Source organism: Sylvia atricapilla, chromosome 6 (genome assembly GCF_009819655.1).
Source record: "Sylvia atricapilla isolate bSylAtr1 chromosome 6, bSylAtr1.pri, whole genome shotgun sequence".
In the NCBI taxonomy this organism is placed as follows: domain Eukaryota; kingdom Metazoa; phylum Chordata; class Aves; order Passeriformes; family Sylviidae; genus Sylvia; species Sylvia atricapilla.
In genome coordinates, this window is record NC_089145.1 from 21,562,208 (window position 1) to 21,706,386 (window position 144,179).

A 144,179-nucleotide genomic window follows, 5' to 3' on the forward strand; every position below is an offset into this window, starting at 1 on the left:
GCATGTGTGATGGAATGACTTTCTCTACACAACCCAGGCAGTGTGTTGATGAAATGATTTCTGTTGCACATCCTGGCCAGAATAAAGTAATGTCTTAATTCTCTAACGCTAAAAAATGTTGTTGGAGAGTTTTGGTATTTCTGCAGTTTTGGTGAAAATCTTGTCAATAGACAAAAGTGACAGCTGGCAAGAACGTGGAGGCAGAAGAAACACTGTCCTTTACTTTGTGTGGCAAGTGGCTGAGCTGCAGGAGGCAGTGAGAGAGCTGCATAGCATCAGGAAGGTTGAGAAGGAAGTGGATAGCTGGTTCCAAGCACAGTCTGCAGTGGACCCACAGCCAAAAACTCCTTCACAGGCATACACAGAAGGGAGTGCCCAAGAAGCTTGCAACAGCAAGGACCTGCAGGAGGAAAAGACTTCTGAAGCCCAAGGAAGCCTTGCAGAATTGTTTGATGACAAAAATAGACCCATTACATCAGAAGAGACTGGAGCTGAGTAAGGCAGCGCAATCTTCTCCTCATGTAACAACCAGCACAACTAAGAAAAGGCAATGGATGAAAGAAGTAGGCAAGTGTCCTCTGAAAACTATGTAGGCACCCATTTGATGATCTGACACATTCTCTAGAGAGGTGTGATGCAGAGGCTCCTGTCGGGGTTATCACTGAGAAACTACTGAGCTTTGTACGGTCCAGACTATTAGCCACTGGTCTTGCTCCTTGTAGGTGCAGGTGATACAGCCAGGAGCTGTCTGAGGTGTGTCAAAGATTACAGAGCTCTGAGAGTGGTGGTAAAGGACTCTGGAGCCCAGGTAGTTTTTTCATCAATCCTACCAATCAAAGGAAAGGAGTTTGAAAGGGCCAGTCCGGTCTGAAAATTCAACAGTGGGTTACTGATTTGGGTTACGGATTAGGATTGATTCAACAGCCCACCAAGATGTTTGCTTACTGAGACTATGGGAATTGCTCTGGGAAACCTGGTTCACTGAGGGGACAGATGAGGTCCACTTGTCACAGAAAGGGAAGAGCATCTTCAGTCATAGGCTTGCCAAGATGGTGAAGAGGGCTTTTAAAGAGTTGATGTGAGACAGGAATTTCCATTAATACCTCTCCTACCAGCCTGGAGAGGGAAGACAAGCCAGTGGTAGAGCACCTGAAGAGCAGCACTTGGCCATTTCACTATCTGTGCCTACTGCAGTTTATCAAGTTTGAATATCATGGTGTTTTTTCCTTTTTATTCTGCCTCAGACTAAGCCAATACAGGAACAGGATGTTCCTGGAGAACAGCAGGGGCCACAGAAGCAGATGGGTACAGGCCTGTTCCCCACTAACCCTGGTACAGTCTTCACAAGATCATTTCCTCTGCTTCGCCTTGTGCTGGGTAAGTTCCTCTAGGCAAGGGAGAGAGGATTGCTTGTAACATAAGCATAGCTTGTGAGTTGTGACTTCTGTCGTTATTTCTAGTCCAGGTCTTTGAGTCGTAGAATATATGTTGATTCCCAAGGTGAGATGATATTCCTCAACTGTTTCAACAGTCACACTTTTAAAAAATACATCTTCTCTTTCCCCATCCGCTCACAAAACCATTCTCTCTTTAAATTATTGTATATTATTCTTATTATTGTTCAAATCAAGACAGCAGATTTACTGGCACCATAAACTGGAGGACTGACACAGAAACTCACACAGAGTATTCATTTCGTATGTGACGAAATGCCACGCCTGGGCTAGACTGACTGCATCCTCCCAGAAATAAGAGCTGTTTTCCTTGATTTTGTCAGACCTTTTTCAATACAAAATTATGCACACCACCCCAGTGGAGCAGCTCTCATGAGGGAAGCCCATACTGAGTACCATGGTGTGCTTTCTGCAGGATTATCCAGCCGGTGCTGTTTCCACAATTCTGGAGGTTTTTGGTGACCATAACAGAATGGTAAATCTAACGGAACTACTTTCATTTCTTATGCATTAGGAACATGGTCATTGTGCAGCCTAAGCTCCCTCTTTGTTTTGTACACTTGAGGACAGCCCCTTCAACTTTATTCTGAGAAATGCAACAGAAGGGAGAACACCAGATGAATTGCCAAATGGGGAGGAATTAAACTATGCCAAGTGCTAACTGGAGTTTACTCACAGACACATACGCCCATATCACAAACTGTCTTGCTGCAATATTTTACTGCTAGAACTCAAAGTGGTGCAAGGTGCATTATTGTGCATCTCTCTTCATGGATCACAAGTTTCTTATGCACTGCAATGTGCCTAGCAGTTTCTGAAACACCTTGGTACATCCCAGCTTCTCTGCTCTCTGTCAGCAGTGCAAGTGTTAATGCATCAGATACAATAAAGCTTCATAAAAAATAGTATCCCACCAACTAAGATTTATTCCTTGGGAGGCAGATAACACTTTTCCTATTGTTTCTAGTAAACTACTCTGAGTTCCCTTGACGTGCTGCTGATTTTTTACACCATACCCCAACACCAGTCATTCACATGTAGTAGGCATCCCTGTGTTCTGCAAACAAAGAGCATTTGCAGGTCTGTAAATGTAGTAGATATAGCTGGGCTTTCAAAGCTGGCCCTGTTCAAATACCTAGTCCATCTTGTAATTGACTGTCAGCTTGATTTACAATGGCAGTTGTGATGGGCTTGGAGATTTCCATCCAAAAGGCTCTCTGAAATAAGTGAGGACAAAAGTCAATCCAGCGAGGCAGCTCGATTTGTTAATATCATCAAAGAACAAGGAATGGTTTAGACAACACAGCAAGACAAAACAAAATGCACTCAAGACAGAAGCAGCCCAGACAAAGGTGGACATAAAACACATCACAACTCCTGTAGAAATTATAGAAGCAGAAAGAGGAATGAAGATCAGCAAGGGGAAATTTTAAAATCATTCTATTCAAAATAAAAGCAAAGGAACAAGCAAGAATATTTAAGTTCTGAAGATTTTGACCCATCAGATGCTTTATATAGTTTCTTGAAACAGCTTCATAAGAATCTAAATTATATTTTTGGGGCCTGAATTGGTGGCATTATGAATCTTCCAGTCAGTTTGCTTCAGAAATATCATACTTGATCATTACATTTTTTTAAAATCCTGAAACTCTGGTTAAACGTTAGGAAGAAGGGTAAAGGGTAAGAGAAGAAGATGCAGATAGAGACCTCCATGTTCCTTGATTTCTCTCTGGAACAACAGACCTTAGCTTTAATCCCCAGGCTCGGACACCTTGGACTTGGCAGATATTGTCTCTCTGTTTTTAAAGTGAATAGAGACACTCCAGACAAACTAAGGTTAATCAGAACTGAGAGGACTGAAGGGAACATATATTTTTCACCTATGGGAAGAGCTTGTCAGCAGGTGGACAGTGTTAACGCCTTGTTTTCCAGCCACAATTTTGTTAAGTTTTACTCCTGTGTTTAGGCTAAGTTTCTTTTTTTAGACTGACACACCTGAGATTTTCACTGAACTAGAATCAGAAATATATTGTTCAGATATAATAAACAGCAACGAAAAGCAAGGTAAAGCTGGCTTCAAAATGTATCATATATTTGATACAGAAACATATATTAAAATAGAGCAGTTTTTGAAGGAGACACAACAAATTAAAATATGAGTTATGATCTTGTTTCTTCACATAGACCCAACTGACTGATCTGGATAAATTATTACTTTGCCACTGGGATCCTTCCATCTCTTACTTCTGATTTCTGTGCTTTGCTGTGAGCAAACAATTTGTTAGTCAGACAATTAGCCACATCAGCAAGCAGCTGCCTGGTAATAATACTTTATGCATGCCAGTATTGAACTTGACATTGCAAAACACGAGTGCTGTCTGTCCTTAGGTGTATCAATCCTGCTGGTCAGGCAGATTAACCCCTGTGTAATTGAAGAATGCTCAGGCAGGCATTTGGTTCAAAACCAAAAGCTTCTCCCAAGTGAACTACAGATAACTCTCCAGTTACTAGCAATGTAACAAAGTCACCTCTGTCCTCTTGCTGCAGAAGAACAAGGACTTTTGAATGCTTGGCTGCAGTCAGCAAGAGGACCAAATACCTATGGCAAACATCCAGACCAAAGTCCTACTCCTAATTTTCCAATTTCCTTCTACCCTTGTATAGCTGGGGGACCCTTCTTCACTTCTTGAGAAGGTTTAATTATTTCTGGATTTCAAACCATTTTTTTTCCGTTGGGAAGATATATCCGTACTGTTTTCAGTGACAATATTTACAGGAAGTTTCTCCTTTTTTCGGCTAAGAAGGAATATATATTTTAAAGAATATAATTCTGTTCCAATTTCTGTTGAAAAATATTTTACCTTAGAAAATCTGAAGAAAACATAAACCTCTAAGTGAAAATATGTGTTTCAAATAAACCAACATACAAAAAGACAGATGGTGCTTTTCATCAACCTTAATTCTCCTTCCCCTCAAATTCACTCCTGTTTTCCTCATCTTCAGAACTTAGTGAAAGCTTTTTCAAACAGATGACCATTCTCCTTCCAATACTTCACATCTTCTTGATCTCATCATTGGAAACTTTCCATTCACATGCATCTCCTAAAACCAGCTTGATACCTCTTTGCTATTTCCCTACTACTGTCAGAGTGTTTTTCAACCAGCACTGTTCTATCTTAAAGTCTCTTTTACAGTTTTTTTTTCACATATAACAGCTGTGCTTCCCTATTACACAAAATCCAGTCCATTAACCAGACATTTTTTTATGATTCCCTTGACTTAATTTGGTGAATTTTGTCTCTGGGCATTATCACTTACCTGGAAAAAAACCTATGGGAGCTCATTAAAATTGTGCTTTTTTGCCCTTCTCCCAGAAGAGAATGTAGGACAACAATATTAATTAAAATACTGATATATCCCAAAATCTCAAAAACATTCCTTACAAGTATTGCGCTCACAAAATTTCATCCATTCACATTCCCCAGAATGTGGATTTATCTTTTGGCTGTCAGAGGGCTGTAGCCCTCTTGGGATTGTTGGTTTAGGACTCCGTCTGGAGAAAAAGAGGAAGTGCTGCAGCTGCATAATGCTCCTGAGATAAATCATTTAGCACATTTTCATATGTGGATGGCTTTATTAAAGTCATTTAATTAGGGCCAGAATGTTGAAGTTCAAAATCTCCAGAGAGTTTAAAAATAAACTGAAAATTAATATGGGATATGACAACAGCAGTTGTCAGGGCACTATTAGAGAAAGGGACAATGCAAAAGAGATTTAAAGATGGCATTTTAGTATGATAGAGAACCAATGGAAATAAGGTATGTAGAAAAAGAATTGGAAAGAAGATATTCTTGAAACAGAAGATTCACAAAATATTGGAAATCTGAAAACAACCTGCAATGAGCACACACTAAATATGATATCATTGGTATATGTTCTGATCAGGGAATTGGCTTAAACTAGATTAAAACATAAAGAAGTAAGTGCTTCCTTCAAAGTAGCTGTTCATTTAAGTGACAAAAAAATCAATTGAGAAAGGATAAAACATTGAATATATGGAGTTCCCTGAAAGATGAGATTCAGCAAGAGAAAGTCTCTCTGGGAAAGCTTTCTTTCCAGATTTCTAAAGAGTCACTGCTTTTCAATACAGAACTCTGCTCCACAGGAAACGTAACTCCTCAGGACTGTCAAACCCACAGTCTGGCTAGTAGTTGCTTGGAAAGTAAGTTTCACTCTGGTACCAAAAGAAGAAGCAGCAATTGTTTCTGCTTTGTCCATGCTCTGTTCAAAGATGCAAAGACAATGTCTTAGACTGAGAAAAGCTCCTGTGAAACAGTGAAGTATTGCAGAGGATGAGAAGGGAATACAATGTAAGAAGGCAGGAATGACCAAAGCCAGCTTTCCTCAGAGTACTGGAAGCCTTTGAAATAAACTTGGAAAAGATATTCACCAAGTTCACTAACATTTGTATGCTCAGATCTGTATAGACAAAAATCATCCTTTGAGTTCTACATCTTCTTTGGATCCATCTGTTTCTTGACTAGTACTTCCAAATTCTACTTTGAGTCTGGGATTTTACATGCTGAAAGGAAGATGAAAAGAGAGATACAAACTAATGCATACTCTCAGTAGAAAGTTCCTGTGAACATAAAACAGGGAAGACTGAGGGCTGGAGATTTCCTCAATGTTCAGGAACAAGTCCAAAATTATGTCACTGGCATCAGAACTCCTATTCAGTTTTTGCTGCTGTAACTGAGAGCAGAATCCAATTTATTTAGCTCTGGCCAAAATTCCTTCATTATAAATGTGTGTGCCTATCTTGTGTGGTCTAGCAACTTCACTGAGAGAGTCTACCTGCACTATGGGATTCCTGTCCTTGAGATAGAAAACTAAAAATAACCTAAGGCTTCTGAAGCATCAACATTCATATGCTATCCCACTACAGGGGTCACTGTTCTCCAGCTGAAGTCAGACTTCTTCTCACCAATAAATGTGAGCCAGCATCCTGTTTTCTCACCTTCTGCTCAATCTTCCCTCTGTTAATCTGTGTAAAGTACAGTAGAAATTCCAAAATGAGAGGGCAATGCTAGAAACATACTAACAAAGCAAAGTTCTCCCGTGGAGGCTTTGAAAGTGAGCACCAGGAAACTGAGCAAGTAATAATTGCTACAATCGGAAGAAACACGGCCACAATGCACTGGATTCCTCGCTCCAGAGCTTAATTGTCTCTTAAATGCCTGTGAGAATTTGCAGTTGCACAGCAGCCAAGTGTCCCCTAGCACAGCCCTTACCTGTCCGGTGTGTGCTGTTTTGCCACCCCATTGCCCACCCGGGGAGCGTTCCTGTAACATTTGGGTGCCGCACACGTCGAGCGTCCTTGGGGGAACGCTGTTGGAGAGAGCAGGGGAAAGACATTTGTATCTGCCACTCGGAAACAATACATTACGTGTGAGTTTGATTTCAGACCTATCATGTGGGGTTTTTTCCCTAACTGCGGAAAACATTCTCGTTCTTCTTACAGAAGAGGGTGGAGTTTATTCAGCTCTTGTGAAAATCCATTGACTCATGTTAGAGATAAATTTGCCACTCAGGACTCTAAAGAAAGCAGTCAGAGCAGTCTGGCATGCAAAGAATCACTCCTGCTCCTAAAATCCATCCTGAGGCAGAATGTATTCTCACCCACGCAATTAGCAAACCCTACGGGCTGGTACCGAGTAGGAAGCAGAACAATATCCCTGCAGCTTCTCCCTTCACTTCGCTTTTTTCCAATCGCCATCCCATCTGACTGTATGGGACCTGCCTGTCAAGTGCTGCTCAGCCCTTACCAGACATGGAATGGAGGAAGACAATCTCCTGGTTTTTCCCTCCCTTGCTTCAGCCAGCCTTGGTCTCTTACCTGAACACCAGACTCAAGCTTACCACCAGACTGTAAAACTGCAAAGATTTTCTCAGCTGACAGAGTCTGTGGAAACATAACATCAATCTTAATGGCCTCCTATTGGCAGTGTCTGGGATCATCCCTGCTTGCCTGCAAGCATTTATTGAGGTCAGTAAAACCACTCTGACATTTATGTGTTGTTTGCAAAAGGAAAGGAGTGGCTAAAGACTTACACTGGAGGTTGAGTCTTCATTTTATCAGGAGATATTTGAAGAATGCTATTTGAAGAGTCAAACTAGATTTAGTGAGACAGTTCAGGAGGGATCAGTGGAGCTTTATTTCATATAGTCCTAATTTGAGAGCCAGGATTCCTTTGCCCGAAATTGCTGTCAAGCTGTTTCTCAGCAGAAATGTGGGGTTTATGCAGCTTGCCACCCTCTTCTCTCCTTAAAATCCTTTATCTGACATCTCAAAATTTCAGCCTTTGAGAGTGCATTATTTGACTTTTACATAATGACCTCTTTGATTCGTCAGGATCGGGGAAGCCTGATAGTTACACAAAAGCCCAAAGCAACAGTACAAAGAAAGCTCAAAAGCCAGGGTTTTCTTTGACATATCAATAAAAAGTACAAAATTTCCAGGGAGAAGTTCCCATCTTTATTTACCTCCCAAGCAGTCCAGGCAATGGCAGCCTTTTTCAAGTTGTCAATACCAGGAAATAGCACTCTGTCATTTTGGACCATCACTGCAGAGTAATGCAATCAGGTCAGCAGACATAAGCATCTGGTTCTATCACAGCAGCAGCAGCTCAGCCAGGCTGCTCTACAACTCACTGTGGCCAAAGCACCTTGCAGAGTAAGCCCCCTCCAGACTCTTTTGTTTGTCCTTTTGAACACCTTCGAGTGGCTATGCCAGGCCAGCCCAGCCTCCTCACCACATTGGTGAGATTTAGTAGCTTTTCTTTGCCCAAAACAAGGAAAAGGAGACAAACTGGCTCATGGCAGATAAATAATATTTTCTTCATCCTTCCCAAAGTATCAGAGTGCAGAAACTGGGATCTAAGAGCTCTCATTTGGCTCAAGTTCTCTGAAAACAACAGCTGGGGTTTTATCAAGGAGCTGTAAATGTCCTTTAACTAACATGAGGCTTAAAATATTAACTCATTGCTGAGACCAGACTGTGATTCTCCTGATTCAGCAGTACTCACTCAATGTGTCTGAAAATGCTTATAGATTTAATCACTGAGAGCCTGTGTGGATGACAGATGCAGATAGACAAAGTGGTGATGGCAGGGGTGGAGGGTTGAGTATTTCCTTTCCCTGTTGTTTCTTAGTCAAATAAATGGCAGCCAAATAACACTCTCCAAACTCCTCCATTTCTGCAAGTTAAGAGCAGCTACAGGATGTAACAATGGTATGCAATATAACTCAAGGCTCAGCTGGTTTTTTTCAAGTGGAATGAGGAAAGAAAATATAATTGGAAAGCTTGATGGCTGCATGATGCCCATTTCCTATTTCTCTAACTGCGCCTGAGAATTAATTGTGAAATTTTGCGCTTTAAAAAATGTATATATCTTGTAGAAAAAAAAAAAAAAGAATTTACCTGACTATAGAGTTTTTGAAGAAATGGAAAGCAATGAACCCTTAGTACTCACCTGTAGGAGTATTTCAAGTAGTCCTTTTATCTAGCTATTATTCTTGGCCACTTTTTCCAATAATTTTATTTTTGTACCAGAACAAGAACCCTGGAATCCAAAGTCCTGTAAACAAAGAATAACGGTAGCACATGAAGCAGCAACACAATCTCTCTATGTTTCATTAATATTGCCAGCTCTTTCTTTTGTAGCCAAAGAAGAAGCAAAGCAACCTACATATTTTTTGGGGGGCCATATATATCTTCATCCAGGTCTTTTGGTGTGGAACTAGAAATGCCAAGTTTGTTCCTCGGTTGCCACTCTTTAAAGCACTGGTTTTAATCCATGGCCCAGCTTTGCTGGTCTGTTGTCCATATCCTCTTTATTCTCTGTGTCAAAAACACTTGCTGTAGGGGCCCAAAATAGCTCCATATGCAATTTTTCTATTCTTTGTTGTTACATTCTTCCAGCTTCTCCCTCTGTATCTACACATTTATTATCATTGACCCTGTCATCCTCTACATTTCATTCACTGTGAACACATCCATCATACAGTTAGGGCAATTGTGTCTCTTCATATCCAACAGCTGCATCTCACCCCAGCAATGTCTGCATTTTGCAATCTGTGTCTATGAAAATTCAGTAGTAATGGACTATAGTAAAAATTCTGTGGCTGCCCATAGTGGGTCTCAGTTTCTGTCCTTCAACTGGTTTTCCGCTCCTGAAGAAATTATTTTCTTTGCCAACTTGGAAGCTAAAACTTTGCTGGTTTTACCAGTGTTTTTTGCTTAGCTTAGAAATGGTGTGTTGTTATTGTCCAGACGGGAGCCCCAGGTGGGATCTAGGCCTGAGACATCAGCTGTTTAAACAAGTGGAACAGCTGTCATTAATCTCTGCTTCTGGAGCTCATAACAGGAAAATGGAGCAAGCAGGGAATTGGTTCTCAATAAAAGAAACGTCCTTCAGCCTTGCACATTTTCATGTCCAGCCACCAGTCGATATATATTGTTCCCATAGATCACAGTAGCAGCAGGTGAGAAATTGCTTGGACTAGAGGCTTGTGTAGAGTGGACATGTGAGGATTTCCCATGCACACTACAGACAAATCAATCTTCTGGAATAAGACTTGAAGGAAGGATCAAGAAAAGGCAAGAAATGATACCGAGGATGTTTGGGAACAGATCCTTTGTGAAGAATATTTAAGATGGGGAAAAGCCTGGTTCTTGTCAAAAGGGTTTTTTCCTACTTCAAAGATCAATACAAACATGTTAGAGGTATGTCTTTGCAAAAATACTGAGAGCTGAGAGCTAACTGCAATGTCACCTGCCTGCACACCAGGCTTTAACTTGCTTTGCAATACCAAAAGGAAGCCTAAAAAAAAGCCAAAGAGGCGCTTTTTGAGTGCCACTACAAGGTCATGTAGTGATAGGGCAAGGCAGGATGGCTTTAAACTATAAGAGACCAGGTTTAGATTGGTTCTAAGGATGAAATTCTTTACTGTGAGGTGGATGAGATACTGGAACAGGTTGCCCAGAGCAGATGCAAATGCCCCATCGCTCAAAGTGTTCAAGGCCCTGAGCAACCTGGTCTACTGGAAGGTGTCCCTCAATGTCCAGGAGGTTGGAACTAGGTGATCTTTAAGATCCCTTCCAATTCAAACCTTTCTGTGGTTCTATGTTTCTAATGCTTCATTCTCAGTATCTACATCAAAAATCTGCAGCTTCAGAATTATGTTTCTTATTAAAGGCTTTAGTTACAAGAAAATCAGTTTTTCTTCAGAAACAGATTAAAACATCAGCAATATTTAAGTGCTGTGGTGTTCAAACACTGTGTAAAGGTTGCTATTTCATGGTCTATTACAATCTTCTCTTTTCACTGCTGGACAGTAGGGCAGGCTAGTTCTGGCATGCACTTGATTGGGCATCTCTGAAGGAATGCTTTATTGCATTCCCAACAGCTGTCTTTGCTGTTCAAAAGAGAGGGTGTCTGAAAGTGGGCCACAGTGGAGAGTAGAAAGGTTTTAATGGCTTGGACTTTGCTCAGTAGGTAATAGAGCCCAAATGTGTTCAGATGCCAGGCAGGTTAGAGCAAAAGGCATTTCAATTCCCAGAAGGAAGAAAACACTTCTGGTTATATTACCAAGACAAATAGTGCAGTGAAATCAGTTTTGAGAGACAAGAATTGGTCCCAAAAGATTGACTGAGTAAATTTTCAGTACAATTCAATTCATATGCTCCTTCGGTACTTTCTCTTTTTCTCATAAGCAGGTGGTAGGCAGTGCAGAATGTGGCAATCATGTGATTGATGGTTTAAACTTTTCAATTAAAAGCATGTTTGCAGGTTTGAGGAAATCTTCAGGATGAAGGAGAAGGGAGAGCTCTGTGTGAAGAAGAAAGCCTTATTTTCTCTTCCTATTGGCATCTCCATTCCTGTTTTAATTCACTCATTATTTGACCCAGAGGACAAGGCACCACAGCACATTGTTGTTGGGTGAAGGTGTGACACCTAGCTCCTCTCCAGAACAGTGTCCACAGCATCCTGCCAAGGACATAGGGAAATGGAGAGTGAACTGGAAGTTTTGCCATTGTTGATTGAATCTGGGTGCCACTGTCACACAAGGACTGAACACACTGTTGTTCTTGATCCTTTCTGCCACCCATCTCATCATTCTCTAAGGGCCGGCCTAGGGAGGAATAAACTCAGGGAAGCTGTGTGTCACTACAGGTCTGAGCATTTTTAAAAGGTGTAAAAAGATCTGTCTGCTCTGGACTATTATCATCCAGTTCCTTTTTCCTATTTGAGAGCACTGGAAATGCACCACTGGTGTACCTCCTCTTTCAGGCTGAGGAATGCCTTGCTTTGGTTTGGCAGATTGGGGGTCACAATCCCCTCACTCTGTGCCAGGGCTGTGCATGGACTGGGTGAATGCTGATGGGCTGCTTCTGTGCGCTACCACACACTGGCTTATTTTACAGACTTTCTAATAAATACTGAGACCATACCCCTTGGATTGCTCTACTGCCCGGCTCCTGACAGATGTTTTGAAAAAGACATTTCACCTCTTTTTGCTGAATTAAAATGATTCACATGCAATGAATATTCAGATTCCCCATGATTCTTGACATAACTAAACTTTCTTATCCTTTTAAGTGGTAGTCTGTAACATGTCCTTAGCACTTGTTGGGTTGTTTTGTTGTTGTTGTTGTTGCTTTGTGGGTTTTAGTATCCTTGATACTCAGACATTTATTTTCCCATCTAACAAATAACATTTTAATTGACTCATCTTATAAAAGATAGTTTATTATGGTCACAATTGCTGAGAGTCATAACAAGCAAGTTTTTTCTTTTGTTTTCACTAATTTATTGCAAATTACATGAAGGAGCACCCCATCAAGTGGCTGGTACCTTCACTGCCTAAACAGTCATGAGATGAAAAATGCCTGTTGTCTGCTAGTAAAGAGAAAGGCAGACTTTTGTATTCTTGTTGCCATTAGCTGTATTTTGAGCTGGGAGTTCACTGACAGTTATTTGTAAGGTACTGAAACAACATTGTAAATTGGCTTAGCTCCAGCTGTACTTTGGAAGGAGTGCATTAACAGTGTATATCATTCAAACCCACCACATTTCAGAGATGTGCTTTTTTGTAAATTTGGGATACAGAACCATGTTAATGTAACTATAAGGCTTCCAGACTACAGGTGTTACTTCAGTTAGTTGTCATTGATATGAATAAAATGTAAGAGATTCCCATTTTCTTACACAGTCTGTCATTTGTTAAAAAGTTGTACTGTTTCAAATATTATGCCAGTTGTAAACCGGTCTGTTAAGCTGTTTGTACCAAAGTTTGTACCCTCAAACATCTTATTCCAAGTTGTATACCCCCTCTAAAACCCCGGGGTCCCCCCCCCTTCCGTCGGGCTAGGCTGTCGCCGTTCCCTGCCGGCTCCTCGAACTGCTGGCCCCGCCTAATAGGAAAATCCAAGGACTTCCATGGTGCACCGCTCCAAAACCGAAGTACAGTTGCCGGCAAACGGACCCAAAAGCCGCGACCCAGCACCAAATCCAGGAAAAAAGGGAGGCACTACAACACCGAGAAGACCCTCAGCTACCTAAAGACTGAATTCTGCTTCTGCCGCCTCGCCACGACCACAAAGGGACTGGGAAGAAGTGACACCCCTAGACCACACGAGCCCAGTTGGGTTGCCGGGAATTCCCGCGAGACCGGAACCCCCGACTCTGCTGCGGCGAGAGCAGAAGGTCCGACTGACACCTGATCCTCAGCGGCGACAGGAGCGAGGGCGGCGACAGGAGCAGCGACGGCGCAGGCGACCCCTCGAGTTCCCCCTTTAAAGAGCTGACTAATAAAGGCTTTTCAAAGGAGCAGGTCTCCTGGCCCGTTTTTAACAGTCATGTTCTGTTAATCTAAGGGATGTTGCTACAAAACAACCTCTCAAAACAACCTAGCTAAACATGAGTGATCCTCTGGAGATGCATCTCCTTCTTTCCCTTGATTACAGACATCTTTATACCTTGATCCCCAGGGAAGTGCTTGACTTAAACATCCCAAGCTAGAAAGAATGGAGACAGTCTTTGCATCCCCACTGAAAGCCATAGAAATTGATGTAACTCTGATGTCAGAAATATAAAGACTGTGAGATTTTTAGCCAGATTGCTAAAGCAGGCAGAGTACATCAGGCTGGATCCACAATTTGTGATGCTGAAAATATTCCCATCGGAGTAAGTACTGTAGCCAGGTGGAGGTGGCATGGCCTGCCTGTGTTAACTGTAAATATCTATAAAGAACAAATTGGGTGAGAAGTCCTTTGCATGGGCTTCTGTGGTACTTGGAGCAGGAAGGTGTTTTAATCAACAGAAGCTATCAGGGAGTATAAGACATCATTCTACCAATCAACTCCTAGCCCCTTGCAGCTTGGCATACTCTTCTCAGAAAGCTTTCTTTTGACCACAGACTGTATTGTGGGACAACAAGCCTGGCCTTTCCCCCTTCTGCTGTCTGCACTGACTTAGGTCTGAAACGTATATGCCCAAGCCTTACCTGAGTTTCCCTCTATGGCAGCAAAGATAAACCCTAAGACATGCAGCAAGGATGTAGCATTAAATTATTTTGACAGAGCTAGGACTGCTTCCCCAGAGAGTCAATCAGAAGCCAGCAAGAAGCCAGCACGAGAAGGACACTGATAAGGCAGCTGAGAGTGGAGTCCAGAGAAGAGTCTTTTGAGGTGAAAAGTCAGTAGACTGGGCTTAGAGCATTTTAGAAGAGGCAGACCTGGTAGCAGCTGTGCCTTGAATCCTGCAAGACTCGGAAAGCCCCTGTCATTTGAATGTCTATGGTTGCTGAAGATAAGCCGGACATGAACGATGGTAATTAGCACCTGCCTATCTTTTGTGTGCAGTAACTCGATTCCCAATGCCATGGTACAAACACCTGAAAACATTGCTCTTTAAGAATGACTAAATCAACTTCTATCTGAATTTCCATATGTTCCTTATAAATATTCATGTATTTATTTTTACAACACCATTATTGCTCCTCCAAAGCAGGGATTTAAGCACCTGAACAACATAAACTGCCAGCAAAAAGAGGGCAGGCTCTTACCCACTGAAGATATAGGCTAATGCCCCAAAAACTCACTGTACATGAAGGTCTATATCAACTCAGAAATGTGCAGTTTGGAGAAAGGGGCTTTCATGACCTTCACTTTTTGCAACAGTTTTTTATCCAGAAAACCATCCTATTGTCCTAGTGTAAACTAAGAGACTGTATCTTACTTTGTTTAAATGAAAATAAATCCTACAAGAGTGTCTTAAAGCAGCAAGTGAAAATTTCTACCTATTTGTGGCTTGAGCTCTACCTGTGTAAATTCATTAAATCTTTTCCAAAAAAGGAAATGTGGGGCAAATATTTGGGGTTTTATTCAAATAACCTCACTAAGGAAACAATCTTCACTGCAGCCTGTGAAATTATTAGCTGCTTATAAAACTCATCATAGCTATAAGCACAGCATCTTAGCCATGACTTTGACTATTCACTTGTAAAATATATGTTAAGCCTTCAGTGCCTTGATAATCCAGTTTGTTTGTCCTTCTCTGGATGGATGAGGGTGTGAAACTAAGGGACTATGAGTATTTTTCACCTATTCCTAAAGTTAGAATTCCAGTTCATAGCATTGTTACTAGAATAATTACTTATTAGATTTGTCATTAATTCTTGTTATTTTTAATGCATTAGCATAGAGGCTGTAAGAACCAAGGGAACAGAAACATTGGAAGCTACTTCTCACACATCAGTGAAATAATAAAATGCTATGAACTCAAAGTGAAACATGATCTTAAAAGAACAAAATTGCATTTGGAAAATTTATTTATGTATCAAAACTAATTATTGCAAGTTCCACCTCAGTAGTACTTGAGGATTTCATTACAAGATCTAATTGGACTTATATGTGCTGTAAATTTTTTTTATCTTTTAATTGGTTGCAGAGATCAAAGTAAAGAGAATGAAAGACAAACTTGGTATTTGTTTCATAAACTCATCTTCTGACTTCATTTGTATTTACATGGTTCCTTGGAGCTGTTCATAGCAGAGGCTTGTATTAGCATGCCAAAAGAGAATCTGCTCCTGTTTTTTCAGTTCAGTGCCTCAAAAATTCGTCAAAGTCATTCAGCCAGTCAGATCTTAATTACCAAAGGATGCTACTTCAAGTCAATCCTGTGTATCCAGCCTCTTCTTATGCCTTTCTAGAACTGGTTTGGAGAAAAAGACAAGTAGGAACTGTTGTGCCATCTTAGTCAATATTCCAAGCTGACTTTTCCAAGGGTGAGTGACCCCTTGTAATAGCTCATCTGAATTAAATTTGTGGGGCTGGACAATAGCCCTTTTTAAACTTTACCCAGCCTGGTACCATGAACATTTTTGGCTGATTCTGTCTTAAATGCAGCCAAGCTGAAGCAGCTCCTTCAGAGCCCATGGATGTAAGAATGAGAATGACTGAATTCTGTCTGCGCTGCCCAATGCTGTTTTGTGCATTGACTTCCACTGATGCCAACCTGGCTGACACCAAATCCAGAAGCAGTATAGCTGTTCTGTCATAAAAGCATGAGTTAAAAATAAAACACATGAAAATTAAAAGCCTTTTTTCACAGTACCGTCCAACACTCCACTGAGCGTTGCAATGGTAAGCAAAATATTTCTTGAACCATAGGAGAGACACTTCAGGAGTCAGTAACGAAGAAGGGACTTAACACTTGAGAGGTGGGCTGAGGCAAATGTCATGAAGTTCAACAAAGCAAAGGGCAAGGAACTGCACCTGGATAGCAGCAACCCCAGAAACACCTATTGGCTGGATGGAGAAGTGTTTGAGAGCAGCCCTGCAGAGCACTGGGGGGCAATGGTTGATGAAAAACCCACCATGAGCCAGCACTCACAGCCAAAAAACCGAACCAATCCCGGGCTGCATCCAAAGGAGTGTAAGCTGCAGGGCAAAGGAGGGGATTCTTCCCCTGCTGTGCTCTTGTGAGACTCCACCTGGAATGCTGCATCCAGCTCTGGTGTCCCCAGCATAAGGACATGGAAATGTTGGAGCAATTCCAGAGGATACCATGAAGTTGGTTAAGAGGACTGGAGCACCTTCCCCTTTGAAGACAGGCTGGGAAAGTTGGGGCTGTTCAGCCTAGAAAAGAAAAGGTTATGTGGAGACCTCATAACAAGTATCTGAAGGGGGCCTGTAGGGAAGCTGAGAAGGGACTATTCATCAAGAATTGTAATGCTAGGACAATGAATAATGGGTACAAATTGAAAATTAGGGTAGATGTTGGGAAGAAATCCTTACTGTGAGACTGGTGAGACACTGGAACTGGTTACCCAGGAAGGCTGTGGATGCCCAAGCCGTGGCAGGGTTCAAAGCCAGGTTGGAAAAGGCCTTGAGCAATCTGGTCTAGTGAGAGATGTCCCTGCCCATGGTGGCAGGAGTCAAAATAGATGATCTTTAAGGTTCCTTCCGGCCCTTAACATTCTATGATACTAAGTGGATTCTTCCAGTCCAGTGTAAAAATGGGTCTCTTAAATGTTAAATATTTAAGCTGGCAAGTTAGGAGGCAGAATGAGCAACAGCTGCCAAAGAGACTGTAGAGTTCATTTTGTACTTACCACTTACATGTTCTTGTCATTCTTTCAAGAATACAACATGATTTGTTGTATTTTGCCAAAGACTAGCTTTGTTCTTTCTTTTGTTTCACTTTTATTTTACATGCAAATTCAATATTTATGAGAGATGTATTGCCTGTCAGAGTTTCCATTGGGAGGTATTTAATCTTCCCAATTTTTTGTGTGTTTGAGCTGTGTGTGTTACATCTGTAAGAGGCCTATTCCAGTCCTGGCCATCCAGCCAGGGAGAACAGTTTTATGTGTCAGAAGTGTAACCCTCTCCCAGCATCTTTGCTTGAAACTGAAAGTTGCCAGTCCTACCTTCTTGTCCAGCAACAAAAAGGCAGGTTTTTTCCTAAATTTGAAAATACGAATAACTGGCAAAACTGCACACACACCACAGACAGAAGGGGAGAGGGTAGAGGAAGGCTGCTTTCAAAGGCTCTTGACCTCCTTGCTGTGTACCTTACTCTGTCATTTTCCAGTGCTGCACTTTGCCAGGTAAAAAAAAAAAAAAAAAAAAAGGAAACCACAACCTTTACACATAGATTTCCAGAGGGCAGAAGGCCAAACTGTCTTTGCTCAGTTGCTTTGGGAACCTTCAGAGAAAGTGATTCAGGAAAGATAAATGTGATGCTGACCCAAATGACACCATGATTTGCTCTCTGTGATGGTCTTGGAATGTCTCCTCCACTAAAAAAAATCCTGTTTCCCATGATATTTGGACATAAAATGAGTATCAAGGAGGGTTCTTTTCAGAAAGCTGCTTAAGTTCTTTTTCTCCAGCAAATTCTAACTCTCACCCTCTCCTTGAGATGGCCCAAGGGCTTCAGTAGTAGATCCTTCCCTTTCTTTTCCAGATATTAATTAAAGAGCTCAATCCTCAATGCATTTATTATAATAAAAGAGCTATGCAGTACAAAGCAATCTAATTTTCCCTACCTCACAGAGGCCAACAAAATGCCCACTTTGGGGCCTTAATAAAATAAAAGAGCTGCAGAGTTATTTAGAGCCAACCTGAAGATTCATGTGTTTGAGTGGGTCATGGGTGCCTTATTATATGCTTGTCATTACAAAAAAAAAAAGCTTATTCTGTAATGAGTTCCATGGTGACAGAAAGCAGGCAGAGGCTTCTGTAGGAGCAGCCAACATTTCACAGAAAGTATGTGCAGCCCTGCCTCTGAATTATTAGCTTCTAACAGCTAAACAGCTGCAGAACTGGATGTGGCCCATGATGCAGATGGGCTGCAGAGCAGCACATTTCTTGCTGAATCTACCAGTAGAGCACTGTACCAGGTCATATAAATGGGCAGATGAGAGGAAAGGCTCCAGTTTCTTTCTGATGCTTAGTGTGCCCTAGCAACAATGCTGGGAAGTAAGTCTTGCTCTTACCTGATATTTTTTTCTCCCTGAGAAAATGAAGATTTTTGAGATATGATCATCTTCACTCAGCATTAGAGTTCTGATGAAGAAGCTTGTCTGAAATGCCTCACCTGCAGTGTCTATATTACAGGGTACTGGGAAATCCAGCCACAATATACAAAACCATAGGAAATCAGACTTCATTAGTTTGTTTGGTTTCAGAACTACATGTTTATATATAGTGGTAATTCTCTTATAAAGAAGTCTTTGATTGCATGAAAGTTCTCCTACATTCATAATCCTCTGCCTGGAACGTCCTAATCCTCTGTTTGCACAGGCATGTCTGTACTTTGAAGTGTTGAATCACTGAAAAAAGACAGTTCACAGATCAACAGTACAAAAATGGCTTTGGAGTTTTGGTATATCAAAATGTACGGGGGGGCGGAAGATCATCTCCCCCTGCCTGGGTAATCATTTTACATCTGTGTAAAATGAACTTCAGGCCTTTCCAGTCTGATTCAGATGAGTTCTGACATCCTTTATGGGTTAGTTCAAATGACAGCATAAGCGGCCAGACAACAGAAAATCAAGCACTGTGATTTGGATATGCTAGCTCAAAATGGATAAAGCAATAATAAAAAAGATTAGCATTGTGGCTTTCATGCCAGCAGTCCTAATATCATTTACGTCGTCTACAGGAAAATAGGGACATAGGATTGGCAGAGACTGCCTGGGTCATTGACTCTGGTCCTCTGCTATCACAGGCAACAATATCATCTAATCCCTTTCATAAATCCTGTGACTTGCCAATAAAATACAGGAAACACACGGGAGAACACTGCAGCTGTTCAGAAGAGCACAGAAAAACCCACAGCCTGCTTACAATTAAAAATGCAATTGCAATTATACAGGCTTTCAGTAGGGATGAATCAAAAAGTTTGGGTTTGTTCAGCTCTACTCCAGTGTTTTCTGGTGTGCAGGTGGGAAAGGGTTACATATGAATACCTCATGTAAGAGATTCACATACCTCTTTCACATGTAAAGAGGTACTTTGAGATCTGAGTTTTGATTTGAGCACCAGCATCATCAAAAAGTGCCCATGGATCTTGAATAATCAAGACTGGTTCAAAATTCCCCTTTACCTATCACTTGACGTGTATTTGAGATGACATCTGAATAGGTTGCCTGTTGACTCCAGGAACAGCTAAATAAATCCAGAAGAGGGAATAGCCCAAAAGAAAAGTCCAGACAATCTCTCAAGTGAAAAAGAAACAGGCTGTTCCCTGCTTATCCCCTATAGGAAATAGTTCTCAGTGCTGCATCAAAACAGGAAGGAATACATGGCTGCAGAGGATCTTTTTACCAAGTTTGTTCAGTTTGGACTGAAAAATAAATGGTTTGGGCAATATTAAGTCAAAGCTGAGAAGGTGTTTCAGTGGTCTCCTGTTGTCACAAATTTAGAATGGAAAGAGGAGTGAGTTGGTAACAGAGAAAGTTTAGCCAGATAGCAAACTGCCACAAACTCTGCTGACCCTTACATATCTTCCCTAGTCACTGTTCCGCACCATTTAAAAAAATACAAATTGAGGCCAAACCTATGCCTCTTCCAGACTGTCATGAGATTACAACATTATTCTAGAGAGTATTATTATTAAGGCATTATTATTCATGAGATTGCAACATTATTCTAGAGTGAATTTGGTTTTCACTTTTTCTATATATTATACTCAGCTTTCCATAGTATGTGTAAGATTGTATTGTAACTGCAGATTTCCATCATGAAAGGATATAATTATATTAGATAACCCTGTGCTTGAGATTCTCTAAACGATGCAGAGATGAAAGAGCCACTGAATCAAGGCATTGGTCCTCATTTGGAATATATAGCAGATGAGATGTCGGGAGAGAGGGAAATGGCCAGTTTATACAGCTCAGGGACAATTTGTCAGAGAATAACAAGAGGATGTACATAATAAGCACCTCTGGCTTCAGAGCTTGGGAAAAGAGATGAGAGAAACAAAGAAGGAATGTGAGAATTCTGTGGTTTAATCACAGACAGCAACCAAGCCCCACACACCTTCACACTCACTGCCCACCATGAGATGGGGGAGAGAATCAGAAGGGTAAAAGTGAGAAAACTCATGGGTTGAGACAACGACAGTTTAAAAGGTAAAGCAAGAGCCATGAACATAAACAGAAAAACAAGATATCCATTCACTGCTTCCGATGGACAGGCAGGCATTCAGCCATCTCCAGGAGAGCAGAGAGCCATCACACCTTGGTTGCTTGGGTGAAAAACCACCATCACTTTCAATATCCCTGTTCTTCTTTCATCTTCTTCCCCCAGGTTTATGAGCTGAGCATGTTGCCATAAGGTATGGAATGTCCCTTTGGTCACTTGGAGTCAGGTGTGCTGAGTGTGTCCCTGCCCAACTCCTTGTGCATGCCCAGCTTCCCCACTGGTGGGTGGGGTTTGGAGCAAAAAAGGCCTTGAGCACTGCTCAGCAGAGCACTGTTGATAACTCCCCATTATCAACACTCCTTCCAACACAAACCCAAAACACAACCACATGCTAGCTTTAGTTCTAGAATGGTAAAAGTACTTTCTTAGAGGTTTTCTATTATAAGGTTCTTTTGTTCTCACTTCTGCTATTAAATATTAAGACATCTCCTTGTCTTCGCTGAAGTGTATTCATCACAAAGCCCCAAAAAAGTACTTTCATTGCCTGACAAACATGATGTGCATATTCTCTGTCACTTGCTTAGGTGCATATTTTATTTAGTTCTTTCTCTTTGAAAAAGCAGGGAAAGTCAGCTACGTAGAGTATTCATAACAGTGTGATAAAATCTTCACACTTTCACCACAGCAGGTGCAACTAGTGAAATGAGTGTCCTAGAACTTCCATGTCTGGTCAGAAAACCCCTGAAAATACCAGATGCCACTGGCCTTCACTTTGATAGAAGAATTTTTAGACTCCTCTTTCCAGTAGGTGCTGTGCTGATTTTCTGACCATTACAAATACCATCAGTCCCTGCTGCCAAAATGGAAAATGAAGGTGAGGAAATAAGTGCTGTTGGACCTGAGGCAGCACTGTTCATCCCAGGTTCTGTTCCGAGCTGAGCAGGACTGAGCAACTGGTCAGATGAGCTGAGAGGCACTGGTCCAAGGAGTTCCTGTGGTGCCAGGAATACATAGACAGATGTGAAATAGCATCTCTAGCATAAGGCCTTGAAATGCAGGAGAGAGGGCAGATAATCTACACAGTGCCTACAAATGATCACAGGGATGGGCCACTCCATACATTGAGAAAAATAACATGGCATAGCCAAGATGTGGCAGGGCTGATACTTCCTGAGATCAGGGGCAAGAAAATGATATATCCTAACAAGAGCAAAAGGAAGAAACAAAAGAAAGTGAGAATGGAAAGAGAAAAGGAGATAAGGTGAAGAGCTCATCTAAAGAAGGTCCAAGCCAAAGTAATATACAAAAGCCAAAGCAGGAAGATAAGGACCAGGTACACTCACCCTTACACATATCCCAAAAAACAACGAAAAGCAGTCGATGCTGCCATATGTTGGAGGGTAGGGAGAATAAATTAATAAATTAATAAATTAATAAAGGGCAAAAGAAACAATAGCTAATTATGGTGTATTTCAAGCCTCTCTTCTAGTAGTTAGCAATGGCAGCAGCAAATAACTTTCTGCTCTTCCTCTGTTAGGACAGAGAAATACTGACAAAATGCACTCAGGTAGTGAAGGGTCCCAGTGCCTTTCCTGCAGACTAGCACTCTCTATCCATGTAAAAACACCTCCCACATAAGTGCTACCAAAGACACGTTGAGTTGCTCCTGAGGGAAGGAGATGTTACTTTGGTCTCTGGCCATTCAGTCCTCCACTTCCCTGTTCCGTGCTCTCCTATGTGAACTGCTGGATAGTAATAGGTAGGAACTGAGGAGAAAAAATTCTTGTTCTTTCCCCAGTTTTGAGCCTATACAGCAATACTCAGGTCTCCATATGACGCATAAACACAGTAGGCTGGTGGTTGTCTCAAGTCTACCTCCTGCTGGGCAGAGTTCATTTTCTCTCTGAAGTACAGGAGCAGAGAGACTATGGAAATGTCACCAAATTACAGCAAGCTATTCACAAGGGAAAAAAGACATGCTAGACAGCAAGTGTTTTCAAGGCATGTTAACAAATCCCGTTTATCTCACATGCCAGCTCTCCCCCACCTCATTCCTATTCCCACTGAATAGATACTAATTGAAAATTATGTTTTCAATGTGAAGGCTTTTTCTAATTTGGTCTTGTTTAAACGCATTTAGGGATCTTATTGTTTGTTGTATTTCAAAGTAATTTGCATGAACTCCCCAGGGAAGCCAACAAAGGGCACTACCAATATTTTGCTGGCAGACAGCAAGGGCTTCTACCCAGCACAGAATATTCATGTGCTCCAAGAAACACAGATTCTTGAGGTAGAGGAGACAGATGAAGCACTCCAGTGCAAAACATTTAAGAAACTCTTGTAATATCTATTCCTGTTCAGCATTTTTAGCGATCACGGTAGACACAGAGCTCAATTGAAAATATAAATAATTTTAAAATATTTTTCATGTGAAAGGTAGAATTGCCTATGCAATACAGACATGCTCAAAAAGATGCTTTCCAGGCTTTAAGTCTCATGTATGTGTCTCACTGCACACTCTAAAATCTCTTCATAGATTTCTATACATTCCCACACATTTATGACAAATAAGTATACAAAGTATAAAACATTTTGTATTTACCCAACAAAATATGTAATCATGCACTACACACATGCCTATATATTTGACACATGCATGATGCCAGACATTGTGCATATGCACACATTTGTGCATTATGTTATAGGAGTACCTTTGCAGATCATACAAAGCACAGGAACAGCCTGCACCTTACAACACACACCTGCAGGACCAGCACACAACCAGACATGCCAATAAAGTTCAGATTACTTATATCTGTGTGCATTAACAAAACCTCTGTTTATGGTATTTTCCAATTTGTATGTATGCAACACATGCCCATACATTCATTTACTTAATAAAGCATGATATCGAGAAAAAAATGCACTAAGGCATATAGTAAAGTTTTCAGAAGAAAATTTGTTAAACAGAAAGCCTAGTTCCTATTATTATGAGTTTTCAATTTGGTGTAAGACCTGGCCTGCATGCAAAAGCTTAGTTGGCACAGCTAGGTTAAGAACATAAAAAACAACCCCATTAATTGACATCCCCATGACAACAGAAGTCTTTGAGCTATGCCAGAGAAAAAACCTCTTTGGCAGTCTAATTTCTCTAGTTCAAGAAATGGAAGAAGGAAAAAGAATATTTTGCTTCTTTTTCAGAGTAATTGGAGATTCAACTTGCCATCAAATTTTTTCCATTATGACGAAGGCTTGCATCTACTTAGGATGATTTTTCACATTAGAGTGGCTCAAAGTGCTGGAGGAATACTATTTCCTTCTAATCTAGTCCAGTTCCAAGCCAAAAAGAATCATCTGCTTAGAGATCCTATTTCAACTATGAGTTGGAGCACAGCAAGTGCTGCAGACTGTGGCTTCCACAGCCATGTTTACACAGCTTGCTACAGCCCACAGTGTGTCATCCAGGTGGCACAGGCCATTATTGAGTGCTACTTGAGCATATATTCCAAATATTCCAGGTATTTCATCCACACTGCTGGGATTTTTCTGAAGTGTGTCTGAATAACCTTGCCAGAACCAACTAAAAACAAACCTCAGTCCTCAAAATTCTCCTGTCTCTTTTGTCACAGTCTAGCTCCTTCTGCATAGCCACTGTCATTTTCCTACTCTTATCAGCCAGCGCAGATGAAAACAGTGCTCCATGCCATTGCAAATGCCTCTGCAAATACATAGAAGCTGTGGAAAAGTTTTCACAGCTTGCTGCTGTGTGTCTTTAGCACTTCCAATCTGTCACTGTGCTGCAGAGCAGCTCTCACGTGTTTTCAGAAGCAGTGGCAACAGCTGTGTCACCAGCAGCAGCCTCAGGAGCAGTGGAAGGTACAGGATGTCAAGCTGCTCAGTGTGGGAGCTAGGTCAGCATCCATGGCTGAATTCATCAAGCGAGAGGCAAGTGATGGGGAATTTCATAGAATGGGTTGGAAGGGGACCTTGAAGATCATCCAGTTCCAACCCTCCTGCCATGGGCAGGGACGCCTTTAAGCAGACCAGGTTGCTCAGGGCCCCATCCAACCTGACCTTGAACACCTCCAGAAATGGGGAATCAACATCACTGAGCAAGCTGTTCCAGTATCTCCCCACCCTCACGGTTAGGAATTTTTTCCTAATATCTAATATAAACCTATACTCTTTTAAATTTCAATTCCATTCACCCTTGTCTTGTCACTACATACTCTTGTAAACTCTTGCCCCATCTTTCCTGTAAATTCCCTACAAGTACTCTAAGGCTGCAATTATCTCACCCCAAAACCTTCTCTTTTCCATGCTGAACAATCAGAGCTCTCAGTCTTTCCTCAAAAGAGACATGCTTCAAACTTCTGACCAACTTGATAACCCACCTCTGGACTCACTCCAGTAGCCAATGTCCTTCCTGTGCTTAGGACCCCAGAGCTCCAGATGAGGTGTCACCAGAGCAGAAGAGCAGAATCCCCTCCCAGGCCCTGCTGCCCACGCTGCTTTGGATGCAGCTCAGGACACGTTTGGCTTTCTGGGCTGCAGGTGAACATGGGCGGGTCAAGTCCATGTCCTTGTCCCCCAGCACCCCCAAGTCCTTCTCAGCAGGGCTGTTCTCAATCCATTCATCCCTCAGCCCATACTGATACTGTGGATTGCCCCAGTCTAGGTGCAGCACCTTGCACTTGGTCTTATTAAACCTCATGATATTCCCATGAGCCCACATCTCAAGTTTGTCCAGCTCCCTTTGGATGGCATCCTGCCCTTTACGTGTGTCAACTGCACCACTCAGCTTGATGATATCTGCTGAGGGTGCTCTTGATCCCATCTTCTATGTCACTAATGAAGATAATAAATAACACTCATCCTAATACAGACCCCTGAATACCACTCATCACTGATGCCCATTGGAACTCTGAGCCATTGACCATTACCCTCTGGAGGCAATCATCCAAGCAATTCCTAACAGTCCACCCATCATATCCATCACTCTCCAGTTTGAAAAGAAGGATGTTGTGGGGGAACATGAACTGTCAGCATGAAAATGCAAAATCTTGGAGGCAAAATTCAGAGGTGAAACCTGTCCTGAGTGAGCCTAGAGAAGCAGCAGACTCACACTGAAATGTCCCAGGAGGTAGGAATCATGGCATGGGAAGTCAGTGATGACCATCATAGCAGAGAGAGGCAAAATTCATCCAAACTTCAGCCTGTAGAAAAGTATCATCCCAATCATTTTATGTCTGTTCAACAAAGGATGCAGCATCCATTATCTGTTCTATTAATTTGTCCTAGCCAGCATTGTATACATGCGGAACTTTTCAACAAAAGTAGAATAAACTCGGTATAAACCAGTTATCTATCCCTCTTCCATAGATGCTCTTTGAGCTAAACAATTTGTCTGCTTTTAAGTCTTCTTGCCAAATATTGTATTTCACAGTCCTGTTTTCTTACTCTTCAAGATGTTTTGTCTCTAATATTGCTGTATGAATGTTCCACACAAACAAGACAATCGAGCACTCTGAAGAGGGCTGAGTTTTCCGTCCTTAGCCAGCCTTGCCCACGTGGAAAGACATGCAGAATTTTGGTCTCCAAACGAGAGCACTGATTGACCACAATTAATGCACTCGGCACACGCTTTGTCGGGGCTGTGGGAGCTTCTGAACTGTCGAAGAAAGGAGCATTACTAACACATTCACCAACCATTTAAAAGGATGGACATTTCCTACACACTGTGACAGGGTAAGCAGTAAGCGGGGTGCCAGCAGACTGTGTACAAAGGCAGCAACCTGAGAAAAAAAATAATTCAGGAGAAAAGAAAAGCCCGGCTCTATTTCTCTAATCCCTTTTCGCGGCTGCATTTGCAGATGTGGCTAGGGTGAGGCGTTTTCCCGAGGCCATGCGGCGCGGCAGGGAAGCAGCGGCACAAGCGCCGGGCGCCGCCGTGCTGCCGGCCGCCCCTCCGCGGGCACCGAGCGCCGCCTGCCGGCACGGCCTGGGAACGGGAAATACAACTCCTGCCACAGAGAAAGTTTGCAAGAAAACCCCATCGCACTAGGAGGACTCAGTGGAAAATCCGCGCTTGTCTGAAGACAGCAGCTAGATGCTTTTGCAGGGTGCTTTTAGTATGTGCCAACAAAAGGCTTTACATCTGTGAACGCAGTTATGCCCTCGTATTCCCCCACGATATCTGGGCACAATTTTCTGAAAAACTCCACAGATTTTGAAGAAGGATGGGGGTAATCGCTGTACCCCTTCACACGTAAAACTCTGTTAGTGACTCAAGTGCCATTCTAAAAAGTGAGATTAGAAGAATTCCGGATCAATTGTTGATCCAGCATAAGCCAACAAATGGACTCTATTTCAGTCACTTTATTATTCATAGAAACCTTCCAGGTTTGGTTCAAGGGATTAGACTGCTGTTTCAGTATGAAGATTTCATTAAGCAGATCTTCCCCTTCTATCATAATAGAAGTCTTTTCTTGCCCCATCTATGGATTTGTTTGAAGCCAGTCCTTCATCAAAGACCAGGACACTTGTGGGATAGGAATAGTAATTTTTTTCCTCTAAGGAAAACAGAAAACTTCATTAATTTCAAAAGTAAATTATTTTTCCTCTGGAGAACCTGCAGTGATTCCAGAGTACTTGATTTATGTGCAGTGCAGAGGAATGGGAGTCAAATGTATAATGACACCACTTCATTATCAAATTTACCAGAGGGTTATCTCCACATGCTTGGGTTTGCAGAGACTGAAAAGAAAAAAGATAAAAATTCTGACTGATAGCCAGACTAACCCTGTTTTGTGAAACTATGTGACTTGCACTGCAATGTCTGAAAAAGTTGTGTCATTCTCAAATGTGCATTTCAAGCTTCTCAGTTCCTAAAGATGTATTTTCAAAAATATCACAACTTTTACAAAGAGATCCATTACTAACTCTGAAAAATAATTTCAAACAATTTCTTCAAAACATGTAACAATATCAGCTCTTCATTTATTTTTCTTCTGTATAAAAGCTAAAGACTAATGGTGATTAATTTTAAACAGGTTCATTATAAAAATAGTATAGATACTTCATAAATAGGTGAAAACTAAAACTAAAAAATGGAATTGTAAGGGGAGAAAAAATGAATGATGTAAAGAAAAAAGGAAGTAGTTGAGGAAATAAAATTTGAGAATCAAGAGATGGAAACAAAACTAACTTCAGAGAAAACATTTTTTAATGTGGCTCTGAATACCCCTTTTCATTTTGTGTGTTCTCTGTTAGAATGACAATGAGAACTGGTGAATGTATTACTGCCACAGAAGGTAGAAAAGTTTAATTCCAAAGCCTATAATAGACATTATAAAAATATGATTAAAATAGTTAGTTGCAGCAAAACATATAATGCTATCATAGTATTTTGAAGTTGCTTTCCATCCCACCCTACCAGCTGATCTCCCTGCCATGCAGCCGAAGTCCAACACTGGAGTTCATCTCCCATCACTCTCCCGTGTCTGAAGCACCCATTCTGCTCTGCTTTGCTACGGACTGCAGAGTCAGTCTTTCCCAGAAGGTGCACAGCCCCTCTCACAAGCATTTTCATTCATGCTTACTTCTTTTTTCTCTCCACAACTGTCATATAACACACAACAGTGTATAAATGCTACATGTTTATCCATGCTTGCTATGGAATGTAATCACCGTTTGATAGAGTGTTCTTGAGGGGAAAAAGGCAAGAAAAGGAGATAACAAGGCAGCTCCATCTGTATAAACACTTTAGCAGAGGAGAGTAAAAGGCCTGTAAATGAGATGTTCATCTTTCCTCCTTTCTGGCCAAGTTGTAAAACCTTGCCATGGTAGTGCTGACAAAGATTATAGTGAATTTTAAAATCTGCAATCAGATGCAATGCTGCCTGGAAACTGCTGGAGGACAGTTTGAGAGAGACTGACATCTCTTAATATCAACCAGGCCGCCTAAGGAAGCTCTCCCTTCCTAGAAAATGAGAGGTTCTCATAAGCATGCATGTGTTTTGTTACACTAAAAATATTTCTTCTCTCATGTTACATTTTGTTCCCACCACTGAGATTACCCAGCATATTCTTTCGAGATTTCTTTGGGTAAATGTGATGGCCACAAGCACACCGAGGGGCAGGATGTTGTTAGATCTGACAGCAGCCACAAGCTTCCACACCCTCAGACCCAGAGTGCAGGAATGACATGAATCCACAGTGGACAGGTAAAGGCACTGAGCCTCAGTTTAAGGAAGGGGAGAAAGGTGGCTGATGCTGTCACTACTGCCACTGGCTGAAACACTGGACAGAGGAAAAATGGAAGAAGATAAACTATTGATGCTGCTGTATATCCCCACTGCACGCAGTCTACCGGCATGGGCCCTTGTTATAAATTATTAGAAGCCAATTCAAAATAACAGAATTTATTTAGCAATTTTCCAAAATCAAATTTAAAAACCACAATAAAATTGGACAACATCGATCAGACGCTGGGTGGGCAGAGTGACAGTAACAACGATACACACACTGGGTCTCGGCATACGGGGTTTTATACAGTTTATTTATCCTGAGGCGAAGTCTATTGAAAGTCCAAATATTCATGTATCTCTTTATTTCCAAGTGAGGTTTTGAAAGGGGTTCCCCCCTCCTCCCGTAAGTATGAAAAGATGATTTGATAGTCTTCCCAGCTTTCTCCTTTGGGGTGCTGATTTGATCATCCTCCGGATCCCCCATCAAGATTGATATCATGGATATCAGATGTCGAGCAGCTGTGGAGGCCCATCCCTGATGAATGGGCCATCTCCAGTCTGGACATGTCATTTCTGTTGCAAATGTTGTGGTTTCACAGCTTGCACCACAGGTCTTGGAATCTTGGAGTAGCTTTTTAATCGACCAAACTTTTGATACAATACTATATACACGAATTTATCCATTACATTTATCACAGCTCTGGAGCCAGGCTGGAGCCTCAAATGCCTCCAGCAGCATCCTTCATGCTGCTGGGTAGGGTATTTAAGAAAGGTCCACCGCTTTGCTTATCTCAGCCTCATATTCACATCAGGGGAATCCTCTTTCAAGTACCTGTGAAATTTGCAGGATGCTAAAGTGTATCGAGATATGAGGAGAGACGCCGCTACAACCTTAAAACTTTTGCCACACTTTATATTTGGTGATTAGAGCCTAATGAACACACGCTGCCTTCATTGGCATGCGTTGCAGATACTTCGGTTTCCGGAATTAGGGAGCATCTTCCTCTGCAGGAAAAATGCACGTCACAGGAAAGCAGTCTGTGTCTCGTACTAGGAGCTCAGCGTGCAACAGACACTTCCCAAGCATCTTCCACTGCAGTTGTATAGGATAGACAAAAAGGGATACAGAAACGAGGCTCGGGAGGAAAGCATCAGTCAAGGGGAGGAGAATGAAGAGTGTGATAAAAGGCCAAGAGGAAAAAAAACAACAACAAAAAAAAAGAAAAAGAAAGTAAAAAAGCGAAAACCAAAAAGAGCCCCCCCAACCCGGCAGGAGGTGAAGGCCACGGCGCATGTGCGAGCACAAGAGCGCCGGCCGTGGCGCAGGCGCGGCCGAGGCGGCGGGCCGGTGACGCGGGCCCGCTGGGCGGCGCTCCCGCCTTCGGCCGGGCCCTGCAGTGCCACCGCCCACCGCCAGGGGGCGGAGCGCAGGCGGCGGCGCGCGGCCGCTCTGGCACCGAGGTCTCGCTGGTGCTGACGACGCGGCCCGAGCGGGAGCGGCGGCCGGAGCGGCGGCGGCGTTAGTGGCGGGTTCGGTGTTTCGGCGGCTCTGCCCCTTCCCCGCCGCGCCATGCCCACCGTGGAGGAGCTCTACCGCAACTACGGCATCCTGGCGGACGCCACGGAGACGGCGGGCCAGGTGCGGTGTGCCTGCGGCCTGCAAGGCCTCGCTAGGCCTCGGGCTTGCGTAGCACTGCCGCGCGGAGTTCCGGGCCGAGGCGGGGCGGGCGGGCCGGGGTGCCGTCAGAGGGGCTGCCTGTCGCTGTGCGGCGAGCCGCCGGGGGCTGTGCTCGGGGTGGGCTTCCTCAGGCCGGCGGCGGCGCGGGGCGGGTGGGAACGAGCAGCGCGCCCGCGGGTCTGCAAGGACCGCAGCGGCTGCCGTCGCTTTCGCAGCATCCGCGTCCTGTCGGCAGCACTCTTTTAAATGTGGCGTCGGGGATAGTAACCGGTTCTTAGCTAGAGTCGGCCTGTTTTTCGCAAGGGGGCGGAGAGTTTCGCCTGGCGAATTCAGGCTTGAGATCTTTGGACATCGCACTTGCGGATCTGGAGAGCCTCTGGCAGGCTGTGTTGCTGAAAGGCTTGCCGAGGGAAAGTGAAGTCTGTTGTAGTTTGAAAGCTGCCCTTAGCTCTTTGGTTTTTTCTTCCTTGAGGCAAGAACGTAAGGTCGACCCTTCCAACTGAAGAAGATTTTTTTTTTTTTTTTTTTTTTTTTTTTTTTGTAAAATCTTGGCGAGATCTGCCATTTGTTTATATCAATACTGAGTTATTCAAGAAAAGAGGATGCCTTAGAATGTTACCAATAGAAAATATTCTGGTTAGTTACAACTAGTTTTCAGAATTGCGTTAGTCCCTCATTTTCCCAAATGGCCCCCTGAAAAAGCAGAAGTTACTTTTTTTTTTTTTCCTTTTGGTCCTAATGTCAATAAGTAGAAAAGTAGTTCTGCCATATTTGTATCTAAGCATGAATTCTAAACTAAACGAGAATGCTGCTATATGAGGTCACTTAGAAAGTTCTTTAGGAGAACAAATAATTTGGGGTCCGGGGATTGTTGAAGTTTTTTTTTTTTTCATTTTAATTCAGGTCTGTTCACTTTGCTTGTGTGGTTATGCCCTAGTGAAACAAAGCGTCCTTGCAGACAGTCCAACAAAAACATCACCTCAGAACAAAAAACGAAGTGCAAATAGAATGTAAGGAACTATGCGGAAAGGTGCAGGGTAAATCGTGCTGTTACCTTGCCACTTCAGAAAGGCACAGCTCATCTCAGTTTGATTCTTTTGAGTAGCTTTTGTGAGCAAGGAATGGCCATCTTAGGTAGAGCAAACTCCAGCAAGGCTAAAAAATGCAGCCTGTGACAGGGCAGGTGTGTGAGAACCTCTGAGGGTAGGTGTAGAATGGGGATTCCTAAAACTCTCCCAGCTTTGCCCCTCGGCAACTTTTGGCTTCCCAGAGCTGGGGGAAGTGTCTCTGTGATGAGCATAGCTTGCAAGGTTATTCTTCAGTGAACTTTTCTGATGCTTTGCTGAACTGAATGTGCTTCTGGCATATAAAGATTCTGTGCAAAAAATTGCATTATTTCATTAACCTCTGTGATGGAGTTACCTCTTCAAATTTGTCATTTCATAATCTTGGCTTGATGTCTCCAGCTTTTGTATTCTAAGAAGCCATGAGTAATTGCTCCTTGTTCATCAGTTTTATCCCACTTAGTGCTTTATTAGCTCTTAACAACCTTTATGAACATGATCTCTTACTGCAAAAAGTCATGGTCACCCTGTCTTCAAGTGAAGGAGCATTGAGCATGGGGATGGGGATTGTCAGGGGCTATGACATCAAGAGTAGTTTAAAAGCCTGGAAGTATTGAGCTTGTCAAAGAGTGTTTCACTTGAGAAAGGGGCTCAGGTATGAGGTGTCCACAAGTGGAATGAAGGTGAGAAGTTGAAAAAAACTATTAGGAAGCTGGCTGAAAATAAAGAGGAAGACAAACATTTTTTCATAATGCATTGTGAAACTTGTCACAGGGCACTGTAGGGTATGAATTGTAGGGTATCAGGAACTCACCTAGAGAAGTTAATGGATGATTGGTCCATTAACAGTTATTAAAAACAAAGAGCTGGACATTGTCTCCAGCTTAGGATATTCCTTTGTTAGAGATGGGAGGGGAAAGCACAAAACAGAAGGATCAGACTGCTTCTGTAGTTGCCTGTGGTTTTTCTAGAGCATTCCATGCCGCCAGGTAAAATGAACCCCTGCCTGGACTGTATTTTGCCTACATGGTAGGAGTAATTAGCATGCAGGAACACATTGCAGGGAACACAGGCTGCTCTGTTCCATTGTTGTGTGCTTCTTTTTTTTTTTTTTTTTTTTTTTTTTAATGTATTAAGTTCTGTGTTACATATTCTTCTTAAGAACAACAGAACTTGTTGGGAACCCATGTCTGCATGTGTTTTCATTGCTAGTTTGTGCTGGCTTATTCCTGCCTTTGCTGCTGAGTGTACTGCATTGGCCCAACTACAGAGTGAGCTGGGTGGTGATGTGGTTCAGCTGAAAGGCAACTGCTTCTTTCACTGCTCTTGTTTCATCCAGATGAGTATCCCACTCCAGTTCAGATTCTGGCAGCACAGAGCTATCAACAAGCTCCAGGGAGCATGGGCACTAAATTTTAAAATGCAGCTTGCTATAGAGGGCATTAATGCAGTGTACTGCTTTGTAAATTAGTGTCTGTATTTGCAACAGGACAACTTTCATGTGGAATAGTAGTGATATATGGGTCTGGGAAATGTAATGTAAATAAAGCAAAGGAAGTGTTCTGTGCTGTCAGCATTGCTGTTCAAAGTAGGATAAGCTGTTTTGAGCTTTTTTTTTTTCCACAACCATAAGGAAAATTGATCTTAGAAGGTCCTGATTTCTGCTAGTAATGCTGACTTCTATTTCACAAACACACAGCTAACCACAACAAAGGCTTCAAATAATTAGAAGTTTCAGTCCTGCAGGCTCAGAATCAGAAGCACCTGTGTGATTCTAGTTGCTGCAGCTAGAGATTATTTTACTGTTGCTGAAGTGTTTATTCCTCTGTTTGGAATATATATTTCTATATTTGAAACTGGAGCTTTCTGGGATTCTTTTTTAATCTAGTTTCCTTTAACAGATCTTCCAAGCACTGTATTTCATCCCAGATTAGGGTTGAAATAGATGCCAGAATAGATGCCAGATACTTTATCACCCTATATGTTAACAGGAATTCATGATCCACTGCACTGGCACAGTTACTGGGAAAGGTAACCTCTACTTCAGAGACAATTCATGAGCATACAAAAGGCAGAAACTCCTTGAGAAACTGGCCAAGTTCAGTGGCAGTGATCACAGGATTCCTTGCACTAACCTACTCACAGTGTGCAAGAGGCGCTACCCTTGGGGCCGGCAGCTGGAGTGCCACACTCTTGAACAGACAGGAGCCAGAATAACCGTAAAAGCCAGGCAACAGAGGCAAATATTACAAAATAGACATGGTTGTATCAGTCTAAGAGAAAAATATATTCCTTTTTAAGAAGCTTGTATAATACTGTTCACCTAAATGGTTTAAGAAAATGGGAGAACAACGTCCTTCCTTGTCTTGAGAATAACCCAGGATTTTTCCATTTATGTATTCTGGTTTTGTACTTTCAGCATAAGGATGCCTACCAGGTGATCTTGGATGGTGTGAAAGGAGGTGCCAAGGAGAAGAGACTTGCAGCACAGTTCATTCCTAAGTTCTTCAAGCATTTTCCTGAGCTAGCTGACTCAGCTATCAATGCCCAGTTGGACCTCTGTGAGGATGAAGATGTTTCTGTAAGAATAAGAACCTTGTAGCAAGTTGATACTTCGAATTTATATTTGACTATTGTTTTCTCTTTTTGTTTAATGCGCTGTGTGTTTTGGGAGGGGAGGGTTGGTCTTTGGAAAACATAAATTTAATTGTATTCTGCATTTAATTCATTGTGTGATGGTGTTGCGATGGTTTGGGAAGATGCATCAGTTTTCATTTATCTTTTTTAGCTCCCACCACTGATCAAAGGAATAGCTCTGTAGAAAGAAAACGTTTATTTGAATAGCATTTACATGTTTTCCTATCAAAAGGCACTTTGTGGTAATTGATTCTGATAAATACTGCTGGGAGACAGAATCTTGTTTGCACCTGAGAACCACGGGGGATGTGATTCTGACTGTTAACACTTCTTGAGATGCTTCATGCTGCTTCTGTGGTGCTGGTAGAAGCTGTACCTTTGAAGCATCTTTGTTTACCAGGTCTTAAGGGATTTGGACAGATCATTCAAGAATTTTTTTCAATGCTGGGAATAAACTCTAGAGTTTATCCCTGCTATATGCACAACTGTAGAACTGTCTTTCCTGTTAGCAAATAAAACTCCTTAATAACACATTCCAGTCTTTATTTTGTTGATAATATGAATGATTTTTTGATCAGAAATGCTGTTTGAATTTGATTTTGCTCCAGTGCTGCCTAGATCCAAGAAAAACATATTATCCTCTTCATAAATACGTCAAAATAGGGGGATTTGGGGTGTTAAGTAATTCCTGAAATTTTTAGAATTTTTTAATTTCTACATTATTGGCAATTTTGTCAGATCCGGCGACAAGCAATCAAAGAATTGCCCCAGTTTGCCACTGGAGATAATCTTCCTCGGGTAGCAGACATACTGACCCAGCTCCTGCAGTCAGGTAGGAGACACATCCTGGCTGATCTCCTCATGGAACACCTAAATGTGTATACAGTTTTAGTTCTGTGAAAAGTTTTACATTGATTCATAATTTATCCCAGTGCTGTTCTTCTTGTGTTCTTTTTCTCCTGCTTTATATTTGCTGTACAGCTAGGCTGCTGCTTCTCCTGAAAGGTCACTAATTATTCTAATCTAAACTGAAAATCTTTCTTTTAAATAAAACAATTATTTTTCATTCAAGTTTTCTGAAAGCATCTCTAGCAAAAGGCAAGGGGGGAAACCTTCCAGTTATGGACTGCAGCAAATTGCTTTCTGAAAAAGAGTTACTAAATTTCTGATCCAGTTTCAAGAACCTGAAAAAGCCTAAGGGCATTTTGCTCCATGCTTTTTTGGTGCAAGATAAATATTTTGGGGATAAATTCAGAATTTAATACACATTTAATCTCAGTAAGATATAAAGTGCTAAATATTAGTTGTTCAAACTTTTGTTAAACTGTATGGTTAAGACTCTGGGCTTCTCAGAAGTTAGGTCTTGGTTTGGTGTTTTTGAACTTTCTCAGTCCAATAGTTTTTAAAAATACAGGTTATGTTGTTTATAGCTGAATGCTGAGGACAGAATACTTCTTGTGCAGTATTAGCAATCCTTGTTTTTCTACTCTTACCTTACCGTTTTGAGTGTATATTAATTCTTTTCTCTCTCCAGATGATTCTGCGGAATTCAATTTGGTGAACAATGCCTTGCTCAGTATATTTAAGATGGATGCTAAAGGTAAAGGACACATTTTTCTATACATGGCTTTTATTTATACTCCTCAGTCTGTAGTAGGATGAGAGCAGGACTCAATTTTGTGTCTTCTTAGTACAGTGCAAAAGTGAGACACGCACTAATTGTTTGGTTTTGTAAACCGTACTGAACTTCATAATTGTGGATCTGAATTATACAGACTAATAAAAGAGTGTGGATTTTTACGTCAAGATACTTGAGAATTGTATTTTTTTAGAAAAGTTAATAATAGTTATTTTAAAATGTGTCATGGAATCTTAAAAGAGGAAACTTCTTCCTTCCTCATAAAAAGTCCAGGTCATAACTTCTAAAATAATTTGCATTATCTGATTTATTCTCCATTCAGGGACTTTGGGAGGTTTATTTAGTCAAATTCTTCAGGGAGAGGATATTGTGAGAGAGAGAGCCATTAAGTTCCTTTCTACAAAACTGAAAACCTTACCAGAGGAAGTGATGACAAAGGAAGTGGAAGAGTTCATATTGACTGAATCAAAGAAGGTGAGTGTCTGATTTCAGTTAAACTGAAGTATTGTTCAACTATCCCTTATCACTGGTGTTGCTTTGAAGCTCTGTTTGAGCATTGTACAAATGTGGTCTTGGACTTACCTATTCTGATGCACTCCAAGGTTTGAGCATTTTTTTGTAGTTATGTTAAAACCATGGCTCTTCTAATTTTGTAAGAGTGACTTTGATTAGAATTGGACTCAACCATTCACATTGGAAAGGGCCTTTGAGAGATTGACCAGCTCAGTGAATCATGCTCAGCTGAGTTCTGATCAGACTTCTTGGTGCTTTTTTCAGTTGGGTTTTGAAAACCTCTAAGGAAGGAGAGTTCTTACATTTTCTGGGCAGCCGGCTTGGCTTCAATGTTCAGTTGTCCTCAACTGAATTCCTTTTCCCCCTCTACCTAGTTGAAACCTCTCATTTAAGTTTTGTGTCATTGTTTCGTTCTGACATTTTCCACCTCTGGCTGCTATGGGCAGTGTCTTGCTCTGAAGAGTTGGAAGACTTGTTACTTTGCCACACCCACACAGAGCTCTCTTCCTTTAGGCTGGAAAAGCCTGGTTTCTTTAGGTTCTCCTCACAGCTCATGTGCTCTGGACACAGATCACCTTGTTCATTTGCCTTCTTAAAGCTTATCAAGCACTTCCTCATACAGGGCAGCCCAACAGTAGGTGCAGTATTCCAGATTTGGCCAGATAAGGACCTATCAATCCTCCTTTGTTTCCATTAGTCTGTGCCCTTGTCAGAGCACTGCTTGTCACCCAAGGAATGGTGCTGTCACTTGGGTTTGGCCTGCTGTACCCCAGAGCTCTCAGCAGAGCGGTTCCCCAGCCAGTCAGTCCCCTGCACGTGCTGATGTAGGGAAGTTGGTTCATCCCAGCTGCAGGACTTGGCATTTTTCTTTGTGGAATCTTAGGAGATTCCTGTGCATTCCCTAAGCTGAGAAAGATGCAAAAACGTTTTAAAACAACTAGTAATGAGTAAATACTTGTTTAACATCTATTCTGCCTGAAGCATTTGATTTTTTTAGATAGGAGTTTGTTCTTAAGTTTAAGAGTTAAAAAAAACTGTTTACTATGCACAACTTGATGACAGTTGCTTTGATTTATAGCTGCATTCAATTATACTGAATGTTTTTACATGTACCTTCAGACTTGTGTTTTTAAATAACGAAATACGAAATATTTGCATTCTTTACCTTTTCAAATCCAGTAGGTTTGACTTGGAGGTTTGTAAATTACCAGCACTGAAATACGTTTTCTGTTTTTTCTGTTAAGGTTCTGGAAGATGTGACAGGCGAGGAATTTGTTCTGTTCATGAAAATATTGTCTGGATTGAAAAGCTTACAGACAGTCAGTGGGAGGCAACAGCTGGTGGAGCTGGTGGCTGAACAGGCTGACCTGGAACAGACGTTCAATCCATCAGACACAGACTGTGTGGACAGGCTGCTGCAGTGTACCCGGCAGGCAGTGCCATTGTTCTCAGTATGTATTTCTTTGTTTTGCATCAGGAGTGTTGAGGAAAGTTAATAGCTGGAGCTTGGCTTGGGTGTTCCCAGTGATTATGTTTGAAAGACCACAAATCAGTACTCCTCCACTTTTAACCTCTGATGTGTCCAAATGTTGGAATACATCCTTAAGGCCTCCAAATGCAAAGGTGCCATGTGTTTTTCTCTTCTCTTTTCAAAGTTTAGATGTTACAGTGAATTATGACAAGATTCTCACATTATTTTGTATGAATTTGATTATTTCAAGCCTAGTGCCAGTCAATTGCAGCACTTAAGGACCTGTTACTGGGTTGCAAGCCATCTTTCAGCTGTTGTGGACATCCTCTGAATTTAGGGTACCTCCAAAAGGAGTTCTGTGTCTTAGGAATAAGAGGGAAGTTTAATAAAGCTTTTAAAGTACAGCTGTGAAGCAGGCATTTATAAGGGTGGAGGGGTGATGGGAGAAAAACATTTAGCTCCTTCAGACTCAAGAGTAACATGAATAATGTGTGATGGTTTGTTTGTGGTTTCTTTTCAGAAAAATGTTCATTCCACAAAATTCGTTACTTATTTCTGTGAGCATGTTCTGCCAAACCTCAGCGCTTTGACTACTCTAGTGGAGGGTCTCGATATCCAGTTAGAGGTAAGCCAAAGCTAAAACATCTTCCACATAGGAAAAATAACCATCCTAGATAAAGATAGCTATTTTAAAAATCACAAGCTCTTTCCTCAAGTAGTTTTCATTTCTTGACTTGTAGGAAAAGTAGCTGGACTAGAAAAAACATTTGCTCTATTGAGGCATGACTGAGCATTGCATTTTAAAGCATGTGTCATCTGTCACAAGCTGTTGAAGCAAGGTAGACTAAGTAGATCAGTGTAATCATTGTTACATTATTCTCAAAAATTTTTAAGCACATAGCATTTACTGAAATGATGGTTGCATAGTTTGTGCTAATTTAGCCTCCTAAGGGAGTGGCTTAATGTCTGTAATTTTGTTTACATTAATCAGTGCTACAGCTTCAGTTAGATCTCTGTGGCTCTCACTTGAAGGTGAGCTGTGCTGCAGATGTGGGAGATGAAGTTTTGTTTACTTGTTGCCTAATGTTTGTTGGGATTAGCACACGAGCCTGTGTTTCTCTTTAGGGACAGGAAAAACAAATTAGGCATCTTCTTCCTTGTATTCCTTCCTGCTGTTTGGGAGGGGTTTAGTTGTAGTAGCTGGCTTCTATTTGCCAGCCATAGTGATGTGATAATTGATTTTAGGTTGAATGTTAAGCTTGTGGACTTTCAGTTAACACACAAAAACCCGGCTATCCTTGTGTGTAGGTTTTGAAGCTTCTTGCTGAAATGAGTTCATTTTGTGGTGATATGGAAAAGCTTGAATCGAATTTGAAGAAGCTGTTTGATAAATTACTGGTAAGACTAATTCAATTTTTATTCATGTAAAACACTAAGAAGTTATGTTTTCATCAAAACAAGTTATGTTTATGTATTTGTCTCTTTATCCTTTTTCTGAAGTGGCTGATTTAGAGATAGTCTTGTCCACTGATAGAAGGTTGAACACGATTCTACAGTTAAAAGCCTTTGTAGATAGAGAGCTGTTAGCTGAAGAATATTTTATTCCAGTAAACTCACGTGTGTTTCTTCTTTTTAAATTTCATAGTCATGAGAGACTCATGTTGACCTCATTAAACAGGGTATCTACACTGACAATTCTAAGTGAATACAGCACTATTCCAGAAGCATTGGTGCAGTACTTTGCTTCCTGTGGTAGTAGTGCCACCATAGTATTTCCTCTGAGTGGAGACACAGAAGTGTAGGCAAACCACCTGCACCAGGACTTTATTGAGGGTTCATCCATGAGGATAGAAATGGTGGATACTTCTCAGATTGTCCACACAGATAAACCATCCAATTCAAACACTCTGAAAGAGCAGCATAAATGTCTCGTGCATTTGTTTTTCTTTCTGTTCTTCAGGAGTATATGCCCCTTCCTCCAGAGGAAGCAGAAAATGGGGAAAATGCTGGCAGTGAAGAGCCCAAGTTGCAATTCAGTTATGTGGAGTGTTTATTGTACAGCTTCCATCAGCTGGGTCGAAAACTTCCAGACTTCCTCACAGCCAAGCTGAATGCAGAGAAATTGAAAGACTTTAAAATCAGGTAATGATTTAGAGGCAAGTGTTAATGTTCTGTTACAAGGTGTTTGTTAACTCTTAGTGGAGAGTTCCCCAGGGTGCATTACTGTGGGTCATCCTGTTCAACGTCTTTATCCATGATTTTCATGAGGAGATTGGCTGCCTCCTCATTAAGTTTGCAGGCAACACCAAGTTGTGTGGGAGTGTTGATCAGCTGAAAGGTAGGAAGGCTCTGCAGAGGGTTTTGGGCAGGCTGAATCGATGGGCTGAGGACAGCGGCATGAGATTTAATAAGGTGGAGTGCTGGGTCCTGCTGTTGGGTCACAACAACCCCATGTAGAGCTGCAGCCTTGGGGCAGAGCGGCTTGAGAACTGATCAGCAGAAAGGGGCTTGGGGGTGCTGGTTGACTGCCAGTTGGGTATGAGCCAGCAGTGTGCCCAGGTGGCCAAGAAGGTCAATGGCATCCAGACCTGTATCAAGAATAATGTGACCAGCAGGATGAGGACAGTGATTGTCGCCCTGTACTCGTCACTGCTGCAGCCTCATGTCAGGTGCTATTTCAGTCCAGTTTCAGGACCATCACTTCAGAAATGACACTGAGGGGCTGGAGTGTGTCCAGAGAACAGCAGTGGAGCTGGGGAACGGTCTGGAGCACAAGTCTGATGAGGAGTGGCTGAGGGAGTAGGGGCTGTTTAGTCTGGAGAAAAGGAGGCTCGGGGGGGCCGCATTGCCCTCTACAACTGCCTGGCTGGAGGTTCTAGTGAGGTGGGGAGGGTCAGTCTCTTCAACCACGTCTCAACCGAAAGGATGAGGAAATGGCCTTATGTTACACCAGGATAGGGTCAGATTAGATACTAGAGAAAAACATTTTACTGAAAGAGTGGTTGGGCACTGGAATAAGTTGCCCCGGGAGGCAGTGAAATCACTCTCAGGAAGCGTTCAAGAGGCATCTGGATGTGTCACTTAGGGGTATGATTTAGATGTGACAATTGGGCTAGTTGATCTTGTAGGTCTCTTCTAACCTTTATAATGCTCCAACTCTGTGAAAGTGTGAATTATTGTCTAGGTGCTAAAGAAACACAGATCAGATTGATGGAAGACTTACTTTGAGCATTTTTCATAAAGGGGAAGAAACAAGAATACAGGTTCCCTTTGCTTATGCTTTTGTTTCTACAGAACTATGTAAATTTTACTAAGGGATTGCTTTTAAATGTTTCAGGCTACAGTATTTTGCTCGAGGGTTGCAGGTATATATTCGACAGCTTCGTTTGGCACTGCAAGGAAAAACAGGAGAAGCTTTGAAAACAGAGGAGGTAAGAATTGTTCAGGAATTCTGATTTTTTTTAGTTGAGCCTACTGAAAGAACCATTGGCACATATTAATAGGCTGAAGTCAGTTTTAAGCCTGCAAATAGATTAAGGGAATAATAGTGCTAACATTATTGCAAGTGCATGTTACCGTATGCTACATTTTTCAAGTGAAGATGATCTAGTTTCGACTGTTAGCTGCTCTTTGCAGCCACATGTATTTGGTTTATTTGTGCTCTGTGCTTTGTTTTGAAGGGGAAATTTTCATATGTTGAGCAAAAGAAACCCAGTAGGAGCTACACTGAAACATTAAAAGCAACTAGGTAGTGTGAAACTACAAGAAACTTAAAAGCAGCTGTGATAAAAACTTGGAAGTGTACACACCTTTCACTGTCACTGTTACTATAGCAATTCACTAGGAAGAGCAGTCAGTTTGATGTTATTGACTTCATGAAATGAGGTTGACATAAAGCTACTAGATGCTCAGTGGTGTCTATTTTTCTTTTTACAGAACAAGATTAAAGTGGTTGCCTTGAAAATAACCAATAACATTAATGTTTTAATCAAGGTAAGTCATCACATTATGAAGGACTAAATTCCCACAGCAGAGTAAGCTATGCAGAAGAAAGGAATAGATTTGAACCAAGTTGCGTTACTGTGTATTGTGTTAGTTGGTGCTAACCAGCTCAGAGTTGGTGCTGCTTTCCTTTTTCTGAAGACAGCTGATCCTGCAAGCAGCTTAGGTTTTGCTGTTACTGCTCTTGGGATAGGGTGTGGGCACACTTTCTTGCAGCACTGGTAGTCTCTAGGAAAAGACCCACCTTGCTTCTTTAGGGGTCTCTGGATTTTCCTGTCATTTCCCTTTCCTGCAGTGTCAGTGAGGAGTACAGAATAGTTCAGGGAGGTGTAAGGAGATGTAGAGGAGAGAGGAGGCAAAGCAAGCTTCTGTACAGAACCTGTTTGTCCAAAAAGCCTGGAAGAGATGGGCTGCAAGAAAGAGACTTTGATCTGGAGCCTGTGAAACCATTCTGATATCTTCTAACCCCCCTTTCCTTCCTTTCTTCACTCTCAGTTTCACTCATCACAATAAACCAAGAACATGGCCCACCATACTGAGGAGTGTATCTTGTACCATCGTAGGGATATTAGACGTCTTCCAGCAGGAGCTGCTGATGTGCACAGGGAAGGAGAGAAAGCCTATGCTTTCTCTGAAGATGCCCAGTTCCTTGAAACATTCAAGGCTGGATTAGATGGGGGTCTGAGCAACCTGATCTAGTGGAAGATGTCCCTGCTCATTGCAGAGTCATTGAAGTAGATGGTTTTTAAATATCCTTTCCAACCCAAACTGGTCTATGATTCTGTATTTGGTCAGTGTGAGACACTATTCAGCTGAAATAAATCCTACTTGAATTTCCCAGTAAAGGCAGCCAGATAAGGCAGTAGGCTACTGCCTCCTCTCTCTGCCATGGGACTCAAGGATTTAAAATTATTGGAAAGTAGGGGTTATTCTGGAGTCACAGTAAGTAGCTAAAATTTTGAAATGCAATCAACATGAATTTAACTGTATAATAAACTCTCCAATTCTGCCTCCATAGGATCTCTTCCACATTCCTCCTTCTTACAAAAGTACAGTTACATTGTCCTGGAAACCAGTACAGAAGGCAGATGTAAGGTAAGAGTTCTTCATATAATAAAAGAAAACAGTGGGGTTTATTTTTTCAAGACAAGCTGTGTCTGTATAATACAGACAGCACGTAAGCTAAAAGTGTCACATCAAAAATAACACTCATCCTGTGGCTGTGGAGCGATGCTCTTATTCTTGCTTTAGGGATTCTAGAAACTGAATCGACTGGAGGCTCTTTTGAGCTAGTATTATTCAGGGCATTGTCATTGGCTGCTGCTGCTGCTGGCTTCCAGTGGCTAATCTTTGTGGCTGAACTACTATTACTGTGCTTGTCACCACAGAGGTATAATGATATGTTTTTGTTTTCTTCTGTCAGTCAAAAAAGAGCAAGTGAAGATACAACCTCAAGTTCACCCCCAAAGAAGGCTTCAGCAGGACCAAAAAGGGATGCCAGGCAAATCTATAATCCTCCCAGTGGAAAATACAGCAGTAACCTGGGTAGTTTTTCTTACGGTAAGATAGGCAGCTTGGAAAAACTGTCCAGTGACAGTTGTCTTGGGGTGGGGCAAATAAATACCACATTTTTGGAAGATCAGATTGTACTGTCAGGAATGTGACAGTAGCCATTAATGTATTGCAGTGTTTGAAAGTTACCAGCCCATGACTTAAATTACTTGCAAGTTTTAGTAGTATTTTAATACTTAGGGTTAGTAACTGCATTGTTGTGTTCTCTGTTACAACACACAGTGCACCAATTCCCCATTGAACAGGCCAGCTGCAGCAAGTGGCAGAGCTGGGTCACCTCCTGTCATACGACTGGACTTGTGCTGCATTTCTATTGCAGCCACTGCTGATGTTGCAGACCTGATCCAGAAGTTGTGGGAATTGCCAGGTTCACTGTGCCTGCACACACAGTTATGTCCTCCTTCTCCCAGTCACACTGAATCTGCCTTCCTGCGAGTCCTGTTTTTGGGTGAAGCACAAGAGCAGTTGCAGACTGGATGAGTAGGCCCAGCAATGACAGCAGCACATTCCTGTCTTTCCTGCAGGCCCATTGGTCCTGCCTCTGGCAGGTAGTCTGCTATGACAAATTGTGACCCACACCCGTGGGTTGAAAAACTACTATGAAGCATTGGCAGGTGTATAAACTGAAGAGAAGAGCTAACACCATCTGCAAATTTCTTATTCTAGACTTCAGGTGATGCACCTGTGTCTTTTAAGATAAGCTTGTAATCATACAGGTCTAAAGATTGGAAGGCTTTCAACCAGAAACGTTTTATTGCTTGCTACTGTTCCTTGTTAGTGAGATGCTTTGGCTTGGTCAGTCGGCTTGTCATTTCCATAGCCTTTAAAATCAGCATGCAGTTCTCTCTGTAGATTAATATAAACTGTATGCTAATGCTGCACATGAAGAGAAATCATGAAAGGAGAATGAGGATTTGGTACATTTTCGAACAAATCCAAAGAAACTATAAACTATTAAGGCTAGTGTTGTTTGGGAGTTATTGCTGTTGATCACATTTGTTCTCAACAAAGAGAAAGGAAAACTTTTTAGAGTGTACAAATAGTTTGTGTGGTATCCATCTCTAGCTGGGATTTGTAATTGAATGATGATATCAGCCCTAGAAAAAATAATATGATGGTGATAACTTAAGAATAGGAAAGGACAGATAGACAAAGCTCTGGTTTTCCATAATTTTATAAAATCACTAGTAGCAAGTCAGACTGACACCTCGAGATTGTGTTATTGAACAGGAGAAAGAGCTAAGCAGCCAGTTTTCAATTCTATGGTAATGGATTGGCCCAAATATAGTCCTAAAGTACAGGACAGTTTTGTATCACAGTATTAGTATGCAGAAAGACTGCACTTAATTTAGATGGGCTCGTTCTCTTGACCTCCTTTTAAAATTAGTGGGGTCCATTTTCCATCAGAAAATAACTCAGCAATCTCATGGCCCATAAGCAGGCATAGCCTTAGAGACTTCAGTACCTCCAGATCCTGCTATTCAGTTTGGATCTGTATACAGCATAAAATCTGCCTGAGAAGTTCTGGCTCATATTTCAGACTCTTATTTGCTCTTATTTCAGAGCAAAGAGGTGGTTTCCGGGGTGGACGAGGAAGAGGCTGGGGAGGACGTGGCAATCGCAGCCGAGGAAGGATCTACTGAGAAGACTGCTAAATCTTCCAGGCCCCTGAAGGGCTAAAATGAAAGTGCTACTCAGCAAGTTTGCTTGGAGTATTGTTTTCTTCAAGGACTGCCTTCCATTGAGACTGACTTAAATGTTCTTTATACCTTTGTATGTATGATCTACTTTTCTAACGGACTACAACTTGTCCATAGTGAAACTACAACTGTATTTTTGGATGCTTACAGTCAGCAGTTTTGGGTTCTTACTTTTGAAGTGTCTTCAAGATTCAAAATTGGAAAAGAGCATAGATGTTTCATCAAAAACTGCATCTTGACAGTTTGTATATTAAACTAAAAGTCAGCTACTGCATAACTGAAACTATATGATTGAGTTTATGTATTAAGTAATGGACAGGAAAGGCATGACAACCAAGATATGTGTTAGATAAGCTTAGCAGCTGAAGTAATCCTTTCCTCATCTGTAACCGTATTTTGCAATATGTGGAGAAGAGTACCATTGTTAAATTTGCTTTGATTTACTTTCTTGAATTGAATTGAATGAAATACATGCTGGTTCTTTAAAGTTTGCAACATGGCTGGAAATCTATTCTGCTTGTAGCATGAAACAATCTTCTTCCTTAGAGATGTGGAGAACGTGGCATTTTTTGGTTTGCACATCCTACTCTTCTCCGTGCATTGTAATACAAAAGTGATGCTTTGAAAATTAATTTTTAATGTTTAATATGAATATGTGCATATAGTTATGCCTTGAAATCTCAGTAAATGAATAGCATAAAACACAAAACAATAAATGACAAATTATTTCAGGAATGGGTAAAGACTGATGCAGTGATTAAGCTTCATAGGCTGGAGCTGGACCATAGGAGTTTCTGGCTCTTTTCTGTTTTATGCAGATTTCTGGATTAGTTGGCACTCGAGGGTGGGTTGGTTGGTTTTTCTTGTTTTGTGATTTTTGTGTGTGTGTGTTTTGGTTCTTTTTTTTAACCAATAGTTGCATTTAAAATATATAAATAAAATTGTATTTTGGGTAACATTGAAAAATTCCAGCTACATAGTTCGATTCAGGTGGAAAAGTTAACAATTCCATGCTGTTTTCTCCATAGCAATTTGAGATTTTTATTTACTGGTGTGCACCCAGAAAATACAATGTAAGAGCACAATGCTTTTTTTTTTTTATTCTCACCACTTAAAATTTTAACTTCTCAGGTCATTCAACATTGTAAAGGAATTAGTATATAGTAAAAAGAAGTCAAAACAGGAAAAGAATTTTAATTAAGTGTTCCAGAGCATGTTGATGTAAAATACCTTAGGCTTTAGAAGAGTGAATAATACTTCTTATCCTCCATTTTTTTTTTCCCCAGCGATATCCACAGAAAGTGATGTCTCCCCACCCTAATTCCATTTGTATTTGCTTGTAAATCTGATTCAGGTGTTTTCATTAATACTCTTTTAATATTTATCACTACAATCAGAAGGCCAGAATACCAAAATTATGTCAAAGTTAGAAACATCGTTGATGATGCTAAATTCAAAGCATGTTTTTGCTTAACTCTGGAACGGTAGGTAGGAAACTTTGGACATTCCAGGACATACAAGCTGACTTTACTTCTGATCACATGCCAGCTGCTAAACTCTGATTTGGCATTAAAACCATGACACAACTAACAGCTTTGAAGGAGAAATTCATGAGGTCAAAATTTCACTCTGAAAATAGGCACTAGATAGGTAATAAACTTCTCTTGGAGGGAAAAAAAAAAGAAAAAGAGATTTTGCACTTGTGGCCATAATTGGTATTTTGAGGGGATTTAATAAGGTAATCCCAAAGCCTAAACATAGCTTGTATTTAGACTAGTAACTAGGTAATAGCAGCTTCTTTTCTCACTGAATTTTGAGTGAGTTTCTTCATGTATTTCACAGGTGATGTGCAAAAGTTGTTGTGGCCTCAGAAGTAGTTAGATTATTTTTCCCCAGTTTCCTATCTAAATTTAACACAGTGAGTTCTTGAGGAAACACCTGTTTACCATCTTGTTGAATTGTAAATGTTCCCTTCTGGCTTTGGAATAAATTCATTTTGTAATTTTGTTTGGCTCATTGTTTCACAGTTACTCTGCAGCATTGTGTGCCCTTAGTAAAAGAGGTTCTGTGGTACCTTTTTATTGTACTCGAGTTACTCCTTAGATTGCTGTAGATGCAGAAAGTTGTTTGTCACTAAGGAATGGATCATAAGACCACATTAACTGTTTCAAGTTTTAAGTAATTCAACTTTCAAATGCAGAATTTTGAAGGAGAATTTAAATATTCAGCAAAAGCTGCATGTTATACATCTTGTCTGGAAATTGGGAGAAAAGGAGTCAGTCACTGTCTTACTCAAACTCCTCGATGTTGACAGTGTGATACAGTTTGTTAGTAGCTTATGAGAGAAAAGCTAATGCCTACAAACAATTTGATGGGTGTTGGAACATCTTTGAAATGGGTCCTAATGTCTCTCCTAACTTTGGGTACCAGGTTTCTTGCAGAGCCCAGACAGCTCGGCTCCTGAAGCAGACCAGGGTCTGCACAGCCTGAGTTTCTGAGCTTTGGGGTGGAATTGGGCAGGTTCAAGGGGGAATCCGTGGAAGGCAGTCCGGGAAGGCTGTGCCTCCTGAGTACCTCAGCCAGAGGGGAAAGGAAGAGGGCGCCGTGCGGCCGGGAGCTCAGGATCAAAGGAGACGGCGCCCTCCGAAACCCCGAGAGAGAAACTCCGAGAGAGAAAACGCCGCGGGCGAGTGCCCGGGGCACTCTCCCTCTATTCGAATGGACTTCTAGCACTCTTCTGTCTCCTTTTTGGACATAAACCTCTAGTGTTTCTGGATTTTCCTGACATTTACGATACAACAAGAGCCACTTGGAAGGGCAGCCTAGAGTTTTTTTGCGCAATCTGTAATACGCCTGATTTGACAACTGGCAGCAGTAAAGAACTATCACACTTGTGCGATATTTTCTCTAGGCTCATAGAAACTAAATCCCTTGAACCAGTGACACACCATTTGTAAATGTGCTTTTGTTTCTAATTAAGGAGTTTGAGTTGCGAGCGAATGTTGCTGTTTAATAGGCGCTGGGAAGTTTCATCTTCTCAGGAAGTAGGACTGCAGAAAGATCGAACAGAACAAAATTTGAACGTGGCAGCTTTCAGATTTCCCTCGGTACTGGGGAAACAGGCTCTTGCTGCTGGGTTGGTATTTACTAGATTGGTTGGTCAACTAGAACAGGAAAGGAAAAGTTCAGGTTTTGCTGTGTAACTGAGAAGCATTAGAAAAGAAAGGCGCGATGCGTCCTTCAGAAGCTCTCTTCACCCGGCTCTTGGGAGGGCAGACACTGTGTGTGCACGGCTGCGGGTACGGCTTGGTTTGCGCTGGGCACAAAGTCGTTCCCTCAAGCCCTCGCGGCAAACCTTCCAGTGTACTCCGGACAAAAGTTACCTTTTTTAAATTGAAGCATTCAGCGCGTCGCCACACGGCACTTGTTGGGATTTAACGCCGGCCTTGTGCTCGGGACTGCGGCTCCGCCGTTACCGCTGGCTCCCCGCGCGGGGCGGTCGGTGCGCGGCGCTGTTAACGGCGCTCCAGGGCCTCGCCCCGGGGCCGCGCCGGCACCGAGCGCGCTCCGGCCGGGGCTGCGGACACCGACCCGGGCCCCGACCCGGGCCCGCCCCCGGCCCGAGCGCGGCCCCGCCCGCTCCCAAAATGGCGGCGGCGCCCGTTCCGCTTCCGGGGGCTGCGAGCAGGCCGGGATTGGGGAAGATGGCGGCGGCTGGAGCGTCCGGGCGGGGCGGGCTGGGGCGGGTATGGGTATTCTCCGGCTGGGCCCTGGGCCTGTGCTCGCTGCTGGCCTCCGGGACGCGGCCCGCCGCTGCCACCACCCACTGGGTGGTCACCGAGGACGGGAAGATCCAGCAGCAGGTGAGCGGCCCGAGGGACGCGGGGCGCTGCCCACCCGGCTGTGGAGGCACGGAGAGCCGCTGTCCGCGCCGCTGCTCACCTATAGCCCCGGTCTGCCCCGAGCTGTGCGGCGCGGGGCTCCTCGGCCCGCTGTGAACCCTGCCTGCTCCCTCAGCCGCCGCAGCAGCCGCCGCCGGTGCCGGGCGCTCCCCCCGGCGCGGGGGTCTCCGCGGCGAGCTGGCGTCGCTGGTGAAACGTGGCTTGAATCCGCCGGAGCCCCGGGGCGAGGCAACGGGGAGGGGCAGTCTGTCGGTGGGTCGGGGCGAGCCGAGAACAGATTCCGGCTGTAACTGTGCTTGGAGAAGCGGCGGTTCCTGCCCGGGGCCGCTCCCGGGGAGCCTCCGGCACGAGGCCGGGTCCCGCTCTGGTGGCGAAAGCGGCGGTACCGGGACCCGGGACCCGAGCGGGGCCGGCCCCGGGCTGCTCGCCGCGGGGAGCAGATGTCAGTGAGTTCGCGATTTTTCACATCCAGCCGCACCCGACACGGCCGCTTTTCCTTCCTGCTGGAAGGAGGAAAGAAACAGTGGCGTGTGTGCTCGGTGCTGGGGCACACGGACGCCCTGTGGGTTCAGTCTAAGTGTCTTATTTTCATAGTGGGCTCTCCCTCATGTTCACTGGGCGGCCTGAAAGAGTCGATCTGTATCTCATGTTTAGGCTTTTTCTTAGTTGCCTGCCTTTCTCTTTGTTGTAAAGGGAGCAGCAGTAGAAACGGACTTCTGTGTCAGATCTGTCCGTTTCCCTCCGGAGCGGAAGAGTTGATCGCTGTAGCAAGCGATGTGTCCTTCCCCCTGTACAAAAGAGTGGAGACATGAATGTCCTTTATCGCTTTTCGTTTGTGAGGATTTTTAGTCGGGTTTTCCTGTCAGAATGCACTGAGGTCCTCTGACAGATGGAGCACACTTTTCCCTGCAGGAAACTCCTGCTGTCTTTATGGTTCTCGAGCACTTCGGCTGTCTGGGTGGATCCAGGCACCCTGACACCGTCATTAATAATAAATTAGTTAATGACAGCACTTCCAGTGCTGTCTCATCTCCTTCTCCCACTTAACATAGTGGGGAAGTGGTGTAAGTATATGGTAATGGTCTGGAAGCATCTGTGTGTGTATACTGAGTGTATAGTATAAAATTTGGGTCAGGTGTTGATTTTGATTATTGCGTGAAAAGCAGCTGTGACTTGGAAAAATCCAATTAGATAAAATGGCTTAAAAAATCTTTTTAGCTAAATTGATTACTGGTTTTAAGGAATGGCATTTCATGATGTCAGCTAACTGATAGTACAAGTAGAAGCTTCCACGGTGTGCATTGCTGTGCATTAGTCTTCTCTATTATTTGTGTTCCACATGCTTTGTAAGCAGAGGCATTCCCACGTTCCCTCTGTCAAGTTCTCAAAGCCTGTAGGTGAGGTGAGAAAACAGTTATCTGTGGAATAACTTCTCTTACTTACATGGTCAGAATTAATTCACCTATTTCCAGCAAGGAAATTCCAATTATAATTATGCTGTCCCTTGGAATATGAGGACCCAGATTCATCGGTACCTGGAATGTAGTGCTGCGAATTGTCCAGTGAATTTTTTGTAATTAGATGTATTTTGGCATCCGTTACTGTCGTGTCCATGGCTCACATGAAAATGATACTTAAATTTGTGGGGTTTGCTATTGCCAACTCTGCATGGCACCTCTGAATTTCATATTTTCCACTTGTGTTTTGGGGAATCACTGAACAAGTTTTTTAGTGAACTTCAACATTGTTTTAAGTGCCAAAATGTAGTAGTGGTTCGATAGTTAACAGCAAAAGTAACAGTCTCTCCCTGTCCAGCAACAGGTGGGAATTGTTGTCCCACTCTGCATTGCACTGGTGCAGTCACACCTTGCGTGCTTTGTGCAGTTTTGGGTGCCTCAGGATAAGGACATTAAACTCTTAGGCTGTGTGCACTCCCAAAGGAGAGCAACCAGGAGGGCAGAAGCTCTTAAGAGTAAGACTTACAAAAAGCAGTCAAGGTCACTCAGCTCTTCAGCTTAGTTCTGAGGAGACCTCATCCAATCTTACAACTTCCTCAAGCAAGGCACTGGAGGGGTAGGTCCTGATCTTCTCTCTCTGGTGACTGGTGAGAGGACATGAGGAAATGGAATGAAGCTGTGCCAGGGAAAGTTCAGACTGGACATTAGGAAAAGGTGCTTCACAGGCAGGGTGGTCAGTCACTGGAACAGGCTCCCCTGTGAAGTGGTCACAGCACCAAATGTGTCAGAGGTCAGGCAGCATCTCGGCAGCACTTGGAGGATTCCTAAGTGATTTATCAGTTTATTGGTAGAACCACAATATTCTTAAATATTTAAGCTTTCCTCCTAATACCAAGAACTTACTAACAGGGCAAAACCCTTAAACTTCACTGCAGAGCATTCCTTTGCTTTAGTTTTTCAGGATATTCTTCATTAAGTTGTTACATGTTATGAGAACCCATGGATCCTCCATTCCAACTTGAGATCCTCTGTGATTCATTGGCAGTGGAAACTTCTGCATGTTACGTGCTCCGGGGCCCTCACCACCTCAGATGGGCTTTGCTGGCCCTCCTAGTGAGGACAGAAGGCTGAAGCAGGTGCCTTCACATGGGTGCCTGGTGGAGGGGCCCAGTCACACCCGTTGCCCAGCTGGCTCCAGCCTTGCTGCTGCAGCCCAGGTGCAGTTGGCTGCCTCAGCTGCAAGGGCTCACTGCTGCCTCCCCACCAGCTTTCCGCACACCAGAGCCCAAATGCCATTTCTGGAAAGTTGTTTTTCGTTCATCCGCAGCCTTTCCTACTGCATGGTGCTATTTCATCCGTGGGCTTGTGGTTGCCTTCATGAGATAGGTCCCTGTCAGCCCATTCTCCACCACCTTGTCGTGCTGCAGCCCTGCAATGACCACACTACCTCGTGTTTGCAGAGGACACCAAACTTGTGGTTCTTTTTTATCGCTGTCAGTAGTAAAGAGCTGTGTTAGTAACGATTGGTATTGATCCCTGAGGGATGTTGCTGGTGGTCAGCCATTGTTGGACCTTGCACTGCTCATTGCAATGCTTCCAGCACAGCAGTCTCTGACTGGAAGTGGCTGCTGGTGGCAAAGAGTGGTGATATTAATTAGCATTTATATGATTTAATTTTGGAAATATTAGCATTATTAAAGTCTGAAACACATCTTCAAAGATACCAGCTTTTTAGAGAGGTATAGGCTTGGTCCCCACTTGGACTACTTCAGTTTATCTGAGTGAAGCCTATATAATTAAGATGTAGGCAAAACTTAATTGATAGTAAGACCCAGACAGTCCCACTGCTAAATGAGCCTCTATCTGTGGAAATGCAGATGAGCACCAGTGATTACTGACTTCCTTGTAGCTTTGAGTTTGCTACCGTGGGCTTTGTTTCCCTTGTTATACCGAAGTGCACTATGGATGAGGAGCTGACAGCAGGAGTCACAGATCCTGGCCTAAATACAAAATATAGTTGCTGGAATGTGTTGAGGGAAGAAAGGTGAGATTATTATACATTATTGACCTAAAATCTCTCTTAGGTGTTTCTCCTTACAGTGTAGCAATGCTGCAAGCATTTAATATGAGACTACATTCAAGCATTCAAGTGAGATTGACTTTTCTGTGACACAAGACCACAGGTATACCCTAGCTCAGACTGATTTCCTAGTGATACAACAACCTGGCAGCAGTGGCAAAATTAACACAGAACAATTTTCCATATATCAGCAAGATCTCATCTAGTACTCTCAGGAGTACTTACTAAGTGGGCTGTGTTGTTAAAGTTTCTAGTGAGCATTTCTAAATGAAAAAACAAATTGCTAGCAGTGCATGTAATATTTTGAAGTCCCAGCCATCAAGAAAAGAAGCCATCAAGTTGTATCTGTTGCTCTAGTAGCTGGTTTTCAGATCAAAGACATCATTCTCTGGATCAGTTCATGTTCTTCTTTTAGTCTGAGTCTACCTTCAAATGTGTGCTCTTGCAAAGCTGGGGACTGAGTAATCGTCTCTCTTTAATGAGATTATATCTGCTCAGTGCACATGTTTATAAACCATTTCACAACTCACAGTATAAAGTTCAGGCTAATATATAACTGATTTTTGACAGCACTTGTCTGCCAGTAGGGAAGCTAGTCACTGTACAGAAATACTAGTGTACTTCAAGAGAAGAGAGAAACCCAGCATAAAGAGAGGACAGGCAATTGTCAGGTTAAATGCAGTGCAGAATACAGTCATTCATGGCTTTAATGGTGGGGACCAACTGCTACCATGGCTCAGAGACCTGACATACCAGAGCTGAGGCAGGGTCTTTCTAGAGATGCCTTGATGGAGCTGATTAAAACTGAGCAAGCTAGTGGGGACTCAAAGGACTGCTTTTTTGTGGACTGCTGTAAACTGAAGAAGTTAGGTCAGAATAATTAAATTAAAAGAAGCACAGAAACCTTCCAGGCAGATGATCCAAAGCAGGACTGGGAAAGTGATGTCAGTAGCAAAGACCCCCTGGCACGGAATCTGACTTGGCAAAAAGTTGGTTTCGTTTTAATGTGTTGTCGTGTGTTTTGAAGTTCATGGGAGATGATCTGGAGAGGAGAGTCAAAGAGCAGTACTGGCTAGTTTATTTGGGACTAAGACAACCAGCTGCTCAATGAATGTGACATCTGACTTTCCTGCAGTGCTGTGTTGTGCCTCACTCTGGCTTAGTGCAGTAGAGATGGGAGGCAATACCTACCAGTTGTTCATTTGTTCGCAGATTTGAGTGCGAGTGCACCTCGAGCAGCAGCAAGGCAAGCTGATTCATGGATGGCTTTGGGGCTAGTTCATGCATTGCTCTGTCTGACACCTGAGGACACATGTAAGCTAACAGGTTGAGATGAGAGCAATGCTCCATGTGCTCAAGAATACAGGAAAAGCAGCCATCTAAACCGAAGGACGAAGGAAAGCTGAGATTCTAGTGCAACCAAATAAAAAGCTATTTCTTCTTACAAAAGCAAGTTCTGTGATACATTAAGTAGCTACTCTAGTTCTGTCTTGAAAATGGCAGGTGAATGTTTGCTTTGCTCTTACTCTAAAGGTTAGTTTGCTTGGTTGTATGAGCTCTTACTTGACTGAATTTCTTATCCTTCCAAGTCTCTTGTGTGCTAAAGAACAACAAAAAAGGAAACAAAAAAACCCACACACATACATTTAAAAAATGGTTAATTTTTACTGAAGTGTGTAAGGTAGAGCCATGCTTTCCCCAAAAGAGTTGTCAGTGCCTCCTTATGAGGATATACAGAAACACCTGGGCTGGTTGGTTTGGATGTTCTGGTTAGGTATTATCCAACCCTAGGGTGTTGAGCTGAAGCAGGATGGTTCTGAGGCATAGGTAAGGTTTTCCTCAAGAAAAGGAAAACTTGTTCTGGTTTAGAACTTCTCTCTTGTTCACCGGATGACCATAGGCCATCATGCAGTATGAAAAGTAGTAGTTAAAAAACACCCAACCCTTTAAATTTTCTGCCTCTGCATAAGTGTAGAAGAAATTTTTGAACCTGGACGTTTTGTGTAGTGCATTGCTGAGCTGCTTAATGTCCTTGTCCCAGGTGAGGATTTAGAACTGCACTTCACCAGCACTACCTGCTCCCAGCGGAGCACAGCCTTTGCATTTCTGTGTCACTGTGAACATCATTACTAGATCCGAATTTATAAAAATAGGTCTGGTGGTAGCCTGTATGTGGCATCAGAAATGCAAATATTTCATTCAGTGGAGAAGTAGCTTCCACTGCTCTCAACTCAGCAGTCAGAGATTTGCATCTGAGGTGGAGGAGCTAAGAGGCAGATCCCAAGGGCTGCTGAGCTGCAGCTGTTGGTGGCCGTGCCCCTCACACCTGCCACAATCCAGCAGGGAATCTTATGCCACGTTTTGACTGCTGACAGAAAAGCTTTAGTGCAAAGATGTCTGGATTTAGCTGGGCGTTGCAGTACCTGGCAAGGTGGTTCAGGCTGTGAATCCAGAATGCTGTGGCAGTGGCTCTGGCCATGTCTATGCATGTCCTGCTCATTCCTCAGCTCCTGGTGGTTTTGTACAGCCTTTGTCCTCTGGACACAGCGTGTTCCCAGGTCTTGTTTCCCTTAGGATCCCCACACTTCAATTTCCTGGCCTCTGATCCTGTGTTCTGTCACCTTTTAAATAAGGGTTGGACAATCTGCAAAGATGACACGAATCAACTGTTTAAAACTGGTTATTCTGTGGTGAGAGTTACGCTTGGTGCCTGGTATGCCTTCTCTGTATTGTGAGCTTCACAGCTGAAGGGTAGCCTTGGAATTGGCCCAAGCACATGCCTCCATCAAGACCCCACCAAAGCCCAAAAGAGCAAAGTCAGCAAGACTGAAATCTACTGTTATTTCATGTGCCTGCCTGCTTCAAAAATACGCTGCTGGATAAAGTAATTTTCCTTGAGGTTTAACAGAAAAAAATAATAGGTTTTCTGTTGTTCATTTGCTGAAGAAGGTACTGCTCAGGGTTAATATTTTTTAGATATCTTATAAGTCTAATAATTAGTCTTCCTGTCTGTATTTTCAATATTGAAACACTTGAAATTTTTAGAATTTGGCAGTGAGTACACATCAAGAATGAGTCTGCTTCTATGAAAAAAAGTACTTGCATTATTACTGATGTATACCTGAATGATCTCTCCATCTCTTGTTTTGATTCGTCTGAGCATCTGGCTACTGAAGGCTATAAACCTTACCTAGAATATACAAGTTGGAAATTTATACCCTTATGTATGACCTGCAGCACACTGGACACATGGTGTTCCAAGTAAAGTCTTGTTTCCCTTTGATGTATTTAGGTGTGTTACCTAGGGTATTCACGGCTTGTGTGATCTGGGTTGAGCAGAGCTACTCAGTAATATTGCAACTTTGTTAGGTTTTATTTCTGAAGTGCTACAAGTGTTTAAAATTTGTGTTTTCTCTCTAGCACAGCTAGTATTAATAATATCAAAATACCTGGTGCTGTTTGCTAGCAGGTTCTGCAGCAGTAAGCTTTTAAATGGCTCAGTACTTATAAAAACTCATTTCAACGTAATTTTTTTGTGTGAATTTTTCAGCGACAGTCTTTGGAACAATTAAGTATCTTCTGACACTGCCTACTCATCATTTGGATGAGTCAAAGAATTTATTTTCCAGTTTTGTAGTTCAGCTTGATGCCTAGAGAGTCTTGCACTATGGATTTTTTGCAGCTTTCTCAGAAATGCCATGTCGCATCATGTTGTAGTGTAAGGTATCTCAAGACAGCGAGAATATACCCAAAGACAAGCATCGGTTTTCAGATTCTTGAGGCCCCATCAAGACTGCAGGAAGTTCCAGCCTGTTGGAAAGGGAATTGCCTTTATTTTGTACAGTGACAAAACATCCACTGCCTATAAAACAAATATGGGGAGCCCATTTTTCTGTATTCCATGATTTGATACAGTGTGTTTTAAAGCTTCCTTCTCTAATAATCTGCCTTCTGCATGTAGTATAATGCTTTTAGTTATTATGCTTTAACTTATAATGTTAGTGCAGAGGCACTAACAGCTGTTCTCTTCTGATGTGCCTGTGCCTCAGTTAACAGTGGGGTTTCCACAGTACTTTAAAAAAAGCTTACTTAAAAATAGTTGACTGAGGCATTCATCGACCCTCATTTCAAAAATTTACTTCCTGGTGCAATGTAACTGGATTGTTGGGAAAAATATGCTGGAAGGTTTGGCAAGACTTACAAGTCTAATTGCTGAGAGACTTTGATATATGGAGGTAACATAGGAGACTCTAAAACTTCAGGGTTTGATTCAATTTGATGTCTTTTTTCATTACACAAATTCTGTGTGTTTCTTGCTGAATCAGGTTCTTGGTGTACTTTGTGACAGTGAATAAATTTGAACTGTGCTTTATAAAGAAACTTTCACCTTTGGGCAAAGTTGAACAGAGAACACTTATTCTAGAAGTGTTTTACTGGCAGGCTTTCTGCAATGTAACTACAGTAGCTGTCAAAGTTCAAAGAAAGCTTTTCAGCACAACTCTTTTTTCCCTGTTTACTGTATTGGAATTGAAGTCAAATTCTTGCATTTCAAACGCTTCATCTTGCATGTTACAGTTTCAGCACTTTGGAGGAAGAGTAAATGAGTGTGTTGCTTTGCCATCAGCCAAACACTAGAGTTAAAAATGAGTTAGTTGGACAAAGCATCTGCAGGAGGCTCCACTCTCCACACTGTGAGGCTGTGTTTGCTGTGTGGGTTGACGTCTGTTCTGTTTCATCCCAGAGGAGCCTTGTTGCTTACATTTCGAAAAAGATTATCTAAGTCACTATATCTGTGTATTTTTCACTTGTTTGCTCTAATCGAATGAGGCACAACAGACTTGAGATCAATGTGGGAAGTGTTTGTAAGAGCACAAGCATGACTTGAGACTGAGTGAAACCAGTATCTGAAATCTACCCAGAGTCTTGTGGGAAGGAAGGGGCATAATCCAGAACAGTCTCTAGGTATCCATCAAATATCTTTTATTTGGACTGTTGTATTTCTGACTAAAGAATTATTTGACAGGTGAGTGAAGCCCAGAGGGCTTTTCCAAATCTTTGGGGTATGTTTCCATCTCTTTGAATTTTAATAAGCAGCAGCTCATAAGAAAGTTCTGAGGCATTTTATGTTTTTATTCAGGGTATAATTTTCCTGTTTTGGGGATGTGGCTGCACAGGAAAGCAGGAAGATGGCAGGTGGAACTTGAGCACAAGCAGCATGAGGGAAGTGTGAGCATCCATGTAACAAGCCCTGCAGGGCTTCAAGTGTGTCTTCCTGATTTCAGCACATCCTGCTTCCCACTTACCTTTACCACTGCTGCTCCTCATATCTGTGCTGTGCAAGTTATGCAGATGCAAACCTTTGTTTACAACTTACTCACTGTATTCTTCATGAGGTGTCATTACAAACACAGTATTGGTGCTCTTCATGGCTGGGTACGTCAGCTTTGTCTTTTTCCTGCTGTAGAAATGGCTGGCACTGTGAAGAAAATGTGTTTGATAGAGGGGGGGATGTTGTAAAAAGCTAGATAATAAACTGTAAGTCTTGACAGTGTTGCTTACTGGATCTGAGATGAATAAGTTTCAGTTCAAAAGCCATCTGTCTGTCACTACAGAGAAAGGGAGTAATGAAGAGCTTACCAGGTGCCTAGCAATGCTGCTTTATCACTCCTCAGGTGCACGAGGGAGAGAAAGTACAAGAGAAAGCTCAAGAGCTTGGATAAGGAGAGATCACTCACCAGTTACCACCACAGGCAGAAAAGACTCAACTTGAGGAAATTATTTAACGTATTGCAAATCAGATCAGAGTAGGGTAGTGAGAAATACAAGCAAATCTTAAAATTACCTTCCCCTAGCCCATCCTTTTATTCCTGGACTTAACTTTCTTCCTGATTCCCTACCTCCTCCCCCCAGGTGGTACAGGAGGATGAGGGGAATGGGTGTTGTGGTCAGTTCATCACACAGTGGATTTACTTCAACTTCCTCCAAGGGAGAGCTCCTTCCCGTGCTCCAGTGTCTTTTCCACAGGAGAAAGTCCCCCATGGACTCCTGCAGTATGGTTCGTTCTCATGGGCTGTCACAGGGTCCCTCTAAGATGCCATCTTTCAGGAACAGGCTGCTCCGGTGTGGGTCCCCTGGAGGGCCACAGGTCCTGCCAAAAATCCTGCTCCAGTGTGTGCTTCCCACAAGTTCACAATCTCCTTTGGGTATCCACCTGCTCTAGTGTCCTCCCTAGGCTACACGTGGATCTCTGCTCCCTGATGGCTGTGGGCTGCAACCTGCTTCATCGTGGTCTTTAGGGAAATCTCTGCTCTGGCATCTGGAGCAGCTGCTCTACTCCTTGTCCACTGACCTTGGTATCTGCAGAGCTATTTCTCTTGCATATACTCACTTCTCTTTTCTCCCCCCAGTAACTTCTTTTCCCTTCCTAAATGCGTGTTATCACACAGTCAGTGATGGGCTTGGCCTTGGCCAGCAGTGAGTCCATCTTGGAGGCAGCTGGAGTCTTCTCTGTTGGACTTAGGGGAAGCTCCCGGCAGCTTCTCACAGAAGGCACCCCTTGCCGTGCAAACCCAATACAACTACTAAAATTCTGTGTTAGGAGCTTTGTGTTTACACACTGATAAGCTTAACTTTCTGCTAGGCTGGAGGATTCTGCTGTTATTAAAAAGTACTTACTTGCTGGTGACAAACTGAGTCAAATGTAAAGAGAAAATCTGAAGACTAAAGAAAAATATCCTTATCTGGGATGATTTCCTGGTGGATCGACATAACTTCATTAATTCAGTGATGTTGCTGTTTGATTGTTGAAACTTTGGTTTTTGCTGCCAGATAGTAGTTGATGGGAGTGTGGTACTTAGTGCATTGCTTTCCTGTCAACCCACTCACACTGGGTTGGTAACATACCACTCCAAATTCTCCAATACTAAATTCAGACCTCTCATGAGACTGTCTTACCAAAAGTAAAAACAGAAGCCAACCCTGAATATCATTCTGTTTCTGAAGGAATGATAAGCCAAGATCATTCATCTTTCAGAATAAGGTTTTCTGGCTGGTGACACCTACATAGCTTTCTCCAGAAATGTCTGCCCAGATGCTGTTTGTCACTGAAAGTGAAGCTGATAGTTGACTGTGCCCTCAGTGACTGTGTAGTATCATGCAAGCAGCCTTTAGATTTCAGATGAGCAGTGCTATTTTGGAATGGGTGATAAAGTGCTTTAAACACAGTGAAACTTATTTTCTTTGCAAATTTATCTCTCATTCATTTGCACATACCACGGTAGTTTCTTCAGCAAATGAGGCATAAACCATGCTACATTCAATGCGTAACTCGGGCTTTGTGTGCAACCAGTTCAAAGTGAGGTGGGGCCCCTAGGAGGAAATATGACCATGAATGATATACCATAGACTTTAATACTTTGACTAACAAAATAGTTAGATTTTTTTTGAAATTATGTTTTCTGTGCTTCTCTGCATCATGGTGGATACTTGGTCATCCTTTATTTGCAACACTTGAATCCACAATCTCCATAATGTAAAAATGGTCTGATGTCAGTAGCACCCATTATTTTCTATTCATCTGCTGATATAAGAGGATTAATTTGCTAAGGGAGAAAATGAATTATGTATAACTGTTTGGACTGTATAGGTAGCTGCCCATCAAAATGGCTCCATACTAAAAGAAGCACTGCAGCTTTTGCTTTGGAAAGGAATGCTTAGCCAAATTAGCCAAAACCACATTTAGGGTTTAGTAAAAGGAACAAGTGTTTCTATCTCAGAGGACAGGGTCCTTACTCAGTCAAGAATCTTACAACAAATGTAGACTTCATAATCAGTAGTCCAAGGAAACTAGATTTGAGTTTCTTATGTGAGTCACAACCAAGAGAATACAGCCTAAGGCATAATCTGTTGACAGGACACATTAGGATGACCAGAAACTATTCTGGAGATGCAGTTCACCATGGTAAGAGTGTGTAACAGAAATTTGTCCAGGCTACTCAGAAAAGTGACAAAAAAGGAAGAACTGGAGCTCAGGAAGTTCTCCTGCACCTGTACATATGGCAGACTTTTCCATTAAATTGTTATCAAGTTTGCACAGATGTCATGGGGGTGGACAGCCCATTTAGATGTGTCAGTGCTAACAAACAGAGAAGTGCTCACATCTTCGTGCATCAGCTGGTTCTGTATTCTGAAAGCTTGAATGGAAACTGAGTAAATCCAGGAAAAACATCCTAATGTAGACCATCTAAAAGTAATGTTAAAAGTGTGAGATGTTGCTGTCCTTGTCACCTGGTCTTTCAATCCTGTCATCACATATCCTATTTCCTTGCTTCTGTTCTCCTGCTCACTGAAACCTTCATGAACTAATTTAGTTTACTAGTTCAGAAAAAAGCAACCAGGAGGGAGCTATATTCTCTTCAGCTCCTGAGTTTTGGTTAGCTTCCAGGAGATCCTGGTGGTCACCACAGCTGGTGTGCAGCCAGTGTGCTGCTCTCACACTGGCACAGGGGAGGACACAGGGCTGCAAGCCTGGAAGTGAGCCTTTGCATCAGCTCAGTTGCTGATACACCCCCTTCTCCACTGGAGAACTTTTCCCCCACACAGTGAGGCAGCAGAGTTTGACGTGAGGACAAGGCTGGAGTGTTTTGGCTGTGGGGTGAAGTGCCATCATTTACTGAGCCCAGCTAGGGGCTGATGTGTAACTGCTCTTTCTGTGACCTGCCTCTAATGTCCCTCTTCATGGAGCTGTTGTGCATAGCTATGGAAGCTGTAGCATGGTCTTCTGTAACAGAGTTTTCAGTCTTCACCTGCTTCCCTCTTGATTCTATTCCTTTGCTTATTAATCCTGAAGGCAATAGATCCTAATGGTAGGCCAGTGTGTTAAATTAGTTGCAGAGAGAAGTTGAAACTGAACTAGTTTATGTCTTTTGAGGCATGTGGTGGAGGAATTTTAAAGTTACAAAACAAAATAAATTTCTGCGATTGCAGTTTAAGGTATCTAGTATTTCAGCAGTAGGTACTCTTTGGTGATGTTTGTTGTGGAAATTTACTTGCCTCTTAGGCTTAGAAATTGTATGCCTGATTAAGTTAAATAGGTTTAAAGTTAAAGCATGGGTTGAATTGGATTCTCAAATGGCAATGTTGTTTGAAGTGTGGATTTTCATAATGAACATATTATCAATGTTGACAGAAAACCTCTGAACAGACAAACTGTGACTGAATGAACATAACTGCCTTCTTTTAAAATCACTGTATTTAGGTGTATGTCTTGTATGATGGACTGTTAAAATGTCTTACAGGTGGATTCACCAATGAACTTGAGAAACCCACACGATTTGGTAATACTAATGAGACAAGAAACAACAGTTAACTACCTCAAAGAACTGGAGGTAAAGCATAACATTTAAGTACTAAATAATATCTGAAAATACAGGATTTTTTTTCCATAGACTTTATAGTGATAGTTTTAGATGGGGAAAATAATTTATTACTGGCGAAGTTCTTCTTCAGTGAAAGAATGAAAAATTTTTCAGATGTCAGTAATTTTTTTGCCTCAAGTCTGCCTAACTGGTCTCTAGTTGTATCCTTCCCTGTCGTTAGCCATAAATCCTAACATTTTTGCATAAGGTCACTAGATTCTGTTGTACTGTATTCCCAAAGATCATGGAGCAAATCATCTCTGTTTTTCTTCAAGCCAATTTATTATTGAGAAGGGATCTAAGACCACCTTTTGAAAAGGGCTTTAATGAACTTTGAACTGATAAAGTGAAGTTTAAATAGAGTAGGGGTTAGGTAAGCAAACAGCTCACAGCCCTTCTGGCCGTGCACTCCTTTCTTGTGCCAGCTTTGGTTTTATCAGATTGGGAGAACTAACTAAGTGGAAAGCTAGATGGACACCAGAGGTAGCTTTAGTGGAATGGGAGAAAGGTAAAATAAGCAGGACTGCCCCAGGTGTCATTGTATTCAGCCAGTCTCGTACTCTTTTTGTGGTGATAGACGTTGTAGCTGTGGATAGAATAATAAATGCAAGCTTTTTTGGGTGTGGGTTGCGGATGTGGAAATTACTAATGTCCAGCTTGTGGTATATGAATGACTTTCAAGTTCTTGTACTAATTGCTACTAGTGTATATATCTCTATTGTTTCACAGTAGCATATAATCAAATGTGTATGGCTGTTACTGAAAGTGCAGGTGTTCTCATTTCACAGGTACTCATGTACAGTACTATTCACATGTACTCATGTTCAGTTGTACTTAGCACACTGAACAGTTAACATGACGACGATGATTTGTTGCAATATTTTGTATTATTTCCACAAGCTCTTACAGTTGAGAAAAGGGGGCCAGATGTGAAAAATTTGATGTACTTGTAGCAACCATTTCTTCTTTTCCTGCATTGCCTACCATGGATTTGGAATGTTGTTAGCCCACTCTCGGCACAACAGGAGAAAGAAGGGCTCATTCAAGTTGTGTTACCTCTAAGAAAGTATTTGTATGCCATCCAAATTCAAAAAAAGTCTTAGAGACATTATAAGAGATAAGGAAGTATTCCCAAAATTTAATGAGAATTTTTTAGGTCTTTTTTGAATTAACTTTGTTCTAAGGAAAAAGTTTGACTGTTGAATCATAGCAACTATAGCATTTGCTTTCACTGGTATTATGTGCTTCTGTTTCCTTTTTTTTTCCTACAGAAACAGTTAGTTGCTCAAAAGATTCATATAGAGGAAAATGAGGACAGAGACACAGGGCTGGAACAAAGGCATAATAAAGAAGATCCAGACTGCATTAAAGCCAAGGTGCCACTGGGGGACCTAGATCTGTACGATGGCACATACATCACCTTAGAGAGCAAAGATATCCGGTAATAAGATGCTTTAATAAGGTGCTTTATATTCTAAGATTTTTACTGAATTAAAAAAAAAAACGGTACCTCTAAATACAAGTGAAAAATTACTAGCACTGACTTTCTTTAGATGGCAGTTTTTATTTTGTGTTACTGTGGAATAAAATTGAAACATCTGCCACTAGTTTTGAACAGGTACAAGGTACAAGTGCTGTTTCCCCCAAACTGTCCCCCTGTCCTGAAACTTTCCCTGTTTCCAGTTCTGCCACTGTTACTCTGTACTGGTACAACCAGACATGTGAATTAAAGTGAAATATGTCATGTAGAAGAGGGTTGAATTTGCTTGACTGTGCTTCCAGTGTTTTGAGCTAGATATTTATTTTAGTGGAAACTGTCTTGACTTAAATTTGAATGAAATTCCATTGATTACCAAGCTGTTGAACTTTCTGGTCGTATTTTGTCCCCTGCGTTTAGAAAGTGAAGGATGAGCAGACAGTGTACTTGACATTCAGCTTCATTGGTAATTCATCTTCAGGAATGACTGTTTTGTTTTAGTTGATTTTTTTTAATCATAATCTCATGAGTACTTGAAGTGGGAAAAGATGGATTTTATCGTCATAAACCTTCATTTGGACTTCTCATCACCCATATTTGGGATTTGTTTGTTTCAGCTGAAGAGTCTGCATGCATTGCCATTTGCCTGACAGATACATCATTAATCATAGCAGTGATACACTAGGTTGACACTCATACATTTTGGAGGCTATCCAAATGTTGGTATTTTCTCTAAAGCAGACAAAATTATTTACTTTATCCTATAGTCATGACAGCCTGATACAACTGAAATCTGGGAATACAACAGAAATAGGCTAATGTGCCCAAACCAGGGATTTCTGTAATGATTAAATCAGAGTACTCTCTGTATCAGCTACCGTACTATCTCTTAGGAACTTGAGCAGTATTTTAATCTGCAGTCTGCTGTGTTATTATGTCCTCAGCCCTGAAGACTATATAGACACAAAGTCCCCAGTGCCTCCAGACCTGCAGCAGCCAGACTGTACAAAAGTTCTAGATCTTCCATACAGTATTCATGCTTTTCAGCACTTGCGGGTAAGTGAGCCAATGCAAGTAAGTATTTTTCCCCATTAGGAAGAGGAATAGAAAACTCCTGCTGGCAGTTCTCACTCAAGGTTGAAAGGTATTGTAATCTTCCAAGACTGTTCCACACTTTTTTAAACCTACAGTTGGGCCCTGATTAAAGTACCTTTGTATTGGAGGTTATACCTGTTCCATCAGGTATACGGTTTCTCTTTTGTTATTTTTGCCTTATTTTAGAGGACATTTTTAGGAAAATGGAGTATTTTGTTTTCATAAGACATTTCATTAGCAAATTGGTAGCTTTCATTGGGACTACTACTAGCTTGTGAATTGTCTCAGTTGAAATTTGGAGAGTGCTGAACAGAGTCTCTAAAATGTATGAAGATTCAAGATCAGAAAATTGTTTGCAGTTTTGTTGGTAGCTCCTAACAAACCTGAATGTCTGTTTGGTATCTGAATGCCAAGCAGTAACCCAGGGGATAATTGTTCCTTACTAGTACAAAGTTCAGCTGCTTTAGGAAGAGTGGTGGGAAAATTTGGTTTGTCAACAGCATTATATGAGCAGATTTTCTAATGCAGATGTAGCGTTAGTGTTTTTATCTTGATATTTATTTTATTGGAAGTCTTCTCATCAACAAATAAAGATTTTCTCACAGCTAAACACAGGTTTTTTTAGCTCTGTTCCTGGGTCTGGATATATTTTTGAAAGAAGTATGTTTGTGCTTGGAGAAGGAAGAAAGAGAAGAGGTGTAGGGATACTTCCATTGTGTGCATGTAACCTGACAACCCTGATTTAAGTGTTTCAAGTGGCCATTAGTGAATTCAGTAGCTGCCAGAGACACAATTCTACCAGAACTGAGTATTTCCCCTGTAGAGCTCACAAGCAGAAGCTGCTTTTGGCTGCTTCTACTATTTTCCTATCTGCAATAATATCTATTATCATCTGTCAGAGGTGAAATTGTTCTATCAGTTCCCAGAGATCTTGAAAGGAAGATTAGATTGTAAAACAACCAAGCCGCACATTTTCCTGGGAGTCATGCTTTTGTTTATATTTCTCTGCTCTTAAGTGTCAGCAAATACCTGTATTCAATTTTTATTTTAGGGTGTCCAGGAAAGGGTTAATCTTTCTGCACCCCTGTTACCTAAAGAAGATCCAATCTTCACATACTTATCGCGGAGGCTGGGAAGAAGTATAGAGGAAATAGGTCACCGTATTTATGACGGGCTTATGAAGGTATGAAACTGTAATCTTGCAGGATGCACAAAAAAAAAGAGTGGTGGAAAGGTCTCACAAGTTTAGATACACCTTATACAAGCAGTCAGATCCAGTTTTGCACATGTATTTTTGGTTTACAGTTCAGTTTCAAAAGGCAAACTGAGACCATTTGCTGTTAGGCAAGTAGAGGCAGGAGAAGGCATCATCAAAGCTAGTAAACAGATATTTTACTGTCATTTTTAAGGACTTAAGTAGTTAGTAGTCTGGCAAGCCACATTCATTGCTTTGTCAAGGTAATAAGAGTTTTTAAACAAGAAATATGGATACCTGAAGAGCAAAGAAAAAACAATACTGAAGTGTGTATGTTTTCATTAAATGTCTTCCTGTAAAATTTAGGGATTCTCACTGAACTCCAGCTAAGACGCTGATGGTCAAACTATTGTCACTTCTCTTTTCACCTCATTTTGTATTTTTACCTGCCTGAAATGCGGAAAGTCTCTTTAATACATTAATATGCTAGTTCAGAGTTCCTAAACGTTGACAGCTGTTGCCAAATGGCAGCTTTCCAGTGGAAGAGGATAGCTTAGAGTTGGTGCTCAGCTTTTCATCCTATAGTGATTGAAGCCCTGATTAACCTTTTGGTTCATGTGTTAGTAGTTGGTACAGTTCATGTGTTTCTCTTTACTGCAGAACTCTTCTTCCTGGGTACTCTATAACATGGCTTCTTTTTACTGGCGAATAAAGAATGAGCCATACCAAGTAGTCGAATGTGCCATGCGTGCCCTTCATTTTTCTTCCAGGTAAGAATTGCTAATAAGGATTTCTTGTCAGATTGCTTTTCTAGTTATCCTAATTAGTAAACAGGTTTTGGTTTCTAAGACAGTATCCTAAGGAATAATCCGTGTTACTTGTTCTTGGCCTCTGTGCTATACCAGGCATATGAATAGTTGAGACGTTTTTCTAGCAAGTGATACGTTTTAATGTGTGATTGGAAAATGAATGTGTCCTTGTGCATGATTCTTATAGTCTTACCTTCCTTTAATGTTAGTTTTTAAATTTTTTTCTTGTTATTTTCTTTTATTCTTTTAGGCAAAATAAAGACATTGCACTGGTAAATTTGGCAAATATTTTGCACCGCGCTCACTTCTCTGCAGATGCAGCTATTGTGGTTCATGCAGCTCTGGATTACAGTGACTTCTTTACCAGCTATTACACTTTAGGAAATATATACGCAGTAAATACAATCTTTCTTTTCCAAGACTTGAAGAAAATTCAGTGTTACTTTATGTTTGGGGGTTGACTTGTAATGCTTTACTTTTTCACAGTGTGTCTTGTGCTGCACGTGCATCTCGTGCTTAGATTCTGTCGAGATACTTTTATTCAAAAGTCTGTCTTTTAGCGAAGGCTTTTATCTGCACCTGGAAATAAATTCCAGTAAAATTCTTCTGCAGCCTTTCTTTAACAGACATTGTGGCTTGAGTGTCAGAAATGACAAGCTGCTTGTTACGATGAAATTAAAATTTAAGTTAATGGCTTCTTTAAAAACTGAGTATGTTTGTTAAATATTACAGTGGCTAATTCTCTCTCTCGGTTATTCTTCAGATGCTTGGAGAGTACAACCACTCAGTCCTGTGTTATGATCATGCTCTACAGGCCAAACCAGGGTTTGAGCAAGCTGTAAAAAGGAAGCATGCTGTCCTGTGTCAGCAAAAACTTGAGCAAAAATTGGAAGCCCAGCATAGGTAAATAAAGTAACCCAGTGGCAGTGCAGTCAAGCTTCTACCATTCTGTTGCAGCAATTACTTACATTTCAAGAAGAATTGTTTTTAAATGTCTGTATTTCTTTGATTATGCAATAGAATTCAGCATTCTTAAAGAATACTTTAAGAAACCTAGAGTTGAAAATGTGCAAGAGTGTAGGAAAAGGTGATATTGTAGAAAGCATTCAAAGTAAATATTCTCTGTTTAATTTCCAAGATCACTTCAGCGAACGTTAAATGAATTAAAGGAATATCAAAAGCAGCATGACCATTACCTTAGGCAACAAGATGTTTTAGACAAATACAAGCTCATCCAGGAGGAACAAATCTTGAGGAACATCATTCATGAGACACAGATGGCAAAAGAAGCTCAACTAGGTACAACTTTTTAGTGTTCATGCTCATTAAAGCAATGAAATATGGCACACACTCAGATAAGTGTCAGGATATAACTTCTTCATATATTAAGATGGCCCTGAGTGGCTCTTGTGTTTTGTTTATTAAAGAGATTGCAGTGTGTTCTTAAACAGGGAATTCTTTTTGAGTCTTTTGGAGTTAGTTTCCTCTGGGCTGACGGAGTAAAGAAAAAGGATTGGCCAAACTGGGGACAGAGAAGGCTGACTGTGTGCTTTGTCTTCTCAGAAACCACACTTCTGTAGTATAAAAAAATATTTTGTCCTCTGCAGGGAACCATCAGATTTGCAGATTGGGCAACCAGCAGCACAGTTTGCACTGTCAGTGGGATCAGCCTGTTCGTTATCACCGCGGAGACATTTTTGAAAATGTGGAATATGTTCAGGTTTGTCTGTGAATTGATACCACTGCTTCAGGCTACATCACATTTGCTTTATTAGCAAAATAGGTTCAACTTTTTCAGGGTTGACGAAAGGGCTACATTTTGGCTGTGGTAATTATAGTGAGAAATCTCTTGTCTCTTTCTTTTCCAGGGTGCAAAACATTTTAATGCACATCCCTTTTGATATTGATACAAACAGAGAGACTGTGAACTATAGAAATACAGAGGGTTTCTTGTAAAAGGCTTTGTTTTATTTAGAAAGGAGAAATTACTTTAATTCAGAAACTTCATTTTAATCCAAAGGCTTAGTTTCCTATGATTACCAATAAAATTTGGTACAAGAGTACTGAGAAATTTTGGAAGCAAGGTGTGTATTAATACTGAAAATCCAGAATGACAGCCACCTAAGCAACACCTCTGCTGCATTAGAACTACAGATAAGGATTATGGTTGCAGTTATTTTGCAATGTGGAGCATGTTCTGAAGTTTCTCCTTAACTCATTTAAGAAATAGGAATAATTATTTTTAATTTTGCTGTTGACTTTGATTGTTTTTCCTATTATAGCAGTGATAAATTCAGATTATTCAGAGAATTCTGAAAGCCATGAGTCTTAGCAATTCTGACTTGATCTCAAGCTGTGCAATCTAGATAAATAGATTTTATTTGCGAAGTTTCTGCTTGGTACCTTTTAACCTTTTTTCCTTTATTTGCTCTTGTGTTTTCATTGTTGACTTATTTACAATTTGAGTATTATTCTTGCATGGTCTGAGTGAACCAGGAAGCTTAAATTACCTTTTTTTTTAATTTTTTTTTTTTTTTTGCTTACCCACATTTCAGCTCTTCAGTGAGGCTTATCTACATAAATGGGAAGGGAAGGGGAAATAACATGGAGAAATTCAACAGGGAGTGTACTGTCTCCTTTATTAAAATTAGTCTTTCTGTTGTTTCTAGTTTGGTGAAGACTCTTCAACTTCTAGTATGACATCCATGAATTTGAATCTTCATGCAAACCAAAGTGTTCACAGCCAGTTATTGCAGTCTTCCCCTGTGGCTCGTTCTGTCATTTCAGTGTGGAGTGTGCAACCCAGCAGAGTGAGTGAAGAGGATGAGCTTTGCCCTTTCACAGAGGAGGGGTGAAAGTGAATCCTCTCCTTGTTTATGTGAAACTTCTTAGTGTTTGGGCTGCAGTTTTGATGTGTGGCAGTACTGGAGAATGTAGCATTCTGAAATTCTTCAACATACAAGCATCTGTCTAGTTTCTCTGTACTGGTTTCTCATCCTTTGGTAGTACTGCTGCACAGAGGGAGGGAGTTGTTCTGTAAACATCTGCTGCAAGTAAAGTGATACAGCTAAGTAAAGATAGGAATTTCAACTGATGATGTTAAAAAAGAAGATGGAAAAATAATAGTTCTAAAGATCTCTGGGGTTTTTTTTCTTCAGACTATCCTTTAATATCTCTTTTATTACCTTGTTCATTAGAATATTTTAAATGTTGAGAAAATAATAAAAAAGAATTCCTTTCCCCCTTAGGACAAACAGCATATTCTTTGGCCTCAGCGATCAGAATGCATGAAATCTTTCCCCAAAATTCCTGACCCAGAAGAACTGCCAACTTATTTCTTACCTCCAGAAAACAGGGGATTCAGGCAAGTGTTGATTTTTAAAAGCTGTATTTGTAAATCTTTACTTTATGAGTGAGGAGCATTTTCTTTCTGGAGAGGATAGATGCAATTAGTAATTGACAGCAGAGAGGTGTTCAGACCTCCTTCTCTGGCCTTTCCACAGAAGGAAGGCATTTTCCTGGATTGTTGTCTTTTCTGTAAGTATAACAGCAGATCCAATTTCATGGTGATTCTTCCCTGACTGTTAGTCCAGGGTGAACGTGTTAAATGCAGACAGAATGAAGATTTAAGCACAAGTCTGAATGTCTTTGTGGACTATATTAACTAAAAAAAAAGTACCTTGAGACAGAGAATGAGGTGAGCATCTGTTTAATAACTAGAGTTAGCTCTTGTATATTACTTACATCCTCTTAGCTTTACTTATGATGACAGAAAATGATGAAGGCAGAAAACACTAAAAAAGGATTAGGAGTGGAAAACTCCAACTCGTTCCTTTGGGACAGAGGTAAAAAAGCAGCTTAGTCATGGAAGAGTCATTAATATTTGTTATTATATAGGTTAAAATAAATGTCTCTGTACTGCAGTAGGACAGATAGATCTATGTGTCCTACTTACTTTAACTTACTAACTACCTAACGTAACTAACTACCTACCTACTTTAGATCAATGTAATACTGTGATACCCTAGTTACTTAAATTATAACAGTGGTACTGAAAAAACCAGTTTTGTTCCACCTGATCAGTGTAATACTAGTATTGAGCTTGTGTTAAAGGTTCCCATCTGCAAAAATCCAGCAGCTTCCTTTGGAAAAAAAACAGTGTTTATCTCAGAATGTTCTTTATATGTAATTTGGCTAGCTCTTGATGTTTTTGAAACCAAGTTTTAGTGTAAAAAAATTCCACTTTTTTTTTTTTGTCACTTATCTGTTTAGTCCTAAACTTCACAGAATCCTTATTAGCATAATATGAGAACCTTCTGTTGTCTCTACTGCACCGTTCCTTGTTCTTGTTATTCTGTGCTTAAAACTGGAAAGTAAAGACCTCCAAAATTACTTTTCAAGGGAAGAGTGGTCCCTGTGTTCTTCACGTTTGCAGTTTGTGTCTCACAGGCAGTCTGCAGTAAGAGACTTAGCAGATTCTTGTATTTCTACATGATGACGTGCAGCACATGCTGTTAATTTGTCTTGGTTCTCTTTATTGCTAGAATCCAGCCAATACTGGATCTCCCAAGAGATACTGTTGAGCATGAAGAAGCACCAGATTGTTCTTCCATTACTGATGCTCGTAATAATGAATCTCTAAACATACTGGTCAAGGAACTAGACACTAATGTAGACTTGAAATTCAGGATGCCAGACAATCAAGCAAGACAAGTAAGAGATGTTTTCTTGTTGGTTCTCTTCTGATTTAAAATCCTCCTCTTTATTGCCTTAAAATGTTACTCAGATCGTGAAAGATTTTGATATTTCAAGGTCATCAATACTTCTGAAAAATGTGAGCAAATCCTTTCTAATAGTAATGGAAAAGGGGTTAATTTGTCTGACTTCTTTCAGATGCTGACCAAAAGCATACAAAACGGGAAATTTAATTTACTCTTTGGAATTACATCTTTCTTTTAAATCCAACAGTCACTTGATACAATTCATTTTGAAGAACTACTGCATTCTACTAAGCTGATAACTTAAAGAATTCATATTGCATTCTGAAGATTGGTTGCTTTAAGTGTCCTCTTTTTAGTACAGTATCTTTATCTTCCCTTTGCTAAAGAGAAGATTTAAGGAAACAAGTGTTGAATGGCCCTTGTAGATCTTGATGTAAAATTTATTCAGTAGTTTGGGGAAAAACAAATCTTTGTGTTCCAGATTTTGCATTCTCGTATCAACAATGAAACTATTACACTGGCGAAGATAGGAGTGTTTCTAGATCATGCCATGAAAAAGGTATGTCAATTAGTCACATGAGATGAATTCAGAATTCTTACTTAAGATTTGTTTTTATACTTCTGAAGTAGTCAGTGACACGCTAGAAAGGAGTTTATTTGTAGCCTGTAACTGAGATGAAACTAACTTAATAATCCATATTTATAAGTAAAGCAGAAATATGTAGAGAAATATCTAATTCAGCTTAATGTGGACCAAGCAGTCCTGTAGTTGCTTGTTCTTGTTGCAAGGATATGGAGCAGCAATATATTAGCTAATTCTGGCAGCCATTTGCTTAATTGGGAGAAGTAGCTTGGAACTACTCCTCCGTCTGCCACCTCTTCCTGCATGCCTGCCTTGTACTCTTCCTCCTCCTCCCACTACCCTGCTTTTCCCCCTACTCTCCCTCCAAGGAAACCAACCCTGTGTCAATCTTCTGTCAGGATAATTAGCACTCTGGGGCAAAGAATGTACCTCTGTATAGAACCCTGTGGAATGCCACCTCCATCTTGCGTGGGGCCTTTGAGAGTCAAGTGACAGGAAGCATTGAGAGAGACGTTGACTCTTTTTGACATGTCAAGCTGATATTTCTCAATTTAACTTTCTTGTAGAAGTTGTGTCAAGGTATTATATGTAGATACTTTTTTAATCTAAAATCAGTACCATTTACTATGTGCATCTTTCTTAACCAGGACAAAAATGAGCAGTAGGAGTTGATGCCTATTATTATGTTGTTCAGAACAGTCCTGTACATGTCTAATACCTTGCTGTGCAGTGCATGAGTATTTTGGTTTTAACTGTAGTATTCTGTTGCTGTCATGCTAAAAGCCTAAACTTCTCTGTCTGCTGATCTAAGAACAGACTTTAGTCTTACCTGTTCTGCTAATGATAAACCACTTAGAGCAGGAATGCCACAGTTAGTATCATTATATTGGGAAAGACAAAATGCTAATAACTTGCTGAGGATTTAGTTGGAGACATGATTGAGACCTGTGTATGGAGAATAATTGAGTGAGGAGTTTGGAATGAAGAACATGCAAGCAATGTTATGTGTGTGCATTGCAAAACAGGGGTCATTAATAATCTTGAAATCACAGATTATGTAAGAAAGTCCAAACAAAGAGCATTATATTATGTTGATGTCTTCCAGTTCATCTAGAGCCATAGTTAGAGCCCTTCTGTGAGGGTGTTTTTTAAAACCCAGAACAAACATCTTCTTACTGACTAATTCAACACAGTATCACTGTTTAGCTTCCTTACTTCAACTTCATGCTTCCTACACAGGCATGCATTTGGACTTCAGATATGTAGGTAGGACTAGACATCCATTTCAGGTGTTGCTTTTATACTGTAAATATTTTGTAGATTGGGTAATAGAGAATGTTGAAAATATCAAAAACTAGAACATGCTTCTAAATAATTTCAAAGTGCATCTGAAAGTGGATGTTTTACCTATCTCTGTCAACATGTCAGTATGTTTAAATTTTGCTGTTTCTCCTCTAGGTTGAGTGCTTGTTTTTTGCTGTTATAGGTTAAAGAGGAGGAAGGAACATTCAAGGTGTACTTAACACTTCCTCCCTTTTTTCACCTGCCCTCACTTATTGCTTACTGTTTCATCATCTTTAAACAGTATCTAATGCATGCCAGTTGTCAGCTTTTCTAAGACAAATAGATAACTAAATCTAAGAAAAAACAACTCTGAAACCTTAATTGACAGGAAAAGGTGATGTTAGACAGAGGACCTGGAAACACATCTAACTGTAATTTAAAATTGACTTTCCAATTTTAGCATTTTACATAGATCTGTGATCTGTGTTTGTATGATTTTAAGACTGAATTGCCTGACAAGCCTTGCTTCCTGTAGTGAACTAGCTATTATTGCTTGTACATTTTAAGGATTCTGTGGTCATGATACAAAGCATTCATATAAGTAAAGTGTGAGGAACAGCTGCTACTAAATTACAGTCCAGCCTGTAAATCGTGTCCATTTGAGTAGAATGGAGTAGATTGAATAATCTGCTAATAGTCACAGCAAAGTCTAATTTGTATCTAGTTAACAATGTAGTATGCAAGAGTGAGTTCTGTTTGCTTCTTATTAAAGAGCAGGCATTTCTGTCTTCCTGAGATACCTCTTTGTGGGTGTTTTTATCCTTTTCCCTGACTCTCCCATAGCCAGAAGATCCTCTATGGCTTGTGCTTAATGAAGCTGGATTGTACTGGCGTGCAGTTGGAAATAGCACCTTTGCTATCACCTGTTTGCAAAAAGCATATAATTTGGCTCCACATGAGTATCAGGACATCCCTCTGGTCAATCTTGCTAACCTCTTGTTTCATTATGGTCTTCATTCGGATGCCAGCAGGCTCCTGCTGAAGGCTTTGGCCATCAATGCCTCTGAGGTAAGACGATGGGGTTTGTGTTTGCTCAGCAGTGAATGTGTTTCCCCTCATTATTTTCTAAATACATGTTACTTGTGCTTACCTGTGCATGCAGTTCATCTTCCAGCTTGTGACTTACACTGGATGTTAATTTTCATGTAAATTCTTGACTGCACCAGTGGTGATGCTAATTGTTGAGAGTATTAACATCTAGAGAAGTTCTTGTAAATCAGCGACAGACTTCTAGCCTCCCAAAACCTATTACGATCAGCAGTGCTTCCAAGAAATTTAATCCTGGTGTTTGGCAGCATTTTAACCTAAAACAGAGATCTGTCAAGCTGTCAGCATTGTACTTTGATTCTTAAAACCCTTAAAGTAGCATATATGCCACCAAGATATTTGACTATAGACATCTTTCTGTGACACTTGACTTTTTATCTGTACAGTTCTATTTGTCCCTAGGTTTTGTCTATATACATTGAGGAAAACATGTTCTAGTTGTTTGGTGGTTTTACTTCCGACCATAGATTCAAACCAGGTTTTTGTATTTGTGAACAGTAACACGATAAACATTCTGTCGGTTGTCACCTATGTCATATAGACAGTTTCTGTATAAACTGTTTGAACTACTGGACTGGCCAGAACAGTTGTGAAAAGAAAGGGGGAGGGAATGGCATAGCAGGGAACACCCTTACTCTAGCAGATAATTTTGATCTTATATTTGAGATGCTTCAATAAGAAGTTCAAGTGACTTCTTTCCTGGGCTTCTACCTCTCTAGTTAGATTAACAGAGTTAAAACCTGCCAGGCTGCCAGTCACCTAGCACATAAAACAGCTAAAAGCAGAATAAGCTTATTCAACGTAGCATTTAGAAATAAATTTTCAAGTGTTGGAAAGGAATGTAGTCCATTTGGGTGGCAGGTAAGAGTGCAAAAAGAATCTTTAGGAAGAACTGTGCTTGATGGATGTGTCTTAAGAATAACACTTGAAAACACAGCCTTGGAGGGAAGGAAACTAGGAATCCTTAGGGCTGTGCTGTGTGAGTAGGGCTTTTCTTCAAAAATACTAGCAAATCCTGCCTCTTTTACAGGAATGCCTGCTCCTGTTTTTTTTTTCAGGTGTGCTCAGTCCTGTAATACCTATTGTATCAGAAAACCTAGTAGGAGGCATTGTACTTGAATGGTATATCCTGGAATATAATGGAAAGTGAATACAAATTTAAATTAATTACAGCTACTGGAAGTAAAATATGTGCTCTATCAGCAAAAGCAGTTAAAAAGAAAAATAAATCCTGTTTCTCAGCTTGCACCATTTTATGAATGCAGTTTAGTAATACAAGCTGAGTTGGAAAAATCTTCAGCTACTCCTCGGTCTTCACATTTGTAGATAATCAAAGTAAAAAACTGTTTCAGTGAGAAAAACACCTGCTAAATTACAGAGCAGTAGTCATTATTCTAGCGGTGTACTGTTAATGCAGCAGTGTACGGTTAATTGCAGCAAATTACTTTGTCCAAGTGAAAGACTTTTCAGTCAACCAGTAAATGTAATGCTTTACTGTGTGCCTGTATTAAAGTGTTGAGTTCTACCCAGTGAAAAAGGTGTTTATAATCTTTACTTTATAAAAACAAACAAACAAACAAAAAAACCCCACATATTTTAGGGATAGTAGCCAAAAGCAGTAGACAAAAATACTGTTTTTCAAAGAATTGGAAGCCATAAATGTGTACCCCTAGGCTAGTGTGACATTGGTCTTTTCAGTAACCTAGTTTTGCTAAAGTAAATCTGAACACTCTTGGCAAATGCAGTGCATCTGTTCTGCTAGAACACTAGCCATAGTTTTACTTTTTTTGCAGACTCTTAAATTCTGAATTGCCTTTGTGCATTTCCTTTTAGTCCTTTGGTATTCTCTGCAGTAGGCATTACGTTTCTGATGGTTGTAAGTACTTAATGCTTCATTTCAGTTTGTGTGTGTTTAACGGCTGCTTTTTTATTGTAGAAAGATGGAACTTCTAACTGAAACCTATGGTGAAACAGCTTTCAGTTACCACCAATGCATCAAGCTGTTACTTCTTGATTTTAAAAATAGGCAGTGCCTGCTTAAGAAGTTTTCTAAATTCTTTCCCACCAAGTTTGGGAGGGTGTAACTTGACCAGGATTTTTCCTAGTTGGCTTCAATCTTTAACAGTGAACATACTTATACTGTAGTGTGTTGCTTTTCTCTTCACAGCCCCTGACGTTTTTGAGCCTAGGAAATGCATACCTGGCTCAGAACAACATTAGTGGAGCACTGCAGGCCTTCAGACATGCTCTGGATTTGACAACCAAGTGCTTGGAGTGTGAAAGCAGCCTGAAGATGATCCGCTGTTTGCAGTTTTATCCCTTCCTGTACAACATCACCTCTTCTGTGTGCAGTGGTAAGCTACTGCTGAAAGATGGACCACAGGTCAAATAATGTCTATTTGCCTTGGGTGTTGGAGATTTTTTTTCCAAGTTTCTATCCTTTTGCTTTACAGTGCTTTCTGCCTTTAAGAAACAAGGTTGAGACATTGCTTTTAATGAAAAAGTTACAGGTCCATTAAATAATTGCTTGAGGATGACTTCCTGAATAGCTAGAGAACTTCCACTGAGTGCAAATTACTTCCTGACTGTCAGTAATACCTTAACAGCACCACCAATATCTCTTACTGGTAAACATGTAAGTGCACATCTACTGCTAGGCTGCTCAACAGCCCCTTTGTACATCCCTTCAAGTTTTACAGTCAGCTGGATTTGTTTCCTTAAAGCTGAAGAATTTGATGAAGAGCAGTTTAGTTTTAATTCATATCCTTTCATAGCCTTCAATCCTTTAATTCATATCCTGTTCAGTGCTCTCGTTGTCATTTTCTGGAGTTCAATCTTCAAGGAATAGAGTGGCTTGTGTCAACATTATGTTACTTGTATGCACTTGCGATCGTTGCTCTTAACACTTGAAAAATCTGTAACAATGACTTAGAATCCAGTCTTCCCCCCAGAAAATTTAAATATTTTCAGCAGAATGATTTATTGTTATTAATGACTACTTTTTTTTTTTTTTTTTTTTAAATAATAGCTATTAGAGATGGATTCTTTCATTTTATTCAATCCACTGGATATTTTCAGTACTTTGTCTGTACTTGAATAGGGCCAATTTGATACTCATAAGCAGTCTTGAAGATGATTTATTAATATAATTTCTAATCCCTTCTGTCTCAGATTGTTACTAAGGTATCTTTCCATCTAATATTTTTTTTTATTTTCAAGTGTAAACCTCACCAGAGAAATGCTTGTGATTTTTAGCATTGCTAGGACTTCCTCTGAGGATTGTTTAAAATTCCCTCTCCAGTGAAAAGATGTGGAGAAACCTCCTCTGATTTAGCATCTAGAATTGTGCTGTCTAAACAGAGACTAGAGGCCATCCTGTCTCCTGGTACAACATTCCACTGTAGGTGAAATTCCAGGACTGTGCCATTAAAATAATATGACTTTTTATAGCCCTGTGCGTTTTGCTGTGATTGAGAGCCCAGCGCCTGTGCAGAGAAATGAATGCTGTCTGGCTGAGTGGGCTGTAGTGAGTAGTGTAGCAGCCCAACTGATGGATCTCTTGCTGATATCCATAATGTCAACTCCTCTGCTGGTACCTCACAGTGAATCTCTTAACTTCAGATTGCCCTGCTTTAAAAAATCCTAGGAGTGAGCAGTGATGGAACTCGCACATTTCATCACGAGAGACATTTACACTGTTCAAAAAACAAAAAAAAAAAACAAAACAATGTCTGTTTATTTTTAAGTAAGGTCTTTTAAAAGTCTGTAACTCACAAGGTTAAAGTTATTCCAGTCAAACCTTAGTCATAACTACTCTATTTTGAAGTTAAGCAGAAAGCAGTTTAAAAGTGTATTCACAGAACAGAAGCGGTAAGAAGCAGTGGTTGGATCTGGACTCCAAAGTTATCTTTGACATCTTTTGTTTTATATGCTTTTCTTCCTGAAATTTGTCACAATGTAGTTTGGTTGATTCTTGGCTTCTGCTTGCATTGGTTCTCGATCCAGGATGTTCATTTTGAGGTCAGCTGTTACAGCTTACACTGTTTAGGAAGTTTGTATTTCTTGAAGGTGAGGGGAAACCCATCTCAAAAGTGCTTAAGAGAAAAGTGTTATCTTGCCTTTCTCTGCCACCTTGGCGACTGGTTAGCAAAGTGAGCGTGAATATATTCATCTAGTACATTGGAGTTGGGTTTTGGTCAACAAGGAATTTGTGAAGCTGCTAAATCAAGAGGGAGCTGAATATGCCTTAGCATGTTAATGATCTCATTAAATTTTATACCATTATTATTTTATATTTTATTCTGTATTTGTATTATTTGCCTTTTTCTCTTCTTGTCTTGATATTTATTTTTTATTTTTATTTATAATATCCTTTAGTATCCATCTTTTGTTTTAGTGCAAAAAACCTGAAAATACAAACCTAACAAATAGTGTAAATATTCTTTGTACATTCTTGTGCAGAGTGTAAAATAAGCATACTGGTTAATTCAGCCTTGATGAGAATTTGTGGTTTAAGTCCAAACTCAAAATTTAAAACTGGAACGATAGGTTTACCTATCTTATTGTATAATGTTTGGAGAAATATTTTTTCCCCCACTGTGAACTTCAACTGACTCAAGAGTAACCTTGACAGGCTATATGAAAGTGAGATTAAGTCTCCAAAACCAAAATTATTTCAAGAATGTGTACTCAAAAATCATATTTTACACTTAAAAGTATCCTGAAATTTTGGAGCTCTTCTCTTGCTCCTTCAGTCCAAGGAAAACTGTTGAAAAGAGATTACTTTTCACTTGATGGCATGTCATAAAGTATTTTTATCCTTTGAAATCAGTATCTTACGCTGACAAATTTACCAAACATTTGGAATGTCAGATGTTTCTCTGGTTTAATATCTTATTTTGATGAGCATTCCTTCAATATTTCTGAAAGTAACAGCAGTAGGCATCTTGTGCTTTGGGTTGTAGGCCCATGTGATAGCTGTGTTTTTGCTTCGCCTGTCAAAAGCCTCTGTTCATGAAAACTGAACTAAGTAGCGAGACATGGAGTTCCTTGCTCTGCTGCCGTGAGCCATCGGCAGAATCCAGCAAAATGGTCAGTGGGAGTTATATGCTAGCATGAGATGGAATATGGGATCAAAAATCTGAATTCTTGGCCTGATTTTTGATTAAAGTATGTGCTTGGTGTTATTTCAAATAAGTGAAATAGGCATTTTCTCAAGCATGTTGGGACATTTGCTGTTAGCGCAGGACTTTGGAAGTGTGACCGACTAACTCTGACTTTTTGGATGCTTGCTTATATGTTCCTGTCTGTACTGATGCCTAGTACTTTTTTTTAGTAACTTACTTCTGGTATAGATAATTTGTATTTCAAACCCAGGTCACTTCATGCACATGAGAATCAGAATTAAAAATCTCAGACCAACACTTTTTCCTATTTAACTTTTGCCTCCTGTATTCAGGTTTGTATAAATGTTTCTTTTCATTGTAAAAGAATTTCTAAATCTGCACAGGTTTTTGGTGGGTTTTTTCCTTATGGAAAAGGAGGATGTATGTGAAGTGTCCAGAGTTATTCCAACCCTGTAACCTGTGACATGTATTTTAGACAGCTGCAGGAGTTCGGGCAGTTGCATCTAATATAGATGCTATACAGCAAGAGCCCGCACAGTGCCTTATTCCCAAATACCTGAGAAAAAGGGTAGAAGGCTTCATTCCTCCAGCATTATCCTATGGTGATCCTTCTAGAAGTGACTTGGCAGTGTTAAGGGTGTTGCTACACCTGTTATTAGGTTACTGGCGAGTCGGTTCCTGAAGCAGGTTAAAAAACTTCGGATTGCTTGACAGATCACTTCAGCAGCTGTGTCTGACACAGCTAACAGGACCAAAAGATGTATGTTACCAAGTATAAAAATCTTAATATGAAGAACAGGCTCAGCTCTCAAAGGTGCAGAAATGAAATATTTGGGCTGCTTATTAAGCTAGTAGAGAAAGCCAGTATCGTTTTTGTCTGATACTGGGTGGCGCATTGCTGAGATTAGTCTTTCACACTTTATGGCTTAAAATACTACAAGTAGCTTTTGTCAGGTATTAAGGTCTGTAGAGGAACTGTCCAGCTGTGGGATTGTTCCTGTGGGACTTGACTGGCTGATGTAAACATTCACATGTTTCCCAGCCTTATTAAAAAGGTTACAGAATACAACAGCCATATTTTTAGTGTGATGGTCAGCTGACCATTGAAACATGCTGTTTTGTTAGTTGCTGTTGAGTAAGACTTTTCCTTCTATGCGTAAACAGAATTGTTGGCTGGGCAAACACAAGTCATTTGTACTCATAATATTTTTATCTGACTAAGCATCTTCCTCTGACTCACAGTTCCATTTGCTTATGTGCTCATGCACTTCCCATTCTTTTAGGCAAGACCAAAATTCAAAATCTTATTAATAGACTGATGCCATTCAAAACACGAAACATGACTTGTTTCAGTCTTCAAGTTCAAGTCTCACTATGTTTCATGCTTGGCAGGATAGTGCTTTCACAGAAGGCTTTGTGCTGCTCTGTGGAAAGTCGAGGGAGCGTGAGTTTGTTATGAATGTATGTGCGTGCCACCAAGAATCCTGAATCCTTGTGTGTAGAGGGAGTGTTTGTGAAAGCCATTCATCCTTCTTCCTCAGAGTGAGTTCTGTCGTGTGGATCTGCTTTAGGCGTGGCTTTAGTGCCCTCTTGTGGTGCCACATCGAATCAAAACTGATCTATTTCCCCTTAAACTAAAACACGGGGAAGGTGCTTCAGCTTATATGTGGATGGATTTCCCTTTATCCCCCAACACTTAGCTTCTTGCAAGTACAAGTAAGTTAAAGATAATGAGCTTATACCTTTAAGCAAATTGACTTAAAGGGGAGAGGTTGACCTGAAAGGAGAATCTCTGCTTGAAACTCTAATAGTAAGCTTATGACAGATTAAATAACTTCCTTAAATCAACATCCCAGTTTAAGCCTCTGACACTAGTTTGACAGCTGCAATCACTTCAAGTCCTTCGAGTGATTTGAGATACACAAACATTAAGCAAAAGCTTCACATAATTTTCTTTACAATAATGTGTTAAGATACAAGGATGTGAAATACTTTTTATTTTTAAATGCACCTTTCACTTAACTCAGTTATTCCCTCCCAGTTATGACTGACTTGATAGTCCCAGCAAGACTACTAAATTTTTGTTCCATTTCCTATATATTTCTAGACTAAAATGTCTAGATGTCCTAGACATTTTTATCATAAAAGTAATTTCCTCCTTCTCAAGCTGCTGTGTCTTGTTCATCCAAGGAATCCTTATCACTTACAGTGTTAATGGTGCTACAGTAATGTTAATGGAATAGCCTAAGATGTTTACTCTTGGAACAAAGAATATTGAGCTTAGCTCAGAATTTAGTTGTGTTTTAGTTGAAGCAAAAGGCCAGAATCTATACCAATTATATGGGATTCTGAACCGAGCACTTCTGTATGTTTAAAATTTCAGCTTTTTCTCACCTTGATTTGCATAGTAGAAGGCAGAATTAGTGCTCCTGAACCTTATTAAGAATACTGCATGTGTTAGTACTCTTATTTATCTTATAGTTTGTGAAAGGGGTGGGATCTGTGACTGTTTGTTTCTCTGTTGATTTTACTTTCTCTCTTGCCTTATGGTAAAGTTCATCGGTATGAACAGAAGAGTTAACACCAGTAGGGTTTTTAAACAACAAGCAGAATTCTGTGAAGCACATGAACAGCGTGTCAGAGCTCTCAGAAACACATCATGGCAATAATTTGCCTTGGTCATTTAGCAGTAGCATAGACAAAGTGGATTCTGTCTGAAACAGTGAAAGTTCTAAGATCATTGTTATCCTTTGAAGTTGAATACTCAATTGCTTATTGCTGCCCTCGTGTACATGCACACGAGTGCACCCATGTGTATGTTGTTCACCCTGCAAGTTCCACCTGGAATCTGAAAATGGAGCTGGGTTCTTTCTCCCTCTGGCAGCCAAGCATCTCTGGCAGTGAAGATGGTACAGTGATGGTCCACATGAAAGATCTGGTGGGTGCCACACAGGTGGACTCTAGATCACTGTATTTGGGCTCTGCAGTGCTGAAGGAGTAAGAGGAGGTTAAATTGCACTTGTGTAGAGTGAAAACAGAATGCAGGCAGGTGGGGAACAGGGAGAATGAGGTCTGCTCTTTGTCTTGGTGGAAGCCAACATCCCTGGGGAGTGAGGGTGTCGGGAAATGTCAGATGTGCTTCTGAGAGGAAGATCTTTGCGAAATCCCTGTGAGAATGTGCTCTGTGGGAATTACGTGACCCAATTATTTTGGTTTTGTGCTACTGTTTCTGCGCCACTAGCCCAGTAAGGGAAGAAGCAGTTCCCACAGTCCACTTCTGCTGTAGTAATCTTAGAATATTAGCAATGTGATCTTGAAAATAGTTGACCAGATGCAGGCTTCTTGGTACTTTTCACTTCTTGGAGCCTGATTTATAAATCATACTTTTCCCTGAAAAGTCTTCATGTATTGTCTCTTGAGTGGCTGAAGGAAGCTGAAGGTGAATGACCTTGCCCTAATACTTCTGTGCCAAGCTCACTTTAAAACCTGTCTTTCCTTTCCGTGTATTATTCTTGTCAAAACTGTACAAAAGATGTATAGATTGAGATTCTCAATTTGAAAAATGAAATAATGTGGTACTACATTAAACATGGCATTTTTAGCTACACCAGTATCCAAAGCCTGTGTACCCACTGCTTATGCACATTACTTCCAAGCTGCTGCTTGCTGGAAAGCCATTAAGAATCTTAAAGGTTTCTGTAAACAATGTATGATTCCTTAAGTATATCTCTGTTGCTCAAATGTCATTCTCTTTTGCATACATTAAATATGTTAATGGGTGAGTTTGTTCTGCAGCTTCTTTCATCATGCAAAGTATGTCTTGCTATCCTACGTACATGGCCTGCTTATTTCCTGCACGGCAGTTACCTGCCAGCTTCTCCCAATAGTCATCAGTCTCACTTTGCATCATGCTCTGTTAAGAATGGTATACCTGCAATATTTAGAGTTTTGTATCAGATCAGAAGGTTATTGGCTAGCAGAGCAGACAGGAGAAAATCATGGCCTCAGCTGCTGGAGTAACTGAGGAAATGAGAATTGCACTGTGGAAGGGAATGTAGAAGTGTAGGAGAATTCAGTGAGAGTTAACTGGTGCAAAACCATTCAGTATGAAGAAAAAGTGGTACAATATTAAACTAAATCTAATAGGACGTTTCCCATTTTCATCTGCCTTTACTGTGGAAAAAATTCTTCTTCATATGTTACCTGGATCTTTCTTTTACTTGGGCAAATAGCTGCATGTTCATATAGGAGGAGGAGAAACGTCAAGCATTGCTCAAAGTGAAAAGGTTCTCTCTCCAACTAAATCTTCAAAAGTTGATGCCTTCAGTTATCAGATGCATTAACATTTCTCTGCAATGTATGTGGTGCTTTTCTGTCACAGGAATGTAGAGAAAATGAGAAATTTTTGACTGTCTGTGTCTTCCTCTCTGTTTGAGAGGCTGTCTTTGCCCGTGGCAGTTACTTACATGTAGCTGCTAACATTTCTTACTGAACCTTCATTGGATGCAAACCTAGAGCTGGACCTATTAAAAAAGTTCCAACAGCTGCCTATGTTCAACAGTCTTTTTAGGAAGAATAGTAATCCCCAGCTACATCTTCAGGGAGATGTAGTTTCACAAACATGTTCATAGTCAAGCTGTGCACACTGAATTAGTGAGTTTGTTAAAGCATGTTTGGAAAAGAACATGTGGTGCCCACATATGGGAGAAGTGACAGAGTGTAGTTTAGTGTCATTAGCAGCTGGCCGAGACCTTGAAGGCTTTATTCACTTGGCTTAAATCTGAGAACTTGTAAAGTGGTGATGTGTGGCCTCAGCCTGTAATGAGTCATGTGGAGGTTGTCTGGAAGCAGCATGGAATGCCATGTGCTCAGATGAAAATGAGCACTGCATGCTGAGCCATGGAGTGCCAGGCACTTAACTACCCCTAATCTGTCTGCATTATTGATTTGTTTTTTCCTTTTATGGTTGGTTGCCTGGTTCATGTGAGTTTGTGTTGTGCTCTGACTGTCCTCAAAGCTTTAAATCTATCATCTGTTCTGGCTACTAGAGGTTGAAACTAGGACAGTTCAGCATTTCCCTAGAGGAAGAGATTGAAGCTTCTTGAATGTAACCATTTTGGGGAGAAGGGACATTCTTCCAAAAATTTCTAGTCTTTCTGCAGTAACTATTCTATGGCTTTATACTGTTCTGGCAGTATGAGAAGAGTGTTTGTTCTCAAGAAGAAATTCTCAAGAATTCTTGTTGAATTCCAGTCAAGGGTGGTTGGCAGTATTCTTGTCAAACATAACCTTCTGCAGGTATTCCTTACTTAAGAAAAGGCTAATCTTCATCATCACAGCTATCAAAGTAAGGATTTTTTTTTAATTGTATTTACAGCAACAGTTCTGCTTTTTAATGGATTTGTGTAGAATGTGCCCTGTCAGGCAAACTGCCAAGCACTTAAAAGCTCTCTTAGATTAGTAAGGGATAGGCCTACCTGACCAGTTAACACTGGTTTGCTGTTTGAGTGTGTCAGTACCTCTGCTGTGATGTCTAGTTAGGAGGAGCAGTTGCATGGATATCTATTCCAAACAAATCTATAAATTGTCATGGATCAAGTCTGATTATGAATCTACTCTTGCTGAGCAGTATAACCTAGAGAAGAGATACACAGATAAATATAGCCTAGCAAAATAGTTTGTCATAATAAAAAATGTGTCATCAGGTCCCTGTGTTATATTGTTTAAGTTCCAGTATATGGTGCAAAGCGTACAGGCAAAGTGATAACCAAGACACACACATAAGGCCTTTCCTTGGCTTTGGAGTTTCAACCCATGCATTCAGAGAAGTGGGAAGCTGACTGTAACCCGTAGTGGAGCTATTAACTCTCATAGAGTTCAACTATATGATGTCATTTCTCAGTACAATGTTACTGTTGTACTTAAAGTCCTCTTTAGACCTGAGTTCACAGATATTTAGGATCTAACAGAATCTAAAAAATATGTGATGTTTAGCATAACAGACATGTAGAAAAGAGGAAAGATTAGAAAGAGAAAAAAAAAAAAAAAAGGCGGGCCACTCTAGGCTTTGCTTATGCTAGTGATACTTAAACTAAGAATTTTCTTTGGCTTAATTATAAACAGGTTTCAGAATAGTGTTGTGTACAGGGATGCAAATATTACTCATTTAATATTCATAGCAAGCCTGATGTTGTGATCTACTGTGGGTGAGTATTTATTGTTAGGAAATTCTTAAGTAACTATTTTCTTATCTACAGTAAAAAAATCTGGCCCAGGGAGAAGTCACTGAGGACAAGCCTTTGTCTTCAGAACTTTTATGCGCTTATTTCGAGTTTTTTTTCTTTCTTCCCCCGAAACAAACAAGCAGAAAAAAATCATTACCCTTGAGTCACAGACTGAAATTCAGACAGGAGGGCTACTTACCTTCCTACTCTATACATAGAAACAGAGTCCTCTGGGAGAGACTTTTCTAGTCTTCTTTTATTCACTGACAGGATTGAGGGGGGGTTACATTTGGATGTTTAAATGTTTCTATGTTTTAGGCCCTATTCCTGGCATCGTGGAGTAAGTTTCTGCTTCTAGATGTGCATCATGAAGAAATAAGCTCCTGTTTTAGTGGACAGAGAGTGAAAGCTTTAGGTAGTTAATCTCTTTGATACTCCTCTCCCTGATGCTGGGAGGAAGATTGACATTTTCTACTCTGTTATAAAGTAGCCTACTGAATTCTTCAGGACGTTTTGCATGCATGTTCTTTATTAAACTGCATAATGTTCTATTTTAAATAGGTTTGACTTTCTCTTTAATTTTTTTCCCATATTTTATTTACCACTTCTTTATATTTCATAAGGAGAATTCTTGTATCCGTTCATCAGGGACTGGTCTGTTACGCAGTGGTGAGGTATTTCCCTCAATATGATCAAGAAATCTGGTTATGTATTGTTGGTATTTGTATGTTTCAAAAGGTTTAATCAGAACTGCTGTGACGAGACAAATAGATAACCTTTAAATCTAAAGCTAAGCCAGTTTAGAGGCAGCTTTTTTGCTACAAATCAGATTTTAAAACTTCCTGTGAGTGAGCACATATAAACCTCTTAACTGGGAAACTGTTGTTGGAATAAATAATAAAAAAGAGGACTTTTATGTGCTTCATTTTGTGTGCTTCCGTCTAAATTTTGATGGCATAAATTATCATCCTGGTTTTTGCTATGCATCAAATGAAAGCTTTTTATGTAGTGTTTTCTTTGACTATTCCTTTTTGAGCATGCCTCTCATCATCTTTGAAGAAGGGCCACTGGCTATCAAAGAGAGGAATTTATGAAAATCAGCTTTGAAAATACTTCATTTTGCTTTTCATTATTTGTTTTTGATACTTCACTTTTTCAATCAGCGGTTTGTCCTGTCCTTTGAAAATGTTTATTTTTGTCCTGTAAGTTCCGGCTTTTCAAAGGAAGATTTTTATATATTAAAGGAAAAAGGTAAACATTTACAAATAATATTTGTGTGTAGGGAGAAAACACAATAAAGGCTTAGTTTAAAATTTGAGCACTACACTCTTCATTCTTTTCCAGTATCCATATGGATACTTAATCAGCGAGGGACCTTACTGTAATCTGTTTTTTGCTATCCAGAATAAAATCTATGATCATATGTGAGCAGTAGATCATCTTTTTAGTGGTTTATGCTGTGTGTTACAACTGTAAAAGGCACTGGATCCACTGGTGTTACTGTTCTGGAGCTGAGTCGTGCATGGTTGAAATCAGCAGTGATGCTGTTGGGGTCAGAGAGAGCAAGACTGATCACTGCTTGGGCTGGTTGTTTTTAAGTCATCAGCAAGGCTTTGAAGTGTTCTATGTCTCTGCAGATGTAGGTTGCCCACCTGCTTTGTATCCTTCCTGAGTTGTATAGTGCACAGTGAATATGTGGTAGATGTGAAGTGTTTCTCCTGAGCTAAACACAGACCTAGGAAACGTTCACACATCAGTATTGCACAGCCAGCTAATTCTAATTAAAACTTCTAGTTTTCTGCTCCTTTTACTTACATGCTCTATCAGTTTGGTGATAATTTTTCACTAAAAATTAACTGGATATTCTTCACTTGTATTTTTTTTATGCTTGTGTATGTGGAAAGCAACAAATTCCTTTGGTATTGCTTCTGGACTGCAGCACTGTTGTACAGTTCAGCAGTTATGGTCTGTGACCTTTCTGTAACATTTTTGATGGCAGTCCTGTTCAGTCCTAAGTGTTCTGCAGTTTCTACTTTCAGCTCAATCATAGGATTCATTTTGAAGTATAAATATGGGGTTTTTATATTAAAACAGTAAGAAAAAGACTGTATTAATTTTAGAGCAAAACCTAAATAGAACCACGTTAATTTATGATTAAGGTAAGCAGAGCAGCAATAGCTGCTAAAGATAGTTCTCTTCTGTAGTTACTGCTCATCCTATTGCTTTTAACACTCATGTTAAAATAAGTGGCTTTTTTTTTCTTAGCAAATGCTTTGCAATCCAATATGTGTTCATATGTGATTGGAGTAACATGGTTGCTCTTAATGTCCCAGAAGATCTTTAGGAAATTACCATGTTCACCTTGAAAGATCGAGGTAATTAGAATATGCAGTGTGTCAATCACCAGTTAACGTTACCATGAAAGTCAAAGTTCATGTTTTTATGTTGTCTAGAGGCTGGTCTCCCAAAGAGCACTTGCCTGTGACACTGCCTGGCTTGTTAATATCAGATTGCAACAAAGTCACTGTGGTGCAGAAAGCAAAACAGGTCAGGTGCTTACTTAAATGAGCACTTAAGGTGCTCATTTAGCCCAGATGTTGATGACTGAGATGTCTAGATGCACAAAAGGCTCTGGTAGGTGAATTCTGTCATTCTAGATTATTTTTATAAACCCTGGGAAATTATGTTGCCTGTGACATGAAGCACTGAACGAGACTGGCTCTGTAAATGTGTTGGGTGACGATGTGCTGGGTTTCAGTTTAATTTCTGTAATGAATTATATTTATAATTGTAAATATACAGTGTCACTCAAGTAGTGAGCACACCCAAATTTTTCATGTGACCTCTGAGCATCATTGCCCATTCTCATATGTGGTAATGTGCCTCCCCCTTTTATTTGTATCTCTGCATCTGTGTAAGCAGTGACTAGTGAAAGTAAAGAGAAGACTCTTTACTGATGCACTGCTGCTGAGATATCTGTAGATGAGACTGTTCATCTGTATGCAGGGATTGAAACTTACTTCCATTGAGCTAAGTGATATGTCGTTCCTGCTGTAAAAAGAAAAAAAGAAAAAAAAAGACCTGTCTTTACTGAATTTCACTGTGGGGAATATTAGTTTTAAGTGTTCATAAAAAACATGTATGGATTCAGTAACTCCTTTTAGGGGCTTGGTTTCTGTTTGCTCTCTACTCTGACAACTCAGGTATTAGGCTGACTTACATCTGTATTGAGTACAGTTCTCTCTTGGTTGTGTTTACCCATAAAGAGGCAAAACATTTAAATGACACATATCTCCAGATAACATGTGTTTTGCCTAAACTAATGCAAGTCACTGACTACAGCAATGGTCTTTGACTCTTCTAATAATTCAGGAGATAATGCAGCTCTGTTTATTCCAAATGGTGGGGGGAAAAAAATCAGTACCTAAATTTAAAATGGCTTGACTTTTAGTTCTGAGGCATTACTCTGCCATTGTAATTTCTAAATATGTACCAAAAAATTTAAGGGAACTAGTCTGTATAACATTAGAATTTAGGACCAAATAATTTTCATAAACCTAGGATGTTGGAACATAGGTGGTGGAGTTAGGAATGCTGTATTTTGCAGGTTCTGCACTGACAAAGAACTAAATGTCAGTAAAAGTTTTGTGCTGACCAAAGACACTTGAAGATAATTTTACTTTTTATTTCTAATGCTATTGATGACACCAATCATGTATCTTTAGTCAGTATATAGGAATCAAACAGTCAAAATATCTAATGAGGCCTCATTCTCTCTGCCAGATGTACCACAGGAAACAAACAGCTACAGTGGCAGTTCATTTACATTTTCAGAATAATCAATGCCTAATTTAATGATTACTTTGAGGTTCTTAACCAAGGTGCAGCACTTCAATATGATACTCTGGGGGTGTTGTTTGTTCATCTTTTCCTTCTCTTCTGTACTTCCTACATTTCTTTCCTTGCCTTAAGTGAGTGGCTTTCAATCTGAGCATCTGAGTCAACTAAGTTTGCAGAAATTTGCTCTTAGAAAAAAAAAAAAAAAAACAAAAAACAGCAAGTAGCACCAGAAAAGTTGATATGTAATGAGGAAAGTTCGTCATGGTTTCCAGGTATGACTTTTCTGAGAAATGTGGCAACATTAAATATGGTTCAGAATAAGTATTTGTTACCCATTCATAGATGGAGCAAGTCTTAAACTTCAGTTACTGCATTGCTTCTCCCTCCTAATATTTCTCCTTTTTTGTGACAAATGTCAGCACTCTGGGTGCTTCCCTCCTTATGCTAAGTGGATTTCAGGTTAAGAGTTCAAATCACCCCATTCCTAAAGAGCTGCAGCCTGGCTTTTTATCTGGGGTTTTTCTGCCCTACCGACTGCAGTAGTTACCACAGCTTCAGTGGACTTTTGAGAAGGCTCCTGAAAATCATGACGGTGGTTGACATTAAATGGGATGGATGATCAAGCAAATCTTTCTTATATTTAAAGTTTGGTTTGTGCTAATGCTGTATAATGCTGTGTTCACATTGGCCAAAAAAATTACAAGTTGTAACAATATGGGAATAGAGTTCTTTAATACACAATACTGTGTTCTGATTTTAATCTCCGAGGTCTCAATGCTTCACTTTAGAGTTTGTATTTGCTTTTTTTTCTCCAGAGGATTTCCTTTATAAATTAGGAATTACTCTGTGGGGTTTTTTCTGCCAATTTCTACCTTTACCTGGTAGACATTATTTGTGTTACTTGCATCATTTAAATAAAGACCTAGACGCTTGTTAGTATCATCACTATAACTTTTGTTTCATTCTCTGGAATTTGGTAACCAGATCCCATAATACGAAAGGTAAGGCAGATTCTGATCTGCTTCCCTCTGAGCTTTCTTAGCTCTACAGAATCAGTAGGAAGAGTGACAACAGCTGCTGTCAAAAAATAAATGAGTAAGTGATCCTTCTCTAGTAAATTTTCAGGATGGAGTTATCTAAACTTACCAAGTACAATGTAGAAATTTTAGACTTCCAGGTTTTGTAATATCACCATGTCAGGACTTCGCACCTAAAACTCACAGGTGCAGGTTTAGACAGCCAAAATATATGTGAAATATTAATAATAAATAGCTGAGCATTTGTAGGTCACTGGTCACTTCTGTGCATCACCCAGTGAAGGTGCTGGAAGTATTGCAGTAATACAGCCAGAGTTCTACAGAGAACATGCCTCTGCAGTTTGGGGCTGTGTTGTTCCCTTGCTGGCCTCACACTCTTCCCCACTGAACTTCCCTGGTGGGCTTCAGGCATCTGGCTGACAGAAGATGTGAAGTTCTGGCTTGCAGTGTTCCAGTACCACTAGCTTCATGGTTCATTCACTAGAGATCTTCAACTTCCATTGCTTTTTCAGCTAGCATTTTTGTCTCCAGCAACATCAGACAACTGAAAGCAGCAATTTGAAAAAATTGGGTCACTCAGTTTTCTATATATAGCAGCTCTCAGATCCCAAGAAAGCCAGCATAGTCATATAGTCTGTTTTTAGCTGTCAGTGTTTGTAAATTAATATTAACAGAGTTGGTGTTAAGTAGAATTTTAAGTGCCATCATATTTTTTCCCTTCTCTTTACGCTTTCCAGCTTTTTTAATTCTTTTTGACATTTTTATTTCAATTAAAAATAGTTGTCTGGGTTTGAGCCCCTCTGCATCTTTCTTTATATTTATGATGAGTGGATCTTCAAAAGTAATTGTGATCATCACATTTCTGAGAAGCACCTGACTTGCACTGAAATAAGGCTGGGTTGATGTCAGGTGTGGGCAGCTTAAGTGTTCTGTGTGCACCATTTCTCGTAACTAAACATGAGGCTCTCCATATATTGAAGTGATTGGGGTTTTCTTTTTTTGTTGGTTGGTTGGTTGTTTTGTTTGTTTGGGGTTGTTTGTTTTCTTTTTTCTTTTTCTTTTTCTTTTTTTTTTTTTTTTTTTTAATGAAACCAAATAATTTTTTACTGGCAGAATGGGAGAGATAGGCAGGAGATAGAAGAAAAGGATCAATGACTGTTAGAGTAGGAAAGGCTGAGTATAACTGTACAGTAGATATTAGAAGAGTTTAGGAAGTTAATTACTTCTGTTTTATATATTTACGCATAAAGTTGTTTGTCTTCTTACATTCAGCAGAAAAGGTGGGAAAAGAAATAGTTTTCCCAAAGGATTTATAAATCTAGTTTAATTTGTTTGGTTTTGGTCACACACACACAGAGAAAATACTGGTCTGTTTCTCCTCCAAAGATGACACCTGAGTGTTGCCAGATGGAGAAAGAGAGAGCTAAAACCTGTAGTTTCACCTTGCAGAGAAGCAGTGAAACAGGTTATCCTTACATGAGAGTTAGAACCATCCTCTCATCCCACTGGCCTGATAAAGGCATAAAACCTAGAATTATTCTTTGGTAGCATAGGATCATTGTGTGAAGTAGAAAGGGGTCACTGATCTACTTTATTCACATTCTTCTGATTTTATGCTGTTGGTTGGAAAAAATAACACTTCCCATGTGCATGGAGAAATACAATGTGCACTCAGAGAAGGCAGAACAGGGAATGTACTTGAGAATCTTGTATGTAATTTTTCTTTTATTCACCTGTTCACTTCTTAATTCATTTGTATATGTATACTATTTTCACTCACAACTGATTGAAATGAAGGAAGGAAGGATCTGAGAGCAGTAGCTGTGTACATAGAGTACATTTTTCTGAGTGGGGACAGGTTTCCTGTATGATGAGACAAGTGCCCCCAGTCCATGTCTCAGCCCTGTAAGCTGTACCTTGGGGCTCAGGGCAGTTCCCAGCCTCTCACACATGTGGAGAATGGTGTCATTAGCAGTGTTCCTTAAGCACCTCTGGCCCTGGAAAGTAATTAGTATTAGAAAATCTGACATGTGTAGTTCAGATGTATTTATTATCAAAAGTATTGTTACAAAGATGCAGGTGGCCAGCCTTTGAACTGTCTGAATGCTTATGTGGCATGAAGGAAGCTCAAAGGCTACTGTTGCAAGTCTGTGCTTTTTTGTTTCTGCTTATTACTGACTCTGCATTTGGGTTTTTTTCCAATGTTATTCCTAGATCTTTGCATTTGATGGAATGTGAACTTGTAACCTGAGCACAAAATTATAGATGCTAATTTTTCAGCCATATAAACTTCTGATTTTTTGCACAAATTAATGCTCTTAGCTTTTGTTTTTCTGTTCGATGGGCCAGTCATACCAACATGCTGTCTGTTGCTGGCATGGAAGGTCAGTCTGGCATCCCTGGATCAGTCTGTCTTGGCCCTTTTTCTCTTGCACGTAAGCATGGTGACCACTATGGTGTTTTGAGTGAAAGTTCGTGTGGCAGGCCAGCACCTCATATGGTGCATTGTCACTAAAACACGTCTTGGGAGTGTTAATCGAAGTGGCTACCAACAAACAGTAATTTCTCAACTCCTGTGCAACCTTCTCTTGAAAAGTAACTGATTTTTTTAGCATTAGTTGTTCACAACATATACCTAATAACATAGTTTCCTGTAACTGTTTTGCATGATCTCCCTTGTCAGTGGGCAGATCAGTTTTTTAATCACTGAATGAAGTCTTTGATACTTCATAGAATTATTCTTTTAATCTGTAGATTAAAAACATAGAAAATCCACAGAAAACTAGAAGATGGTAGCTTCCACAACACGCCTTTTGCACTTGTATCCAAGAGCAGCTTTCTGTCATGGTATATCAGTAAATTTCTCTCTTTCAGGCCACTGTCATGAGAAAAATCCAGATGGCAGTTATGGCAAGGAGAAATACTTTGATGACCGCTATGAGTCAGCTACAGCAGTGACAGAAGGACACTCTGAAGGAGGTGCAGAAGATCCAGAAGTCCTTACTCAGAGTTCAGCAAGGGATCCTTCCTTCATGAAACTGGAAAGTAAGTCAGCTTTACAAAATTAGTTCTGACAAATGAAATGGTTTCTAGATTTTTCAGAAGACCTGTCTATTTTTCACTGAGAAGCTATGTTTTCCCTTCTCTGTCCATAAAGTAACAAGTAACCCATAAATTAGTATGTAGTCAGTGATACTTGGGTTGTGCAAGTGGAAAAGTGGGTGACAGAGAAAAGATTCTTTTTGTACAACTTGTGAAAGCACAGGGAAAATTATTTTTGAAGTTTTTAATGGTATTCCCTCTTAGACACGGTCACTGCAGAAAGCAATGGTTCAGAAGGAGTTGAGGACTTAGAAGATGATCAGATGTCTGAAGAGATGCTGGCTTTGGTGGATGAGTTTGAAAATTCTTGGCCTCAGGAAGCTTTTGAAGGGGCACTGGAGGTAAAAGGTCGTCGAATGGACTTGCAGGGAATCCGGGTCCTGAAGAAGGGATCTCAGGATGGACTTGCTAGCTCCTGTTTTGGGGACTGTGGTGATGATGATGAAGCTGAATGGGTAAGTTTGAATGAGCTTACTGAAGTCTTGTACCAAATGTTATGGAGGAGGGAAAGATGAGAATAGTTCAAGGGGTTTGACACCAGGAGATGCGGATCTGTGAACCTCCCTATAGCCTAAAAGATGTAGTTGTTGATGCTGGTGTGGAATAAACAAGTAGTTTCAATCCATCACCAACTTCTTGCTCACAGTTAAAAATAAAAAGATATTTTTACCAGAAGTTCTGATTTGCATGAAAACATGGAAATCCCTCGTCATTGTGTTTCCAGTAAAATATATACTGAAAAATGCCTTGCAGTTCTCCAGCAGTTGAATTGATTTTCTCCTATGCTGGAGGTCAGAAGTTGTATCCTTGGTTTGCATGGTATGATGCAGTGAAAGGGAACAGGCTTTGAGAATGAGTTGAGATGGGGAGGAAAGGAGAGAGACAAAGTTCTCATCTGTAACATCACTGGGCTGAAACAAGTGGTGCATTGAAACTGAAACCAGTCATGGCGTTTCTTACTGTTGACCTTGCGTACACTGTTCTTTTGGTAGATCACTTTTCAGGTCAAACGTTTAAAGAAACCGAAAGCTGAAAGCTTGGATCTCCAGGAGCCAGCTGGGAGAAATGTAGAAGAAGGAACTAATGCAGAAAATGAAAACTTTTACCAAACTGCTCTGGAGATCAGTGGACCAAAGATACCTTCTCCTGGACCAATAGGTAACCTGCTGCTTCTAGACAAAGCAAATTGTTTGCATCCTTTGGTATTACTATGATGATTACTATTTTCTTTGCAGCCTTTATATTACACTGGTTTATTACTGAAAATAAGCATCACAAAAACTAGGTAGTGAAATGTCCCTTCTAAGTGAGTACATGGAAAAATAAGAAATAAATAAGAAATCTCTTCCATCTGCACCTTCTTGATGAAGTGCAGCCTAATGTTGTGTTGAATGAAAACTTTATCATTAATTTCCAAAACTTCTGGGGATGAGGTGGTGAGAGTGGAGAATGAAGGAGGTAGATATTATGAGTAGAAGTTGTAAAAGAGAGAGGGAACTTTGGTGATCTCTTTCGATAAACTGAATGGGCAGAGGAGTTAGTTTATCAGGATGCAGAATAAGAGTTTGTACTCTCTTCTGGCTAAACATAAGATAGACAAAGAGAGCTGAAGGCTTAGTCTAATAAAAATGAAGTAAATAAACAAAAATCAATTGTTCTGCTGTAATTTTTCAGTGGTATTAGAAGAGAAAACTGAGAGACTCTTCCAAAATACTGTAGCTACAGAAGAGTAGAGTTTTGCGCCAACACAGATGACATTCTGAGAGGCAGATGGAGTTTTGCTAGATGAATAAGAGGAATTGGAGAGTAATCTGTTAATAAGGTGCCAAAGTAACTGACCCCCATACTTCTTGGCTTACTTTTCAATGGAGCTAAAATCTTAATGTTGCGGGACTGATGTGTAAGCAAAGTTCTACCGTGCATCTTAGTCCTTGATGATTTGATGACCTGAAAAGTGATTTTACATTTTGAAGGCTTTTACATTAAATCTTTAACAACTTCCTTTTTTAGCAACTGACAAACGTAGGGTATTGAATTAAATATTTAAATAGTAGGGGGAAGAAATACATGGAAACAGACTATCATTTGTGAGCACACATCTGTCCTTTCCTTAATGTTTATCTTCTTTCCCTCTGAGTTACTTTTGTGGCTTTATTAAATAGCATCCCTTGATTGTAAAGTAATCTTCCTGATGTTCCTGTGAGGCAGGGTCTGCTGGCATCCTCTTTGCAAGAACTAGATCATCAAAATTTAAGTAACAGATTGAAGATCACCTTTGAGAGTTCTTGGTAGAGCAGAGGAATGATGGTATCTGTCTTGTGTTTGACTCCTTCCCAGACTACTGAACTGTCTCTGTAGAATTTCCATACCTCCATATGTCCTTTGCTGTTCATGCCAATAAGAACTTGAATTCAGATAGTTCACAGTGGTGGTGATGAGAACTTATCATTTCCCTTTTAAATTTCCCTTTGTATGTCAAAATTAATTTCTCTTTTGTCACAATACTTTACAAAATACATGCTACTGCAGACTTCTTCCTTATTTGCAAAATATGATGAAGTGGTTTACTATAACTTGGATGAGAAATAGGAATGGCATCCAAATGGGCAAAATTTCATGTAACTAGAAATAAGTACTGAAATATTGTCTACGTAGCTGGTTTGATAGACTGGCATGTTGTTAAACTTGGCTTCCCACTGGGCAAATCTACTGCTATAGTAAATTTTTCTTATGGTCCAAATAGTTTGGATATTTCCCACACGAGAGGAAAATGTTTCTTACATTTAACACAGACCAGTTTCCTAGGACTTGATAGAGTATCCACCAAATTTGAGGGAAAGACTTAGGTAGGCTGTAGTTCAGATGTGAAGATCAGGTTCATGTTTGTCTCACCGATCTGTTTGTTAACATAAAGCCAATTATTTAACCTTCCCCTGCATTGCTTTGCTTCTCTGCAACATGGGAGAGCTAAAGTGTAATTGTTAAATAGTTCCAGGAAGGTTTCTATCTTGAGTGTAAGAACACAATAAAAGCCACTGACTGTCTTGGACTCACTTAGACTCACTGATACAATACTCACTGAACAGTATTGGCAGTATTTTTCACCTGGAATTGTTAACAGATAGACCAATCAACTTTAATTAGTTTTTAACTGTAGCTGTAGAACATTAATGATGACTCACAAATTTGGTTTAAGGACATTTAAGTAGAGACATTACCTGTAAACGAGATGCGCAGTTGTTCTTCATCTGTGGTTTTAGAAAAAATGTAATGAAACAGGTTTTGAAATTTTATCTCCTAATCCGTCTTGTGCACAATCTGGTTCTGCTGTGCATGCTACCCGTCCCATTCAGTCCATTTAGATTCAGGAATGTTCTTAAAGAAATGTGTCTGCAAGACAGTGACTTTTATGTCATGTAGGGGATGTATCCACTGGCATGAAGTATTTTAAGAATCATTGTACTGAAGTAGAATGTCTTTCCCCTTCCATAAAGTTTCTTCTGTTTTCTTTTACTTTCTCAAGGAAAAAGGCGTGACTACCGTAGCCTTGGCTGGCCGAGTCCTGATGAATGCCTGAAACTCCGCAGGGTCGAGCTTACAACTGTAGCCAGCACGTGGCTTGCTGTTTCTGCTAAAAACATTGAGTGAGTATCTTCTTGGATATGAGCCCTAAGTAAGATACTTATACAAAGCAGGACAGTTACATGGTCTTCAGTGTGTGTGTAAACTGAAGATTTTATGTTAGTAAGAGCTGCCAGGATTTTTAAGAAGTTTGAAAACGTCATGTAGATTTTCATCAATTAGACTTGAAAAGTGCAAGTGCAGATGAAAGAGCCAGTTTATCTTGCTTCCTGAGCTACTCAAATGAGATTCTGCCAGGTTCTGGGCAGTTTACTTTCACTAGAGAGCTTTCTAATGACTCTTCTGTTCTCTTAACTAATTTGACTTGTTTTATGACATTTGTAGCATTACAGAACACATTGATTTTGCCACACAGCTGCAGGAACCAGCCATGGAGCCCCTTTGTAACCCAAACCTCCCAGCCAGTATGCATACTTTGGACCACCTGCAAGGTGTCTCTAGTCGGGCCAGCTTACATTACACTGGAGAGAGTCAACTGAAAGAGGTATGCCAGAGCTGAAGGCCATCACACAAAAATGGCCATACCATGGCAGATTCAAGGTGCATTTAGCTCAGTGCCTTGTCTCCAGAGGTGACTTTCAGTGAGTGAATGCCTGGATAAAACTTTAAGAACAGTGCAGCATGAAATTTTACCAGAATATTTTCCCAACCATCTACAGTCTGGCCTGAGGGAAATCCTAAAACACCATTAGTGTCTCTGTATTTATAGCTCTTTGTGGATGAATTAGTGAAAGTCAAGTCCAACTCAGCATACTCAGAATTTCTAGTGTTCTTAGTATTCAGTGCCATGGAGTTACAGCACTGTGTTATACAAATGGTATCAACTCGAGATAGACAGTGATGTTCAGGCTGAAGCAGGTTACAGCATTTGTAAATGCAAGGGGAGGGACATCTCTTACCAGGTTCCAGCATCTAAGCACTTCTACTTCCTCTTCCACAGGTCCTACAGAATCTTGGCAAAGACCACTACTCCCCACAGTCACTAGAACAAGTTGGTACTCGAATAGCCAAAGCTTTGGAAAAGGTATGTGTAAAGGAGGAAGTGAGAAGTCTGGGCTTACTGCTCATGACTGGCATAGTGGTCAATCCGGTCTCAAATCGTTTGTCTGAAATCCTGCTCAAGGAATGTATTAGTACTTGGACTAGGGATTTGTGTCTATTTAGCATCTGTAATGCCCTCACAGGTATTTTGTTGAGGTATATCCTGTGCTTATACCATCAAGTGTCTTCTGTATCTCTCTGCTGAAACTTAAGCTTGTCAAATGTCCCAGTGTTTCCTGCCCTGTAGTGAGTAGCATTGCTGATCATTGATTTATTAAACTATTTCAACAGTTCTCAGCCCTCTTCTTTCTCTTTATGCTACATTGACTTGGAGCTTATGGAAAGTGAAGTTAAGCCATGTCTCCCCTCTCCAGTAACACTCCTGGCATGCAGCAGTCAGGCAGCTCAATGGGGCTTCCTGTTACTTCAGCCTGCTGCTTCTACCTGGTGCAGCGTCGGCCTGAAGTGTCAGATGTGTTCAGGCAGAGGTGTGATACCATGTGCAGGCCTGCACTTCCTGTTCTCCCCAGAGAAATCTGAACTTCCCAGCTAAAGGCTACTAAGGACCTCAGCTGTGAGCCCTAGGATGAGAGGATTAGGGACATAATTTTCACGCGATCCACAAAGCAGACAAGGGATGCTTAGTTTCTATTCAGTTTAGATGTATTCTAGCTTTTTCTTTTTCATGCTAGTTTCCCCTGCAGACACCAAGATTCATCCAAATAAGCTGAATATTTAGTGCAGAGATTAGGAACAGAATTCTCGGTATTTTCCTTTGTAACACGGGGCATGGGAATCAGCCAGCTGGAAGCTGGGCATTGTCAGGCTTCTGGACTGAGCTGCCTCCCAGGGCATCCTTTCTCTTTCCAGTGACTGCAGGGAGCCTATAAGTCCAATCAGCTAATTTAGCTAAGTTTTTTCCTTCATGTTGGGTAACGTGTGTGCACATATAGATGCTCAGCATCACAGAGCTGGTTAGAAGCTGTTGTGGCTGCTGAAACTGTTGTTGCTGTTGAAAGCTATTTAACTGCTATTCCTTTCCTAAGGAAATGATGTTGCACTTGGAATTTGTTTCATTTGGCAGTCTCATTTACCTGGCTATTGCATATATGTTGTCAGAAACTTTTTGCTGCTTTGAAATAGTTTAATGCTTTTTTAAAGTGTAACATCCTCTACCTCAGTATATCAAATACACTGGAAGAGTGAAAGGTAGAAAGATTATTCACTATGGTGTTTACATGACAGGTTTTTGTGCTCTTCTTTTGCCAGAATCAGACTTCATGGGTCCTCTCTAGCATGGCAGCTCTTTACTGGAGGGTGAAAGGCCAAGGAAAGAAGGCAATCGATTGTTTACGGCAAGCACTGCACTATGCACCCCATCACATGAAGGTGTGTATGTGTGTGTGGGCCCGCTACTCAGATGAAAGAATGTTTTGTTTGACAGGGCAGAGTTTCACAGGCTGTTGTTAATGCTAACACTGTATATCAGGTGTTTCTGGTGTATTAGATATTAGGTACCTGAGGTGAAACCAGGATTTTCACCCTTTGTTTAGTATGGACTGTATCTTAAAAATAACTGCAGATAAGGTTCAGTGGCATTTCGTGCAGTTCAGTAGGTTTGACACCTCTCTGGGTATCCCAGACTTGAACTTCCTCCCTTTAGTTAGGACTTTGAGTCTTCATCAGCCTTTGTCTGGACAAGTCTTCTAACCTCAGATGTGGGAGTATGTTTTCAGGTTATGATTTTTGAGAGAGGAATGTGTCTTCTGGTTGTGCTTTTAGAGAGTGTGGGAGGTGGTTATCTAAAGGAATTACTTAAATGCTTGAATCTTAATCTTAAATCCTTGACTTTGCACAGCTATTGCGTATAGCAATAGCTCAAACAAAAGGCAGCAGTTTGGACACCATCTTCTCTTCAGTGTTTCAGTTGGCTGAAGTGCTCTGTACCCTTCACCTTGCCAGGTGCTGTGCTGAGCATTGTAATGTCTGCTCTTAAACAGCAAGCTCCCCCTTGCAAACTGATAAATGCAATATAGGCTCCTTACTCAACATAGCAGAGTTTTCTTTGGGACCTGAGCAACGAATTGGGCATCATGGAAAAATGTAAACTCCACTGGATTCTTGGTCTTCAACCTTTCTCTGAAAAGTGGGAGACAAAGTAATTCACGCTTCCAGGATATTTTTAGGAGGATTTAGCCATTAACAGCAGAAATACCTCAACTAAGAAATGCACATCCCCGCTGCACATCCTTTGTATGTTTCCTATAATTTTATTTCTTTGAATTATCTATTTAAAACAAGGTTGGAACCAAGACCTAACACATCCAGCTTTTGCTTGTTTTCCTGTTTTTCTATGTAATTTTTTCACTGAGGAGCCACAGTCCTTAGCTGTGTGATCTGTAAGGGTCAGACTATTGATTGGAAACTACAGTTTGGCAAGGTTATGGTGGAATAGTATGATAGAAGAGAGATAGTATGACTCTCCAAATTTCTGCCTTTTGTTCTCCATATTGAAGCTGCCTCCAGAGAAAACTCTGCATCTTGTTTGTAAAGACAGAGCTGCAGCTTTTACTCGGAGTTAGCACTGAATTAAAGCTATTTTGTCTATTTTGGTTTATCCTGCTCTTTGCTTTTATGCACTTTGGCTACTTTCTCTTAACTTTTCTCATGCAAATAAAAGGTAATTGATTTTCCTGTGAGCAACTTCTGTGATTCTGACATGTATAATATCTGCTTTGCAAACCACAGATAACTTGTCCGGAAAAGGTATTCCTTGACATGTGAAGGAGTCAGGGATCAAGGAATCAGGGATCACAGACATCCAGAACTTTTTATTGTCCTGTTGAGGGCACCTAAGCCTTGGTAATAAGCAGTATTTTGTGCTGTGAAGGTGTGAGGCCCAGTTCCCAGAGAGTCTGTTATGGCTGCCAGGGCTCTACAATTTTTTCAGTCAGACAAGGTCACAGTCTGTAAGTCCAGGAAATAAAGAATGTACCATCAGTGTCCAGCTGAGAAAATTTTATTTATAGCTATTACTCACCATCAGAATAACAGTTCTGTGGCAGGACAAAAAAAAATGATGCATCTGTTGCACTAATGGTTAGAGCATGTTTTCCCTTCCCTGCTGTCCCCTTTGTTCATATTCCCTTTTCTTTTATGCAAGGGCTAAAGGAGGATATTGAAACAAAACAGCTTCTCTTGTCTCTAAAGAGTGCATCTCATCTTTGGGGAAAAAATAGTATAAGAACTTCTAAAAACTAAATGTACATACACTTAAATGAGTTAATTTTTTGAGCCGTTCTTTCTGTCCAAGAGTAATGTTTGTCACTACTCTGAGTGGATGTGGATGTGAGGTGTTTTTTGTTTGTAAGTCAGGCCCAGATGCAGTTTTGTATTAAAATAGGACTGGATCATTATGCTCAACATCAAAAGAGAGGTAAGTGGGTAGGAACCAGATGGGTGCAGCTTGGTGGTGAATTATTCTGTTTGTCTTGCTGATCCTGTGACAATTGCAATGGAAAGAAGCTGTTTGTTGCTTGCTCTTCTCCTCCAGGATGTACCACTAATAAGCCTAGCAAACATCTTCCACAACGCCAAACTCTGGAATGATGCCATCATTGTGGCTACCATGGCAGTGGAAATAGCGCCGCACTTCGTGGTCAATCATTTCACTCTGGCAAATGTCTATGTAGCAATGGTGAGTGTGCTGCCCCCCACGAGTGGCTGTCTTTGGGACACTATTTACATGTATAGAGAAGTTTTTATTCTCACAAATAATTTTGAAAGATCAGCATTCAAGAAATTGAGGTATGATCATCAAGAAGGAGTATCTTTTGAAAGACAAAACTTTTATGTATTTTAGTCCTACTTTAACTTATTTTACACCTATTTCACGTTTAGTACTTTAAGGCCTGCATTTTTATAAGCTGGCTTGAGAATGCTGTGTGCAGAGCTTTGTAAAAACAATTGGTAATTTGGGTTATCCACCCATCTAAATGCAGGATATTTTATAATACTTGAAAATTAATGATGAATTTGGTCTCTGTTTTGAAGAGCTAAGCTTGGAATATTAAGTAAAACACAACTTACAGTTGTGGTGAACAAACACAAAGGAAGTTCATTTTCAGTATCTGGATTATCAATGCCCAGCATAATTTGCAGATTGAACTCAAATTTCTTCATACTGTCTATATATATACTATAAAAATACACCATTTTAAAGAAATGAAGATTTACAACTCAGCTTGATCTAGTTAGTCTTTATGATATGGCCAGAAATACGTATTATCTCTACTGCATAACTAAAGTTACATAGAAAAGGAACTTAAGAGAAAAAAATAAGTAATGAAACTGACTGAAAACCCCAGAATGTTTTGAGTCTTTTCTCCTCTCATTTTTCCTGTAATATACTATTGGATGTTGGCATGTTTTCCTAGTTAATAAAAAAGCAAGGTGGCATAGGTAATGAGATTTCAGCTATACAAAAATAGATGCTATTTCCACATGAATGCTTCTAACTACCAGCCTGGAGTCCAGCTTATCAATTGAAATTGTCTAGCTATTGTATGGTCTTTAAGTTTTGGGGGAGTTTTGTTCAGTTTTTACTCTTTTTATTGAGTAATCTTTTAAAAATAATTTCAGGTTGTTTCTAAAACTGTTAGCTTTTCAGAAAAGTTGATGGTTTTGCTTTGTCCATGATTTTAAAGCTTTGATCTACTCAAATTCTGGCTGAAATCTGTTTTAAAAAGTTACTTTCACAGCAAGAATACAGAGGTGTACTATTAAAAAGAAAAGGCGAGAACATTGGTCAATAATTCTCAGCAATAACTGGGCTCCTTTCCATGGATTATGCAGAACTGAGTCATTAGCCCAAGAAAATATCAGTTATTTGTGAGAGAAGGAAAAAATCCTACATCACAAGGATTGGTTCAGTTACCTTCATGCATATCATGCTACACAACTGGTTGGGATGGGCAAGGCATAGAAAATGTGTTCACTGTTTTTAGAATCTGACTCTTTGCACTCTGGTTTCTTCCTTCACAGGAGGAGTTTGAAAAGGCCATGAAATGGTATGAGTCAACACTAAAGCTTCAGCCGGAGTTTGCCCCAGCAAAGAATCGAATCCGCACCATCCAGTGTCATTTACTTCTGAAAAAAGAGCGACGGTCTCCTTAGAGATCAGCATCTTTCTCCTTTTTTAAAATGTCATTATTCTCTATTCTGCTCTTAAGTGTGCTAAGATAAATTGATGAATCGAAATTTTTAACAGGACTGTTAAAAAGAGACGGGATTTGGATCAGGGGTTCTTTTATTATTTTTTTGTCAGATAGAGGAGCATCTTTGGAAAATATATTTCACAGACCATAATTTTAAAACATCCGTGTAAATATTAAACCGAGAAACTTCCATGAGTCCATGACCACCTGTAACAGGACCTAGGCACTGTTAGTTTTTCCGTAATGCTCAGATTGGCATCGGCATCCAAAATAACTTGCTTCATGTCTTATAATCTAAGCCACTGGAAATGCAAAGCACACAATGTACCAAATAGTAAGAAGAGATAATCAGCAATTCATCCATGTGAAAGTCATGCTTTGTCCAGTCTTGTTCACTCCATACCGCATTACCTGCTCTTATGGAAGGAGAGGAACAGACTTCTAAATATTTATTTAAAAAAAAAAAAAGAGAAACATGAAGCGTTTTTGGAATTGTTCATTTGTGTTCGGAAATGAGGAGGAGGGAACAACAGGACCCTGAAGTCAAAGTAGTTTTTAATCATACATGCAGAAAAAAAAATTGATAAAAATCCCCATAAGATGTTTTATATTTGTCTGTATATTCATAGCCCTCTGCCTCCCTGAGTGGTTGATTTACTAATTCTTTGTTCACTGTATTTCTAGCCGTTTTGGAATAAGGTGCAAGTTTATGCTCACCCTGAGCCATACTTTCAGCTGCCAAGGAGGAGGAGGGACATGGTGTCAAGGTACCAACAGCAGAAAAGTCAGGTGGAAGATTTCCAACTCAGTTCTGTCTTTGGTTGGTGGAGGACATGATTCTCCAGAATCAAAAAGGGCACATATTTGAAATAAAATAAATTGTTTATGAACAACTCACAGCTTCTCCTGTACTGTGTGTGTCATGCGCCACTTGCAAGACTCCAGGTTAGCCTGAAGGAGCTACAGCCTTTCCTTGGGAACAGACTGAGCTGGGAGCCAGGAAAGCCTTTGACACTCCTGATCTGCCAATGATTTTATGCATGCCCTTGGAAAATTCTTTGTATCTCTCCATTTGGCTCTGTTTGTGGCAGAAGGAAATAAGGAAATGGTAACTAACTCAGCTGTCATGTAAACCATTCTGCAGGTTCAAGTATTAAACATCCTTCTTAGTGATTCTTTTTAAAGAACTAACAATGCTGATGAACTTTCTGGGTTTTCTTCCTCCCCCAATATTTTTCCTGTCTCATTGATGCAAATTAAGAGTAAGTATGGCAGTGACAGAAACTATGACATCAGTGTAATTTTTATAATACTGAAACTTACTACTTCATAAAAGAATCCCTGAATATTCATATATACAACTGAAGATGAGGAGTTCTTACACAAACTTTACCTCTGTTATATTGCAAGTAATTCCCATTTATATAGGATGCCTGACAGAGGTATGAGCAAGTGCTACTGTTGGGTAGATTTTTATTAAAAATGGGTGAATGTGTTAAATTTTTGTCAACAGAGTCAATAGCATGTCAAATTTTATTCTCTTTCCAAGACTGCTGGAAGGCTGAATGTTACTGGCTGGGGACAGGCATAGCTGTATCTCTGTATAAACTCCAAGAGGAAGATCACTTCATGAAAGGTCTAATACCACCATTAGCATCATGGACTGGGGTGATGAATTACAGAGGTTTCTGACATAGAGCTGTGGAAGGGGAAAATAGCAAGGCGGGTGCAAGTAAATGGAAAGAATTTCCATTTGATCGAGAAAAAAAGAGCAAAGGCTTTTCCTTGAATTAATGTGCAGAGTGGCTGCTTTTATTCAGTTTTGTTAACTGGTGTGCTTCACGTTTGTAGTGCTTGATAAGTAGTTGGGAGTCACATTTGGTAAATCTTGCATTTCATGTACTAGTTTTGAAATGTAGTATGGAAGTATGTAGTATCGTAGTAGTATCATATGTAGTATGTAGCTATGTAGGATCACAGGGTTAAATGAAGCGGTTGCCATATGCTGAGCTCTTTTCTATTTCATCTGTCTCACTGCTGATGGGAGATGCTGGCATTTAAGTGAAGAGTAAGGCTGGTCCTTAAGAACCTAAAGCCCCAATACCTGGAGCACAGGTGGTCATCCATGGCTTTGACAAAAGGGAATTAAAATAGACTTTTTCTGGATCAGCAAGGATTATGCTCATAGACAATATTGGTGGGCACTTGAAATTGGTCATTAATACTCATGCCAGCCTACATCTTGCTTACTGCAGTGTTTATTAATTTTTTTCTTTAAGAAATGCAGCAAGATGCACTGTGCACAGACATGAAGCAAAATGTACAAGACTTAAGTTTGTGTGTGGCCATACTGTAAACTGGCACCAAGGAGGTAGTGGGACATGGCTGTTCTTGCTATCTTGGCATTTTCAGAGAATTTGCCCATTAGAAATGGTTCTTGAAAACTGCAGTAGTCTGACAGTGGGGTTTTGCTTCTGAATCTTGGGTACACACTTAAGTGTGTACTGCCTTAGTCCCATCAAATTCGTATGTATGAATTTTCATTTGCTATGTGGCTATTGTACGTTCTCTCTGCCATATAACCAATTTAAAAATAGCCTGGGCTTCCCTCTTAACTATATTTTCTGCAATTTTAGGTAATTCCTGGATGTGTACTGCTCAAGCAAGCACATCCAACTGAAGCAGGGAAATAAAAAGATCTACTTGAGAGCATAAACTTGACCTAATGCTAGCAACAATGTGTGTCTTAAAGATTTCACCCACTGGTGAATCTGCTGGGGAATGCTTCTCCTTCAGCCCTTGGAGAAGGCTAATGGAACACTCATCTCCATGCCTTCCACCCTCCTGTATAAATGCCAAGAAGTGGTGTGTTTCAGTGGTTTGTGTTCAAATGGTAGTCAACTAAAATTAATTATGCTGATTCTATAAACAGAAAACAGTTCGGGCAACATGCTGAAATGGAGGCCGCTGAATTTTTAAGAGCAAAGGTGTGAGTCTCTGCAGGGTAAGTTACTTCTTTAGAGAGTGCATGCATCTCTTTCCTTATAAGTTATTTCAAAATAAGCTAAGGTGGTTGTCTAGGCTCTGTCTTTCATAAATGGGAAAGATTATTATCTTGAGAGGATGATCTACCATCCCTGTTGTAGAGCATGACAAATTGCCTGTTCAAACTGCCTGTTCCTTTCCTTTGACTGCTGAGATACCTTTGACAAACTGAACTTCAGTATGGCTTCTAATAATGAAGCTTGGTAACTCTTCACATTGACTGGCTCTGCTTAACAGATCACCGAAGTAGTCTGATTTAGGGATTGCATAACCAAAGGTAAATGGCAAAATCCTTTTCTACAAAAAAAAAAAAAAAAAGAGGAGGGGGTTCTCAAGGGTTTTTTGAGACCATATCCAGAATGAAGTACAAATGGGATAAAAAGTCTCCATTTGTTTGCAGATGGCATCCTTAAAATCCTCAGCATCCTCACAGATAGCCTCTAAAGCTCCTGACATTCAGGGGTTTTTGAGGGAAAATGGTACAGGAAAAGAATCAGACACTTCTATTTATAAAGTGGTTGGATTTGATTCACTGTTGATGTCTTTGTTGTACTGGTCAGGACTGCACTGATGCCATACAAAAAAATACCATGTTGGCACTCAGTGTGACCATAGGATCATATTCAAACAAGGTTTTAAAATGCAGTGGAGACTGAGATCACCTGTGGACGCCTTTGCGTCACCTATAATAGAAAATGGCCATCAGAAAAGTTTTCTGATGCAGCTCACAACCTTCTTTCCCCACTCTATAACCCTCCCTCTTTCCCTCTCACAGGAAAAAGGTTAAAAACAAACAACAAACCCACGACCTCTCCCTAAGAAGGGCGTGGTGTGGTACAGCTGAAGATGCTAATTAGTTCTGTTGCTGTATTGTGACAGGTTTGCTTCCTACAACTTGCAGTAGCTGCCATTAACTTTTGTGGGTGCCAACTTAGGAGCCCCACAATTCGGACCCAGGTCAGTAATGTTCCTACCCTTGTTGCTGTCCTCTTGTATGACTCCAGGCTACAGATTTCCCCTCTTTGCTGTACCTCTCCCTCCCACACATTGTCTGATGTCTTTTTAGGACATATGGGGGAGTGGTTGGAACTGAAATTATGGCTGTTTATGAATTTGTGTGAAAAACAGTTGTAATGTCAGAGATTACAAATTAAACCCAAATTAAAAACAACTGGTGAAACAGGGAATAGGCCAAGTTTAGTAGTCTGTTTCAGCACCGAAAGAGTGAAAATGCTTTAGAAGAACTTGCCTGGGAATTTGGGAAAACACAAGCTTCTCCAGAGCTATTGGATGTTGTGTGGCAGGTTCAGGTGATCCTCCCATCTCAAGCATTATTTAGATGTGTGCTTCTGGAGTGCTGCAGGTTGTTTTGATTCTTAGAGGACCAGCTGGCCACGTTTGAGTCAATGAGACTCTCTAAAAAGAAACATATCCCAAGAGAAGTCTTTGTCACTTGTGGAATTGGTTTTGCTGAGTTTATTTTTACTCTTGATTTGCTGAATGTACTCAAGTGTGCCAGTGCTTATTCAAACAAAACAATTTGGGTCTACAAACACTGAGGCTCATGAAGGTTTCCTATCAATTTGTGGTCGTCCTGCTGAAGTCCAATGGCTGGTCATCTGTGAGAGCCAACAGAAATTTGTGCAAATGATTACCACAAAGGGACAGGCAGTAAGTTTAAAGGCAATTTGTTTTTACTAGCATTTTTAGGGAATCTGCACAAGAGTGGTAGAGCCTATATTCCACACAAAGAGAGTTAAGAAAGTGATAATCTGAAGTAAGGGAGAGGGTTCTTGTACTTTAAGCCTTTTTCATTTCTAAGTGTTGAAAAGCTCAGGATTGATTAGGAGCAGTCTTTTGATAAGGCTGACTGCTTAAAAAAAGCCTTTCCCCAAATTTTTGCAAGTAGCTGGGTTTTTTTAAGATTTTTAAACCTTATGATCTGCTTCTGGATTCCAGTGTAAAAATAATAGTATTCACGTTCAGTAGTCCCAGAGGAGATGCAATGATAGTACCACAGAAGGAATGGTTTAAAATACAGGTGAGCAGGAGTTAGCTTTGTGATATTTATAATCTAGGGGTGTTTCCTTAATACAGGTGTTTTGTTTTTTTTTCTTTAATCTGGTTTCAGCCTTCTCCTTCCATTTTCAGTTCTTCACAATCAGGTTATTACTAGTCTAACAGAGTATTGTTGTACATGTTTATTTGTGTGCCTATGGCGTGCCAGTTACTTCACAGAAGAGGCAGTCTCTGCTCTGAAGGGTGTACAGCCCCAGACACTGGCCCACAGAAGAACTTCAGTGGTTACCAGTGTCTTAGTCAGGGATCAGACAGCTGTTGAGTCTAACCTTCTGGCCACACTCCCTCCATGGTGACACCACTGTTAGTTTTAAAATCCAAGCTATCCACATCTCTCTGAGAATAATACTCTGACAAATCAATGATCATCCTTCTACTAAATTCAATGTAAAATTTTTGCTTGTTCTGCATGTTGATCTAAATCCAATAGCGTCCTCTCTCTCTAATAGTCTAATTCTACTACTGTTAGTTTGGTTTTTTTTTCTTTAAAGAAACTTTTTCCTAGAGCTGCAGCTGTTACAATTACAGTATGATAGCATGAGTTGCCACTATGTCTTAGGAGTGCATTTTGCTGTCCCTGTCTTGTGATCCATATGCTGAGGAGCAAAGAACTGATATATGAAAGTTGTTAAGGGACACTAACTTGTGAGCAGATGCTATCCAAACAAACTAAATGGATGGAGGACCCGGTCTTATCCCACTGCTGTGCTAGAAGCTAATGTAGGGAAATGTTTTCCCTGTGGAAACAGAAAACAAACCAGGCTTTGGTGGTGGAACTCTTGAAAAAGAGAGAGGAAGCTCCAGGTAGAAGAAGCAAGGAAGACAAGGGTCCTGCTGTTTATAGTATCAGAGACTTTCTGGTGGCAGAACTAGACACGGTAAAAAGGACAGAGCAGTGGCCTGAGTGGATGGGTTCTGTCTGGTTGTCTGGAGACATCAGAAAACAAGAAGGACATCTGAGAAGCTGTGAGTCAATGCTGCAAAGCCCTTGCAGACAGTGGGGCACGTGGCACTGACGTGTTCCTGCACGGTCAGTATGTCTGTGGAGTTTGGAGGGCCGCAGCTGCTCAGCCTCCCTGGCCAAGGGACAAGCCTAAGTGCAGAAATGTCCTGTGAGCACTGGAACAGAAGCTACCATGGTCACCTACAGCCAGGAGTTCTAGAGGTCAGTTTCCAGTGAAGAAGTGTCTCTTCTTTTTGAGCCTTCTACTTCTTGTGTTATAAAAGATCATTAACAGCTTTTCTCCCTCACCTTTTCTGTGACATGCTTATCTAAGACATGCCTTCCTGACTAAACTGAGGCCTGACCAGACTCAGCTTGGCTTTTAGCCTACTGACTTGTTTTGAGAGGTTAGAATACTTGCTTAAAAGCAATTTTAAAATTTTTACAAGACTGTACAGTGTCCATAATCTGGGTTTTTTCTGCCTTCTCAATCTAGATTGAAGTTATTTCTGGAAAAGAAAGGTCAGGACATGATTCCAGTAACTGAGGTGTTAACACCAGGGTGGCAAATCTACACGTCACACACACAGAGGCATCTTCTGGCCCACTCACTCTTGCCCATTTTCTTGGGGACCTGCAAATTGTGAGTTCTGTGTCTTGTGTGACACGGGGACCTGTCTGCCTGTGGGCAGATTTCTATGCAAGTGGATGGCATGATGGCAGGGTGTGTATGTCCCTAAGCATGGCTGGATGCACACATTTGCACAACAAAAAGTATCCTACCTCAGTCACCGAACCAGTTCTATTAACTGTTAGACTGCCATAATGAGAATTTGGTCTAAAATCTATGTAATCTGTGTGTTATCTCTTGATTACAGTAGTGCCTTACAGTCTCTTTCAGTGATCTGAGAGAGGTGAATTGAATGATCTTCCAAACTCTACTTAATTAATTCCTGTCATGATAGGGCAATTTTAATTATTTGGAGCAGTTTAGTCAGCACATCAGGTTGCAAGAGCTCTACAAGAATTCTTATCCTTGTCACTGTGGGTTTACATGGGCCTTCCTCGGAATATCTATAGCAACACCTCCCCTACACCTGCATACAATAACCAACCTTAGCAGGAGCATCACTAAAAGCTCTTAGAAAATTGGGTGGCTGCAACCCAAGTGACAGCATTTCCTCAGGAGCAGATCAGATCAGTGCAGTACTGCTTCTGGTACCCTGACAACCTCTGTCCCTTTTGATAAACAGGATATTTTGTGCCTTTAGAAGCCTAGAGTGTTTCTTATGAAACACTTTCTCCTAAATTGTTTCAAAGACATTTTGACCAGAAGAACAAACGATTTGGTGTATTTTAGTGTTGGTAAGGCTTGCTTTCTTCAGTTGGAGGACCTGCAAGAGACAAAAATAAGGAAAAAAACCAAATGGGTGGGAGTTCTTTTAGAAACTCTTCAGAAGAGAAGCCAAGACAAACGCCTTCTGTTTGCCTGTAGTTTCAACCTTCCTCAGTGCTGGGTAGAGGAGTAGAATCTGCCTATTCCATTACCTGTGTGAATCCAGGGACAGGGCTTTTATTTTCTTTTCATCTTTTAATTTATTGGCTTAGCCCTGAGCTTTTTTCTTTTTTTTTGTCTTTTTGACTGACTGCATGGCGGTTGTAGTTCTTTCAGTCTGGATAGCATGTCCTAGCATATCAGGTTACTGTGATTTCTTTGTTCAGCACACAACCCTTCAAGCAGGTGAAAAAGAGGAACAAGACTTTCTAATACTGTCAGCATGACTCTAGGAAGTTTGAGAGGGGAATGCGAAGTGTGAATGAATTCACAATACTCATTTTAAAGTTGGTATTACTAGAACGAACAGCAAGGTCACAGCAGATAAAATGGAAATTAATTCATCCCTGTGACTCTTTCACTTCAAAGTGTCACCAGCAACCCCTGATTACCATCTCAGAGCATTGCTTGCACACTGCTCACAAGATTTCCAGCAAAATGGACCCTGGATGGCGTGGCTTGGTTTTTGGGGGGAGAACCCATGAGCTTTACTCTTTTTTTGTTTACATTAACCCCCCCTTACTTGCAGCAAAGTGACTTTTTCCCAGGGCTTCAGTAACCAGTTTTAGTACCCACATTTCTTTGTGCCCCACTTCATCCACATCATACAGCTCAGCACCTCTGCTGCCAACTTGGAGCAAATGGAGGAGTCAGTGAAGGTTGAAGGAAGATGGGGTCTGGAAAGAAACCAGGCAGTGGCATCTGTCAGCTTGTAAGTGCTTCCCCTGTTCCTTACTGTCTCCTCCAGCCTCTTAGAGCTGCTGTGTGGGAGGAAAGAGCAGCACCAGCAGCTGGAGGAAAGTGGGAGGAGTGGGAGGAAGAAGAGGGAAGAGCACCTGGGGGCTGAGAGCCAGCCTCGCTGTCTGCTCCCTTTCGCAGTCCCCTCCAGCTGTGTTTCTGTTCCTCACCTGAAGGTAACGTCAGAGGGGCTGAGGAGCAGGTAGTGGTGTGAGCAGAGGCTGTGGGACAATGCCCACCGCCTCCCTCCCCCTTGCCAGGCTTCTGTCTTTCTCCATGCCGGGAAAAGTGCTGTCGCTGATGCTGAAGCACTCCAGCACTGTCATGCCTTATTGTCTCTACCTCCAAGTTAATGAATGGGCAGCTGAAGCAAAAACGAGAAGTGGCCAAGGACAAAATTAGTATTGCTTCCTCTCTGGACATATTTGGACTTGGATGGATGGCCTATCCTACTAGGAGCAGGTAAGATTGTCCTCTCCCAGTACACCTCTCCTATCCCATCCCACAGACTGTCCCAGCACCTTCCCGGGGGGAGGCAGTGTGATGTGAGGGTCTTGCAGCTCTTTGCCAGTCTGGGCACACCAGGTTTGTTGAGCTGTAGTCATGCTACCTGTTCTCCTCCTCAGCCACCACTGTCGTGGGCTCTCCACTGGCAGAATCACTTTTGCAGGGCCCAGTTTTTGCTCTGCCTTTCTCTGTGTGCCCACTTTGGCCCTGTGATTCCCTGAGAGTGCAGTTTTGTGCCTACACACCTGCAGCACCGGAGCCTCCTAGGTACACCCACCGCAACCTCGCTGCCCTCCAAAGGGTCCTCGTGTTGAGCCCATGCTCATTCATGGCAGCCCTCTGTCTGTTCCCTGTATTCCTTTCCCGGCCAGGCTTTGCCAGTTCGACGTGTGCTGGCGATGGACAGTGACGGACGCGCCGATGGTAACGCTGATACCCCAGTAGCCCCAGCTTCGGGCCGAACTAACACCCTGGGCAGGAGTTTTTACGCTGGAAGGGAATGTCCGTGCTGCAGACGTCCCGGTCCGTCCCCGTCCGTGGAGGGGGGATCCGGCCCCTTTCTCCGCCAGGGACAAAGGCCGCTCCCCCGCAGTTGGGCAGCCCGGGGCGGCTTGGGGCGGCGGCGGGGGCAGCCGGGGGCGGTGGCGGGGGCAGCCCGGGGCGGAGGCGGCGGGGGCGGTGGCGGGGGCAGCCGGGGGCGGAGGCGGCGGGGGCAGCCCGGGGCAGCCCGGGGCGGAGGCGGGGGCAGCCGGGGGCGGTGGCGGGGGCAGCCCGGGGCGGAGGCGGCGGGGGCAGCCCGGGGCGGTGGCGGCGCAGGCCCGGCGCGGCCGGCAGGTGGCAGCCGCAGCCCGGCGTGAGGCGGCCGGGCCGGGCGGGGCAGTGCCGCCGCCGTGCCGGGGCTCCCGTCGGGGCTCCCCCGCCGCGCTCTGCCCCCGCACGGAGCTCGGCCCCGGACGGGGGGCTCGCCCCCGCGGACACCCGGCTGCTCCCCGGCCCGCAGCGCGGCCGAGAGGGCGCTGCCCTCGGAGAGCGGCGCCCTCGCTCCTCTCCGTGCCCGAGGTGCGGCCGCGGGGTTCCCGCCCCGGCTCGGGTTGGCCCCTTGAGGGGCGGATGGGGGGGCAGGGGGCCGATGCGTTCTGGGTTTTTGGGGACGGAAGCCCCCGCCGTAGCTCCGTGGGAGCGGCAGGTTTTGCGTGGGTGTTCCTAAGCCCCGCTGCTTGGCGCAGCCCGGCTGGAAGCCCCGGCTCCGGGACAGCCCTGGCCGCGGGGAAAGCTCCGGCCCCGCCTGCCCATCGGCTTCCCCGCGGGCACCGCAGCGGCCCGGCGGCTGGGGAAATCTTCCCTCCCGCCCACACGGGCTGGAACTGGGGGATGCGGGTGCCGGGGGTGGAAAGACGGAGGCGGCGCGGTGTTACCGGCGATCCCCTCCGGGGCAGGTGGAGCCCGGCACTGCACTTCTGAGGGGTTTACCCTCTTCAGCCCTAGATTCTGCAAGGGGAGGGTTTGCCTGTGGAAGGTTTCTCCGGGCGATCCTCCCAGCTCACGGAATGCTGCTTTGTGCAGCCTCACGCTGATCCGCCCTTCGGGCTGCAGAGTGCGATTCTTTCGCCTTTCACTGTGGGTTGTTGTTTTGGCCAAAACTTCAGACGCTGCTGGGCTAATCTTAATCTATTTCACGAAGCTCACGATCGCTGCTTTCCAGATGACCCTCCCCAGCTTTTTTTACCAGCTCAGTGCCTCACCTCTGCCTGCCCTCCAGCTTCTCACAGCAGCCTGTCTCTCCAGAGCCCTGGGGACAGCCCAGTGGCAGGGAGTTCCCTGCTCACCTTTTCTGCCTCTGGAGCGGGCAGAGACATTATCCAGTACTGCATCTGCCCTGAAATGTCTGTAATTCAGAACACAAAGCACCTCAGGCTCTGTCAGTTTCAAACCTTTCGGGCTGGATTCATGCTCGAAGAATGACACCACTTTCTTCCAAACTGTTTTAAATTAAGTCAAAAATCAAACAGGAGAGTCATGCTTCCAGCTGGACTTTACTTGGAACCTGGGAGCAAAACCTCGGGTCTTCTCACCTGATGGTCACAAATCCTGCTGGGACAGGTAATAGCTGCTTTTTGGAGACCTAGAGGGGCAGAGCTGGGGGCGTGGTGCAAGCGTCCCCACCCCAAGTCCCACCACCATTTATTAGTCCCTACTCAGCCCCCGGCAGGTGATGAGAGATGAACTGGGATTTTGCCCACGCAGGGTGTGGCACAGGCACTGAAGGCTGAAGTGCAGAAGCCACAGCCATGGTGGGGACTTGTCCTGCCTGTGTCCAAGATGTTCTTTAATATCTTAGGATACATAGGGGATTGCAGTCTACAGGATTCTCAGACAACCTCCCATTTTCCAGCTTGAAATGCTCTTTAAAATGTATTTTTAAAAAAATCCAAACACTATTAAATGCAAAAAAAAAAAAATCATGAAAAACAACAAGGAACAAAAGCTCTCAATCCTAGCTGAGCACTGCACAGACAGGAACCTGCTCTGACGTACATGAGCACCCCATAGGGATTAACTCTCTCCTGCCCAACAAAGCCAGCCTTCTAGCTTCTACTTTGCAGCACATTTTGTGTGCTATAAATGTGTTTAATCTGGCCAGATAGGGAGATTAAAATGTACAGGCTTAGTACCTGTCTGCAGTTATCACCACCCAAAAAACCCTCACAATCCTGGTCCAGGACTTGTCTGCCTATACAACAGATTTTAAAAAAAATTCCCTATGAAGCAGAAACAAGAATCAGGCAGCAGAAGTCTAAAGCAAAACGACAAGGAGAAGCTCTTAGAGTCATTTTCCCCTTTGCTTCCCTATAGTCAATATGCATAAGAGCAACTATCACGTCTACTACCAGCCAGTTAATATTGTCTTACCCTCACCCCTCTACTGAGGTTCCTAAAGCCCTTTGCACCCACTGCTTCACTCAGCCTTGGGTACCCCCAGGAGATAGCTGGTGTCACTAACCTGCTTATAAAAAGAGGGGCAGTGAGCCACAATTGTGTTTGTAAAGCCACCTAACAGACAGTTCTTGGAACACAAATTAGGAGGTGGGATTCTCTGTTTTGACTTTAACCTTCAAGCTAGGTTTCCACCTTTTCCCAAACCTGCAGTGCCAAACCACTGCAGTATGAAACGTGCAACAGCATCCTCCATCTTCTTGTCATCTTTGGTACCACATCAGAGTGGAGGGACATGTGGGCTGCAACCCTCCAGACCCTCACCTGCCTTTTGAGGAGATTGCCATTTAGAAAGGTGAACCAGGGGATTCATGCTTTTGGCTATTTACGTTATCCTTCATTTCCATAATGGAGCATCATCACTGAGGAGGGAATTACACAGAAATCACTTGCTTTAGGTGCTGCATCTGTCCTATGTTTAGGCACAGTGAGAAGGTGAGAAGGTCTGATGCTTTTCCCAATGTGTCACATACTTTTATTCCAATGCTTTTTTCCCTGCATCTGTGGGCAATTCAAAATCTCACCATGAGACCACCTGTGCAGGGGTACAGCTCACAGACTGTCTCAGTTGTTGCTGCAGCAAGAACTGGCGTAGAAGAATTTTTCCATAGCCATGACAATTAAAGCATAGCATTGCCTAAATATGCTTGTCCTTCTCACTATGGTCCACAAATTTTGAGTTCTCCCTTTTTTTTTTTTTTACTTTCAGGTCTGACTGGACAGAACCAGCATCTTGGGGTGCCTGTATGGGAGATGTGTAAAGATTGTTTCTCTCTTTCCCTGACAACCCATTACTATGGTACAGCACAGGACATGAGCAAGAGGCTCCATAGCATCTGAGAGGGCAGTGAAAATCCTGTGACAGAGGCAAGATCCTTGGAGACAGGTATGTCATAACAGGTATGGTGTTTTCTCTGAGAAACACAAGTGTAAAATATTAGCAAGCTTACACTCTACTGCACTTTGAGAAAATCTAAAAACAAACAAACAAACAAACAAACAAAAAAAAAAACAACCAAAAAAACCACCTCCCTCAGAAGAAAGGGGAGAAATGGGTTTTTGAGAAGAAGGAATTTATAGCAGGGAATTCCTCATGTCTGCACATCTGTTCTAGAAATAGAAAATGTTCATGAGCTCTATCCAATCACTTAATTGAAATCTTTTCCCAAAACACCACATCTACTTTTGTCAATTCTAAGACGGTCCATTCTGAATCTGTACTTTGAGTTCATCCTAAAATAAGATAAAACTATGCTGAGGATACCTAGTTAGCATTGCAGGAGTGTGGTATGAAACATAACTTTTCATACATTACATGGAAATTATGGTGGACCAGTACTGAACTCGAAAGCATGCCAGCAATTTTCTGGATGATGTTGCTGATCAATGTGCCCTGTGTTTCATGTGTTTGTGTCCTCCACACATCAGTGCAGTGTAGAAGTCCTGGGGGAAGCACCCTAGATGCCAAACTGGACTTTTCCAAGCCTCTTGTCTTCTACTTGACTGTGTTGAAGGCCCTTGCTCTCTGCAAGAATCTGTCTAGGAGCAAGTGCAAACTTTGAGTGAGATGTCTGTGATGGTATTATGGTATGACATGGGTAAGAAAAGAGGGAGAAAGCATTCACTGACAATCAGAATGTGGAAAAAATCATTTCAGTAATTTCAGGCTTGTGTTGCTCAAAAGCCAGCACTCATTGACATTTGAGAGGAAATGAGAACTTCTCAGTTAAGATCAAGCAGACATCAATGTTGTTCAATGTTTCTTGAACACTACAGGGGGTGTCTTAAAATCCCTTTAGTGCTCCTAATTCCTATGTCCTAGGAATTCCTTCTAATGTCTATCTCTACAAAGTCCAACAAAGTCTGATTTACATACTGGTTTAAGTGTCCTGAATCTTGGCTTGAAACCTAAAACCTTCCTCACCCATGACCCTCCTGTCAGTGATGAGACAACAGGATCACAGATCCTCTTAAGCATCTTAAGTTAAAACCCCTTTCTTCCAGTGCTTCTCTTCTTGTCTCCATTTGCTAATTGTGAACAGGGGAACTTGATAGCTGGAGACCTCATTCTAGAGCCTTACAGATCTCCAGATTACATGTCCTTAATTAAATTGAGGAGAGCAGAGGGAAAGGAATTAATATCTTAAAAAGAAAAAAAAGAAAACAACAACAACCTAACCCCCAGAAATCAAATCCATGACAATGACCTTAAATCTGTAGTATGTGTTTAGTGACTTATGAGTCACTCAGGCCTATCTTTATAAGAGTAGCAAAATATTAATAAAACGCTCAGCTGGCATGGCACCACCATCTCTGTAGCTACATCAGAGCTTAACAGCAGCCTGCATTGTCAGCTAGAGGCCTACTGTCATCAAGGCCAGTAGAAATCCTAGTCCTGGGACTCAGCTAAGGGTCATTCTATACCTTAGCCTCCTATTGCAAGTGTCCTTGGAGCTGTCCTCCATAGCTGTATTTCTTTTTATGCCTCCATTTCATTTTCATGATTCCAAGAGTCTCCAAAAGAAGGGGTAGAAGGTATGATGTCTCTCCTCTCGTAGCTATATTGTCCACAAGACTCACAGCTCTGCATAGCAGGTTCAGCCTACACTTGCTTAATGTTTCTGGGCTAATGTGGAAGCTGGTTGCTGCCTGCCAGGGTTAACAGTCCAGTCCACTTTATGTGAGGTTACCATGGACCTTGGGCCAGGTTCATCCAGGTTCTCCATTTGGAGGCATGACAGTGGCCAGTGCTGAACCACTGCACTTGCTGTCTGCAGCATGGAGAGGTCCTCTGCAGAAAGGAGATTGTGTGTAAAGGATATGGGCAAAGCCTTTAAAAAGGCTGAACTGGCATCTGTCAGGAATGACACTGGTTATGGCTGACTCTGCTCCAGCTAGAGGGATAGATTAGATGAAGCAACCCAGGTGCCCTCCAGCTCTGCCACTCTGTGACAAACCCCTGAGAGCAATCTGTGCCACCATTAGTTTGATGAGCCATCAGAACCAAAACATAAAAAGAAGGCAAGAGCCTATTCTGGTTTGGGATGAGAGCTTGTAGTAGATTAGTGTATTTCCAAACCTGTGATAGTGTAGATACAGCTATAGCTCAACTGCAGAAATTGGTAACCTGCCATAGTTTAAAACCAGGGTCCATCTCATCCTCTGTTGCCAAGGAGCAGACTAGCGGGAGGTTGTAAGGGCAAGATGAGTTTTCCAGAAATGGCTAGTCTTCTATGCTACATCACTCTTTACCAGCGTGCTGACATTGCAGCTGTGTTGTGCTAAAAGGTCAAATCCATTCCGTTCCCAAGTTGTGGCCCCCAGCTCCCCAAGGGAGCAATACAGCACACGTAGTTAGCTATTTATGCTAACTCACTCCCACCTCCAGCCCCAGGTGAAGCAGCAATTTCCCTTGGAGAGGAAACCTAGAAGAGAGAAGAGTTTCCATGAGGTGCAAGGCTAATGGTTGGGAACACAAGCCCACTGACATTGCTCAGCAGCAGTCCTTTAGCCCCTAATCCCTAAACAGGGGGTTTCTTCTTACAGGCTCTGAATGGGAGTAACACATGAATTCCCAAATGAGTGAGGGCGTTACGCAACCATGAGGCAACTGATCTCATGTTCATATTGCTGAGAAGGAGAGGAGCCCTCCCCCGCGCCTTGCCAGAGCAGACAGTGAGCGGGGTTTCCTTAATGGGAATCCCTCCACTGCCTCTCCCCCAAATCCCAAGCTCCTGTGTGTGGGGTGTGCCGCCTGTGCATCAGATGGGCGGAATGAGGCTGTCGGCTTACATTTCATTCAAAGGCTTAGCTGAAGATAGATTTGAACTCCACATGTATATTTCAAGGGAAGTTTTTTCAGCAAATGTAGTAGGCTTAGCCTGAAATGCCCACCTCTATCCACCCGTCTCCCTCTGGAGAAAGGAGGCAGCTCAGTTTGTTGCCTTTCATTATATCTGTTTGTAAGAAAGTTGTGAGAGAAAAGCTCAAATATGTGCGCTGAACACTCCAAGATAAAAAATAACAAAGCTGAAAAACCATCATGATCCTCTTAAGCCATCTGACAGCTTCAGGTTCACCCTGATGTTGGTGAAGACCAGTTGGGGAAGGGCTTTGTCCTTTCCCAGCAGTGTGGTGTGTGTGTGCAGGGCAGGTTAAAAAAGACTCTGGTTGGGAGCTCTCCCACATTCTCAAACTTTTCAGCATCTTCCATCACCTAACTTTCATTTTTTCTGGGTTTAGAAGCATTTACAAGTCACTCTGTAATCTCACCCTGTAACTACCCCAGCTACTCCTGCTCTGTACTCCTGCTGCTGGGTAAGGGAGCATGACCTACCCAGGTCAGGCCATGACAGAAGCAAGAGAAACCTGGGGAACATCTGGTCCCAGTGCTTTTCTACTTGTCAGGTCACATCTGTTCTCTCTGCATGCAAGTTTGGGGAAAATTTGGTGTGTGAATGGGTTTTCCCAGGACACTGGGAGTTTATTTGCATGTGCAGATCTGATAAATTAGGTAACTGCCATAGCTGGTGTAGACCAGCTCCAGAGGCTACAGAGGAAGATGACCTTCCGCATGTGGTGGGGCTGGGGAGAGGGGCTGAGCCCTGACCAGGAGGTGGAGAGAGGAAACAGGTCATGGCCCTTCAGGAGTGGATTTCTCCAGTGTCACCAGGACTGCCCTCATGGGGAAGAGCTATATGTCCCTGCACTGGCTATCTGAAGAACTATGCTGGAGCCTCCTCTCGCCTCTCCTCCCCAGGAGTGAGGAATCTTTGGGCTAGGGCTGACTGAGCAGGGGACAAGAGCAAGGACACCCCTCTGGGCACCCCTACCAGCCCCAGGGCTGAGCAGTAGCCCTGTGACCACAGGCAGCTGCCAGCCCAAGCCCCAGGTGCCCAGGCCCCAGCCAGACTGAGCACAAGAGTGACTGCAACATGGAAGGGCCTTGGAGGCTGCTGGGGATGCCTCCCCACACCATGCTGGACAACAGACGGGGATGGCAGCTCTGACTAGCACATGTCCCTCCATGAGAGAGTAATAGGAAGATTACTGGGATTTCTGCTTTTGTAAATTATCCTGCCTGTGAAGTGGCTAAGCAGAAACATCTAGGAGAAAAAAATAGAAGCATCACTCTTCTTGACCACATGAAGAGTGTTGCCCCAAGACAGAAAAACTGGCTTTGTGTCCCAGCAATGCCACAGACTATCTCTACAGTCTTGGGTAAGTCATTCAACTTCCATTTACCCAGCTATAAAGTGCAAAGGATTTTCTCCTGTTGTCTTTATTATTTTCTTTTCTTTCTCTTTTCACATACAGAGCTCCTTGGGCAGCCTCTTAATACCCAGCATGTCTAGCTCCTCACATGTTATGGTGCAGATCTTACTTGGTTGTTTACTTCCTCCCACAACATAAATGAAAATTCACTATTCACATATCCTTGTAGGAATACTGAGATTGGGAGAGGCTATTTTGAGAATGACAGGATGGAGGGAGAAAAAAAAGGATTTTGTTAAAATGCAGTCATTGCCCTTCCTAAGCAAGGCTGAGTTAGTATCCTAAAACTGGGCAGTAAATGCTACTTTTTTCCTGTGTCCATCCCTTCTTTCATCCATTCTGAGCTGAACCTTTCTGCTGCAGTGTATGTTCTGTCCTCAATTAAAAAAAAAAAAAAAAAAAAAAAAAAAAAAGGAAAAACCCACAAATAAAATAAACCCCTGATAATATAATTCCTCTTCCACTGTCTGAGTCTCTGCACCAGGGAACTGTGAACAATTTCCCAGTGCAAACAGCCCCCTGTGTAAAAATAGCAACACAACTGCAAACTTAAGGGTAATCACTGCCTGATTTCAAAATATTTGTTCTGCTTCTGCCCTGTCCTTTATCTCTCAGGCCTCTATATGTCACTAAAGCAACATTCGACAGCTCCTTGCCAGGTCTCCCTCCTCCAATGTGCTCCATCATTATTAATGGAAACAATCTCCATCTCAGAGTATTTAAAAATATACCCTTTTCTAAATATAGGCAATCTGTGTGTGCTTAACTACTACAGGGCAGAATGAGAGGGACCAAAATATTGACATGCACTGGCTGTGTATAATTTGTTTTGATTCCTGCTCCCCCCCACACCCCCCAGTGCCGATCTGTATGTTACCCACACACCTTGGAGGAAAATCTGACATTATTTAGCATGAGGAATGTAGCTGCTGCTTGGAGCCTGGAGTTTCCTTTGTTTATTTTTCCGTCCTCTGTCCAAACGGTGTCAGTGAGAGTGGAGCTTACAGAGCTATTTATAGCCTCTCGCCACACTAGGCTGCACCTTGCCAGCAGCAGCTGCAGCAGCAGCCCCCAGGGGGGACGGGACAGGGCAGTCCACGGGGCAGGCAGGGCACAGGGCCCCGGGCAAGGAGAGGAGGGCAGGGGAAAGCCCGGAAGGAAACGAAGGGCAGGGAGCAGAGCAGAGGAGGTGTGCTGAGTGAGTGGGGCACCATGGCATGCAAGGCGGAGAGGAGCTGGGGGCGAGTGAACCAAGACAGCTGTCTCCAGTGCTTGACAGGGGACAGAAGCTGTTTTGGAAGAGATTTGAGGAGGGAGATGTCAGGTAGCTACTGGTTATTTAGGGAGTTTGAATGAAATCATCTTGAGGCAACCTTTGCCTGGGGGAGTACTCGGGAGCTGGTCAGAGGGACACCTCCCTTTTTGGGGGGATGCAGAAATATCCCATCTCACCCAGTAGAGCAGGAGAATCTAAAAAAAGAGAGGAGTGTGGCCCAAGGGGAGGGGGCAGCAAGTTCAGGAAGTGTCATAAATGGGACTGGGAACTCTGGGCTCATGTGGCGTTTTGACCTAGAGGACTGAGTGCAGAGTGTGCTAGTGTGCTCCCTAACCCTTCCCTGGCATCATCCCTTTTTGGGGTGCCATGCTCTGACCTTGGCTGGAGCAGACAGGCAGAACCATGGCATGTGCATGGCGCCCCCCAAGAGAGTCTTGGTGCCTCCTCCCCAGCTCCCTCAGCTGTCACTGAGCCTTTGCTCCCCCTGCCATGCTGGCCCCTCTCCCCAGGGATCCTGCCTGTTTCCCGTGCCCCACTGGGGACGTTTTCCCTTCCCTGCTTGTGGGTGGATTTGATTCATGCCTGGCTTTGTATACAGACGTGTGCTGGTGGCAGTTGGCTGAAAGGGGGTGAGGGCAATGTACCCACTGACAGAGACAGCTCTGGGGCTTGGTTTGCGGCTGTGTTCTGTTGTTGTTAGCATTAATAAGCTTGCCCTTGGTGCAGTCTGCAGGGCTTGAGGTGCTGACTAAGGAGCAAAAATCCAGGGAAGGTGGAGAGCGGAAAAGAGAGCTTGACTTGGAGGGGTGTGTGTGTGTGTGTGTGTGCATGCATCCTCTCCCCTGAGTAAATGTCCAGAGCCTAGGGCCACCCTATTTTTCTAATGGGGTGCAGGGAAAAAGCTGCAGTTTCTGCTTGAGGTATTGCTTGAGCTGGCAGGGAAAGCTGGGCTGGCCAGATGGAGGGATGAGAGGGAGGCAGGGAGAGAGAGGCAGGCAGGGATGGGAGGAGGGAGAAGGGAGCTAGACACCTACGCAAACACAGAGTGAGAGGAGATCCTTGGATGCAAACACAGACACAGGCGTCCTCCTCCTCCTCACATGCCCCTGATTCATTTCCACATGCCATACACGTGACATGCTAATTCAGGGCTACTACAGAACTCCAGGGCGAGAGAGGAACAGGAGAGAGAAATAAAACGCAGTCAGACACCAAACGGCAGATTTTTAAAGGGGATTCAGCGCAGCTCAGCCGCGCCCCCGCCCCGCGCTCCCTCCGGGGGGGCAGAGCCCGGGTGGCCTCGCCGGCAGCCCCCCCGCCTCCTCATGCCCCCACGCACCCCCACACCACCACCTTGCGGGAGGGGCTCCACGTGAGCCCCGCACACAGAGGCAGCACGGAGCCAGCGCACATCCCGGCGCCGGCCGGGACACACGCGGTTACATCAGCGGCACGCTCCCCTCCGCGCCCCTGCGGCAGCACCGCGCCGGGGCAGCTCGGCCTCTGCCTTCCTGCCCGCCGCTGACGGCCTGCCCGGCTCGGATCTATTTTTAGGCGCAGGCACGTAAGCCCTCCGTGCTGGGGGGCGAAAAACTCCAAACAACCCCGTTACAAACCCGGGCATCCCCAAGGTAAATGTAGTTACCCGGCTGAGGGGCAGGGTATGCTCCCCGCCCCAGCCCACTTCCCCACCACCAGCCCCGGCGCTTCGTGCCCCTGCCCACCTCCATTCCCAAGCCACGGCAGGTTGCCTGCCCTGCCTGTCTCAAACAGTCACATCCCCACGGTCACAAGGAGCTGAAAAGGAGGGAAGGTAAAACACAAAATACAGCTGTGGCTGCAGTGGGCTCAAGTAACTCTAGCAATATGACTGCTCTGACCGCACAGGGGTTTACACCCGGGTAATGGATAGGACAGTTTTATCCTCTGTACCTGTACCTTTGCTAGGTTTATGTGGTGCTTTCTTACCATCCACTCTTCCAATGCTGGGTCCAAAAGAAATGAACCACCTGGATTCATAATTTCTATCATGCAGAAATAACGTCAGTACAAAGAGCTCTGCAGCCCATCACCAGCCATCTTCCTCCCACTCCCTGTTTAAGGCTGCATCGATGCAAAGACCTGAAGAGCTTTGCCCTCTCAGGCCCCGTCAGGTGTGCCAGAGGCATAGACAGGGGAAAGCAATTTTCCTGTCCAGAGCCTCCCCAGCATGGGTAGGCAAGGACTCTCATCTCAGCCTCCCCAGATGAGCCAAACAGGGGACAGAGTCCCTGGACCACACCAGAGTAAATGTGGTGAGCCAGGAGGAGCACCCTCTCCACTGCACTTGGGAGTGGTGGTGGCCACAGCAGCAGGACTGGCTCTCTCCTGAGCAAACAACCGGTGGTGGAGGGGGCTCCCAGTGCCATTTGGAGTTAGCCCTGATCACCCCTCCTCCCATTGTATCAGGTCAGTTTGACGGGGGCTCCCTGGGCATGACACACTGAATTTAGCAGAACTGATGTCTTTGTAGCACAAAGAACCAAGGATATTTGGGGCTATATTGTATCTTTAGGATGTCTTCGCTAACTGGACTAACCCTCCAGACATTTCTAACAGGAGCTCCAAATCTAGCAAGACAAAAGCATCTTTGCCCTCTCCTGAGCAGAATCTTGTGTGTTTTACCTTTGAAAAACATACTGGGGAAATTTGGGATGCAGTCCTGATAATTTGCTCGTGTGAACAGGTCATGATGACAATTTTTTCACCAAGTGTTGAGTCCCCCTCTAGTTTTGGGAGCCAATGGAGTTGGCCCCTTGCCCCAAGAAAGATAAATTAGCAAGCTGCTTTCTTCTGCATTTCTGAGAAGGAAAGAGAGATCTAGTTTACTGGTTTAGCTCTCCCCACATGTGAAGGGGCTTTATTTGCTAGACTGAGTGTTTTGAACCAAGACCTAGGAAGGATAATACACAGCAATTTTGGGTTTAGCTGCCATTGCTTCTATTAGAGACACTCTGCTCACTCAGGAGAAGAAACTTGTGTTGGTTCATGCAAAGTACAAGAGAAGAAGGTGGGAAGCATTCAAGTGAAATATTCCACATAAGTATTTGAAACTGACAGTCACATGAACTGAAACATCCCACAAGCTATATAAGACTGTGTAAGGCTTACTGAGAAACAAGGCTTTCTGTCTAAGGCAGAGGAAACAAAGGTCATTCATAACACCCACTACTGTTTGTACTTTTAAACTTTTATTATGTCCATTCTCAGAAGCCCTAATCATGATCGAGGTCTTTGTCTGTACAGATATAAAGGTAAGATACTAACCCAGAAATGTTTTTGATTATGTAGACAGACAGTTACACTGGAAAGGGTTGCAAATATGCACATGCACAAGCATGTCTTTGTAGTTTATGTCTAGCATCCTGTCTCCTCACAATACCACCTCTGGGCACCCATGGGCACCACAGTGCTAGGTGATCCCCCCAAAATAACAAAGAAGTCCTTGACCAAAGAATGTGCAACTGCAAGTGAGGACCAAGCTGCCCTGAGTGCTTAGTTTGAGCCTAATGTGTTGCCACACACATGCCAGCATTGGAGTCCTGGCTCTCCCTGTCTCCAGTAACCATGAGACAGCAATCCTTCCCACATTTGCAGAAACAAAGATTCTATTTTTCATAATTGTATTAATACCCGTTCTTCCCTCATGCTACCAATTTGGTTGATTTCTTGTTTATTGCTTTTCACCTTCTACCATTTATAATTCAGCCACATAGCCCCCAGGAGGTGGAGAACTAAATCCTCATCTTACAGAGACTTGCCGAGGAAAGGAATGATATGATAGCTAGAATTGGATCTCTGGCATTTCTAGTTCCTAACCCGAGACACAATCCCAGAGACAGCCACCCCACAAGCTGTGATGCCAGGGTTGTTGCTGGCTTTTGGAGGTTTGTACGGGTGTCCGTCTCCTTGGGTTTTGCCTTGAATAACAACTGCAGGATGTGACCCTGATTGTAAATGAGGTCCATGGGTGGGCTGTGCACTGTCAGTCTTGCTTCTTCTCCTCTGGTCTTTAATCTTGTATTTCCAAAATCAAAGTGTTGTACCTGGATTCTCTCAGGAATCTCTCTGTGGATTAGGTCATGGAATTCATTTCAGTTCTCAGTAAAACTGGTTCTTGTGATTAATCTTGCTACCATAGTCGACCCCAGAAAATCCTGTGTTAGGGACTGGAAGGGGTGAGGAGAGAAAAGGCTGTGAAGAATCAGCTCCACTCGCGCTCTCTATTGAGTGTCTGAGCCATATAGGTCAGGCAGAAGCCATTTGCTGTGCTGTACCTGCTCCATGGATGAGCAGAGGAGTGCACTTTGCATATGTGTCAGCTGCCTAGCTTTTCAGTTTGGTTCAATTAGCTAAACCCTTCTTAAAACCCTGTAGATATATATATCCCTCTATTGCTCAAGCTGCTGCCTTTTTTTTTTTTTTTCCCTCCTTTTCTTAAAAATTATTTTTCTTTTCTGTGTTTCTTTGCATGCTGTGGTTCCAGCTCATCCTTCAAACACCCCGGCCATCTCTTCGAGTGCCGTGGGCTATTTTTAGCCTCTGTGCAGGTTCGAGCGAAGGCTCCCCGTGCCCGAGTCCCCCCGCCGGGGTGCGGAGGGGGCTGGCGGTGTGGAGCAGGGAGCGAAGTCAAGCCACAAGGGGGCATGTGCTCGTCTAATTCATAAAATGTGCCTTCATTGACAAAAAAAGCTGAACAATTGGTGAATGGTGTGTGCATAAGTTAATGCTGCTGGAGAACGCACGGGTAGTGACGGTGGAGCTTTGGCAGGGGGGCTTTTGCCCAGGGAAACAGAGAGACGGGGAGAAGTGTTGGGGGCCTAAAGGGCACCTGGGGTCTCTCTGTGCCTCTCTCCTGCTTAAGCAGGGCCCTCTGGTGAGAGGAGAGTCAGAGAGCCAAATTCTGTTCCCAGATTCCACTGAAAAAAATGACAGTGGTAACTCTAAAGCCAGGAAGATCTTAGTGATAGTCACAGGCTCGAGCTGGCTCTGGGGATGCCTTGTTGATTTTTTAAGGTTTTGTAGCAAATGCTCTCAGCTGCCAAACATTTTTAATTCCTTCACTAGGTGACAGTAGAGGAGACTAATGGCTAAGAAGAATATTTACAAGCAGAATATTTATTTCTAAGCAAACTTGACATCCACCTCCATCTCCTAGCCTGGTGTGGCTGAATCCATCCTCACCATGGTAAGTTCCCCACCTTTTGCTGTCTCTTCCTGCCCTACAGCACTGTGTTGGGGCTTGGGTGGTTTCACCAAAGGGCAGCCATTGTAGACGGAAGAGAGAGTGGCTGAGCACTGAACAGGAAGCATAGACCACTGGGGATGCTTTAGCCCAGCCCTTCTATGGTCTCAGGCATGTGTGGGTACTCTGACGAATTAAAGCACTAGGAACAGCTAAAGACCACTGTAAATTCTTGCTTTCAAACCAATTTCCCAACGAAATGGATAAAAGAAAATATGACATGAGCAGAAGCTTTTCTGCCTGAGGATCTCACAATAAATATTTGTTTTACTGGCTTTTTAGATTCTTATATTCTCAATCCAAAATGGAGCCAGATGTGCCGGGAGTCAGTTTTCAACTTTCCAGGATATGGAGTTCAGCCAAGGATGAATTTGACAAAAGATAATTGATCAGGATGGTCCTAGGTGATATCAGGATCGGGGAGGGATCCTCATTCGGCCTGCCCTGTGAGTCCATGCCCTTGTTCTGCAGCCCTTCTCCTCCAAGTGTCTGGCAATGCTGTCAGACCTTCACCACCATGGGCTATGACCACCCAGCACAGTCAAGGGCTCTTCCGCTGGTCATTAGAGACCACACTGAAATAAGGGGCAGGGTTGCAGACAGTGAGTATTTCACTGCTCCCTGGATTATTTCCCACTTCCCTTTCCTTTCTTTGTTGGGGAGGGGGAGAAGGAAAGCCAGGCAGTAAGGAGAAGTACCAGTGCTCTCCCTACAGCATGCAGAGGGGAGATACTGGATTACTCCACAGCGACAAACTGGTGTGTCACGAGGAATGCCTCCTCAAGTAACCAGGCATGGGAGGACCAGGCCTACAGCCAACATTAACTTCAAAAATTCAGTCTTCAAGTCCCTTCATCTCATTTTAAAAAGGCAGGGAGTGCCCTCATCATGCAGGTCAAATGGTAATGTTGCCCTCTGCATGCATCTCTGCCTCTGCACAGGGACAAGCAAGACATAGGTACTGCAAGGTTTTATACAAAAAAAAGAGGAGGGGAAGCAGGCTGGATTTACCTGTAGTCTAAAACAGATTTGTGTCTTGAATGAGTTTTCTAAAATGGCACGTCTGAAAATTTTGAGTACAATGCAGCAGAGGTAGAAATAAACCTGCAAAGGGCTTTCTGTCCTGTAAGATGTTCTGGCAAAACAGCAGCATGTTGTTGGAGAAATTAGCAGAAACAAACTCAGCCTAAAGTATGCTAAAGCCTGGGACATCATATCCAAGGCTGTTGCATAAGGATCTCCTTTCAGAAGCTAATTCATGATTCTGACAGCAACACCAGACCATTCAACATTTTGTGGTGTGGTATGGGCAAAGCTTTGGGAAGCCTTGCTTGCCCTTGGGACATGTTTGGTGAGGTGAGATGCAGGACAGTCACTTCTCACCATGTTACCAGTTTGTCAGGCCTTTGGCAGTACTTTTCACTTTTGCTAAATTCCAGATACATCCTCCATCCATCAGACTCCTTGCACTTTGTGCAGACCAGAAATTTCCCTTTGGACATCAAGTTCCAAGGGTTAACACTCCCGCACATGGGAAAAAAGACATCTTCCTTTGACTTGAGGCGAGACACAGCCACTTGCTTGTGTGCTGTCTGTACTCTGTGGCCTTTAATACCCCTAAAGCCATGTGCCACAAAGCTTATCCTGGCTGAAAATCTCCTGGGTCTTCTTCCAGGACTGAAGCTCCTGCAGTAATTCCTAATAGTCTTTCAATACAGGATGCCAATTTGATTTAAAATATGAAAATAGCAAGGTGTATCTGTCCTACTCACTGTGAAATTTGGTAACTTACTTTGTCTATCCTTCTTCCTTACTTCTAATTGTTCTTCTTTGTACAGTTTCTCATTTAGACTGCAATCTCCTTGTGTACAGCACTCTCTTTTATGCTGAACCATACAGCACTGTGTGCACTGAACTGCCTCCTTTCACTATTATTTAGTGCTTACAACATTTGCTGCTGCACAGGTGGTGTGGTAACTCCCTGCTCTTCTAGAAAATTCCAATAGTCATAGGACTGCAATGCCTAAGAAGTCAACAATGAAATGCTAAAAGAAATATCCCTTCCCAGTACGATCTTAACTGTGAGCTGCTGGAATTAGGTCCTGGAAATGGCATGGCAAAAACTGAGAAGCCTAATAAATAGACCTGAGACACTCTCTTTGGGTGTGCTATTATTAGAATCACAGGCAACAAATTGGAAATCCAGCATTTATCTGCATCTATTCTGAGTGTATTAACTGTGTTGACTGTAGCTGTATCGATTGACTGTCAGAGCAGCTTGGGAAAGCTGATATCGTGATACACAGCAAGGTCTGTGTTGAGAGATGATGTGTGGGTTATTTGGTTCACCTGCAGAGGTTTGGCCAGTGTGTCTGCAGGAATTGTGCCCAGCCTAGTGGTGTGATCTGCTGGTCACGGGGAGAGGTGAGCTAGGCCATTACACAGAAGAGATCTGTATAGAAAGGGAAAAGTCAATAAAGGATCTTTTTATGTGATGGAGCAGAGGCCAAGCCTAGCTCGCACCTGTTTGCTTGTGTGACCTTGTGTTTTGCCACAGCAAGGGGGACATTAGACTCTGTCCAGGAGTCCTCCATACCCATTTCTGGTGTGCATGCAATGGCAGGTGAGGCCCTGCTCTGGCACAGCACCCAGAGGGCAGAGTTCAGGTCGCATTGCAAACAGCAATGTGTGCAACACAGTTCTGGGTCTCTTCAGTTTCCTTGCTTGCTTTCACCCACTCTCTGCTTCACTGCTCCCTGACAGGAAATGAAGGAAATTTAATTCCTTCTAAGCAAAGTTTTGGGATACCAAGTCGTCTTCAGTTCACACAAACATTCACACCCCTAGAAAAATGTGACCTTTTCCACGTCGAGAGCCCAGGTCCCCACACTGGATTTAGTTCACAGTCTTGCACACTACTTTCCTCTCTACGCTCCTTCTTCTTGCAGGTACCAGGAAGAAGCTCCAAAGAGGATCTAGGGAAGGACTGTGGAGTAGCCTGGGCCACTGACTACATTTTGAATGGTGGAGAGGACAAATGTGAAGGGAGCACATATGACAAGCAGGAGACCTGAAACCAGGTGCCTCAAAACTCTGTGAGGTATGGGTATTTGTTTTGAAGTTGATCCATTTTTCCCATTTTTTTTCACTGCTTTCATCTACCATATTCCTTTGGGCTCTTTTTACTTCCGACAGTGCTTCAGGTCCTCTGAAATCTCTTTCATTGCACCCACACTTGGTACCTCCATACCTTCTGACACCTTCCCCTTCCTTTCCATGCAGTTCTGTTTGCAGCTCTTCTCCCTTTTCCTCCCACATGTCCATCCCAGCTTTACCCTTCTGCTTCCCACATCACACTTGGAGGTTATTTGACATATCTGTGGGCGTGGTAGTGCTTTGAGGTGTGAGTGTACCAGGCACAGGGTGGTAGTACAAGGGCCAAGGGCCAGCCCCAGGCTGCTCCTGATGCATGGGGAAGGGGGTTGACATCTCTGTAAATTCAGAAACTCATTCTTGGTCAAACAAAAGTGCCACATGAAGAAAAACAATGCACAGCACCAGGTGGCTCTGGCCAGAGACAGGCTTGGTGCCCAACAGAATTCCCCTCTGCTGTGGTGGATTGTGGTGTGGTGGAGGAGTTTCTAATTCGTCCACTTAACTGCCTACCTGGCCTTCATTCTGCACCAGGACTTTCACCACACTTCTGAGCTAGGGCCCCAGCTCTAGTCCCTTGCTTTTTTTCCTGTTGTCTTCTAACCCCCTCTCGCTCTAATTGCTTTTGTGCTTCCAGAATCCTATCCTCACCTCCCTGTGCTCTCCTCCAGACCTTTCTTTCTGCATCCAGCCAATCAACCCTGCTCCTGTTCAGCCATTGCACATGCCCCAAAGCCTTCCCTCTGTCCACCACCCCCAGAATGTAAAAAATTTAGAGACTTCAGAACAGTTTGTGCTAAAGGGATTTTTTTTGTCAGTGACTTATTGGAGTAGATGACCAAATTGCTTGTTTTTCTTTGACTGCATTCACTTTCCTTGCTCAGGTAACCTAATCCGGTTGGTTTTAACTGTCTTCTATCTTCCCTCAGTAAGTCATTACTGATTTTTCCTGACTACTTATGTTTCTAAAACAACAGTGGATTGTTTATTGTGGAGAACTCACAAACATTGGTTTAAAACCAGAGATAATGGGGTTTGGACAAAAAGAGCTCTTGTAAAACATGAGAAGCGTGTGTATCACTCTGTTCCCAAAAGCTGTCAAGAGAAGTCACCTGCACAGTGCACAGGTGCTGCTCAGGTTTAACCAACAGCCCATAGCACCTCGTGATCCACGTGGATCACTTATTTTCCCAGCAAGCTGCCTGGAAACCTCCTTGCCACAGCATGTCTTTCTTCTCACATGCAACTCACTTTCTTTGACTCGATAGTTTGCCACAAGCTCATGTGGGGACCTAAAGTCAATCACTTTTGCAGTGGAGTGTCATCACTGGTGCTGAGCACCAGCAGAAATGAATATCAAAGAACAGACCAGTCTGAACACGGCCAAAACATCTCTTGCGAAACGATGATGAGGATGATGATGACAATAATAATAGTAGTAGTAGTAATAATAATAATAATATCGGTAGTAATACAAAGATGAATGGATTCATGAATGAATGATTCATACAATGGCCGTGCTTTCAGTCTTTCTCTATTTCTCCCTCAGAACTAAGAGTGGAGCTTCTGTGCACACAAATGACATGTGAGATGCCCATCTCAGGCAGGCTGTGCATCTGCAGCTTCTTGCTCAAATGACTCCAAATTTGCTCCAAGTGGTTTTAGCCAGGGCCTCTGGGAAGTTCATCAATATTGCAAAAATCAGATCGAGCATATGAATATTGGGGTGTGTTGCATACTTCCTCATTCAGCAGAATATGTTGCTCATTCTTCACTACAGCAGTGCAATGCACACTCTCCAGCATGGATCTGAGTGTGTACAGTGCTGAAGTATTGTAAGTAATAAATGGTGTACCCAAAAGTGCCTAGCTGCAGTGGTGATTAATCATTTAGGCCCCGATCCTGCAAACATGCATGAATTTAATGTTACTACTATGAGTAATCCCTTTGATTTCAAATTAGATTAGTCACAGTCTTAACACTTGGCACGTGAATAAATGTTTGCAGGGCTAGAGCCCTATTTATGGCCTGATCTTGCAAATTATTACTGTCTAGCACTGTGCCTCTGTTTCTGAATATTTTCACCAATGCAAAAAAAAAAAAAAAAAAAAAAAATTCCTCACTCTCCTGAACTGTGAATGTTGCAGGATTAGGTCTGCTGTTTGTTACATATGTACAGCTCTGCATCGTGTAGGTCACGGACAGATATAGCTGTACCTGGCCATGGGTGTGTGCCTTGATGCAAAGCACTCAAAAGCTGATCACCATCAATGTTTTTTACTGTCCTTTACCACTGGTTCTAAGATTTAGGTCTACCATCTACCAGTGCACAAGGAATTTTTCTCCTACATATATTTTTTTTTTTAAAAAAAGAAGAGACATTAAATCAGTTTTGCTAACTTATGATGAAGACAATAAGGAACCCAATAAGCAGCTTGCAAATTTAAGTCACCAGTCTAATCAAATTCCTCTGGGCTGCGGTGTCCTTTCTGTGAAATCAACCTGCATTAAAGCGACTGGGTTGCTGTTTGTGAATGTACCATCTCTGCAAATTACCGCTGCTCCGTTGCATTGTGTTTGTATGAATGGGGGTGACATGTGCTTGCCCACAGGTCCACGTGAGAGAGGTGGGGTGAGGAAGGAAAGATATTTTTAAAATGAATCTAGAGGGAGAAAGTGGAAGCTGCGGCTTCATAGAATGTGAATGGTATCCTAAAATAACCCCTGTCATCTGCCCACCCACCCACTGCCAAAATCAAGGTGCAGCTCTTTCATTTAAAATTAATTCTTGGCCCCAGAGGGTATCAATAGATCAATATCTTGTACTTCTGATCTCTTGCGGGCCACCCTTCAATGGCTCATGCAAAGGCTAAAAACAGAAAGATCCAACACAAAAGATACCGCAGTCAGCTCAAGCAAGGGGGATATTTTTAGATCAGAAAAGGGAAAGGAGGGGAGAGAGAAAGGAAAGAGAGGGAGAGAGGTTGGTCTAGGGTTTGCAATCTAATTTGGTCTCTCTCTTCCCCCCTCCTTTTTTTTTTTTTTTTCCTTTCCCTCTTTTTTTATTCCATCGGTGGTATTTTCCATACAATCTGATTTCTGCCCGCTTGGCTGGGGGGGGCTGGGGGAGGGGGGTGGGCTGGCACAGCAAAGCCGAGCTGAAGATTCTGGAGTTTTATGGCTCATTCCAGCTAGTGGCTTCTCTCTGCCAGTTGAATTAATTTGATACTATTTTTGAAAGTCAGTGTTTCTAAGGGAGACCTAATGACGCAATGACGTCAATGCAGGTCAATAGCACACACTGGAGGAACTGACTGTGCTACCGGGAGCCAAGGGCTGGGAGCCCGCTCCAACACCGCGGCTCCCGCACACGTACCCCCGCCCCTCCCGGCCACTCCGGGCCCCCCCCGCACCTCGGGGGCTCTTTGCAGCCACCCCCCCCCGCCCCAAAAAAAAAAAAAAATTCTGCGGTGGGAGGCAGCGTGGTGAAAAAGCAGCCCACCCTGAGTCGCTGCGAAAGGCAGCGTTACTGTGGCGGTGCAGGCGCAGGGAGGCAGGCAGGCAGGGACACGCGTGTGGCGGCGCGGCCGGCCGGGGCCGCGGGCTATAAATAGCGGCGGGGGCGCGGGCGGCGGCCGAGCGATGCCGTCCCGCGCACCGGGCCGGGAGGTGCCGCGCTCCGCCGTGCGGGGGTGGTGCGTGGGCGGCGGGGCGGGGGGGCGGCGGGGAGGGGAGGAGGGGGCTGCTGCTTCTCCCTGTCTCCAAGTCAGGCTCTGAACACGAACTGGCTGCCTCTTTTTTTTTTTTTTTTTTTTTTTTTTTTTTTTTTTTTTTTTGCCTTTCTCCTGGAAGAGTGCAGGCACACATTACGCGAAACCCACAGCCTTTCGCGATACACAGCTCGAAACGCTCTAGTTTATTTATATAGCCCCTCCACCCTCGGCTCTTCCCACCCGTCCCCAAATTCCCTAGAAATCCAGCTAAGGCGTGGGGAAGAGGAGAAAGCAGTTTTGGAGGGGAGGGAGTTATTTATTTTTGTTTTGTTTGGGGATTGTTTTGCTTTGTTGATTTTTTTTTCTTTGCATACAAAAATAAGTGAAGAAGATTTTGCAAGGTAGGTTTCTCTGTGCGTGTGTGTGTGTGTATGCAGGTGTTTTCCTTTTGGTTTTTGCAAAGTTTTCTGATTTTAGTTGTTAGATGCTTTTACAAAAAAGTAGACTTTTCTGATTTGTTCGGCTGCCTGACTTGGAAAAGACTGGACAGCGTTGCATTCCCCCTCCTTGTGAAGAGTTCTCTAGGCTGTCGTGTCGTGTGTCCTGTGCATTTGATGTTCCTGCAGGAAAGCATGCTAGTTTGCGAGCTCAAACTGCAGGCAGGGAGCTATGCATTTAAGACCCCCACACACTTTTTGTAGAGGCTGCAACTTTCAGTTTGTCACATTTTGATTGGGGGAGGGGGGGGGGGAGAAGAAAGGCGTCAAGTAACTCGGGAAACGAGCTTGCAAATGAAATTTTAATTGCAGAAAGAGTCAAAGTCAGCAGCGTTGAAGCTTAAGGAGGATGGAAGGGAGTTGACATTTCTTGCATAGAGAATTTGCTACCACTGGGAATAGACTGAAAGTCCACAGTGGAGGGGGGGGGAAAATAGGTGAAATAGTAACAAAGTAAATGATGAGGCAAAACACTAATTAAAGTGATGCAGGAAAGTGAGAGGCTGTTACAAGCCCTAACCACCTGTAGAGGGAAATCTTTATACATAGTAATTTCTGATAGCTGATCTATGGAGAAACTAAAGAGAATTACATGTTCCAAACTTTGCTGCTCTGCAATGTGCAAGCCAAGATGCCAAATTTCTTGGTTAATTCTTGGTGGTTTGCAAATCGCAGACACGGTTAGCTCGAGAAAAATGGGGGTTTAGCAGCTACTGATTCTTTATCTCCACCTTGGCTGCAGCCATCTGTGGTGCACATCCTGGTTTTATTTACTGCTGCTGCACTCGACGTGGTTATCAAGAGATGTCTTGCCTGAGAAGAGTGGGTTTGATTTATTACTAATTTCAAGCAGGTTTTTTAATTGGAAAGAGTTGGATGGTTTTCACTGTCTGAGGGGATGGTTTCCAAAGTAGCTGCAGGTTCCAGCTGCTCTAACCAATGGAAAGCATTTTTCCCTTCAGAGGTTCCTGCTCTCAAGTTCTGTATAACTAGAAGAGTAATACCTGGTGACAACTGACACAGGGCACAATGTGAGTAATGTGTCCCACCTTGGGCAGTGCCTTTTCTTCTGAGGAATCCCAGGGCACTCAGCAGAGCAATGAAGCAGCCTGACCTGAGAGGGGACACAACATGCAGCTACAGGGTGATGACCAAGTGCCTCAGAAGGGTGAGGTGGCAGCAAAAGTCAAAGTCATGGCAGGTTGTGCAGAAAGTCAAAAGTAAGGTGTTTAGGAGGCAGCATTTTCCCTTCACCTTTGCTCACACTATTTTCAACCCTTGTCATGAAGGGCAGATCTGTCAAAAATGGGCTGCTGGTTGCAAAGCACTCATTTCTTAATCATGGATGGAATCATAGAATGATTTGGGTTGAAAGGGACCTTAAAGATCATCTAGTTCCAATCCCCAGGGATACTGTCCACTTGACCATGTTGTTCAAGGCCCTATCCAACCTGGTCTTGGACGCCTCCAATACTTAATTCTTCTGATGCCTCCTGCATCATTGGTCCACCTCCCTTACAGAAATATGGAGATCTCAAGTTAACTTGGACTTGAATCACCTCTACTGCCATCTGTTGACCCTTCATCTCTCATTTGCCTATCCAGCTGAGGAAACGTGGAAATCCCGTGTTTTATTCCTGTGAATATTGATGCATATGTCATTGGGGACATCTGGCTAGTGAGACTGCAAAAGGTGAAATACCATGGGCAGTGCCTCTCTCTTGTTTCCTCCACATAACATTACAGCAGCTCGAGTGTATCACCTCGGGGTGCTGTTTTGGGTCCTACCTGTGTCCTCATAATCTGCATTAACACCTCTGATTTTTGATTCAATGATCTCCATCATCTTCTGCCAAAACCCCAAGTTGTTCCCAACCCTTGTTTACTGAGGTTTGTGCTTCATCTTTTCTTTTCTCTGCTCCTTATCCCAACCCCCAAATCTTTGACTGATCTGGATATCTCAATGTTTTGAAATGCCACCAGGTTTAAACAGCTTCAGGAGCTCCTCCTTTGACACTTCAAGAAAGCAGTCTGTGCAGGATGACTCTTGGAAATGGGTTTTCTTTAACTCCTTTCACTTTCTCCTCTCTGGGAACTTCTGAGGTCCTACACATGGTCTTCTCTGTTCAAACTCTCTTTAACCCAGATATACTCACATCCACTTCACCTATGAGTCACTGCACTTTCTAGCCTACAATTACATTTGCATAGCTTGTGCAATAGAGGGAATTCTCCAGCTTGCACACTGCTCATCTACCCTCCTGCAGCTTTCCAGATGCTGTGTCTTTTCATGTCAGGTTTAGAAGGATTCTCTGTGTCAAAAGACCTAACTGCTATCTCCTTTTCTGCCCTGTCCTTTCTCTCTTCTACCATCTCCTAGTCCAACAGTGAACAGAACTGCATCAACACGGGATCTTACCCTGAAAATGCTTATGGTGATTTAGATGCTTGTGCAGAAGCATCTTATTCCTTACTAAGATTCCAACTGATTTGTATGGTCTTCTGCTACTCCTGATTTTCTCATGTTAAACTATGTCCTGCGATGCAACTTATCTCAAGGAGGCTGCATAAGCTAATTCCAACGTGAAGTTTTTATATAAGATGGTGGTCATTTATGTCACAATACAGCAGATTAAGTGTCAGGTGGACAGATATACAGATGAAAATCCTGTATTTTTTCTCACAGTACTTCATCGAATGGTCTTACTAAGAATTTCATAGCACCTCTGGAGGTCTAGATACAGGCTTCTTCATAGTAAATGAGCAATGAAAGTATGCTTTTCTTATGAAAAGCCTTCAGAGAGGCAACCCCACACCACCTTATAAACTCTGGGCACAAGAAACAAAACTCCTTCTTCTACTGAACTATGCATTCTGGAGAAGGACCGGACAAAAGGTCAGTGCTGGTTAGGCAGAGAAAAACATTTTATTGCCTGGACTCCCTTTTAGCTTATAGAAAAATGAGCTAGAGGACATAAGTCCACGGAATGTCTGGCAGAAGAACTTCCCTCTCTCAATTTCACAGTAGACCTCTCTGGAAGATACTTCAAAATTCAGTGACACCTGTGTGCAGTCCAACTGCTCAGTTAGTTCACCTCTGATTTCTCAATTGAAAACCTAGTATCAAGTCGAGTGGCTCCACTCGTACTCATTGGAGTATTTTTGCTATTTTATGGGGGGGTTTTTCCCCTTGAAACACCAGGATCCCAAATAGGATTCAAAGATTGTCTCAGCCCTCATATTTGCTCTATTGCAACAAATTCTTGCAGATTCTTGTTGTGTAGAAGCTTCAATTTCTCCTGCTTTTCAGACTTAGCCACCAGCTTCCCATTGACTCCCACTGTATGAGGCCATGCATCTTGCTCTCACTGCTTTCTTACTTTCCGCTTCTCTTTGTACTACCCAAGATCTCCTGCCTATGGATTTGTCGGTCACTTACTGTAATCCTATCAAAATTATCTGCACAATATAGTATAATAAAAATAATATAATTTATAACACAAATAATATAATTTATAATATAAATAATATGCTAAAAACATAATATGATTTATAATGTAACAATAATATTTTTGCCAAATATAACTATTCCAAAATACAAAACCATGCTGGGACACAAGTAATTTTCGTCTGTTTTTCATGAGGTTCTGTTCTGTGCCCTTCCATTTGAATTGTAACCTCACAGGGCAGGTATTGAGTCTTGTTCATTCATTTGTCCAGTACCTGTCACATCACAGGCTGGTAGGTAACAATGACATCAGCTGTCATTAGTCTTACTTTTTGTCCCCCCTGAATAAGGATCCAGCTTTATTTTAATGCTCCAACCTATTTTTGAGTGTTGGCTCCAGCTAGAATGTTCCACATTATTACTTTTTGATTCTGGGTTTACACAGCACCCAGTAGGATGGGAGCTTAATCTGAGATTGCCAGCATATGATAATGAAGCTCACGTTTGAAAGTTTAACTTGTGACGCATTGCTAATGTAAGGAGCAATCAGCTGATACAATATTAACGTTAACAAAAATTAACACATTTCTAAATTTAGCTAAATACTCATTGTCAGTCTTAAACAACAACTCGGAATAGCTTTTACATGCAAACCTTGAACTACTCAGAAAATCATTACATAGAATGTAATTCAGACTTTGTATCTCTGTTCATGTAGTCCTATAATAATTGCAATTACTGCAAAAGCAGCACAAAACAGTGATCTGTGAGGCATTTGCATAAGTATATGGGTTTCATCCCCTGGCTCTGCAGAAGGCGTTTATAGCAATATGATAATAGCCTGCACTTCTCTGTTGCTCATCCATGGATCTCCAGATATTCTACTAATACTCAGTAAGTTATGTATGATACTTCTCCATCCAATTCACATCATGAGCTGGGTAAGTATTAATATGTGTCTCTTGTCATTAAAAGGATATCCATACCACCACAGCAAGGACCAGAGACAGAGCTGCTGCCCATCCTGTGCTTTGGAGGGGACGAAATGCAGAGAACCACTATAGTTCCCTTACCCTCATTTGGTCATATGGTGGTAGTGGTTTGATCAGGTGTGTGCAATGCAGTGATGTGTCTGAGGACTTTCTAAAGGGCCTGTATTCTTCCAAGTAATGAAGTGTGTCCTTCTTCCTGTGAATTTCATGGCATGTCTTGTCTTCTCAGTGATAGCTGTTAGTCCAGCAGCTGTCACAGTTTTCCCTAGGGGAGCTGAAGCACGTCTTAACAGTAAAAACTTGTAGATGTTTCCACTCCTATGCCCAGTCACATGAATTACCTCCTCCCAATTCATGATCAAATAACACCATGTACTAATAGACAGCCATTTATTTGGCAAAGTAAAAGAATACAAAGTCTAGCGTATTTTTATTGAGAAGATTCAGCATCTGGGAAAGTAAAAGCCATTGGTGCTTGCCCAGCTGGTCCTCCTGGGACTTCAACAAGTTCTGTACACACTGATGGTTTGCCAGTCACAGTCAGGGAACCAGTGGCTTAATTTGTAAACTGTGCACAGAAAACACCGCTTGGATCCGAGCACAAACAGCTTGGATCTTGGTGTCATTTATAGGGTTGAACTTGCTATTAGCACACAGTGCATAAATGTTAACTGAGGATAAAAATAGATGTTCGGACAAAAAGTCATATGTTATCTAGATCTTTTGATCCATTTGTGGTTTAGTTTTCCTTCACGTTGTTGGAAACTGCCAGATGAATGTGATTTCTGGATGTGGATTTCTGGAACTTGGGGGTCTAGAGAGGTAGGAATTCCAGGACTACTGAACAGTGTGAATTTGAGACTTTTTGTTACCCCCAAAAGGTAAGTAGAGGAATGACTGATGAAATCACCATCCTGTCCTTATTTGAATACGTGTAACTAGCTGAGTAGCAATTTTTTGTTGCAATTCTTGATAGCCACATTGAACTACATTAAAAGGAAGAACAAATTAGGAAAGAACAGTGTTACAGGAGCACCATAGGTCAGGATAAGAGCTCACAAGGCTGTGTCTTCATAACTCTAGGCATCTCACCTTGTCTTTCACTTCACCATCTTAGAAATGAAGTGAAATTAATGTATTTCCTTTTTCACACTCACTGTCTTCTACCTTGAGAGAACTTGACTTTTTTTTTTGTTTGTTTGTTTGATAGATCCTTTGGCTTCATGTTTTATTATCTCAATAAATAAATTCTTCTGAAATTACTTCAATATCACCCTATCCATATCCCATTCTCTCACACTGACTGTAATACTGGATAGCTTGAGGTAAAGACTGATACAGATTTTTGGCATTTCTTCATCACAGCCTTCCTTTATTTTCTACCTATTCAAGTTCCTGTATAATTTACCTTGAAGTGTTGTCTTATCTTTTTGGTCTTGTTTATAACTCTTTCTTTAAGGTGGTTGCCAGATATGTGTGCACATTATGCTAAAGGTCATGAGTCTAATTCGTGACAAGTTCCATTTTAAAGGCTAATGAAAATCAAATCTTAGTGTAAAGGCTCATCAAATTTATAGCAGGATTCCTCAAAGGTTATGCTCCTCATATCTGAAGTATGATACCTAGTCACTGTATTTCTTCCATAGGTTTAACTTTTATTGAAAAGTGATATGATTTTCTTTTGATATCATCCTCAGTATTGAGACCTTACTACTCTTTTCCACCAGCTTCATTATGCTAACGCTTTTCTTCTTTTCATCCCTGTTATGCAGAAGTATGTCTCCAGGGCCTGATTTTGCAGCCATTGGAGGAAAATCCAGTTTCTATCCTTTTACATGTTATAGTAATGATATATATCTGTAAGGTAAACAGAAAAGTTAATGATGACAAAGCAACCCACGTATACTGACATTTCAACCCCAAACTGTTCAAAGTGTTTATTAATACAATCTGAGTGAGATGATTCTTGCACAAGTCTTCTATTTTATTGGTATCCTGGTATATGCATTCAGGTTCTCAAAATGTTCCATAAATTGAAGTCTTAATAAGCCCTTGATCTTCTGACACAGGTGAGATTTTCTTTACTAATATACTGCAGTTTCTCATTCTGATGTTGGAGCTAAAGAGTTCCTTTCCTCCTTTTGCTTCCTTGCATGCTCTGATCTCTGATTATTTATAATATTGCTGTCTTCTTACTGATGACTTTTATTGATTATCTCAATGCTATAGATATCTTCAAGAACATCCTGTTTAGGTAAGTGAGTATTGTCTTCTCTTCATTTCATGAATAGATATGCCAAGCATAAAGTGACTGGCATTCCATCTAGAATCGGAAGAGGACCTCAAAACTATTTAAGGAAAAAGCTTTTCCATCAGAAATTTCAGGTCAACACTTGTTGTAACAAATTTGTGATTGGAAGAGGAATATCTAGATTTTAACCCTCTGCTTTAACTAGAAATCATTCTTCTTCAATCCTTTCACTAGCAAATACTCTACCACCTATAAAACCCAGCAAATTGTTGAATAGATGTTGCTCTAATTTATTTCCATTTCAATGTGATTGCTTTCTTGTGCATTCTACATTTTCCTGTAACAAGAGTTAACTAGCATAAGTTATTGATTGACCTGTTACAAGGTGAATTTTATTCAAAAAGATGAGGTGGTGAGTTTCTTAGATTCTAGTATATCCTGGTGGCATTTCATTCTGTTTCTGTTTATCTTCTGTTCTCCTTATGTTTGGAACATATCACATGTCTTTCAGCTGCTTGGGTGAACTAGGCCAGGAACAGACTTGAGATGTTACTGAGAGTAAGACTGGGTTGGGGGAGTATTCTAGAGCAATTATGTTATTGAATTGCTCACAGGTAAGCAGAACTCCAAGGCTCTGAGGAGGTAACTGTCAAACTGCAGAAAAGCCAAATTGAGAAGGAAGTGATGTCTTGAATTTGCTGGATCAAAACCCCAAACAAATTATGAATACCATTAAAATAGTTTTATTTTCAAAGTATACTACTTTTTAAGTGTCAGATCATAGTTGGTTTTGAGCAGCAATTTTGTGCACACTAATGTTTTACTATTAATAGTAATAGTAGTATCCCAGTCTGGGGCATTATCCATCTGGGCAGAGTCTGAAAGGGAAATTTCCAAGAGTGAGGACAGTTCGATATGTGGCGCATGTGTGCTAGAAACTGGACTGCCCCTTTGGCATCTTCAGTAGCTGTAGGTAAAAGGTCACACCTCTGCAGCTGATGGGGACTCTGCTGCTTCAGTCCCTGTCAGGTGTCACTTTACAGTGATGGGACAAACACAGGATCCATTGCTTTCATTAAGACTTCATTGGCAGAGAGGCTTCATTGTTCAAAAATGAGATGGCTAATAACTAAAATATCTAGATAGAAGATAGATTTTCTTTTTAGTTCTCCTAAAGATCAGGAGAAATGGGAATTGTTGTTTGGTACATGGTCACCTGCCAAACATTCTTTTCAGTTTGGATAGCTTCCATTTCTTTATTTTTCATGAGAGAGATTCTCTGGGCACTGGACCTCACTTCAACCAAGCCTTTAGCAGAAGGCAGGGAAGACAGGAGATGGTTCTGCTGAGGTGCAGATGATGCATTGGGCTGGAAAAGCAGGGGACAGCAAAGAGGAAACCAGGCTGGTTTTATGAGAATGAGGTTGAAAGATGGTGCTACACCTTCCATGAGAACATGTTAAACCCATTGGTAGGAAGATCTAGTTCTTTCACTAAGACTATAGAGCTTAGGGGGGGGAAAAAAAAAAACAAAACAAAACCCACCTTAAAAAACCCACAAAAATAACCAACCCCCCCTCCCCCAATACAAACAAACAACCAAAACCAAACCTAAATAACCCACACATGTGATGCTAGGAGCTGCTCAGGATGAGAAGCAGAGAGGGAATTCCAGGCATCTTTATGACTGAAGAGGGCCTGAGGTCCAGGAGCTGCAAGGCTTGCCAGTATGCCCACTCCTGACCTGCCTCAGAGACCATCCTTGGTTCACAGCCAGGTTGATACCTTTTTCTCTGTGATAGAGAAAAACTAAGGCTGAACAGCTTTCCTGTGTTCATGTGCACAGAGGTGAACGCTACAGAGAAATGCAAAGCTCTCGGGGTGTGTGTGGGAAGGAGTAGAGTAGCTGATCACCCCCTCCTTCCACAGTGGGCCATGGGTTATCTGAAAGCTCTTGGGTCTGAGTGACGGAAAATAGTTTAGGTGTGCACTCCTCTACCCTCAAGCTCCTGTGGCGCCTAATGTTTTTATTAACCCAGGATGAGCTTTGTTGCAGCTCCTCGAAGAGGATATGTTGTGTGTCTGGGCTCTTGAGGTGTCTTGATCTGTCCTTGGTATAAGGTCTTTCCCTACAGTGGTATTTCTCTTCATCTGTCTGTCTTCTGGGATGCTACAGCTATAAAGGCCAGCTTCCCAGATGTATATGGTGAAAACAGAGTTTAGGTTGGGCTTTTCTCCTAGGTCTGAAGCTCAACATCTGTCCCAGTCCTGGGAAGATGGATCTGTGGCTGGCATGCAGGAGATGTGTGAATGAAAATGGATCTGCTCACTACTACCAGAGAGTGTGTGTAGTCATTTTAAAATGCTTAATCTGTGTCCCTAAGCCTGACAGTGCTTATGATGTGATCTCATATAGGTGTGTGATGTCCCCCTCCCTGCGTGCTGCAACATCACTACCATAGTTTGCAATGGCATTGTCTGGCTAAGAGACAGAGGAGGAGACAGCCTTACCTCATTGATTGCAACTTATTGACATTAGGAAATTCATTGTCTGCAAAAGAAGTTGTTAATAATTGAGTTAATAAATAAGGAATGTGTGTGTACAGATTAGACAGGAAATAACTTGCTGGCTTCTTGATTGCCCCAGCATTTTGCTTCTCTCTTCATACAAGGTGTGAAAAGGGCTGATGGTGGGCAGGGCATGGTAGGATATTCTTACCTGGTGAAGAGATGGTCCATAAACCTTGGCTTTCCCTCAGGTGCTGGCGTGTGTGCCTGAGCCCGTCCCCGGGGTGAGGAGGTTGTTTAATGCTTTTAGTGCCATTTTCCAACAAATGAGAGATGTGTTTAAAAATAGCAACAGCCCATTGCGCTTGCC

At 42.0% G+C, this 144,179-nt stretch overlaps 2 protein-coding genes across 3 annotated transcripts; both read left to right on the top strand.

Moving 5' to 3' along the window:
- Positions 1–30,329: 30,329 nt before the first annotated feature.
- API5 (apoptosis inhibitor 5) lies at positions 30,330–47,204 on the top strand. Of its 2 annotated transcripts, XM_066321052.1 has the most exons (15): positions 30,330–30,561; positions 34,084–34,245; positions 35,040–35,133; positions 35,836–35,901; positions 36,263–36,414; positions 37,698–37,904; positions 38,445–38,549; positions 39,233–39,322; positions 39,885–40,066; positions 41,262–41,355; positions 41,861–41,917; positions 42,945–43,021; positions 43,350–43,486; positions 43,570–43,572; positions 43,721–43,858. In XM_066321052.1, exons 1-15 carry the CDS (start codon positions 30,493–30,495, stop codon positions 43,825–43,827), a joined length of 1,602 nt encoding a protein of 533 aa, XP_066177149.1. In that variant the 5' UTR covers positions 30,330–30,492; the 3' UTR covers positions 43,828–43,858. The 2 variants fall into 2 exon arrangements, with proteins under 2 accessions (XP_066177149.1, XP_066177148.1); XM_066321051.1 differs by lacking the exons at positions 43,570–43,572; positions 43,721–43,858 and adding an exon at positions 45,062–47,204 and having other exon boundaries at positions 30,332–30,561.
- A 1,629-nt stretch (positions 47,205–48,833) lies between these two features.
- TTC17 (tetratricopeptide repeat domain 17) lies at positions 48,834–104,449 on the top strand. Its single transcript, XM_066321053.1, has 25 exons — positions 48,834–49,061; positions 61,934–62,023; positions 63,325–63,494; positions 64,475–64,586; positions 65,677–65,808; positions 66,481–66,590; positions 66,880–67,024; positions 67,393–67,532; positions 67,768–67,928; positions 68,237–68,349; positions 69,299–69,439; positions 69,878–69,993; positions 71,174–71,342; positions 71,832–71,909; positions 74,061–74,285; positions 76,492–76,678; positions 93,426–93,596; positions 93,858–94,108; positions 94,646–94,811; positions 97,177–97,297; positions 97,620–97,779; positions 98,236–98,319; positions 99,606–99,725; positions 101,890–102,033; positions 103,380–104,449. The coding sequence occupies exons 1-25, from the start codon at positions 48,846–48,848 to the stop codon at positions 103,509–103,511; spliced, it is 3,654 nt and encodes a 1,217-aa protein (XP_066177150.1). The 5' UTR covers positions 48,834–48,845; the 3' UTR covers positions 103,512–104,449.
- The last annotated feature ends 39,730 nt before the right edge of the window (positions 104,450–144,179 follow it).

Coding starts and splice junctions, on each gene's coding strand:
- API5 (XM_066321052.1), top strand. CDS start 30,493: ATGCCCACCGTGGAGGAGCTCTACCGCAACTACGGCATCCTGGCGGAC. Junction 30,562..34,083: donor CCACGGAGACGGCGGGCCAG/GTGCGGTGTGCC, acceptor TTGTACTTTCAG/CATAAGGATGCCTACCAGGT. Junction 37,905..38,444: donor AGGCAGTGCCATTGTTCTCA/GTATGTATTTCT, acceptor GTTTCTTTTCAG/AAAAATGTTCATTCCACAAA.
- TTC17 (XM_066321053.1), top strand. CDS start 48,846: ATGGCGGCGGCGCCCGTTCCGCTTCCGGGGGCTGCGAGCAGGCCGGGA. Junction 71,910..74,060: donor TAGATCATGCCATGAAAAAG/GTATGTCAATTA, acceptor ACTCTCCCATAG/CCAGAAGATCCTCTATGGCT. Junction 94,812..97,176: donor ACCTTCTCCTGGACCAATAG/GTAACCTGCTGC, acceptor TACTTTCTCAAG/GAAAAAGGCGTGACTACCGT.